Source organism: Gouania willdenowi, unplaced genomic scaffold (assembly GCF_900634775.1).
Source record: "Gouania willdenowi unplaced genomic scaffold, fGouWil2.1 scaffold_333_arrow_ctg1, whole genome shotgun sequence".
NCBI classification, from domain to species: Eukaryota; Metazoa; Chordata; class Actinopteri; order Blenniiformes; family Gobiesocidae; genus Gouania; species Gouania willdenowi.
The window spans coordinates 275,405-407,087 of record NW_021145095.1 but is presented as its reverse complement, the minus strand read 5'-3'; the positions used below and the strand labels follow the sequence as shown (position 1 = coordinate 407,087).

At 38.6% G+C, this 131,683-nt stretch overlaps 2 protein-coding genes, 3 long non-coding RNA genes and 3 other non-coding genes across 9 annotated transcripts; 5 read left to right on the top strand and 3 right to left on the bottom strand.

Moving 5' to 3' along the window:
• The first annotated feature begins 13,414 nt into the window (after positions 1-13,414).
• LOC114459668 (uncharacterized) lies at positions 13,415-15,818 on the top strand. Its single transcript, XR_003673446.1, has 4 exons — positions 13,415-13,488; positions 14,230-14,314; positions 14,763-14,917; positions 15,699-15,818. It is a non-coding gene; the product is annotated as an uncharacterized LOC114459668 (long non-coding RNA).
• Positions 15,819-26,735: 10,917 nt separating this feature from the next.
• Positions 26,736-42,504, top strand: LOC114459667 (uncharacterized). Of its 2 annotated transcripts, none has more exons than XR_003673445.1 (3): positions 26,736-26,795; positions 34,558-34,668; positions 42,450-42,504. It is a non-coding gene; the product is annotated as an uncharacterized LOC114459667 (long non-coding RNA). The 2 variants fall into 2 exon arrangements; XR_003673444.1 differs by lacking the exon at positions 26,736-26,795 and adding an exon at positions 34,375-34,423.
• Positions 42,505-42,855: 351 nt separating this feature from the next.
• LOC114459665 (protein NLRC3-like) lies at positions 42,856-74,282 on the top strand. The gene is made up of 7 exons (XM_028441859.1): positions 42,856-42,903; positions 52,283-54,113; positions 54,191-54,395; positions 71,450-71,629; positions 71,968-72,444; positions 72,816-72,912; positions 74,194-74,282. The coding sequence occupies exons 1-7, from the start codon at positions 42,867-42,869 to the stop codon at positions 74,280-74,282; spliced, it is 2,916 nt and encodes a 971-aa protein (XP_028297660.1). The 5' UTR covers positions 42,856-42,866.
• Positions 74,283-77,245: 2,963 nt separating this feature from the next.
• LOC114459666 (stonustoxin subunit beta-like) lies at positions 77,246-81,817 on the top strand. Its single transcript, XM_028441860.1, has 3 exons — positions 77,246-77,251; positions 81,013-81,059; positions 81,184-81,817. Exon 3 carries the CDS (start codon positions 81,252-81,254, stop codon positions 81,714-81,716), a length of 465 nt encoding a protein of 154 aa, XP_028297661.1. The 5' UTR covers positions 77,246-77,251; positions 81,013-81,059; positions 81,184-81,251; the 3' UTR covers positions 81,717-81,817.
• Positions 81,818-94,728: 12,911 nt separating this feature from the next.
• Positions 94,729-97,403, top strand: LOC114459669 (uncharacterized). The gene is made up of 3 exons (XR_003673447.1): positions 94,729-94,905; positions 96,631-96,777; positions 97,375-97,403. It is a non-coding gene; the product is annotated as an uncharacterized LOC114459669 (long non-coding RNA).
• Positions 97,404-118,865: 21,462 nt separating this feature from the next.
• On the bottom strand, positions 118,866-118,939 carry trnai-aau (transfer RNA isoleucine (anticodon AAU)). The gene has a single exon. It is a non-coding gene; the product is annotated as a tRNA-Ile (tRNA).
• A 2,487-nt stretch (positions 118,940-121,426) lies between these two features.
• On the bottom strand, positions 121,427-121,509 carry trnal-cag (transfer RNA leucine (anticodon CAG)). The gene has a single exon. It is a non-coding gene; the product is annotated as a tRNA-Leu (tRNA).
• A 1,651-nt stretch (positions 121,510-123,160) lies between these two features.
• trnay-gua (transfer RNA tyrosine (anticodon GUA)) lies at positions 123,161-123,247 on the bottom strand. The gene is given in 2 exon segments: positions 123,161-123,196; positions 123,211-123,247. It is a non-coding gene; the product is annotated as a tRNA-Tyr (tRNA).
• Positions 123,248-131,683: the final 8,436 nt, after the last annotated feature.

The window sequence follows — 131,683 nt, the reverse complement described above, 5'->3', positions numbered from 1 at the left end:
CATTGAGCTGTTCGAAGTTGCCTTTTGTGATTAAATGTATGTCATATTATCATAGGAAGAACAAATATATTAAATTAAATAATGCAAACACACATTTTACTCCTCATAGTGGATATACTGTATGTATAGACTGTTACATCAGGCATAATTACTACCAATGAGAGAGCGTCTTATACAACAATAGAAAACTAATGAACATTTTATTCACCAGGAGGCGCTGTTGGCCAAAAACTTACATATAAGTCGCTTCATTGTATAAGTCACAGAAGTGTAAAAAGTACTGATATATCCTCAAGTACAAGTACAAGTAAGTCATACATAAAATACTCAAGTACAAGTAAAAATTAGATCAATTAAATAGTATTCAAAGTTAAAGTTACTAGTTACTTTCACCCCCACAGTTATTGTTGGTTCTCTTACATACAGTAAACATCTCATGTAGAAACCATAAAAAGGAAAAAATTATGTCTTTCACAATTGAAATCTAATTTATTTTCCACAAAGGCATCTGTATTAAATAAAAGGTTTGTCAAAATGTAAATTTAAAAAAAATAAAAAATAACAAATTAATTCAATTCACAATAAAAAAAAATAAAAAAATGTATCAGGCTCCAAGTATAGATACATTTATAAACTCTAAAACTGAGAAAATAACTGGCGTTCAATGCTGTTTTGGCGCTAATCTGATTAGTTGGCTATGATCTAATGCATTACATTTAATCTGATTGGTGGGTGATAATTAAATGCATCACGTTTAATCTGATTGATGGGCTATGATCTAATGCATTACATTTAATCTGATTGGTGGGCTATGATCTAATGCATTACATTTAATCTGATTGGTGGGCTATGATCTAATGCATTACATTTAATCTGATTGATTGGTTATGATCTAATGCATGACGTTTAATCTGATTGGTGGGCTATGATCTAATGCATTACGTTTAATCTGATTGGTCGGCTATGATGTGATGCATTACGTTTAATCTGATTGGTGGGCTATGATCTAATGCATTACGTTTAATCTGATTGGTGGGCTATGATCTAATGCATTACATTTAATCTGATTGGTCGGCTATGATCTAATGCATGACGTTTAATCTGATTGGTGGGCTATGATCTAATGCATTATGTTTAATCTGATTGGTCGGCTATGATGTGATGCATTACGTTTAATCTGATTTGTCGGCTATGATCTAATGCATTACGTTTAATCTGATTGGTGGGCTATGATCTAATGCATTACGTTTAATCTGATTGGTCGGCTATGATGTGATGCATTACGTTTAATCTGATTGGTGGGCTATGATCTAATGCATTACATTTAATCTGATTGGTCAGCTATGATCTAATGCATGACGTTTAATCTGATTGGTCGGCTATGATCTAATGCATTACGTTTAATCTGATTGGTGGGCTATAATCTAATGCATTACATTTAATCTGATTGGTCGGCTATGATGTGATGCATTACGTTTAATCTGATTTGTCGGCTATGATGTGATGCATTACGTTTAATCTGATTGGTCGGCTATGATCTGATGCATTTGTTGTTGTCTGGTCATTTCATTTTTTGTAGTTTCACAATGTCTGTTGATCATTTTAAAACAGAAAATAATTCACTCAGTAGCGGTTGGTGTAGAAATGTTTTAAAACGTACTTGTACAAATAAAATTAGTGATTTAGAAATATACTAAAGTACGAGAACCCATCAAAGCAACTCAATTACAGTAATGTGAGTACTTGTAATCCATTACTTTCAGCTCTGATAAGTCACAGACCAATATTTTTAAATGAAAAAGGTGACATATTACAGAATTTACGGTATTTCAGTCAAACAAATATTCACTGCTAGTCTATGATAAATATCTATAAAACTTTTCCTCTTTGTTCCAAAAACACCCGAGAGCGGATTAGACAGTTTGTGATGCACTTTTTTACGTTTGCATGTGTGCATTAAAGCATGTTAGTGGATTATCCCCCACTAAACTAGTAGATTAAGGCATGATTAGCAGATAATAGATGAAGATATGCTAACGTTACTGGATAAACATAGCAACACAGCGTTAATCGCAAGGTTCAGTTTTAATAATGCCATTTCATGCAACAATGTGGAATCATAGAATATACTATTTTGCTGTAGTAAATTAAATGAATGAATTAGATATAATTTTAGGACATAAATGCCCTATGCTATGAATCTAGATAATTGTATCCTGGATTAATCTCCATTAACGGGCGTCAACTAACCAAACATTCCCTGTCAGAGAGAAGCTGTCCTACGAAGGTCGATAACAACACGCTAATTGAAGCAAAGTGTTTTCAGCCTGGGTACATGCGTGTTCACATGAAAGGGGTGGAGCTAGCAAAGTCTGACCAATCACTACAATGGAGAAAAATGGCAGAGTGAGTTTCTTCGCAATGGTGATGACACGTGACGATAAAAAAACGTGTGTGCTGTTGTAATAAAGAGAAACTGATTGCTGTCCGTTATCAAAGCAGGCTGACTTGATAAGTGATAAAACCATTCATGTTGTGGGTTAAAACTACTAATAAATGGTTAATAATATGATGAACTGTATTAACACATCTATAGTAACAGGTTATGTACCACAGACCTTTAAAACCACTGTAATCAAACCTCTCCATAAAAATGACTTGTCCAATCATAGACCAATATCTAATCTCCCTTTAGTTTCCAAAATGTTTGAAAAAGTCATCACAGGTCAACTATGTGATCACCTACTTAGGAACAATTTATACAGAGCTTTCAGTCTGGCTTTAGAGCCAATCACAGCACAGAGACTGTCTTAGTAAAAGTAACCAATGATCTTCTCTTAACCTCAGACAGAAGGTTGATCTCAGTTCTGGTTCTCTTAGATCATATCTGTCAACTTTTGGATTTGAAAATAAGGGAAATTTTCTGGTGCCCACTACGATCCGTCCCACCCTCCCAACTAAGCTCCAGTATTCCTTATATTTTAATATAGATGTACAATAAATCTAAAATACCCACTTGTCAACCACTTACTAAATACAATGATGTGATTAGAATCTGGTAGGTCGACCAGTTACGTGTTCATGTGACACTCCACATGAACACGTAACTGGTACCAGTCACATTGTGAATGACTTTAACAAAGATTTAGAAAAGTTTAAAAAACACTTTTGTTTAAATTGTAAAAATGACTTAGAAAGTTGATTTCATCACTACCAGTGGTAATAATACTGAGTATTATTTAGTGTTTGTCTAAGGTTATCAACCTATTCTGTTTCCCTTTTTAAAACTATTTAAGAAAATAAAAGAGAAAAAAGGAACAAATAATCTAAGTTTTCCCTTTGCTTCATGTTTAGAACCAAGATATTTTTCAACTTTGATCAAATCAGTGAAAAACCAACAACTTAATGTGTCTGTGAAAAATATATAATCTGGTAAAAATTCCATAACATCCCTTAACTTGAATAAAATATATAATGGTATTAATCTTTGTATTATTCTGTTTTTGTAATGTGTTCTTTCTTCCCCCGGCTCTTTCTTTTATGTAGAATCTATTGTATCTTATTAATAAATTATTTTATTTTTTTAATAATTCTGCTTTGCAAATCCAACAAATTATAACATAATTGATTTTTTTTATTTTCCAATACTTGAGTTTGATTACATTAAGTTTGGTTTAAAATTTAAGGGTAAGATTTATTACAACTATATTTTAATTATTGTATTTTTTATATTCATAAATGCAGATATTTAAAAACAAAGTCATGTTTGTCACATTTTTAATGAGTTGAAAATATTCATAAATATTAGTTTTATGTGTTCTAAACCTGCTGCCAACATGTCAAATTATGGAAATGTGTGTCTTGAGTTTTCTCTAGGGATGTAACGATTCACTCAACTCCCGATACAATTCGAGTCACGATACTGGGTTCACGATATGATTCTCTCACGATTTATTTTACAAAATGGGACTGTAGACAAATTTTTTTTTTTTGGGAAAAAAACTAGAAAATACTATACTATTTTCCTTTTATTTTTCATTGTCAAAATAATTCCTTGATAAACTATTCAAAACAATGCAATTTAACTAAAAATAAATCTTGAATGAAATAAATAAAGGAATAATACAAATGAAAATGAAGCCTATTAATTTAAATTCTGGTTCTATAATAAACAATGTAAAACTGCATAATAGTTATTTTTCTTTTAAAAGTGCAACTGAAAATGTATTTTGTGCCTTAACAATTGGACTTTAAAAAAAAAAAAAAAAACCTGATTACACTGATTTACGTCATATTTGTTTGGACCAGCAGAGGGCGCTGGTAACCCAGTGGTCGGTTGGCATGCAGATATCTTGCAGTGAAGAAGAGAAGCTATGCTAGCAGACAGAGCTCATAGAAAAACGTGACTTTTACAGATAATCAAGTAATATTACAGATATTCTTATTAGTCCTTTGAGAGGCTGGTATTGAGCCACCTGAAGGACATCACAAGACCCCTGCTGGACCCCCTGCAGTTTGCCTATCGGGCAAACAGGTCTGTCGAGGATGCAGTCAACATTGGACTGAACTACATCCTGCACCACCTCGACTCCCCAGGGACCTACGCTAGGATCCTGTTTGTGGATTTCAGCTCTGCGTTCAACACCATCTTCCCGGTCATCCTTCACCAGAAACTCACCCAGCTCACAGTGCCGGCCTCCACCTGTCAGTGGATCACCAACTTCCTGACTGACAGGAAGCAGCAAGTAAGGCTGGGAAGCATCACATCTTGCACCCGGTCACTCAGCACTGGCGCCCCCCATGGGGTGTGTTCTTTCCCCACTGCTATTCTCCCTCTACACCAATGACTGCACCTCAGGGGACCCCTCTGTGAAACTCCTGAAGTTTGCAGATGACACCACCGTCATCGGTCTCATCCGGGACGGGGACGAGTCTGCCTTCAGACGGGAGGTGGAACAGCTGGCTCTTTGGTGCAGTCAGAACCATCTGGAACTGAACCCGTTCAAGACCGTGGAGATGACAGTGGACTTCAGAAGAAATCCCCCCCCACTCCCCCTCCTTACCATTTTAAATAGGGAATTGGCTACCGTGGACTCCTTCAGGTTCTTGGGATCCACAATCTCACAGGACCTGAAGTGGACCTCCCACATAGACTCAACCAGGAAAAAGGCACAGCAGAGGATGTACTTCCTGCGTCAGCTGAGGAAGTTCAACCTGCCCCAGGAGCTGCTGATCATGTTCTACACCTCCATCATTCAGTCTGTTCTGTGCACCTCCATCAATAAAACTAACAACAGCAGTTAGAAACACGCTTATGAACTAAGATATATTACAATAAAATACTACTTTGCTTGTGAACTGGGATGTGGTGATGTGTTTATACAAGTTGGATCTGATCCCATCATCAGACAGTGGAAAATACAACACTGCCAATAGAACTAACAACAGCTGGATTACCCTTGATGTAGAGACAAAACAAGGTGACATTGTGGATGAAAAGGGAAGAACCTTCCAAACACCTTCGAAAGAGGAACTATTCTTGAACTGGAGGAATGCTAACAACGTCTGGCAGGGAACAAGGCCAACACAAACAAAGATAGAGGACAACACTGACTACAGATGAGAATACACAAAAAAGGACGTTCAGAAGAAATCAAGAATGTTTTGACCAGAGAGACATGTAAACCCATGTAAATCTGCGATGGTAAAACAGGGGACGGGACCCGGATAAGCAAACTGCTTCTCTCGTCTCCTTTTTCGGCATGTACAAAAAATGTAAAAAAAAAAAAAAAAAAAAAAAAGTGAATGTAACCATGTCGGAAATAAACTGAATAAATAAATAAATAAATAAATCACTGTCTGGTTTGGATCTACAACCAAACTAGACAGACACAGACTACAAAGGATAATCATGACTGCAGAAAAGATCATTGGTGTTGATCTGCCCTCCATCCAAGACTTATACCTGTCCAGGGTCAGAAAACGGGCAGGTAGCATCACTGCAGACCCCTCACACCCTGCACACAATCTGTTTAAACTCCTCCCCTCTGGCAGACGCTACAGATCACTGTACGCCAAAACAACCCGCCATAAAAACAGTTTCTTCCCCCAGGCTGTCACTCTGATCAACTCTAAACAGTCATAGAGTGTCAGACCTGGTTCTGTGAAAAAACCCTGGAACCAAACATAACAACCCTGGATCAATCTGTCACTGAGAATGTTCATGTACATACCTTTAATTGAAATGTTCTCCTGCACTACTTATCAATGCTCTACTGCACTATTTTCCTTTTATTATTATTATATTTTATTATTATCTTTCTTTTCTATTATTTTCCTTCTTTTTATTTTATTTTTTTATTTTTATTTTTTTTATTTTTATTTTTATACTATTATTATTATTATTATTATTATTATTATCTTGTTATTTATCGAGTTTGCACATTCTAGTCTAACTACTGTTTATATTTATACTTATGTTTATACTTATCATCTTTTCTAGTTGATTGTTTATTAGTGTTGTGGTGGTCAAGACCGGTCTTGGTCTCGAGACCAAATTTTAAAGGTCTTGGTCTTGCCTCGGACTCTGAAGCATTTTGACTCGGTCTTGTCTCGGACTCGGGATTTTCTCTCAAGACCGTTCGAGACCAGCACTAATTCCTGCTATTTTTAAACTTTTTTATAATGTGATAATAACACGGAGAAGAACGGGATAAAATAATCCTTTATTCATTATTTAATCCACCCCGTATAATGACCACAACCTCCCTTAATGTGACTGAGTGACGTGTGTGACACACTCAAACGTGTGTGGCTATGGTGTCAATTTGGACCGCGGAGCGCAAGGGAGAAATGAACTAATCACCGGTAAAAATCCCAGTAAAACTCCAGAATACAATCACCAGTAATAAATATTATCTCCCTGGTAAAGACAGTAGCTCTAACAACTGGTAAAATGATAAACTGATGATATTACAGCCTGTGAAGGCTGGATAGGGGACGCACTTACTCTGCTTCTGGGTCCTAGTGCCAGCCGAGCGGTGAAGCCTGTTCCGTTTACCGTGTGTACTGAAGTCCGTGTGTGTTTAATAAGTCCGTGTGTGTTTAATAAGTCCGTGTGTGTCCGTGTGAAAGTCTGCATGTTTATGCATCTGTCCATCCACTCTTTTCATTATATCCATGTCTTTTAAGGCTTTATTACATAATATCGGCTGTAGTCCGGGCCGCCGCCATCTTGGTTTATGTCGTCACCAGCGCGTCATCGCCGCAGAGTTGCACGAGCATAGAATGAGTTAAATAACTGTAAAGAGGTCTTATATTAGTCTATTTTCTTTTTAAAGTGGTGTTTTTTTTGTGTCTTTAGACTCCAATTACATTTATGTATATAATATGTTCCCCACAATATAAACAGGTTCACAATATAATTATTATTTATAGTATCTGTTTCTACTGTATGTTTCTACTGTACTTTTAGACTGATGACAACTTGTTTGTAGTTTTATTTCAGAAAGTTTCACTTTTACAGTTACAGTTGGAAACCTTTGTTAATTTAATATCCTAGTTACATTACAGTAACCAAATTAAACTATATCAACTAAGTGAATTAATAAAAATGGCCTGTTTAAAGGCTTTTTCAAACTAAAAAATTATCTTGTGAAATCTGTGACCTGTTAAACCTGAACAACTCAAAGAATCAGAATCAAGAATCATTATTTCTTGGCAGAAATGCTTTTAAACACTTGCTGTACATTCAGCTGACATAAAAATCTTGTTTTCAAATATGTAGAATAATTGTGAATTTATCAGTAGCAGTAGTAGTTTTAATATTTTAGTTAATTTTTTGCAGGCACCTTTTTTGTCCGTCAAATGTATTTAAAATAAACTAAAATTAAAGAGAGATGTTATTTAACTGTTGAACCTTGCCATAATTTTATTTATTTATATATTTTTTTAAATTGAAAAAAAAATGTTTATGGTCTTGGTCTTGGTCTCGGCTTGTCTCGGTCTTGGTCTTGACTCGGTCTCGGCTCCCGAAAGTCTTGGTCTTGTCTTGGTCTCGGTGCATTCTGGTCTCGGGCAAGTCTTGGTCTCGGATAGTGTGGTCTTGAACACAACACTATTGTTTATTATTGAATGTTTTCACTATTGGAGAGAGCACAGTTGACCGAGTCAAAATCCTCGTGTGTACAACATACACTTGGCGAATAAAGATGATTCTGATTCTGATTCTGATTCTTTCGGTGCTTAAGGGGTAATGAATCATTTATTAACATATTTAAGAGTAGAAGGCGGCCAGAAAGAAAGTATTAGCAGACTCCGCCCGCTGCCTACACTTGTGGATAGCGCCCTCTGCTGGTTAAAAAAAGTACTGCGATTCAATTTTCAGAAAATCGATATCAACCGTCATACCTATAAATCGATTTTTAACTGCCTTACGATTAATCGTTACGTCGCTAGTTTTCTCTGATTTATTTTGGTTTTTGTTTATTTTCTGTTTGGTTTTTAATTGTGATTGTGTTTTGATCAGTTTCTGTATATATATTAATGTGGATATTATTTTATTTTTTTAAAACAAATATCAACCTAATCAGTCTTTTATTATTATTAATAGTGTAAAAAACTTTACATTTAGGGCAGAAATAAACCTACTTTATTTACATTATAAACATTAATTCCCAGTACTGTCCATTTTAACGTCTGTCTGTTGTGTTTTCCTGCAGATATAGATTTAAGTGAAGTGTCTGGTTGGATCTAATCAGAGAAGCTGTTGAGTCTGAGAAAAATAAAGAATAAAACATTTTAAATTAACCTGACTGAGTGTGTTTATTACACTTATAAAAATGATACTGTGGTCGATCCTTGGTGTTACACATTCATTTTTATTCCTGTGGAAATAGTGACCAAACATATCAGTTTTTAAGTCTGTGTTGCTCCGTATAACAAGCACTGTTGACGTCTCACTCTATTGGTGACTGACGTATTTCAGAACACATATTACAAGGTGATCAAGTCAAAAACATTCAAATTACAATCATGTGACTATGTAATAGTACATCCTATAACCAACATTGTTCACCAACAGTAGTTATACTCAATTAACTTCTTAACAGTATGTATACTCATTTAACTGCTTTTTCAATCTATATTTATTCTCTCATGAACAATTTTACCTTTTTAACTTAACTTAGAACTGTTTTTAACTCACCAGTATTTATTATTGTCTCTGTCTAGCTCTATGTTACTCCACAATGACAATAAAATATAATACTGAAATTGTATCTTCCATATAAACAATCATTTTTATATAGGACAAGGTTACATGTCTGATATATTGCTCCGCTCTTATTCTGAAAACCCAACCGGAAACGGTGTACTGTAACGCTGCAATGCGTGCAGGCTTTACTATTGTTAGCACAGTTAGCATCTGTGGCATTAGCCTCTGCTCATTCATCCACACAAACCAAGTTTTAACTCCTCTCAACTCACTAGTTAACCAGAACTCTCATTCCTGTTAGTGCTACTATCTACAGTTGATTGTTTCTCATTTTTATAAAACAGTTTTAAAGCTCGTTTTTAACCTTTTTAGCGCCACGTTGTCGTACTCAGTTAGCACTCATTACAACGTCTCTCTCGTCTCCATTCATCCAAATCACTGTATTTCAGTCCCAGTCTAAGGCTTATACATGTTATATCTCTTCTGGTTATGGTTTCTGAGCATCTTACCTGTGGAAATAGTGAGAAAACAAAGCAGTTTTTAAGTCTGTGTTGCTCCGTGTAACTAGCACTGTTGACGTCTTACTCTATTGGTGACTGACGTCCGCTATTGACACCAAATGCCCACAGCTCCACCTACTGGCCAGGTACTGCTACTATGTAAAATATACCCAGACCTGCTAGAAAATAATTAAGTTACTCAGAGAATAATAATAATAATAATAATAATAATAATAATAATAATACAGTACTTTTAACATGTTTTAAAGTCCTTAGCTGTTTTTATGAATTCAGATGAATCCAACTTTTAAATAAATGGGGGGCAAAATATTTTAATCAAGTCTCTTTAATCATGTCTGAAAACACTCAGTGTCACATGTAAATATATAAATGTATTTAAAGTAAATATAAATTATATTAATATTTTAGTATCTATAAGTATTTTATTAAGGTGATATTTCGTAGCTGCTGGTACATGGGGTCTCCACCACTAAGCCCACCAAGGTGATCTCACAACACCTGCAAACATTAAACTAAAGACAAAGATCAAAAAGTTGACCAGGACCAACACTTAAAGTGGACCAGACACACACCACAATAATTATAAAGAGCTATTAGAGGCAAACATTGTCCTCAGTATTAATAACAGAATAAACTCATATTTGATGTATGGTCAGGTAAAAGTAAGAACAGACAATGAACAACATTAACAAAGAGTCAACTTTAAAAAGTACTGTAGAGATAGTGAATCCTGAGATGAAGTGTAGGGAGAGCGTCCAGCCCTAGCACACAGTATTGTTTAATCCATCTACACTGTCAGCAGATGATAGAGCAGCAGTCTAGGAACTACAAGTCACTGAAATATTAATAAACACAATAAGGCCAAAACAGCAGTAACAAGCAGTTAGTCTGTACCAGTGAGACATTTTATATCAGATTATTATTGTTTTTACACAGCGTAGCTTCACTGTTTTTATATCTTTTTAACCAACCTACAACTTTTTATTAAAAATAAATAAATCCAAGGCTCATCACTAATTAGAAATGTAAATAAAAACATTAACAACAAAGTCATGTTAGTGCGATTAACAAAATATAAAGTCCATAGTAAGAAAGAAAAAACCCAACAAGAAGAAACTTTGAAGCCTATATTTACAATATACAGTCATTTTTAGCAAAGTGTCTTTAATAGGAATCAAATAAACACAAAGAACAAATATTTTATGATCTTTAATATTTCATCTTTCAAATAAAAAGTGTGATTAACAATCTACAGTTATTCTTATAAATGTTTTAAATAGAAATCAAATTAACAAAAACAACAAAATCTATTGTGATTTTTCACATTTATTTTTTCAAATAAAAAGTACAATGAACAATAGCAGTAATTATTATCATTTCTTCCATCTTTTATATTTTGCATACTTGATAGACGTCATAGGAAAGATAAAAGCAAGTTTAAAAAATATTGAATATGATTAAAACTACAATTAAACTTATTTCTGTTAAATATTGTTTTATTTACATTACATAACATTTATATAATATATGCATCACCTTTGTAAATCTGTTTCAACATTTGTAAAAGTGTTTTTCTGTTTATTTTTTTAGATAATTATGCACATTTGTAAATTTGTTGTAGCATTGCATTGTATGAAATGTGTGTGTTTATTGATGGATGATGGACAGAATGCTGGATCACTACCTACTGCTGTTTTCAGGAGGTCTTGGTAGCTTTTCTTCTCCTGCAGCTCAGCTTGTGATGTCCATGCTGAACTAGCAACAAGTTCAGGCTGCTGCCACGCAGCAAACTCATTCTGATCACTTTTAATAAGAGGGCTGTTCCTCTGATACCACACATTTACAGCTTTTTAATCACATACTATGATACATTCTGAAGCCAAACTGGTGATAGCTCAACAACTTGTGTTTTTAATCAACTTATCAAGTCTCCCCGTGACCCTGAAAAAGGAAGAAGTGGGTCAGAAAATGGATGGATTATCAAGTCTATGAACAAAGCCTTTTTCTCTAATGTTTGAAAGCTGATGAAGCAATGATACTGGTCTGTAGTTAGACCTGCTTATATTAACACTCTAATACATGGAACACTTTCACTGTTTGATTATTTATTACAAATAAACCACTTTGGAATGATTTATTGAAGACATATTTAACTTATTTTACTATATATTCTATATTAATTCATGAAAAGTTCATTTCAAAGCAATAAGTTGACATTTCATGATGTATTTTTAACAATGTGAACTATTTATTTTAATGGTGATAAAATGGGAGTGTTTGGACACTTTGGGCTCCCCTTCCCCTGATATTCATTCAGCACACTGCATGATCCATTCACAGGCTTTAGGCAGGGTTTCCCTGTCAGGAACCATTTCATCACATTCACTTCAACTGTAGAAAAACATACTTTATATAAAACACATCACATCTAAAATCAAGAAAATACTATTATGTGATGTATTAGATACTCATTTAAAACTCATTACAAATATGAATCCTTTATAAACACAGAGAAAAGAAACAGATTCAAAGGTACATGATGAAGATGGTCTGTATTAACACAGCATGTATATTCATCTAGAAGATCTGATTATTACATCTATTAGAATGTCTATAGTTTTATAGACTAATGATTATTATGAACTGTATACAAACACATGGACATCATAGACTTATATAGAATGTGTGTCAAACTCAAGGCCTGGGGGCCAAATCCGGCCCTTTAGAGCATCTAATTCAACCTGCGGGAGAAAGTAAAAATGACAGAAAACATGAATTATTATGTAAATTATAAACTAATTCAGCTGTAGATATCACAACTCCTCTAAAAAACTAATTTTAAAATAACTCCACAATATTTACAGAGCACACAGTTTTCCTATGCTGACATCACATGATGGGAGTTATTTTTAAACTCAAATTGTTGCAGGAACTCTCAATTTTTTAAAGTTATACAATTTTTCCTAAATTATTCTACAACATTTTGGAAAATTAAAACAAAGTCACTCATAATCTAGGGCTGGTTTTCCTATAATCTGAAGCCCTTTGCACCTCAAACTGGTCCGTATTTGAACCATCAACTAAAACTAGTTTGACAGCTCTGATATAGAATCTGTCATTAGTCTATAATAATAATCATAATGTGAATCATTCTTCATATACAAGTGAACAAAGGGAAACTTCTTCCTGCTTCCTTTCCAACTGATCATTGTATTGATCTTTTCTTTCAGACCACACCTTCAAAGATCAACAACTTCCTGAACTGTTGGTGTCCATTTTCCAGCTGACAACAGGTTTATGTTGGAATCCTGTGCAGCCTGATCTCTGGGTTCTTCAGTCCAACACTCACTGAAAAAAGTGAAACATTGCTGTTGTTCATTCAATATGTTTTTTGCAATTGGCTTCAGTAAATAAATTAAATTGTCCTGTACAATTTAAACAATACAGATAGAGTCATGTGAGATAATTAAAAAAATTTGATTGGTGTAATTGTGTAATATAAATCAACAGTTTTTTACAATAGTTAAATTGACCTAATGAACATTTGTTTATTGAGGGCTCCTTGCGCATGCGTCGTGTCATGTTAGAACCTCCAATAGGGGGCAGCACTGAAAACAACCGCACTTGACTCTGCTCAATTAAAGCAGCAGAAATATCACGACATGTGCTCTGGAAGTTTCTTGCATTGTAACCGCAACCAACTGACCTAGACCGAGACGGTGACTCTGGACTGTGCCACCCCAGCGGTAAAAGGTAAGTAAAGCTCCATTATCGTGCGAGTAGTTTGACCAATATGTTTTACCTATAATAATAAACCCCCGATGTCTGTGTTTTATGTGGCGCATTTGCACGGCTTAACTGAGGTCTTAGAATTAACCGCGTGGTCGCTGTCCCTGGGGGCGCTGCTCTAGGTGCTGCTTCCGTTCTGACCTGGGGTCTGGTCCCTGCTGGCTCTAGGCCCGCTGGCGAGAGCCCGCTGGCTGCCCGTTCGGCGCGGCTCTGGCCGTCAGCAGGGCGTGGGCCTTGGCTCCGCTGCTGGGGTCTCGGGCGGGGGGCTCTCTGGGTTGGGTGCTTGGGTGTGGGTGGGTGGGCGGGATGCTGGCGCGGGGCCTTAGGGTTGGGGGTTGGGGTCGGTGGCGGGATACGCTGGGTGCTCGGCTGCTTGGAGCCTCCTCGGTTGTGTGTGTGGGGGGCGGTGGCTGCCTCTCAGCCTGGGATCTTGGGGGCGTCTGGGGGGTTGCTCGGCCGTGGGGGGGTGGCCTGGGGCTCCCTGGCCCCCACTCTTTGTATGGGATTCAATCCCAAAGTGAGTTGATAATTTGGCACGTTCAAAATCACCCCAGAATTTGCTCAGGGTAAGCCCAGCTTTAAAAACGATTAAATCTTCAATATGTTAAACTACATAACATTTGCTCTGGATTTCCAGTCACTTTATTGCTCTTAACTGTGACTTATTCAACAATAGTTAATATTTTTCCTTTTCTGTCTGCACAGGGAGTATCCCACACCACAGCAATAGGGTGGTGACTCAAAGGCCAACTCTCTGTTGTGCTGCTACTGGCTGGTAAACTCCTTCTGGGTAAGTACACCTAATGTATAAGTCTGTATCAAAAGATTTGTGAGTGTTTAAGTTTATTTTATTTGAAACGTAAGATTTATAAAGGACCTAATTTTAAAGTGACAATGTGTCAGGGAAAGGTGGCCAGCACTTTTTCAACAAGAGGAGGTATGTTGTCAATCTTAGACTATGTATTATGGGCTCGACACATGGGGGGCGACGTCGCTCCATCATTTTCTATTGAACTTGCGCGATAAGGTGAAAATCGCGTGGCGATTTATAGCATCCCGTGTTTGGTTTCACCTGGGTGGCAACAAGTTTCGCCTGACGTTGACGTTTGTCGCTCCCCGTGTGTGAAGCCCATTACAAAGTAAACGATGCTTGCAAAGTACATTTACATTGCCTGTAACATACAAATCAAAAGTAATCTGTCTTGGTGTTTATAAGCTTTGATTTTTGTGTTTTTTAGATCACTGCAGAGTTTTTAAGGATCACTACACGTCCATTGGAGACTACATTTGCTGCACAGTTGAATAAACACCTGCCAAACTCATGGAAGTTGTAAGAAGGAAAGGAGGAGCTATTGGAGACAATGCTGCAGGGATTCTACATGATCATGATGAGGTAACCAGAGTAAAGATGAAGCATGCTCACAAGTTTTTTTTTTTTTAATTAATTGAAATTAACTTGCTTTATGAAACGCTGATTGGATCTAAGCTTATATGTGCTGACAGAGAAGACTTTGAAATTTCTGACAGTTTTTGTTTCATGTGGATGGGCCACATGAAAAAGAAATCTGCATTTTGATGGTTACCATAGTTACCACAATAGAATTTTTACCTGCCCTCCACCTCAGGTTTAAACCAAGGCCTGTAAAAAAAAAAAAAAAAGATGGACGACATGGTTTCATTGGTTTCGATGTTGCCACCGAAGCCCTCATTTTCCCTTACTCCTGCTGCCACATGGTTCATTGTCGTAACAGTAATTTTTTCAAAAACATCTATTGAAACGGATAATCAATGAAACAATGTACTACACCCATTACAGCACATGGAAATTTATGCTATTAACCCAAAACGAGTACATAAAATCCTTATAAGGCTGAGAAATTAATTTTTAATCATCAACTCATCATCAAGCTCTGCAGAAGCCTGATAACAATTCTGATCATTTGAATCAGGTGTGTTGGAAGAGGGAAACATCTAAAACATGCTGGATAGTGGCCCTCGAGGACCAGGATTGGGCACCCCTGGTTTAAACTATTGGCTGATTAGAATGTTGTCACATGAACACAATCTTTTTCAATGTCAAAGAGGCATAACTTAAATTAAAGTAGTAAAAAATGAGCAAATATTTAGAACATAACGTAAACATTTCAGTAGTCATAATTTTATTTTTTTAACAGGCTTCATCAAACGGTTCACTGAACGCATCTACACGAAGGCAGTGTCTTCTGAAGTTACTGATGGTTTTCCTGGGAGACCCTGTGGATGCAATCATCAAAGAACATCAGGTATAACAGGCTAAACAATGTAAATAAAACTTGTCTTTGTTTAACATCAAAAGCTCCACATCAATTGGCAGTTTGTAATTAAGAGTTCTTGAACTTTTCTGTAGCCGTAATTAAACGTTAGGTAGTGTTTGAAAATCATAAACTCAAGGCTCCAAAAATTTCTTCAGAATAGGTTGAAAAAAACATCATACAATTTTAATTAAATTACTCTTGGCATTGACTTCTAATTTTTTTTTACTAAAAAAAAATCTTGCATACTTTCTCAAGTGTAAAGCACATTGGGGATAAATGGATACTTTAAAATGAGGGATGCACAATAGAAATTTGAATGGATACTATGGGGTAAAATGGCTGTCAAAGACGTACATGTGAAATAAAAATTCATACGCAACTTTCTAAAGGTTGAGCATAAATTCACAAAATATGATGCATAAACTTATCTTTACTTGAAAACACAAAAAGCTGTTTTTATCATGATACAAATCACAGATTGTGTGGACTTTTTTTCTTTTTCAATAAAACAGTTTTGCTGTGTTCCGTTTATGTTCATATTATGGAGTTTAGACTTCTCCCCTGCAAGGCTCTAACAAAACTGAATCAAGAATGTAACAATGTGCGCTCCTCCCAGCGTTGTGCATAAAAAACAATGGATTTTTTTCTTAAACTCAAATTAAACTTTATTAAAAAAACATGAAAGGCTGTTGTTAATCTAATGTTGCTGTTTTAAAGGTTCAAAGTACCCTAAAGAAGATGAAAAGTACTGTATAAATGACTGAAATGTTCTGAAAACTCAAATGATACGATTAATTACCCTATGCACTCGTAATATTTCTGTAAGTTAAATAAAACAGAACTGATCGAAGCAGATCTGCACAGTATTTAAAGCGGTTGGTGCCCTCACAGGTGTTGAGGGTCACTCATCCATAGTCTCTAAGTCGCATAAAAAGGAGCAGTGTGTTCTAAAATTCTTTTGGATGCAGTTCATGATTGACCATAAAATCATTGTATTAATTGTGTTATATTTTGTGTTAATTTGCTATTTTGCAGGAACTGCAAGATTCGAATGTGGAAGTAGAGACCATGGCAGTCATCCTAACGCCCACAGATGTGAAAATCATTCTGGAAGGCGAAGAGGTTATGGCTGATCTGCATTCGGTGGTCGACGGATTCGTCATGCTGTTTGGGCTCATTTATGCCCTCAACATGCAGTACCCAAAGTCGTGTGGACGTACATTTGAGTTTGTTCAGAAGGTTCTTATGGGACTGGATGACAAGAAAATGAACAAGAAGAATGACTACCTACAAGCACTTTTTCTGGAACTATGTTGTGTAACTGCTTGGGTAAAGAGACTGACAAGATCAGTTTTTGTAGGGAGAAGCTGAAAATATTCAAGTTAAAGAGACACAACCATTTGGGCAAATATGCTCATTTTCCAAACTATTGAGTTTTACCTTTCCCCTGTTCATCCAGCTGTTCTCTGAGTCTGGCGACCCCATTTGTGGCTTTAGCTTAGCATGAATCATTGAATCGGATTAGGCTGATAACACCTAATGCTAATTGCTAATGGTCTAATCCGATTCAATGATTCATGCTAAACTAAAGCCACAAATGGGGTCTCCAGACTCAGAGAACAGCTGGATGAACAGGGGAAAGGTAAAACTCAACAGTTTAACTCGAGGGGAGGTGGGAAATGAGCATATTTGCCCAAATGGTGGTGTGTCCCTTTAAACATTGTTCAAACTCCAAATCTATAAATATTTTTTATTTATTTTTGCATTTGTAACCCGACAAAATGTTATCCTGACCACTGTTTGAATAAAAAGTCAAATGATGCCAATGTGTTTTGAAATTATTTAGAAAATTAGGACAAAATAAAATAATTGATTAGTATAAAAAGATTTAATTAAACCATAAAAGTATATTAATCCAATGTAGAATTTTAAATTGGCCCAGAAATCATAATTAATGATTTCAAATTGATTCAATGAACTTTTGAACATTAACCCAATTACAAATGTTTCAATTGTATTAATGAATGTTTTATTAATTGGTTCAACAAGAAAAAGTTAATTATCTCAATTAACATTTTCTTTGTTGAGCCAATTACAATATTTACATGTAAATGATTACTATACAAATTGTAGGTTAAGCCAATGTTAAATTTTTTTCAGTGCAGACAAGTAAATAAAAGCCAATTTAAATATCTTAGTGACAGGTTAAAAATAAATAAATAAATAATAAATAAATAAATAAATAAATAAATACATATTAATATTATTAGAGTAAGGCTTTGCACAAAAACAAGATACAAATAAATGATAGATAGATAGTGGTGGGTTGGCTCATCAAGTATTCTTTTTAATCTAAATACTTATGACTAAAATATTTTACTATTTTGTGAAAAGATGCAAAACGTCCAGAATTAACATAACATTACTGAAATTGTAGAAATGAACACACATTAATTTAAAGAATTGCAGTTCACAGAGGTATTGAACAAAGAAACTATTTATTAAAATAGTGTCTTTTTGATGGTGATTTATAAAACAGTTTGAACCAACACAAGCTAAAAAAGCTCCATCCGTTCTATGGGAGAGTTTTGTCTCAAAAATATCCACAATTTTCACATGTTTTATCATGTATGTGTAACCGGTTCTAAACAAATTTTGTGAAAATTTAAACTAAAGGTCTGGAATCACCACTTTCATTAAATGATGTCCTGGTTCGGGGTAAAGACAAAAAATAAAAAATAAACAAATGAGTCTTTGGCTGTAGAAAATGAAAGACTTCACACAGAGAATAATGCACAGACACAAACTGCTTAGGTTGTTATACCAAAATTATTATTTTAACAATTTTCACAGGTTTTTGCATTAACAATACCACAATTTATTCCCCAAAACAAAAAAATAAAATAAAAACTGGCCAAAAAAAAAAAAAAAAAAAAAAATATGCTGTAGCTTTAGTCCCTTTTTGTTGTGCACAACTTTACCTCAGTCCAAAAAAGATGTTGAAAATAAATCCGTTTTAGGAGTGGATTTCTGAGTCACAAGTGTTGGAAAGATCTTACTGGTGTAGGAGACATGAAATCCAAGTCCTACTGAAGCACTGAGAATCTGAAACGATTGTCAACTCCACAGCCACAGGTCCTCGTGTTGGTAGAATTCAGCACAGAGCGGACAGACGGCTCCTCCTTCACACTGAGACTCCTCCCACAGTCCAGGCTATCATGACAAGTACACAGTATCAGACACTGTGAAGTCCAAACCATCCAAAAAAGAATTAAAAAGATTTACTTTCTTATTTTCTTTCTTTTAAAGAAAAACATTTTCTTTTGCTGGGCTGTCTAGTTGCGTGGGGCAGGGCCTTAAAAGGGCGGTGCACCATCAGGTGGGGTTGGATCAGCTGCGTAATGGGCAGAGGACATCACCTCAGAGCAGCAGGGCGCACAGCGCGAGCAGAACCATCCAGCTGACATTAGAGTGCAGTATATGAGAGAGGAGCAGAGACGGTATGTTAATCATTGGGTAATGTACGTTAAGGATAAAATACTCTGGGTAGGCGTGAGTTTGACAGACAGGTCAGCGCGTGTTTGACAGGCAGGTCAGCGTGTGCAATGCACTAACTGTGCAGCAGATGGAATGGTCTGATCAGTGAGACGTCATCCTTTCTTAGTAGAATATTTGATTTGAGTAGTGTTTAAGTTAATAAAAGAACTATTTGGTTAAATAACTAAAGTCAAATGATCAAAAGTAAGTCTTTAGTTAAAGATAAAGAAAAAGTTCCAGGTGATGTCATAAATTGAAAATTATAATGGTTGGTTTAAAGTGATGGATATTAATACTTAACACTTAGTAAAATATGTGTTTATAATTTAATTAATAAATTAACAATGAATAAGTCAGTAAATACATTAAATAAATAAATAAATGCAATTTGAGGAAAATGTAATTGAGATTACAAGTAATTCCAAGTTTAAATACATTTCAAACTAAGGATTTATAATTATATATTTATAAATTAAGTACATTTTAGGTTTGATTTTTAGTTGTGTATTGGTTTATTAGGTGAGTATAATTTGAGCATACTGTTTAATATTACAAAAGCATTTAGTTTAAATCAGGAAAATGGATCAAGTTAACTAAAAATAACAGTAAATTTATTTATTTATTTATTTATTTATTTATTTATTTTTTTTTTTTAGATTCTTTCATTTAAATGCAGATATAAAATCCCAGCATGAGAAAATTGTTAATTATGCTTTGATTCTAACTTTCCCTCTTCTTCCTTTGTCCAGGTTAACAACCTGTTTGACCTGCTGAACCAATGGACAGTTAAAATAAACTCTCAACCAAGCACAGAGTTGTTCTCAGCGTCCTCTGTCTTCCTCTCTGGTCCTTCAAGTTGGGCCGTGGTGTTACAAACACATACAAACTGGACAGACATCACGTCAAAAATCCCATGTTTTGATCTTTTTTGTTTCCTTAGTGTTAAAGAGAGCTGACTATCACTCAACCTCCCTCCACAGTGCACATGGAAAACACGGTAACCACACAGTCACACTGCCACCTAGCGGATTTTACCCTCAAGTGTCTGTCAACTGCTGTAAAGTGTCATAAAAAAATAACTAGAATCCTAAAAATGTACACAAACATATAAATAAAATAAGGACATAGCCCCACCACATTTGTCTACTTACACATTGACATAGAAAGCTTATACTTTGTTAATGATTTACTGAAAACTTAAATATGTATTTATAAATACTTAACACATCAAATAACAGTAACTTTTATGTGGTTACATTTGTGTGTATTTATCATGAAGTATCATGTGTAAATCTTCAATTGTGCTTGTGAATTGTGTAAAGTAAAATAGACAGCTGTTGCCATGCAACCAATGTTGTTGTTAAGCTAGTATTTTATCTGTTTGTGTTTAGCACTAGCTGCTAACATGTCTTAGCATAGTCGCTCTGCTAACTTGTTTGATAAAACATGACAATTCATTAATCCAAGATAGTCAAACACTGACTTACCTCTGGCTTTTCCACATTTTCCTCCTCTTCTTTCTGTGTTTTTCTTCCCTGGACACCAGATCATTAGTTTGGTTGTTTAGACATGACGTCACTGCTGCAGCAGTAAACAGTAAACATCTGGTCCAGCTGCCCTGGGTCACGCCTCAGACAACTGTCAATCAATTTGGGAGTAAAACTATTTTATTTTATTTTAATCAAAACTAGACTAACTAATTATTAATAATACTATCAAGTTAAGTATACTAATATCAGCGCTTTGATTGTGTAATTCATAATTTTATTTTTGCCACCCCCTAGCATTTAGCTATACTGCCTATGCCACGGGCCGGCCCTGGTGGGTTAAATCACGGTTTTTTCAACACTAGGGTAGTGACCCATGTATATATATATATATAAAATAAAAAAATACATTTTTAAATAAATTAAAACATGTAATAATAATATTAATTTAAAAAATAATTCAGACCTTGGCAGCCCACTGCCCCTCCGGGTCGTGACCCTCTGTAGGGTCACTTGGAAATAAAATAGAGTCACCTGAAATGTCTTGTGATAATGAAAATTTAAAAAAAAAAAAAAAAAAAAAAAAAAACTGATTAAAATTATACTTTTACTTTCTAAAAATACATATTTAAAAAAAAAAGAAGTAAATAAATAAATTAAAAAAGTAATTTTTAAATAATTAAAAAAATAATTAATTAATTAATATGCACAGTTTGACTTGTGCATATGAATGTATTTAGCATGGCCACCACTTAAACACTTCTGGGGCTAAAGTAACAGTGGATAGGAAAGGAGGTACACTGTAAAAAATAAAGTACATTTACAAGAAAAATTCTGTAATTTTGCACAGATTTTTCCAGTTTTTCATTAAAACAATGAAATGCTAGTAGATTTACAGACATTTTCAGTAATTTTAAGTTTTATGTTTCAAATTACGGTTAATTAACCATAATGTAAGATTACATTAATATTATATTTTTAATGACATTTTAACTGTAATTTTACATACAATTTTTTGTATTTTTTTTACAGGTTTCTGACCATTTTCCATATTACAATGTAATAAATGTAACTTAACAGTAACCAGAAGTAATTCAAATATTTACCTTTAGAATTACAAGTATCTAACATAATATGATATTACAATATTAATATGTTTTTAAAGGTAATTCAACATATTTCTTTAATATTCAAATTTGACATAAAATCTGATGTAATTTTACAGATCTTTCCTAATAATGATAATGAAGAAATATTTGTAAAATTCCAGAAATCTTTTAATCCAAGGTGAGTACCCTCTGAAACACAACACACAGACAATGGGGATAATCAAACTGTGATTGTAAAACAGAAACAAAAAATACCTCAACCACCGTTTATTTATTTTGTCAATACATTTTTGTTACTAAAACTAAACATTATTTTGCTATTTAATTCCATGTGAGTGTGTGGTTTATTTTCTGGTATTTTAAAGGTTACGTTGAGATTTAAAGGTTGATAAGTTACTATACATTTTATTAGAAGTAAAAAAACTATATTTACCTGTTTTTCTTTTGCTGAGAAGAGTCACCATCGTTAAAAGTTATTTAGCATCTCTAGGACTATTTCTTTATTTATGTTTCTACTGTTTACCATTTTTATTCATTACCAAGTAAGAATACCCAGGACCCCGCCCACTGTCTACCACCACCTTAAATAGTATTAAAACCGTGGTCACCTGGGACGGGTGTTACCCAAAGTTTTACAAGTAGTGATATGATACTGTACTTTTTCGGTAACAGTCATGTTTTGATAGATAGGGATAAAACTGCTTAGTGATTATTAATGTTCTTGTTGTGTTTGTATTCCTAAACTTTAGTGAAATGTAACTGTTTCTACAGGGATGGTGGGATGCCAGGCTGACATCACCTGGGTTAAGTGAGTGAGTTGATATCTCAGTTCATAGTGCAGCTGCTCTCTGACAGAGAATGTTTGGTTAGGTGAAACCCGCTAACAGAGATAAATCCAGGATATACGTATCCAGCTTTGTAGTACAGGCCCACAGAGCTACACATCTTTAAACTACAGATGATCGCTTCATCTTCATAATAAACATCTTTAGAGGAACAAATGTTTACACAAATAATGTGTAGTAGAAGTGGTGTTTGTGTGTCTTTTTCCAATGTGTGTGTGTGTGTGTGTGAACCCTCCATGAGTGGCTCTGATTGGCTGCAGGCGGGTCAGAACTACATGAAGGCTCTGCAGTATCCTTTTACACAAATGTTCTCAACCTGGGGGTCAGGACCCCATTTGGGATCTTGAGACTACTGGGAGGGGGCCACCAGATGCCTTCAAGAAACTAAAAATACTTTTTTGGTTTCAACAATTTCAGCCCATTTTTACTTATTTTTACCATTTTTCTGCAACTTCACCAAACATTCCATATTTTAACCTATTTTCATCACTTTTTCTTGCCATATTTTTGTTCCTTTTAGTGCGTTTTGTTGCACATTTTTTCCCTCTTTCTAGAAATTTTCAGCACTTATAAACCCTTTCCACCACTTTCTCACCTAATGACACATATGTGAACCCATTATTGTCACTTTTAACCTCTTTTCACCATATTTCATGATTATTTTTGAGAATTTACCCACATTCACCATTTGTCATGCCCATTATTTGAAAGTTTAAATTGTTTCAATATTGACACTTTGAACCCTTTTTTAACACTTTTTCTGTCCATTTTTGCCCACTCTAATTTGTGACTTTTAACCAATTTCTGTGGTTTTTAAAATCCTTTTTTACCACCACCATTTTTGGTCACTTTTAACCCATTTTATTTCTGATTACAACACTGATTTATATCTTTAAGATGACTATAATAATAGTAAACGTTCCTGGTTAACAGTGGATATTATTCAGATAAATAAATACGTGTTAATCACATTAGAACAATGGACCATCATTTTGCTGACTTTATGATGGGGCCCCACACACACACACACAGCATTGTGCCTCTCTGAGCTACTGCTGCGCTAACAGACACAGACACGTCTGTAATCAAAGGAATCAATGATATTCATCAACCTCAGTGAACTCACTGACATTTTTCAGCTCATGGACAAAAGGAAGTTATTGTTATAACTGCAACAAATAAATATATCTCTGTGATGTCTACAAAACACTGACAAACACAGACAGACAGACAGATACTGACAAACACAGACAAAACTGACAAACACAGACAGACAGACACACAGACAGATTTTCAATTTCAACAATTAATCCCTCTATAAAAAGTGAGGGAGATGATTTTTAGTTTTAATTAAAGTGGGGGGTGTGGATGATGTAAAAAAGCATTTGATGAAGACAATTATTCTGAAATGTGTCGGTTTCTGAACCACTTTATTATTGATGTTAACAAAGATCTTAGAACTCTCACATGAACAAATAAATGACTTTGATCACCGTGCTTTCCTTTTGTTGTCATATTGGAATAGTTTTTGTAACGTTACACGACAGATGGATTCACTCAGGATTGATATATATTTATATATTATGGGTTGAACGACTTGATCATTTTAAAGGTTGACTTTATGTGAACACTTGTTAAGTTGACGTCGGTTAGTCGATGACATCACAAAGAGCCACAGCCGTGCTGAGTGACAGCAGAGTGCAAAAAAAAAAGGCAGCCGAATGCCGGTGTTGTGCCAAAATCTGTGATGTGAAAAAATCTGTGACCACAGGTAACGACAGTTCCAACCCCTGTGGCTTCTCGGTGTACATTTACTCCTCCTTAAACTTTTAAGCATTAACTTCACCCACCAGAGCATCTAACGCTGAAAACCACCACAACACCATCACTGTTTAGTCCTTTAAAAATAAACACTGTTACATTTTGACAACATTCAAAGATTTGCATCAATACGATTGGCCCATAGTATGTGACATAACTGTGCACCAGCACCTCCTAAGAACTTTGTACAGTTGACTTCTGCTGTGACAACTAGAAGCACACGAGCCTCCACCAGGGGGCAGTGTACCATAGCCACAATCATCCTTCTCATAGAAAGCGATAAAGAAATGGAACAAGCTCACAACACACCTGAAAAGTCAAAGTGAGTGTTTTCTGTTCACTGTAGAACTTCAAAAGTGTCTGTGGAACAATCAAAGCTGCTCACACGGACACTGAGGTGGACACTATGTTTGAACCACATGACTTACAACTTACCAACAACACATTCATGAGGATTTGATGAAATGTACTTTGTGTATTGAACTGATGGTTATTGTTTATTAATGATAAATGAGAGGATGTGTTTGTCCAGGTGTGTTACTGTAAATGACAGGTGTGGATGTCATGTACAGGTGTGATGCTGTTCATGTGTGTGCATGTGAGAGTGCATGTTCTGACTGTTCTTAACTCATTGTTCTTGTACATTTTACTATTGTTATTGATTGTGTTATTGTATGTTTTATACAGATGGAAACTAGCTGTTTAGCTATAATCTGGTGGAGAACATCTGTCTTTTATCAGCTTCATGTCTCTATGCAGTGTCCCTTCAAAATAAGACTACATAAATATATATCCTAATAATACTATTATAACTTCAGTCAGCTGATCCTGTCTGACACTTCCTGCATTCTTCTCTGAAGTCACCTGATCACCAACAGGCTCATGCATGTTTACTTTATCAGGAACTATTTTCAGGTGTGTGTGTGAGTATTTTCAATGACCTGTTTCCCAGTGGTACCCTGGGATTTCCTTTTTGAACTAAGTGTCTTATGTATGAAATAGTGTGTAGTGTGCAGGAACAAGTGTGGAACAGAGATGGAACTAAAGTGCAAAGCACTACTTTAGTTTAAGGTTTAGTAACAACAGCTTTAATTTATGTTAGATGGAAATGATCCAGTGGATAAAATCTGACATATTTCCATATGTCATAAGTTGATTATGTAGTGTCTCTTTTCTAAATCAATCTAATGAATAAATAAAGGATGAATAGTTGAGAATAAAGGACATCCCTGTGTGAAATATAGATGAAATGTGTCCATTGGTGATGATTTTAGTCCAGCCTTTGTTTGAACCCACTTCATAAATAGTTACACTTAAATATATAAATACATAAATACAGCCACTCTAACTGATCAAAGGCTTTCCAAAGCATCTAAAGCAAATCTGGTCCTTTAGAGCATCTATTTCTATTGTTTATTGTCATGTACACAGTAAGGAAATAAAGGGTATTTATTATTGTAATTGTTAATAATTGAATTTGAACTTTAGTAATTGAGAATATAATTGTAATTGACTTTCAGGGGACAATAATAATTGAAATTGAAAAAAATGGTGGTCACTGTAATTGTAATTCAGTCGTAAATAAACATGGATAATTGAAGATGTAATTGTAATTGAAAAAGACACACCTGTGTGTGTGTGTCTGTGTGTCTGTGTGTGTGTGTGTGTGTGTGTCTGTGTGTGTGTGTGTATGTGTGTGTGTGTGTGTGTGTGTGTGTGTGTGTCTGTGTGTGTGTGTGTGTGTGTGTGTGTGTATGTGTGTATGTGTGTGTGTGTGTGTGTGTGTCTGTGTGTCTGTGTGTCTGTGTGTGTGTGTGTGTGTGTGTGTGTCTGTGTGTCTGTGTGTGTGTGTGTCTGTGTGTCTGTGTGTGTGTGTGTGTGTGTGTGTGTGTGTGTCTGTGTGTCTGTGTGTGTGTGTGTGTGTGTCTGTGTGTCTGTGTGTGTGTGTGTGTGTGTGTGTGTGTCTGTGTGTCTGTGTGTGTGTGTGTGTGTGTGTCTGTGTGTCTGTGTGTGTGTGTGTGGGTGTGTGTCTGTGTGTGTGTGTGTGTGTGTCTGTGTGTCTGTGTGTGTGTGTGTGTGTGTGTGTGTGTGTGTGTGTGTGTGTGTGTGTGTGTGTGGGTGTGGGAGCAGCTTCAGGTTGGACTGGTTCTACATATTTTATCCAGTGAAGTAATGAAGGTGTGTTAGAGTCCCAGCACACACACACACACACACACACACACACACACACACACACACACACACACACACACACACACACACACACACACACACACACACACACACACACACACACACACACACAAAAGAACACAGACAATTAAATAAAAGTTAATTTAAATCAAGATCTTAGTGACAAGTTCAAAATATAAATGATTAATATTATTAGACTAAAGGCATTGCACTAATAGCTTTAGCCAAAATAAAAACAACAATAATTGAACCTAAACAGCTGCAGCTTGAAGACTTTAGTACAAACTGTTACTTTGATACAAAATAGAAACATTTAAAGTGGCTCTAGTGATAATTTAGCTCATCAAGTATTATTATTATTAATACTAAAATGTTTTACTATTGACATTCATATTTTGTGAAAACACCCAAAACCTACAGATTTACATTAAATAATAAAATATCAGTAATGAACACACATCAACATCAACTGTGACGTCACTATTTAAATTTGCATTAAAATACACAGTTATCTTAAAATGACGTTAATTTACAATGAAATAAATTAATAGACCACTGTTGCCATGCGATCAGCGTCTTTTTGTTAAGCTAGTTATTTATTTTATTTGTTTCTGTTTAGTGCTAGCTGCTAACAGCTAACGCTCTTGAAGTGTATCAAAGTATTTAACATCTTGATATTAAAAGGTTTTTACTCTTTTGAACAAAGATGAACTGTTTCTTATACATCACAGCAAAGAGCTTAGAGGCCTTCATTTTTGAGTCAGTGTACCACTGAGATATATTTAAACTTGGGGGTCAAACAACAAGCTCCCTGTTTCACTGATTGATAGGTTGTCTTTTTCTCATCTATTTCTAGAGCAAGGTGATTCCATATATGGTGATGAGATATGACCCTGTAGGATGACCTTTCTCTTGTCTATATAGTGTAACCCATGTGAACTAGAGGCCAACTTCCTGCCATGGTTTTATTGTGACGAGCCCGCCCTACACCTTTAAAGTCCCTGGCTCCTCCCCCTTCACTCTCTCACTGTGGCGTCTGCATGGTCGGCTTACTGATGGAAAATCACCACTGAAACACAACCTTCATAAGAAATACCTGGATGAACATCTTCTCCTATGAACTAGATATCTCTCCACTCACCGGTCAGGTTTTTATGTTAGTTCTGGATCACCTACCACTCTCGACCACTAGATGGCGAGCCACCACCCAACCACCGCTGCATCGCGGTAGGAATATTTGATCTTTTTGTTTCCTCGGACACTCGGACCTAATACTTGGAATATACCCTGGGGACCTTTTCTGTTTGTATTTTTTTCCCCCAATGCGAAAGAACTTTGCGAAACCCTTCGCTTTTGAACTTGGCGAAATCAAACAAACTGAACTGAACTCACCAAAGGAAATGAACCTTGAACTGAACTTTGACTACAAGTTTTGAAAGAAGAAAATATTGTCTTTGTTTTGTAATTGTATTTTGGTTGTTTGTTTATTGCCTATACCTGATCATTAATAACAACTAAATAATATATATCAATATAAATTGACTCCAAATATCTTTAATATATATAATAGCTTTAATATACATATACTAAAACGAAATCCTTGTGTCTGTGTCCAATTATTCACACACCTTGGCTCTACAGCCGAACCTATTTCTGTGGACCTTTTTCGCAGTCAGTTCCTGAGCCCTCGTGTGTTATTGATTTGTTGCAATAGACACTAGCTCATAGTATAGATCATACTTGGACTGCATTAAGAAATGTGGAATCATGAAAATAATTTAATTTGGCAAAATCATGTTAATTTGTGCACAACTCAAATTGTTTGAAGCTCATTCACAAAGCAATTATTTCCATATTTTCCAGCTTAAAGGATGTTTTTTGTTTTCATTCAAAGTTGAGGGTGTGAACAATGTGGGGACTTCTCTCATTGTAACACCATGATTGATCACATGATCAACCAAAGTGGTTCAGATCTCATCAGAGATTACAGTCCTTTGCAGTCCTCTTCCTCCTCCTCTTCCTCTCACTCCTCTGGCTCCGCCTCTGTTTCTAATGTTGGCATCCATTGGTCCAAAACATAAACACTCACCTGTTGTCCTTTTATGCTGAAGTTCTGATTGATAATTATAAACCTTTGTGACAAGTGTTTGGTCATGTGATCAGTCAGTGAGCATAGTAGAGGGGTGCATGAGTTCCATGTTGTGGTCATTGTGTCTCAAATAGCAGTATTTGTGTTTAACAACTGATAAAAACTGTAACTGTGATTGTCCCAAACATCCTGGTGGTGTAAAGCCTGATCTGAAGTGTGTTTTTAATGTGATTATTATTACTAGGACTACATTCAAATCTGAAAAGGCTCTGGAACAAAGACAGGTTTAGCTGTTGGTGTATTTAATTACAGTAACTGGTGATGCATCACAGCAGAATGAGGGTAAACTGGTTTCATTTGTTTTATACTGGGAAGGAATGAGGGTGTGGAGGAGTCCTCACCTCACACACACACACACACACACACACACACACACACACACACACACACACACACACACACACACACACACACACACACACACACACACACACGCACACACACACACACACACACACACACTCACACACACACACACACACACACACACACACACACAGTCACAGAGCAGACACACACACACAGTCATAGAGCAGACACACACACACACACTGATGAAGAACTGACCAACATCTGAAACAGGAAGGACAGCAGACCTCCAGGAACAAACTCTGCAGAGAAAAGGTTTGAGTCTGTGAGAGAGAGATACATTTATGTATTTATAGATATTATGTCCATGCATGTATATATATATATATACATATGTACATGTACTGTATGTATATATGTACTGTATGTACGGATGTACATGTGTGTCTATATGGATATATGTTTTTATTTTTTTGTCTTTACAAGTCATAGACATTATAATATAGTAAGTGTGTGACATTATAATAATTATAATAATGGTATTGTGCTATTAGAGTGTGAGGGGAGGAGCCAACAACAAGTTAATAATAGACTAATATGTGGGGGAAAGGCAGGGGCGTAACACCACATTTTGGGCCCTGGGTACAAACCATCTTGTTGGGCCCCTCCTGTAACTTTTAATATGTACACTTTTATTTCACCTGGAAACTAAACTAGTATTATTATATAAACTTTCTTTTTTCTTCACATTAACCCAGAAGTTCCCAACCTTTTTTGGGTCATGACCCCATTTTAATATCACAAATGTCCAGCGACCCCTGAGAATGTTTATGTATAGGATACAGTTATTTGATATTTATTGTGTGTGATGTGTATTTGAAATACAATAATTCAAAAAACTTTAAAAAAAAAAAAAAATAGATTTTGAATCAGTTTTTACTTACTTTTTAACCAATTACTAGACATTTAAACCCCATTTTAATTCCAGGCTGACCTCACATTGAGTCCTGACCCTAAGGTTGAAAAAAAACTGCAATAACCTAATGACTTCATATTCATTGTTTGTATTTTATAAATCTGTTCTACTATATTTTAATGGTTTATTGAATATTGTGTTTGTGACATACCTTTGCTAAAATTTAGGGGCCGGCTGGTATTTTTTTGTTATTTTTATTTCTTTTTTTTGGGGGGGGGGGGGGGGGTATAACTAACACAGACACAAAGCAAACGAGTACAAAGGTTAATAAAAGATACATATAGAATTATTAGACTCATGGGGACACTCTGGCTATACCTATTTAAGACTTGGTGGCAGCAAAATGTAGTATTCATAATATTTTTTTTTTTTTTTTTAATTTCCATTTAACTCATTCACTGCAGCCATTTTCAGAGCAGCCAACCTCATATTTCCAGGTGTTTTAGATGATTTTCACTGATCTTTCAAGACCCACAGAATACTTTGTAATATGACAATCTGATATATGAAATATTCTGAAAGATTAGACTCTACTTTCATAAGAAAAAAATTATTTTGTTTCTAGCTTGTTTCATTCTTCTGTAATCAGCAGTTGAATAGAGGAAAGTTTCACAAAAATCACCAGTTTGTGATTAAAAGCTGAGAAACACGGGTTTTTCTGAAAAAATCTATTGGTGACTTTGAAGCAATTTTTTTTTTTACTTTAGGGACACCTCAACATTGGTTTTCTTCTATAAAACTACAAAAACAACACTGAGACCAGGCTTTTGATGGCAAACTTATTATTATTTTGCTATCTGGGTCAGAATTGAATGGATTTATTACTGTATATTGGCATTCCTCCAAGTCTCGAGTGTGCGCTGCTGTGAGATGGTGGAAACTTCAGCATCAACTCTCGTAGCGCCATTTTCTGTCTCGTAAACTCGTTTCCTCTTCCTCTGAGCTCTGCTCATCACGGGTGATCTCTCATCCAAAGGTGCACTGCTGTCACCTACATGTCACCACTTGGTCACTACATCATGGTACAAGCTCAATATTCACAGGAGAGCTTTGTCACACTGTCTCCAAGCAACCCCAGCCGAAAAACACAATTTACGTCTATAGAGGTCTTTGGCAGTCAATGAGTTAAGATTTGATGTCCAAAATGAATGTTCCAGTATTTAAATGTGTGAGAGTGCACATAGTTAATTTCAAACTAAATAATATATTGTCTAAAAAAGATGTGAGTGTTTTAAATCTCTGAAGAACTGAATAAACAGTTGTTTTCCCTCATTTCACCTTCTCTCCCTTTCTTTGACTTTTTGTCCTGGTTTTCCTTTCTTGAGGAAAGACATGCTGCTTTCTATCTCCTGCTCCACGTCACATCCACAGTTCAGACTGTAGCAGCACATGTGGGTCGTACCATTAGCACTGTTTTAAAGGGGGTGGTAGCTAGGACCCCGATGCAGCATTAATAACTGTGTTTAGTGTAAAGCTGTGATTAACAACTAGTTTATTTTCACACAGGGCCCTTTCATTCACATATAAATAATCTAAAAATGTTTCAAATGCATCTTTGTACATATATATATATATATATACATATGAGGGCCCCCCTGCCTTGGGCCCTGGGTACTCAGTACCCTTTACCCCCTAGTCCGACGCCCCTAGATATAGGAATGATATTTCATTTCAAACATGAACACAACAGCAACATAATGAAACAAATAATGATAATAATAATAATTGTAATAAAAACATGAAAATAAATCAAACAAATCAAAGAGAACAAATGGTATAAAAATCCTGCTGGTGAAGCCTGTACATGTTCTAAAAGGAGTATGAGGAAGTATATAATTATATGATCCTACCACATGTAATATCTAGTACTATACAAATCATCTTCTTATAATATACACCTATTTACACTATAAATATACATATATACAGTATATACACATAACTCATTGATATATATCTATATAATTATACAATTTATGTGCTCAACTATACATTCATCTATCCACACATACACACGTACTGTATATACACACATGTTTACAATTTTATCCCTTTAACACTTTTGCTTTGGGAAGATAAACTTTATGTATTTATGTTTAAATTGCTTTAAATTCAGACATGTATATATAAACACACACACACACATATACGTACACATACACAATAGATTGAGAGAAGAGAGGGAAAACGAGAGAGAAAAAAGATAATTGAATACAAATTAATTAATTAATTAATTAATAAATAAATAAAATTAGCAATTAGCATGTGTTGACTGACATTATGCGTTATCAAATTCAAGTTTTTAGTTTGGTAGCCCTTCAAATACATTATATAAAAATAATATTCTTTACATAACATTATTTGATGTAAATTTAACTGTATAGCATTTTATAAACTATGCAGGGCCGTGCAGAATCCTTTGGAGGGGCAGGTGCTCAAAGTTAAAAGGGGGTACACGGAGAACTATTGATAATAGTAGTGTTAGTGTAATATTAATAATAATAATAATAATAATAAATATTCTGATAATATAAACAAAGATAAGGCAAGGCAAGGAAAGGCAAGGCAAATTTATTTGTATAGCGCATTTCATACTCAAGGCAACTCAACGTGCTTTACATGATAAAACATTCAATTGTTTAAAATCAATAAGAACATTTAAAATCATCAGTAAAATCAATTAAAATAAAAGCATGGACCAGTTTCTCCTGATCTTTCTGAGTCATTAAACCATTCACTCTGGAGATGTTCTTTAGGTGGTAGAAGATGTTTTTGTGATAGATTTGATCTGACTGCTGAATGTAAGATCTGAGTCAATCAGAACACCAAGGTTTTTGACTTGGTCTTTATCTTCTAAAGATACAGACTCAGATACTTGCTGACAGCAGTCCTCTTTCCCTTGTTACCAAAGACAATCACCTCCATCTTGTCATGATTTAGTTGAAGGAAGTTTTCACTCATCCAGCAGTTTACTTTTTCTAAACAGTCACACAACACCTCAATGGGACCATAGTCATCTGGGTTCAGTGATAGCGTAGTGCGTAGCTCTGATAATCAACCTTACAGTTCTGTAAAATTTGTCCTAAAGGAAGCATATAAAGGCTAAACAGAAGAGGTCCAAGAACAGAGCCCTGAGGAACCCCACAGGACATTGGTAATCTGTCAGATTCAAAGTTTCCAATGCTTACAAAATAACTTTGCTCCTCCAAGTAGAACTTAAACCATTGCATTACTTTAACATTTAGTCCAACCCATGTTTGCAATCTGTGTAACAAAATTGTATGATCTACAGTGTCAAATGCAGCACTTAGATCCAACAGAATGAGAACAGATACTTTTCCTGAATCAGTGTTCAACCTTATGTCATTGATCACTTTGATAAGAGCAGTTTCAGTGCTGTGATGAGAACAAAAACCTGACTGAAATTTATCAAATATTTTGTTGAATGTTAAGAATTGACTCAGTTGGTTGAAGACCACCTTCTCAATGATCTTGGCCATGAATGGAAGGTTCTGATTGGTCTATAGTTAGCCAGTATAGAGGCATCCAGTGTTCTCTTTTTTAACAGAGGTTTCACAGCAGCTACTTTCAGGGATTTTGGTACGGTGCCTGATTGGAATGAGCAGTTAATTATCTGACACAAATCAGTGACAATTGACTTTACAACAGTTTTAAAGAAGTTTGAGGGTATTGTGTCAAGGCAACACGTTGATGGATTCAGCTGCTGAACAGTCTCCTCTATTGTTTTTGGGTTCACTGTAATAAACTCTAACATTGTAATTGACTCATCCCTCAGTGGTTGAAGCTGTTCAAGCTTTTTGTGATTTTGCTGGTTTGTTCTGATGTTTGACCTTATTGATTGTAATGATTAAATGACAACATTTAAAGTGTTGCTAAGCAACAGAGGCAATAATCATAATAACCAGAATCATAAACAATGACAACAAGGGAGATTGTGAGATAAAAATAATAAAATGAATGGTTGTAAATGTATCAATATGAGCTTGTGTGAAGTTCAGTGGATAGTAAAGGATGTGGTTGGTGTGTGTGTGTGTGTGTGTGTGTGTGTGTGTGTGTGTGTGTGTGTGTATGTGTGTGTGTGTGTGTGTGTAGGTGTGTCTCTGCTATGGATCAGGACACGGTGAAAGAACAACATGAGATCCAGACTGAAGATCAGAGGTGAGACCACGTCAGAGCTCAGCACTCACACCTCTGTACATTAGTGTTACACTGTGTGTGTGTGTGTGTGTGTGTGTGTGTGTGTGTGTGTGTGTGTGTGGGTGTGCGTGTGCGTGTGCGTGTGTGTGTTCAAGGACCAGGAAGCAGCTCACATCTGGACCTGGACCCAGCTGTGTGTCCTTTAGAAGTGACCAGTCCATGGCTGAACCCATTTACTTCAAAGGTGGTCCATCTACTGACCCACAGTGAGTCCACATAAAGAAGGTTGCTGGTTGTCTTCCTGATGGTCCAGGGGCCTCATTTATTGATCCGTTCATAGAACTGGTTCTAAATACGGTCAGACCAATGAAATGTAGAATGTGCACCAGTACAAAAAGAATCAGTATTTATGAAGCGTGTGGACAGAGGTCGTACACACAGCAGTGTTGATTCATCTCTCAGTCCATGTGGACTAAAGTGTCAATCACTTTTCTTTGTTTTCACACTAAATACAGTCACCAACTATTTCCTCAGTCACTAGTTATTATTATTAATAATTATACATTATTATAATTAGTTCACCACCTGATAAACACTAAACTTTTACAGCCCATTTTTCAAACACTAACACACTTTAGGACCAATGCTTGTTAACAATATAAAATAAAGTGTATTAATCTCTGATCAATGAATGGATCATATACTGTGTGGTAAACAGAGGAGATAAACACGTATATTTATATAAACATATTATTACTGATGGTTTAAACACATGGAGACTGTGATCATCTCAATAAAAAGTACAGGATACTTTACAGTTTTTTATTGCTAACAATCAGAATCAGAATCAGAATCAGAATCATCTTTATTCGCCAAGTGTATGTTGTACACACGAGGAATTTGACTCGGTCAACTGTGCTCTCTCCAATAGTGAAAACAAAAAATTTTCAACAATAAACAATCAGCTAGAAAAGATGAAAATAAGTATAAACATAAGTATAAATATAAACAGTAGTTAGACTAGAATGTGCAAATAACAAGATGATAATAATAATAATAATAATAATAATAATAATAATAATAATAATAATAATAATAATAGTATAAAAAAATAATTAAATAGATACAAAATAAGAATAAAAAAATAAGATAAAAGAAGGAAAATAATAGAAAAGAAAGATAATAATAAAATATAATAATAATAAAAGGAAAATAGTGCAGTAGAGCATTGATAAGTAGTGCAGTAGAACATTTAAATTAAAGGTATGTACATGAACATTCTCAGTGTCAGATTGATCCAAGGTTGTTATGTTTGGTTCCAGGGTTTTTTCACAGAAGCAGGACTGACACTCTTTGACTGTTTAGTGTTGATCAGAGTGACAGCCTGGGGGAAGAAACTGTTTTTATGGCGGGTTGTTTTGGCGTACAGTGATCTGTAGCGTCTGCCAGAGGGGAGGAGTTTAAACAGATTGTGTGCAGGGTGGGAGGGGTCTGCAGTGATGCTACCTGCCCGTTTCCTGACCCTGGACAGGTATAAGTCTTGGATGGAGGGCAGATCAACACCAATGATCTTTTCTGCAGTCCTGACTATCCTTTGTAGTCTGTGTCTGTCTAGTTTGGTTGAAGATCCAAACCAGACAGTGATGGAGGTGCACAGAACAGACTGAATGATGGAGGTGTAGAACATGATCAGCAGCTCCTGGGGCAGGTGGAAAGGGAAGTCACATGATCTAAACTCTAACACATGTCCATCTGTCCAAAGCACAAATGTTGTTAATTACTGTAAATGACTGATTTAGTCTTTATTACATCATATACAATCATTTAGAACCATCAAAGATCTTATTTTATAATCAAACCTGACATAAATCATTCAAAGTTAAAGATCAGATGTATTTAATGTAATGTTCTTTGTTGTTAGTATTGTGTAGTTCAGTGTGTGTTTCCATGGTAACACTATGTGTTAGTGTTGTGGTTCAATGAGCTTCTGTTGAGACGTGTATGAAGTGTTTAGTTGATGATGAGATTAACTGTTGATCTGAGATCATGATGGACATGTGATAGAGTTTAGATCATGTGACTTCACTTTGCACCAATGATTGTTAGCAACAAGACACGCCTCCAATTAACCATATATGGTATGCACGTGTGTGTGTGTGTGAGGGTGTGTTAGAGTCCCAGCATGTGACCAAACAAATGGTAAAAACTATTCATGTTGGTGGTTAAAGATTTATTTTGACAGTCTTCAGATAAACAAAGCAGAACAAACAAAACTCAATTGTGTAATTCTTCAGCTGAAAGTGTGTAGGTTGAAGCAAAGCTTATATACACAGTACCTACCCTATCACAATAAAAGTAAACATTCCTATGATGAACAGCCATCCACGTTATGCTGTGTTGGGTGTGTGCAGAGGAAAGGGTGGAGACAGAGTTGTTGAGACTCTGTAACTCCACACTGAGGATCCCACGGACCTGCAAGACAAAAGCCAGAAAGAGTACAGGAGCAAACACACAAGGGAAGAAGCAGACATAGAGGGAGTGTTTGAGAGATGAATGGGACCCTCTCCGGTCCCTCTCTAACCTAAATGACATCTCTCTTAACGCCCTCTCCAACCTCTCTCCAACCGAGCATGCCAGACCCCCACCGGCAGTCTATGCCTATTGCATCTTAACTATGAGCTATGAGCTGGTTCCTAACTAATAGCTTTACCAAAGAGGAATGTTTTGAGCCTAACCTTAAAGGTAGAGAGGGTGTCTGCCCCCCGAACCGTGGTTGGTAGATGGTTCCAGAGAAGTGGGGCCTGATAACTGAAAGCTCTTCCTCCTATACTACTTTTAGAGACAAATGGAACGAGTAGTCCAGCATTTTGAGAGCGTAGTGTTCTGGGGGGATTGTATGGCACTACAAGCTCCTTGAGATAGACTGGTGCCTGTCCATTTAGGGCTTTATAAGTGAGAAGAAGAATCTTGAATTCTATTCTATATTTTATGGGAAGCCAATGCAGAGAGGCTAATACAGGAGTAATGTGATCTCTTCTCCTAGTTTTAGTCAGTACACGTGCTGCAGCATTTTGAATCAGCTGAAGTGTCTTAAGCGACTTGTTCGGGCAGCCTGCTAAAAGAGAATTACAATAATCCAGTCTAGAGGTAACAAAAGCATGGACTAGCTTTTCGGCGTCGCTCTGAGACAGGATAGATCTGATTTTAGCAATGTTACGGAGATGAAAGAAGGCAGTTCTTGAAGTTTGTTTTATGTGAGAGTTGAAGGATAAATCCTGATCAAATAGAACCCCAAGGTTTCTAACAGTTGTGCTTCGTGCCAGAGTAATGCCATCTAGGGCAGTTAGGCTAGCATAGGTTTCTCTAAGGTGTCGTGGGCCCAGTACAATGACCTCAGTCTTGTCTGAGTTAAGAAGAAGAAAATTTTGGTCCATCCAGGCCCTAATGTCCTTTAGACAGGCCTCAAGTTTAGATAGCTGATTTGTCTCACCTGGCTTCATTGATACATACAGTTGGGTATCATCAGCATAGCAGTGAAAGTTAACAGAGTATTTTCTCATAGCATTACCAAGGGGGATCATATAGATACAGAAGAGGATTGGACCTAGCACAGAGCCCTGAGGAACCCCGTAGCTTACTTTAGTGTACACAGAAGACTTATTATTCACGTGTACAAACTGGTACCTATCAGATAGGTAGGACTTAAACCAGTTTAGGGCAGTCCTTGTGATTCCAAGTAATTTCTCTAATCTCTCTAGTAGAATATAGTGATCTATAGTGTCAAAAGCTGCACTAAGATCTAATAAAACCAGCACTGAGAGTCGTCCTTCATCTGAAGCCCAGAGTAGATCATTAGTTACTTTAACTAAAGCTGTCTCTGTGCTGTGTTGAGCTCTAAAACCTGACTGGAAGTCCTCGAACAGGCTGTTGTTTTGAAGAAATTCACAGAGCTGAGCCGCCACAACTTTCTCAAGAATCTTTGAAATAAAAGGAAGATTAGATATAGGCCTGTAGTTTGCTAAAGTGCTGGAATCAAGAGTAGGTTTTTTGAGAAGGGGTTTGATTACAGCTACTTTAAAGGACTGTGGCACGTAGCCTATTGATAGGGATATATTTATTGTCTCCAACAAAGATGGGCAGACTAGGGGATTAACTTCTTTAAACAGCTTAGTTGGGATCGGATCTGAAAGGCAGGTCGATGGTTTGGAGGATGAAATAATAGAGTTAAGTTCCTGAAGTCCTATATGTGTGAAACAGTTTAGGTTAGGCCTATTTACATTTAATGGTACAGCAGGCCCAGGTGAAGGCAGGGAGTGGCTAATTTTATCTTTAATCTTATGAATTTTATTGTTAAAAAATGTCATAAAGTCCTCACAGCTGAGGGCTAGAGGAATCATGGGCTCAATAGAGCTCTGACTTTGTGTTAGCCTGGCTACAGTGCTGAAAAGGTACCTCGGATTATTTTTATTTTCTTCAATTAGTGAGGAATAGTATGTAGATCGACTATGCCGTAAGGCTGTCATGTATTTACTATGGTTTTCTTGCCAGAGTTTTCGTGACTCCTCTGTTTTATTAGAGCGCCACATTCTCTCTAATTTACGGGTTGTTTGTTTGAGTGTGTGAGTTTCAGAGCTAAACCACGGAGCTTTCCTCTGACGTTTAATAGTTTTTTCCCTCAATGGGGCAATTGAGTCCAAGGTGGATTTTAGTAGACTAGCAGAGCTATCGACAAGCAGATCCAGTTGAGAGGGGTTATAATTAATATCATAGTTATTTATTGGATGGTGCACTGAGTTTAAGGCAGCAGGAATGGCCTCTTTAAATTTAGCCACAGCACTATTGGACAGAATTCTACTCGTAACTATTTTATTGCACAGTGCGATATCCTCTAGGATAATGTTAAAAGATATTAAAAAGTGATCTGATAGCAGAGGATTTTCAGGGTAGACTTTTAGTTCATTAATATCAAGGCCATATGTTAGAACAAGATCAAGAGTATGATTTAAACGATGAGTAGCTTCATTAATAGTTTGAAAAAAGCCAACTGAGTCTATTAGGGACATTAAGGCTGAGCTCAGGCTATCACTATCTTTGTCCACATGGATATTAAAATCTCCTACTATCAGTATTTTATCAGAACTGAGGACTAAGTTTGATATAAACTCAGAGAATTCTGATAGAAATTCAGAATAAGGGCCTGGAGGACGGTAAATTATCACAAATAAGACTGGCTGGCAGGTTTTTGATTCAGTATGAGATAAATTTAGAACCAGGCTTTCAAAGGAAGTGTAACTGGCCTTTGGTTTAGGATAGATTAGGAGAGAGGAATGATAAATAGCTGCTACACCACCTCCACGGCCTATGTCTCGTGGCATATGAGTATTTAAATGACTGGGAGGAGTGGCTTCATTTAAACTAACATATTCATCTTGATACAGCCATGTTTCAGTTAAACAGAATAAATCAAAGTTATTTTCTGAGATAAGGTCATTTACTAGTAGAGATTTGGATCTCAGTGATCTAATATTTAATAGAGCACATCTAATGGTTTTATGTTTTGGTGTTTCTAGATTTGAGATTTTAATTTTTTTCAGATTTTTATAATTGATAGCTCTTTTATTTGATTTTATGTTAAAATAATTGTGAAATTTGGGTCGGGGAACAGACACCGTCTCCATAAAATAATATTCATCACCATCACAACAGTTGTCATGGCGATGAACACAGCTATCATAATAGCAATGGGAGGGAAACTGTCCTAAGGCAAGCGCAGAGGGGCGTGGAGGACTCCCCCTCTGTAACATGGTCTCATTCATGAGATGTCATAACAGTGACTGTGCCATGTTTTCTGATAGTAGAGATGCTCCCTCCAAAGTAGGATGGATTCCATCTCTTCCTACCAGGTTCGGTTTTCCCCAGAAGGATCTCCAATTATCAATGAAGCCCACCTCGTTTTCTGGACACCACCTCGATAGCCAGCGGTTAAATGATGACATGCGGCTATACATGTCATCACTGGTCAGATATCTAAGCTTCTCTTCATGTCTAAAATCATAGAGAAAATGTTTGCTAAGCAGCTAACCTCATACATGGAACAGCATGATATTTATGATAAATATCAATCTTGTTTTAGATCAATCCACTGAAACTGATCTTCTGAAAGTTTCTAGTGACGTGATGATGGCCGCTGACTCTGGTCGTTACACAGTTTTAGTTTGACTTGATCTGATGCTGCCTTTGATACAGTAGATTATAGTATACTGGTTGATCCACTCAAATCTGAGATGGGTTTTCTGGTACTGTTCTCCAGTGTTTTATCTCATACATTAATGGAAGAACCTTTAATGTTGCTTTTAATGATGTTATGTCTAATATGTCCAACCTGTCATGTGGAGTAGCCCAGGGCTCTGTTCTGGGGCCTGTTTTGTTTTTATTGTATCTGATGCCTCTTGGTCGGTTGATCCATGGTTTTAAAAATGTGTCTTATCATTTTTATGCTGACGATATCCAGTTGTACTGCTCCTTTAATGACTCAGCGTTTCACTTTTTATCAGAGTTCTTAGACTGTATATCCTGTATCAAAAACTGGCTGTCATCAAATTATCTCCAGATAAACTCAAACAAAACAGAAACTCTGATCATTGCTCCTGATAAAAACATCCTCTAATTAAAAACTCTCTTGGTGATCTGGGCTCATCTGTTAAAACCAGCCTCAGAAACCTTGGGGTTGTTTTTGATCAGTCCATGTCTTTGGAGGGACATTGTCGTCAATTGAATAAAAACTGTTACCACCTGAGAAATATCTCTAAAGTGAGGCATCTATTATCAAAATCAGATCTGGAACTGGTCATACACGCATTTATATCATCTCGTATTGACTACTGTAATTCTGTTTTTACTTGTTTTAATAAGTCGACCCTAAACAGACTCCAGATTGTTCAGAACGCTGCTGTCAGACTTTTAACTGGTGCTTCTAGAACATCCCACATCACCCCCATTCTTGCTACTCTGCACTGGCTTCCAGTTAAGTTTCGCATAGAATATAAAATATGAGTTCTCACGTTCCGAGCGCATTACATGGTCAGGCCCCTAAATATATCTCAGACTTGTTGTGCCCCTACTCATCAGGGCGATGCCTTCGGTCTTCAGGTCAGGGTCTCCTAAAGACCCCAAAAACTAAATTTAAAACCAGAGGAGACCTGGTGTTCCAGGCTGTAGCTCCCAGACTCTGGAATAACCTGCACCAGTCTCTCAAGGAGCTCAATTGTGTGGTCACTTTTAAAAAACTGCTGAAGACTACACTTTACAGTAAAGCTTTTAGTTACTGGATTTTAATTTTTATTTATCCTTTAATGTTGCTGTTCTTATGATATTTATGCACTCTTGTTTTATTATTCTATTGTTTTGCACTTGTACTTTTACCACAACTCTGTACAGCACTTTGTGATTTTATCTGCAAAAAGCGCTTCATAAATAATCTACGTAACTTAAACTTAAACCCAGCTGTGTGTCATTTAGAAGTAACAAGTCCATGGGCAAATCCTTTGACTTCAAAGTAGGTCCATCTACTGACCCAAGGTGCATCAACATCAAGAAGGTTTGTTTTCTTCCTGATGGTCCAGGTTCTTCACACTCCACACTGATAAAAGACCAGTAAACATGACTCAGCACTTTTGATGGACTATGTTTGTTATTGAAGTGGTGTTGATGTAAATCTCAGCAAACAGTGGAAGGTGAAAGAGAAAAGGCTTTGTAGGAATGGTCTCCAGTCTGTAGGTGAGTCTTAGGCAGCGTGTGATCTTCAGATTTGTGAAGGACTGAAGCCAAATAAAGCCTCAGTCCAACAGACTTGTTCTCCTGTTCAGTGGAAACATGCTGAGATGTTCCACACGTGAGCTGACCTCCAAAGGCTGCTCCACACTCACTGCACTGTGGCTCTGCAGGACATCACCCACTGTTACTGATGTTCACATGATGTTAGCAGAGCTTCCTGTGCTTTCCTCCAGCTGCTCCTCAGCATGTCTGAGTGTCTGTGTCTTCTCCACAGCAGCTTGGAGGGTGTGGATGGTTCCTCTGGAGCTGATCCTGACTCCATCTTTACGGTGTGTACGTCTACAAAGACACTAAACCTGTGTCAGCCTGTGATCAAACCACTATGCACACACACACACACACACACACACACACACACACACACACACACACACACACACACACACACACACACACACACACACACACAGATGATTGGAGAAGGCCTTCACTCATCACCTTTAATGTGCTTGTGTTCCAGCTGCTGGAGGACAACATCATCAGCTTTGTTAAAGCTGAACTCAAACACATGCAGAAGATTGTAGATGGAGATGATCCAGAGTGCTCAGAGAGTCAGATGGAGGGTGAAGATGAGGAGCAGAGGAGGAGCAGGGAGGCCTTTCTGAACATCACAGTGTATTTCCTGAAGAGGATGAAGCAGGAGGAGCTGGCTGAGCATCTGCAGAGCAGTAAGAGCATGTGAACATCTTCACTGTGAGGAACATCACATGAAGGACACAAAGCTGGCTTTTCTTTTTCAAAGCACAATTCAATCACTCTGTTGTGATACACACAGTGTGTATAATGTTTTGGACCCGGAGGCACGACACAGACAGAGTTAACAGTGAACAAGTGTTTTAATTTACAAGTGATCTTCAGTGAGCGGTGAGGTGAGTGGAGATCCCCGTCACAATCCTGAAGTCCCAAAACATGTGAGGTGAGTGTGGAGCAGAAGAGTAGCAGGCAGGCAGGAGGTGAGTATCGCTGAATGCTGGAGAATAAGGAGACACGAGGAGGTGAGAACAAAGACCATGGGGAAGAATACTTTCACTGAGAGCCAAGATCTGAGAGTTTGATACAACAGGGGTAGATAATAATCCGGCACTGAGTGGAGGTAGAGTCTGGTCTTTATGCACTGGAGGTTGATGAGCTGATGAGGAGAACCTGGCTGCCACACCTGCCGCTGATTGCAGGAAACCACAGAGGAGGACACATTGGAGGAGCAGACAAAAACAAACGCACACAAGTGGGAGGGCACTGCACAGAACTAACCATAACAGTACCCCCCCCCCCCAACGACCGCCTCCAGGCGGTCCACCAGGCTCACCCGGAGTAGCACGGTAAAAGTCCTAGATAAGGGACGCATCCAAAATGAGGGCCCTGGAGATCCAACACCTCTCCTCAGGGCCGTACCCCACCTAGTCCACCTAAAACTGGAAGCCACGCCCCCTGCAACGAACACCCATAATCTTCCTCACTGTAAAGGCAGGATGGCCGTCGATGTGCCAGGGGGGCGACGGCAGGAGGGCTCAAGTCACAGGAGGACACCGGCTTGAGTTGGGACACATGGAACGTGGGATGAATCCTGAGGGCAGGAGGAAGTCTGAGACGGACAGCAGAGGGGTTAATGACCTCTAAAATCTCATACGGGACAATAAACCAAGGAGCCAGCTTTCTGGAAGCCACATTCAGTGGAATGTCTTTTGAGCTCAACCAAACCTTCTGCCCTGGGATGTAGGCAGGTGCAGGAACTCTGCGGCGGTCCGCCAGTCTCTGGTTGCGCTCTCTGGTCCTCAAAAGAGCCGCCCGAGCCGCATTCCAGACCCTACGGATCCGCCGAAGGTGAGCTTGCACAGAGGGAATGGGGCACTTAACCCAAGGAACATTGGAAAGGTGCCATACCTGTGGCCGAGGATGTGAGGGAGTTGTGGGCGTACTCCACCCATGCCAGGTGTTGGCTCCATGAAGTTGGTTTCCGGGCACAGACACATCGGAGGGCCTCCTCCAGATCCTGGTTGGTTCTCTCCGTCTGACCGTTAGTTTGGGGGTGGTAACCTGTCGACAAACTCACAGTTGCCCCCAGTGCCCGACAAAACGCTTTCCAGACCTGAGAAGTGAACTGTGGTCCCCGATCAGAAACAATATCCAAAGGAATCCCATGCAGACGGAAAACGTGTACAGTCAACAGTTCAGCAGTCTCTGTGGCCGATGGCAGTTTAGGTAGTGCAACAAAATGGGCAGCCTTAGAGAAACGATCAACAAAGGTGAGTACGACAGTTTTACCTTCAGAGGGAGGCAAGCCTGTTATGAAATCCAGAGCAATGTGAGACCATGGACGGCCAGGCACTGGGAGCGGACGGAGGAGCCCCACAGGGGGGCGGTGAGAGGCTTTACCACAGGAACATACTGTGCAGGCTAGCACAAACTCTTTGACGTCCGAACTCATAGTAGGCCACCAGAAGTGCCTCTTAAGCAGGTCCAAGGTTCGAGACACCCCTGGATGGCAGGCAAACCTCGATGAGTGACCCCACTGGGGAACCTGGGAATGGACAGATTCTGGTACAAAGAGACAGTTAGGAGGACCCCCACCTGGATTGGGGTGTGTATCTTGAGCTGATCTCACCACCGACTCAATCTCCCAGGTGACAGCAGCCACCAGGCACGACGAAGGGAGAATAGTGTCAGGGTGGCTAGGGGTCCCATTACCAGCGGCAAACTGTCTAGACAGAGTGTCCGGTTTAATGTTCTTGCTACCTGGTCTGTAGGTGACCGTGAACTGGAAGCGGGTAAAAAACAAAGCCCACCGGGCTTGTCTCGAGTTTAGTCTTTTTGCAGTCTGAATGTAAGATAGGTTCTTATGATCCGACCAAACCACAAATGGTGTCTCGACTCCCTCCAACCAGTGCCGCCATTCCTCCAGAGCTAACTTAACTGCCAGTCGTTCCCGATTACCGACGTCATAGTTACCTTCTGCTGTGGACAGTTTGCGGGAGAAGAAGGCACATGGATGTAGTTTATGGTCCCCTGGTGATCTTTGGGACAAGACCGCGCCCACCCCTACGTCTGATGCATCCACCTCCACAATAAATTGGCACTTGGGATCGGGTTGAATGAGGATGGGTGCCGACAAGAACCTCTCCTTGAGGCCCAGAAAAGCCTCCTCGGCCGCTGGAGACCAAGCAAAGGGAATGGAGAGTGAGGTAAGTCTAGTGAGGGGTGCTACAACCTGACTGTAGTTCCTGATGAAACGTCGGTAAAAGTTGGCGAATCCTAGGAACCGTTGTAGCTGTTTGCGAGAAGTCGGTGTGTTCCATTCCATGACAGCCTTGATTTTCGCCGGATCAGTCTTCACCTGCCCGCTTTCTAGAATGTATCCCAAAAAAGACACAGAAGATGAGTGGAATTCACATTTCTCCGCCTTCACAAACAGTTTGTTCTCCAGTAGTCTCTGTAGAACCTTGCGGACATGGACAATGTGTTCCTCGAGACTGTGCGAGAAAATCAGGATGTCATCCAAATACACAAAGACTAACTGATTCAACAGATCCCTGAGAACATCATTCACCAAAGCCTGGAAAATGGCTGGAGCATTGGTTAACCCAAATGGCATGACCAGGTACTCGAAATGTCCGAGTGGTGTTTTAAAGGCAGTTTTCCATTCGTCCCCCTCCCGAATGCGAACAAGGTGGTAGGCGTTACGAAGATCCAGTTTGGTGAACGCTGTTGCCCCATGGAGGGGTTCAAAGGCAGAACTGATGAGTGGTAACGGATACTTGTTCTTGACGGTTATTTGGTTAAGGCCCCTGTAATCGATGCATGGTCTTAACGATTTGTCCTTCTTGCCAACAAAGAAAAAACCCGCACCGAGTGGAGACGACGAAGGTCATATAATGCCCGAGTTAAGAGACTCTGTGATGTAAGTCTCCATAGCCTGACGTTCAGGTGCCGATATGTTTAACAGCCGACTCGTAGGCAGAGGGGCACCAGGCAGCAAATCAATGGCACAATCATACGGCCGATGCGAAGGAAGGGAGAGAGCCCTTTGTTTGTTAAAGACCTCTCGAAGGTCATGGTAAACGGAGGGAGCCGATTAAATGTCCAGAGGAACCGAAGGGAGCCGACACGAAGGTGGTTTACATGAGGGGGACGCTGAGGTGAGGAATTTGGCGTGACAGTAATTGCTCCAACTGATTATTTTACCCGCGGCCCAATCAATGAGGGGGTTATGAAGTTGGAGCCAGGGAAGACCCAACACGACGGGTGCATGAGATGACGGCATGACAAGAAAGGCTAACCGTTCACGATGATTACCTGCTAAGAGTACTGATAGTGTCGTTGTCTCGCACTCGACACGAGCGAGCCGTTGACCATTTAAGGCATCAACAAGGAGGGGCTGAGAAATAGGCAGGGTCTTGATGCGAGCTCGCCTAGCTAACTCACTATCTAAAAAATTAGAATCTGCTCCTGAATCCACAAGGGCTAGCAGGGTTAGGGGTTTACCCTCAACAAAAATACTGACCTCTAAATTGAGGCGTCTACGGGGAGAACTAAGAACAGCGGTTTTACTCACCAGCACCCCGACTGCGACTGGTGAGCTTAGTAGTTTAATCGGCTGGGACAGTTTGCCAATCTGTGCCCTTCTTTGCCACAATAAATACATAACCTCTGCTGAAAACGTCTGTTTCTCTCGGCGGGGGTTAGCCGGTTACGGCCAAGCTGCATTGGGACCGCTGTTTGGACCTCCGAGGATGAGACGTCACCACAGCGGTTATCGGAGTTTCTGGCTCCACTAGCAGTGGGCAGGACAGAGGAAGAGGGACCCGGTCTTTGAAACTGAAACTCATGTCCACTTTCACGCCGTCTTTCCCGGAGTCTGTTATCAATTTTGATAGCTAGTGTGATGAGTTCCTGCAGGTTATTAGTTTCAGGTCGACCCACTAAGCTATCCTTGACTGCCCCGTTGAGTCCTTTCAAAAATATCCCCTAGATAATTGTCCCCTGGACATTAGCCATGTCACCTAGTGACATGGCTAATATACGGAACTCGATCGAAAACTCAGCAACACTTCGAGAGCCTTGCCGAAGGCTGAGTAGCTGGTTGCCAGCATCCTTACTAGCTACGGGATGATCAAAGACAGCGGTGATCTGTTCAAAAAATTGAGGGAAGCTCGTATTAGCAGTGTGGTGGTTATCCCAAAACGCGGTTCCCTAAGACCTCGCCCTTCCTGTGAGGAGTCCTAACACGTAGGCTATCTTAGAACGGTCACTGGCGTAAGTCAGTGGTTGTTGCTCGAACACGAGAGAACATTGAAAAAGAAACGACTTACAATCCCCCAGACTACCATTGAATCTCTCGGGTGCAGGAACAAACGGCTCACGAGGCTGAGCAGAGCTAAGAGGAGGGGCAGCTCGGGTTGACGGAGTAGGAGCAGGTGGCTGGACTACATTTAACACTAGCATGACCAGAGTGGTGTCATTTGACACCTATACCTTTAAAGTCCAAGCTGGTGTCAGATGGCGGGTGTGAACAACTCAGCTTGTGACCATTGTTATGTTACTGAGGCCACTACTCCCCCCTCAGCTAGGGTGGGGGGATGGCTGGGTAGGTTAAGGACACAAAGACCTTTTGTATTCTCCTTTGTGTTTCCCATACAGCAGCTACATAGAAGTTGCAACTTATATTTCAACTTGTGCGACAGTAAGTAGTAATAGTGAGATGTCACAGTTTGTTTGCATTCTTGGTGAAATTTATTTATTAGAGATTTTGTGAACATTTCTGGCACTGCCACACCTCCTTTATGCATTTTCCACATGCAAACTTGTCACAATACATACAACGCTTGGTGGCACGGTTTTTCCTGCAGCAACACTTCACCTGGCACAATGCCCTTTTCCCCACATCAGGTGTGGGTGGTTGTTGCTGAAGGTTTTTCTCATTCACCTCCTTGGCTGCCATATGAGACTGGGCAAGCTCATTTGCAAGCTCCAGCAAGAAGTCCACCCTTCTCTCCTTGACCCCAGTGCATGCCTGATAAAGCACATGTGCGTTCAGCGCTGCAATGTCAATCATGTTGTAAAACACAGCGACTGGCCAACGCCGTGTTCCTGAACGCACAGTGTACTTTCGAACCATGTGGTCCATGACGTCCACACCGCATTTCATGCTGTTATAGTCGGTGACTGTGTTCGGCTTTTTTTTTCGAGAAACTTCAGTCTCCACCACGCTGTGCACGCTACTGAGGAGGCAGACAGTCTTCTTTCGTTTGGGCACATAAACAGTCAGTGTGGCACCAGAGGTTGAAAACACTTGTGTGCTGAATTCCTCACGGGCCAAATTCTTTTTAGCTGAATCTGGAAGCTTATTGACTGTGCCAAGGAGGGTGGTCTTCCGGCTGTGCAGTCGACGTGCTAGTGACAATGAAGTGAAAAAATTGTCGGTTGTAACAGTTCTTCCTTTGTCCATAAACGGTTCCATAAGCTTCATCACCACATTTTCAGACAGTCTCTCCCCAGGTGGACGACTGGGGTCTTTGCCAAGATATGGGATGATTTTGCACACATACTTGGATTTAAAGTCACATGCCACCCAGAACTTGATACCAAACTTGTCCGGCTTCGTTGCAATGTATTGCAAGAAACAGCAGCGAGTCTTAGTTGGAAAAAGTTGCTCATCTATGGTGATGTGCCTGCCTGGGTTGTACGAAGTGATGCAGTTGGCAACAAAAGACCCCCAAACGTCAGAGATTGCAGCAAACAGTCCTTTTCACACTCGGAAATCTCGCTTTACCATAAATAGCAACAATACATTTTATTTATAAGCACTTTTCAAAAACAATAAAGGTAAATAGTGAATACTGTTAATACTGTTTTTCTTTTTCTAATTTTATTTATTGTGGTTTATTAATTGATCACAACACACATGGCTCATATTAATTTGGCCATTCTTATCCAATAATTCCATATAATGTTATTTGGATTAACAAACATCTACCTGGGAGAAACTGGTTTCTCAACACTGGCCATCATTTACACCAACCCCCAAAGTTTGTCACTGCCCAGCTGCACATTCCGATCGAGTGGCTGTATTTACATAAGAGAGGTGGCCCACTGAGTTGCAAATGAGTGTCATTTGGCGGCCTCTGGGCAGGGCAACAGGAGTAAGAAAACCTTGGGCATGCTAGTGTTAATTGCGTCTCTACCCTGCTGAGGCTTGTGGAAATCACTTGTAATGCATGTGTCCGTGAAGAGTCTGATCGTGTTGACCGAGCAACGCATCTTGAGAGGAGAGAGCATCACGCTGTAGGAAGATGAGATGAGTTATTATCAATGGGTTATATAACTGAGAATATTAATTATGATTATTAATATTACTTCAAATTTGCGGGGTGCCACTCCTTTTAACAGGAGAAATATGTCTAAGTTTTTAGACTAAACTCATCAATGTGAAACCAGGGAAAAGTGAATTCTACCAGACATCTACACCATCATCACAGCTTTAATGAATCAGAGGAATCAAAGATTATGTTTAACCTTTTATTCAAAAGTCAACAATTAACACAGTCAAAATATCAATTGAAATGGGATAATTAAATCATGATAAAATGTATTTCTAGGCTAATAAAAGTGAGGATTATACGTAATAAAGTGAAATCACTAATCTAGAAGGATGCTAATCTACTAAATATTGAATAAAAATGCAGGATACATATTCAATAATAAAATCATAAAATCAAAGAATAAAATAAAGAGAGCTCATAACAAAGAGAGGAGGACGGACAAGGGGGAGACGAACAAACATGAATGAGATGAACTGTGTGTGTAGCATGTTGTTAATGCGTGTAAGTTTGTAGTTATGGAAATATGTATGTGATCTATTGTAGATGAAAGTTGCTGATGAGAGTTCATTCTTGTACCTTGAAGATGTCAGGGTTGGACCTGGAGGTGCTGTTTGAGCAATGCAGCAGGACGTGCCACCGTTGGTTCTGTTTCGGTTCAACAGAGTGTAGCCCCTTCAGCCGATCCGGGCGGTTAGGCCTTCGCAGCTGGCTTAGAGAATGGCTCTTGGCTAACCACAACGGGTCGCGGGCCGGGCTTCCTTTCGGCTGTTACGCACGTCACTAGATGCTGTATTCGTCCGAACCAAGCAGCTGTGGTTTCCAAAATCTAACTGTTTCAACTAAAAATAAAATGAAATAAATGAAAAGACTGGAAACATGAGGGAACACGTGTGAGCATGAACGCCCGCGTCCAAAAACTGTAGTTTCTGGTCGCGCGTCTTTTTTTAAAGGGCGTTTGGCGACGCCTTTTGGAGGAGGCATCTTCGTTGATTATTCTGTGATCATGTCGGCGATTGGTCACTGTCACTGCTTTCAGCTTGTGGGTGTGTCTTGGGTGTGTGTGAGTGTGAGACAGAGACAGACGACAAGGGGTGATTCTAAACATAAAAGAATGCCTAATAATTAATTCCACATATTTCAAAACATCTTTTCAACATCATATCCTGAAATATCATGTATTACGAAAGAGTTTGATACCAAACACGACTAGGAAATAGCCTCGAATCACTTTAGGAACTAATTAATGCATTTTACCTGTAATTACTCATAACATAAATGTCAAAAATCATGTTATGCCTCCTCTTAACTATATGGTCGCAGTAAATACCTCAAACTAACTTTTGTGATGTTTTTCTGGTAATTTTAAGCACTTTTAAATGATAAACACTTTAAAATAGCATTCTGTTGGTTATTGTCTTGCATGAAACGAGTGTGATTGAACAGGCAATATTTGTAATTCCAATTTCTGGAGAAATCATTCCACAACAATGTTTTCATTTGTAATTTTTCAGTCAAACACATGTTCGTTGTTCTCATTTCTAACTTTTCAAACATAGTACAATTTCTTTGTTCTCCTTTCATCACTTGGAGACCTCTCAGTGAAGGTCTGGTAAGCGTCTTCTTGTGACATCTCACCACAGGGGGTCAAAGGGCATTGGGACCGTTCTTTGAACTTATAGCATCCCACAGTATCTGTTTTAAAAAGGGGGAGAAGAGGGATGTTCTTCTTTGATCATAAATGTCGCAGGGAGGTAATATAAGGGAAAACTGTCCTTGGATTCTCTGGTCCTTTTGTTTGGCCGGAAGGGGAGTCGTAAAAGACGGGTTCATACTGAGTACTTCACATAGCTGGTTCAGTCTTAGCGGCTCCGGTAAGAAGTTCAAAGACCACATAGTGGGGTTAGTCCTGCATCTCAGAGTTACGGGGGCAGTTGTGTGTAAACAGTTCGATGATAACACAAAGACAGGCTCCTTGGTTCATTCCTGCTAGCAAAGGGGGAAGATTTATGCTTGAGGTGCTTTTGTTCCCTACAACGCAGAGAGCTATAGTTGGCCGGTGTCTCTGAATCGGCTAGGCCCATGGTGGCCGGATTATTCTGTTGTGATACACACGGTGTGTATATTGTTTTGGACCCAGACGCACGATACAGACAGAGTTAACAGTGAACAAGTGATTTAATTTACAAGTGATGTGAATGTGCAGAGTTTTTCCTTCTTCAGTGAGCGGTGAGATGAGTGGAGATCCCCGTCACAATCCTGAACTCCCAAAACATGTGAGGTGAGTGTGGAGCAGAAGAGTAGCAGGCAGGCAGGAGGTGAGTATCGCTGAATGCTGGAGAATAAGGAGACATGAGGAGGTGAGAACAAAGACCATGGGGACGAATACTTTCACTGAGAGCCGAGATCTGAGAGTTTGATACCACAGGGGTAGATAATAATCCGGCACTGAGTGGAGGTAGAGTCTGGTCTTTATGCACTGGAGGTTGATGAGCTGATGAGGAGAACCTGGCTGCCACACCTGCCGCTGATTGCAGGAAACCACAGAGGAGGACACATCGGAGGAACAGACAAAAACAAACGCACACAAGTGGGAGGGGACTGCACAGAACTAACCATAACACAGTCACAGTTAATCTGAGGAACCATCCAGACTGAGATCACATACTTTGATATCCAATGTTCAAACCTGCTCTGACTTCTCCACTCTAACATTAAGTTTGTCTTTATTCAGGAACAAAGGCTCATCGATACCAACGTGAGCTGAAGTCCAAGCTGAAGAAGAAGTTCCAGTGTGTGTCTGAGGGCGTGGCTAAAGCAGGAAGTCCAACCCTCCTGAAGGAGATCTTCACAGACCTCTACATCACAGAGGGAGGGGGTGGAGAAGTCAACCAGGAACACGAGGTCATGCAGATAGAAACAGCATCCAGGAGATCAGACACAGCAGAAAGAGCCATCACACTAGAAGAGCTCTTTAAAGCCCCTCCTGGAAGACCTCGACCAATCAGGACAGTGATGACAAAGGGCGTGGCTGGCATTGGGAAAACACTCTTAACACACAAGTTCACTGTGGACTGGGCTGAAGACAAAGCCCAGCGGGAGGTCCACTACACATTCCCACTGACCTTCAGAGAGCTGAACGTGCTGAGGGGGAGGAGTTTCAGCTTGGTGGGACTTGTTGATCACTTCTTCTCTGGAAGCAAAGAAGCAGGAATCTGCAGTTTCCAGGACTTCCTAGTTTTGTTCATCTTGGATGGTCTGGATGAGTGTCGGCTCCCTCTGGACTTCCTCAGCACTAAGACCCTGACTGATGTTTCAGAGTCTACCTCAGTGGATGTTCTGCTGATAAACCTCATCAGAGGAGAACTGCTTCCATCAGCTCGCCTCTGGATAACCACACGACCTGCAGCAGCCAATCAGATCCCTCCTGAGCGTGTGGACATGGTGACAGAGGTCAGAGGGTTCACTGACCCTAAGAAGGACGAGTACTTTAGGAAGAGGTCCACAGATGAGGAGCAGGTCAGCAGGATCATGTCCCACATCAGGACGTGTCGTAGCCTCCACATCATGTGCCACATCCCGCTCTTCTGCTGGATCACTGCTACAGTTCTGGAGGACGTGTTGAAGAGCAGAGAGAAGGGAGAGCTGCCCAGGACTCTGACTCAGATCTACAGCCACTATGTGGTCCTTCAGAACAAAGTCAAGATGGTGAAGTTTGATGGAGGAGCTGCCACAGATCCACACTGGAGTCCACAGAGCAGGAAGATGATGAAGTCTCTGGGAAAACTGGCTTTTGAGCAGCTGCAGAAAGGAAAGCTGATCTTCTATGAGAGTGACCTGACAGAGTGTGGCATGGACCTCAGAACAGCCTCAGTGTGCTCAGGAGTGTTCACACAGGTCTTCAGAGAGGAGAGCAACATGCACCAGGACAAGGTGTTCACCTTCATCCACCTGAGCCTTCAGGAGTTTCTGGCTGCTCTTCACGTCCATCAGACCTTAATCAGCTCTAAAGTCAACCTGCTCGAACATCAACCACAGAACTTATGGATTTTTTTATTTCAAACAATAATTCTGAACTTTCTTGATGGTGAAGTTGAGCCTGACTTAAACCATCTCCATCAGAGTGCTGTGGACGAGGCCTTACGGAGTCCAAATGGACACTTGGACTTGTTCCTCCGCTTCTTGCTGGGTCTTTCACTGCCGACCAATCAGAGGCTCCTACAAGGCCTGCTGACACAAACAGGAAGTGACTCACAGACCAATCAGAGAACAGTTAAATACATCAAGGAGAAGCTGTGTGAAAGTTTGTCCACAGAGAGAAGCATCAACCTGTTCCACTGTCTGAATGAAGTGAATGATTGCTCTCTGCTGGAAGAGATCCAAGAGTCCATGAGATCAGGACGTCTCTCCACAGAGAAACTGTCTCCTGCTCAGTGGTCAGCTCTGGTCTTCATCTTGCTGTCATCACAAGAACATCTGGAAGTCTTTGACCTGAAGAGATTCTCTCCTTCAGAGGAAGCTTTTCTGAAGCTGCTCCCAGTGATCAAAGCCTCCAAGAAAGCTAAGTATGTGACTTTAGAAGAGCATCCCTTTAATTCTCACACAGACAAACATCTATAAGGTTTCTCTGATTCTTCATCAGGTTGAGTTTCTGTGGTCTCTCAGAGAAAAGCTGTGCAGCTCTGTCCTCAGTCCTCAGCTCTCAGTCCTCCAGTGTGAAACATCTGGACCTGAGTAACAATGATCTGCAGGATTCAGGAGTGAAGCTGCTGTGTGAAGGACTGAAGAGTCCTCACTGTAAACTGGACTATCTCAGGTCAGTGGGATCAAAGGGAATCAAAGGACATGTTTACAACCCTCACATTAAAGCTGGATTTATGTGATGTGTATAAAGCAGAACTTCTAAGAATTGTGTCATAACAAAAGATTTAAATATGTCTTGTGAAATTACATTTAAATATTTTTTCAGACACAATTTATCAACTCAAAAATAAATAATGTCATCTGCATTAGTAAATTTAGCAAGAGCACTCAGAGAGCTCCAGTGCTCATTTGGTCAGCACATAATGATTTAGTTTCAGTCATAGTCTTTTGACTACAATGCAACTTAGTTTTAGTTCATGTTATGGCCACAAAAAGGGAGACCATAACTGAACAAACAAAGACAACTGAAGGACCACAACAAAGAGATTATGCAAACAAGCCTTTTATTTCTAGGCAGAGCACTTTTCAATGAAGATGTGGGGGAGGTAGGGACCCATAGGTTGTCACTGAAAGGCAGGGAGAGAAAACAGAAACAAACTTAAAAAAACCTTCACCTAACACTCCACATTTAGTCATTAGGACTATTTCAGTTATAGTCTATTTTTAGTCACTAATGACATGAAGATTTTAGTTGACTAAATCTGATATAGTCTACAGAAACTCTCCAAAAAACATGAAGCAACACAACATTAGTAATGATGTGAACACGTCTGTGGTGTGTGATGTTACTAATGTGTTTCATTTTTTTTTACCTTGTCTGCACATGCTGTTGAAGGTTAACACTACAAGAAGTGCAATCTTTTAACAGCAATGCATATTTTATTATTGCAATTAAATAAATGAATTTATTTCATTGCATAATTGTGACCATCACCAGCCCTCCCTAGGGAAGGGTAAATACTGTATTAAAGGGAGGATGTAAAAAAGAGAGGGCAGTGTTACACCAGGGTGAGGGGGGTGGGGTTAACAGGGAGGAGGGATACAAGATAGGAAAACGAATGGGTGGGGAATAGTCAATAAGTTACAAGTGATGCGATGTGAAATTGTGGTAGTGTATATTGTGCTTATTGTTGTGTTATCAAACCAGTCTGGTAACCAGTGTGCGGCTTAGGAATAATGGTGGTGGCTGTGAGCAGAGGAGGAAGTGAATGGAAATTCCATAAAACAGGTATTTGGGAACAACGTGTCTATGGTTGAGCCCAGTATGAGTGTTATCCCACAGCCCGAGGCCGGTGCGTCCATGACAAATGTGATTCCAAGAACCGCTACTGCAAAACCCATGGGCCGCACCTGGGCCCGAAGAAGCAGTCGGGCCAGCAGAAAGAGCGGGAAATCTAGGGGCCCCCGGGGACCACCCCATGGCAAGCAGCCCCCCGAACGCCCCCAAGATCCCAAGCCGAGAGGCAGCCATTGCCCCCCCATACACACCTGAGAAGGCCCCAAGGAGCCAAGGACCCAGCGCACCACGCCACTGATCCCAACCCCCAACTCCCAGGCCCCCCGGTGAGGACACCAGCACCCCCCCAGCACACCCACCCCCCAAAACGGCGAGGCAGGCCGCCCCGGGCCTGCACACCGCGGGGCCCACCCCCAAGGCCACCAGGAGACGAAACAAGCACCAAGCCACACCCAAGGGGGAGAGGCACCCCCGCGCCCCACCAGGCCGACACCGCCCGGAAAGACCCCGCAAGGAGAGACCCCGGCAAAGCCCCCCCGAGACCCACTGCCACGCCCGACCGCACCATCCTGATGTACTTTTACTCTATGCAGTGGCCCAGCCACCAACAGAGGGGCCAGGCCCCCACCGGAGAGGCCCAAATATGTGTACCAACCCACCACCCTGTTATGGTGCCTCTCCATTCCCCAATGAAGAGGCACTTCCCAATCCCCTGTGTGAATGTGTGTGTTTGGTGAATGTATGGGGTGTAATTAAAAGAAGGGGGATGGAGGGGAGCGGTGCTCCCCATCCAGCCTCTGTGGATTTATGTGTATGTGGTGTAATAGGCCGGAGGGTGTAAATGATGATACACCCTCCGTGGGGTGGCATGTTGAGATGCGATTAAAATTGGAGGGATTAGTAGGGCAACTAGAGTTAGGAGGGCCGCCCCCACGCCACTACATAGTGACACAGGTGGCGGCCCCCTCCACCCCCAGTCCCACCATCCAGCCCCCCAAGGGTTGGGTATGGGTGTGTGGTGCATTTTGTGAGTGAGCCAGACCAGCTGGGAGTGGGGTGAAGTGAACATGTAGGAGGCCTGTCCAGTGTGAGCCGGGCCCGTCCGCATGGCGGGCCACACGAGAGGGTAGATGGCGCAGACGGGCAAGTGGCACTGCGGGCCCCGGAGTAGCACAGCCGGAGACCCCCCCCACGGCACCCCCCAGACCGCGCCGGCCCCGCGGAGCACGGCGACACCCCCCACCCCCGGGCAAAGCCAGCCACCAACCCCATCCCCCGGCGCCCCAGGGGGCGACCCCCGCCGCCCGCCGGCCTGGAGCAACGCCACTCCGCCGCCAAGGGGAGCGGCCGAGCAGGGGGGAGGCCCGTGCCCGCACCAGGGCCAGCACAGGCCCACCCGGCGCCACGATACAACACTCTCCACCGGGAGGCGGCCCCGGCCCCCCCGACACGGACCGGCAAGCCAGAGTACCGAAGCACCCCCAGCCCGGAACCCCCCCCCCACGGAGGCGATCCCCGACAACCCACGCACCGGCACGAGACACCCCCCCGACGCCAGCACACCCCGGACGACAGCGGGCCCGAGGCCACCAGCCCCGCCCCGCCCAAGGCTGCGCAGCGCCGCCACGAGCCGCGGCCGGTCCCCGGGCAGATGGCAGGAGAGCACTCCCCCGGACACGTAGACCAAGGATCCGCCCCCGGGGCACCCCCGCCCCGGAATCGCGCCCACGGTGCCCGGTGCACCCAGCCAGCAGACCAGCCAATCCCGACGCGGATCCACCAGGCCAGGAACCACGCGCCGCGCCCCCGCACACCCACCCAATACGACCCCCGGGGAGACCCCATAGCACCCCCCACCCCACCCCTCTAGCCGTAACGGCCACACCCCGGCCATTGCGGTCATACAAAAAGCCCCGGAGGGGGCCCCGCCTGGCTCGTCGCGCAAGCGACATCCCTGGCAAAGGTGCGCCCCAGGGAGCCAAGCCGAGGACCCGCAAGGGCCGACGGAGCAACCCACAGCCACACCCCGCCACCCAGCGACCCAGGAGGCAATCGCCGACCCCGGGCAGCAGCCACCCCCAAAGCCACCCCCACCCCGGATCCCCCCGGACCGGAGCCAAGGACCCCACCACCCCAAGCCCCCCAACGAGACCACCCCCCAGCCAACCCACCCGGCACGGCACTGCCCGTCCCCCAGGCGGGAGCCACAGCCCCCCCACCAGTGCCCCCGGCCAACGGGAGCCCCCCAAACCCAACCCAACAGGATGGCGGGCGCAAGAGCAAAGGAGGAGGAGGGGGGGAGGATGAGACAGGGGGACAGGGAGCAAGGGGAAGGAGAGGCAGGGGAGCACGCAGCGCCCCAGCCCCAGAGACCAACCAGATACGCATGCAAGGGGCAACAGCGCCAAATCAAACAGCCCCGGGACCTCGTGAACACCCAGAAGGAATGCACACCCGTGCTGAGGCAACAAGGCACCCCGGCAACCCACCCCAGCCATCCCGGCCAAGACCACCCCAGAGGCCCAAGGCGGCCCAGGCCTACAGTTGGGCTAGTGCGTTAGTAAAGAGTGGTGCTGGCAGTCGCTTGCAGGCTAGATCATCAGGCTTTTAAAAATTTAGATTTAATGCAATTAAAAAAGGAGTCCAACGCTCCTCAAAGCACGTTATTTTTTTTTGTTTTCTGAGAGCAGACATCTTTTCCATGGAAATAAATTCTGTAAGGAGATTTTGCCATTGGTTTATGTTTAAGGATTTTTTGTCTTTCCAATTTAGTAATATTGTTTTTTTTGCTATGGCTAGTGCCGCAAGGATTGATTGTGATTGGTTTGCTGGAGGTTGAAGCATTGTCAGGTCTCCAATCAAACAAAGATTTGGAGATAAAGGAATCCTGCAGTCCAAAATGGAGGACAGTTTTTCAGTGATTAGAATCCAAAAGTGTTGAACTGGGGAGCAAAGCCATAAGGCATGTAAATAGGAATCCGCTGTATTCTGGGTGCACTGAGAGCAGATGTCTGTTGCTGAGAAGCCCATTTTATGCATTGTCTGTTGGGTAATGTGGGATCTGTGGAGGACCTTGTATTGAATTAGCTGAAGGTTTGTGTTTTTTGTCATCTTAAAAGTATTACAACAAATTTCTGCCCAGAAATCAGTGCTCGGGGTGATTGAGAGTTTGGCCTCCCACTTCGCGATTGGTAAGTAATTACAGTTAGTGTTCGAGAGCGCTCTGTATATTTTTGAGAGTTTTTTTGATTTTGTTGAGATTTTTTTCATATATATAGCCAGTTCTGGAGGTTGTAAAGTAGTTAAGTCTAGTGGAGTAGTTTTCTTTATTGTCTCTGTTACTTGTAAGTACTGTAGAAAGTTACTTTTATTTATATCGAATGCTTGGGTTAGATTGTTATATGACCTGATCTTGTCATTTTCAAAAAGGTCTTGGAGATGAGTGATTCCACTCTCTTCCCATGTCTTCAGATAGAGTGGTGTTTTTTTATTTTTAAAGTCGGGGTTGTGCCAGATTGGAGACAGTATACTAGTTTTTAATTGGACATTTGTGATGTCCAGGGCTTCCACCATGCAGTCAGTGTGGAGGCAATTAGTGGGTTTTTAAAGCAGTTGTGATGTTTGAGGGTCGCAGTGATAAAAGGGAGATCAGAGAGTTTAACGTGTTTGCAGTCTAACTGTTCTATTTCTAGCCAGGTGTTGTAGTATTCTTTTGGTTTTAGCCATTCTGTTAAATATAGTATTTGGTTTGCTAAGTAATAATGCATGAAATTAGGGGCTTCTAAACCACCCTCGTCTTTGTTTTTTTGAAGGGTTGAAAGGCTTATTTTAGGTTTTTTATTTCTAGTATAGAATTTTGTAGTTGTAGAATCTAATCTTTGAAACCATTGTTTTGGTGGTTTCAGTGGTATCATTGAGAACAGGTAGTTTATTTTTGGTAAAATTTTCATTTTAACTGAGGCTATCCTGCCAAGTAGTGAGATGGGGAGATTGTTCCATCTCCACAGATCTTCTGTGACTTTGTCCAACATCGGATCATGATTTAGTTTAATTAATTCATTTAAGTTTGGTGATATATTTAAACATAGATATTTAATTGTATTTGTGGTGGAGGGGTGTTGTGGATTTTGGTGTGCAGGATTCCATGAGTTTTTTGTCAAAGGGAGGATTGATGATTTTGTCCAGTTAATGGAATAGTCTGATAATTTAGAGAAGCTGTTTATTAGATTAAATACTTCCTCTAAAGAGGATTGCGGTTCTTCCAAATAGAGTAAAATGTCATCCACGTAAAGATTAATTTTGTGTTCTGAGATGGATGAGTGGATTCCTTTAATAACAGAGTTCTGACGTACAGCTGCTGCGAGAGGTTCAACAAATATTGCAAAAAGCAAAGGTGAGAGTGGGCAGCCTTGTCTGGTTCCCCTCTGCAGTGTGAAGCTTTGGGATGTTATTTTGTTTGTGGTTACTGAGGCCTTAGGTTTATTGTACAGGGTGGAGATCCATTGTATGAATGATTCTCCGAAGCCAAATTTGCCAAGGACAGTTAGGAGGAACGACCAGTTTACTCTATCAAATGCTTTTTCTGCATCGAGTGACAAGATTTTTTTTTCTTTTTAGAGTTCTGTGCCATGTTGATCACATTAAACAGTCTTCTCACATTGTCTGTGGAGTGTCTATTTTTAATAAATCCTGGTGTATAATTGACTGTACTACTTTCTCTAACCTGGATGTGAGTGCTTTGGAAATAATTTTTAAGTCTGTGTTAATAAGTGAGATGGGACGATAGCTTGAGGGTAACATGGGGTTCTTGTCTGGTTTAAGTAACAATTTGATGTTCGCTGTATTCATGTGACCTCCTACATAACCTTTATTTTTTATCTCTGTTACTACTCTGAAAAATAGTGGAGTCAGCATTGACCAGTAATGTTTTAGGAATTCAGCAGGGAACCCATCTGGACCTGGTGCTTTGCCTGTTGACATGCTATCTAAAGCATTTTGTAATTCTTGTAAGGTTAATGGTGAGTCTAAGGTGGTTTTCTGATCTATAGTGAGCTGTGGTAGGTTTAGGTTTTTGAGAAAGGTTTTAATATCTTCAGTGTCAGGGTTTAAATTTGATGAGTATAAGTTTTGATAATAATCACGAAAAATGTTATTAATGTCCTGAGGTAAGTTTAAAGTTTGACCTGAGTTATCAGAAATTGCTGCTATAAAGGAATTTTCTTTATTGTGTTTAAGCTGATTTGCTAAGTATTTGCCTGATTTGTTATTGTAGTCAAAGTTTTTGTATCGTAATTGTTGCAAAATGAAGTCGGTTTTTTTTAGATAAGATGATATCCAGATTAAGTTTTGTATTTTGAAGTTTTTCCCATAGAAGTTCAGATGGGTTAGCTGCGTATTCTTCCGTAAGTTTCTTAATTTTTTCTTCAAGTGTTTTTTCTGCTATCTGTTCCTGTTTTTTCTTAAAAGAAGAGTATGATATAATCTTCCCTCTAATGACAGCCTTGCCGGTTTCCCAGAGTAAGGACGGTGATATCTCCGGGGAGTCGTTTGTTAATAGAAAGTCCTCCCATTCTTTTCTTATAATTTTTCCAAATTCACTGTCATTAAGTAATGAAGTGTTAAAGCGCCATAGAGAGGATACTTTCTGATTAGAGTCACACTGCAGGGTGAGGGATATTGGGGCATGATCGCTAATAATTATAGGATGTATTTTAGAGGAAATCTTATGTATGATGGAATTATTTGAAAGAAAAAAGTCAATTCGGGAGAAGGATTTATGCACAGGGGAGAAGAAGGTATATTCTTTTTTAGTTGGGTTATTCAGTCTCCATACATCTCCTATTCCGAGATCTTCCATGTAATCCATTAATACTTTAGCAGATCGAGATGGTTTTGTATTTGAGCACTTACTAGATCTGTCCAATGATGTGTTGAGCGCCAGATTGAAGTCACCTCCGATGATTAAAGATGAATCTGCAGAAAGGTCTGAAAGCTCTGAGAAAATTCTATGGAAGAAATCAGGGTCATCATTATTGGGGGCATATAGATTAAGAATTGTGAAACATTTATTATAGATTACTACTTTGATAATAATATATCTACCCTCTGGGTCTATGACGGAGTTGATTATGTTAACGGGTAACCTTTAGTTGAGAAGAACTGAGACTCCTCTTTGTCTGGAATTGAAACATGAGTTATATATCTTATTAAAATTTGAATCTGTCAGGGATTTTTCTTCTGATTTAAGTAAGTGAGTTTCTTGAAAGAAAACAATGTCTGCATTTAATCTTGAAACATAGTCAAATATCTTAATCTTTTTAGCCTGCGAGCGAATGCCACGCACATTCCAAGAAGTTACTGTAAACTGATACATAGAATGAGGTGAGTGTTAGTCCATACAGGTGTAAGCTTAGCATATCTGAGAATCTGTGGTCATTTGTGCACAACTGTGTTAAAAAAGGCTTGGATGCAAGAAAAAAAGAAGAGGAGACACACTTATCATGCGATAACGCCACGTGGTAAATGACTGGATCAAAAAGGTTAGTGAAAAGCACAAACATACAACAACAACAATAACAACAATAACAACAACAATAACAACAGGTATCAAAAGAGTAAAAGGGGCAAGGGGTAATTATAGGAGGTGTAGGAGGTGGGGGGTGTTGTGGGTGTTGAGTGAATGTGAAAGAAAAAAAGAGTGAGGGGTGGGAGAAGAAAGAGTTGACATGACGGTAGAGTGTCCTGTGAGAGAGTACGTGCCGAAAAGTGTTTACCAAAATCTAAGCTAATATGTAGCATACATACAAACATACATACATACACACACGTGTCCATATATACACCTATCCGTGTTTTTTTTTTCATTTTTTTTATTTTGGTGTTGTTATTATTTTTATGTATTTATTTATTTTAATTGTTATTTTTTTTTTTTTTTTGGAATTATCATTATTTTATATATATTTTTTTTCCCTCTATTTTTATATATATACATACATATACATACATACACACACACACACACACACAGACATATATACATACAAATACTTTTTTTTTTTTTTTTAATTATATATATAGATATATACATACACAAACACAAACATACATACACACACGTACAGCACATATATTTATTTTAACTTTAAAATAATGCTACCTTAACTTCACCTTAAGTGGAGAATTATCCTTTGAATGTTAACTCACAAATCACCTATGTTTTTTTTTTATTTATTTTTTTATTTATTTATTATTATTTCATTATTATTTTTAGATTTGTCTTTCTCAGTAGAACCAGGGCGTGATGTTTGAATCCCTAAACAGTTGGCCATCTATGTAAAGCTTTTCTACGACCAGTTTGGAATTTTTGCCTTTCTGTCGGTTTTCTTTAAAGATAGGATACAGGGTTTTTCGACGTTCGTTTATTTCTCGAAGGAATTGATCGTTCATGCCGAATTGCGTACCTTTAAGTTCCCGACCTTTACTTTTTACCTGTATTTTCTGTTGAAAGTGCTCAAATTTGGCAATGATGGGACGTGGCCGGTTACCTCTACGTGGTCCGAGGCGATGGACACGGTGAAATGTGATGTTTTTCACGGTTTCTGCCGGGATTTTAAGCGCAGACGACATGAAGTCTTTTAGCAGAGCATCTGGGTCATCATTGGGGGTCTCTGGGATGCCTGAGAAAATCACATTGTCTCTCATACTGCGAGATTGGATATCCAGAACTGACTCTTTAAGAAACTTGTTTTCGTTCTTCAGCTCTTTTACCTCGGAGCTCACCGCGGATAAAGCCGAATGGATATCATGGTTGTCTTTTTGTAAGTCCTGGATTTGTTGATAGGCAAATTCCAGGCTGGCTTTCATTTCCTGAATGTCTCGGTGCAGTAAGATGAGCACATCTAGCCTAGCCTCTTAATTATGGTTTGTAAGAGTTCCGTGTGGGATTCTACCTCGAGGTCTGACGTATCGGTAGCTGAATCGTTTTTTCGGCGCTTGGCCGACTTACCTGATGTACTGGCTTTCTGTCCGGTCTGCATCACGTACTCGGCGTAATATCTATCGATGAAATCCTCGAGGTCCTCCACTCTGGCTGGTGGGGGGGGCGCGTGGTCGGCTCTCGTCGGTGGCGTTGATTTAACGGTAAAAAATCGTTAATATGTGCACGTAAGCAGGATCGGTAAACTAGTCTCGGCGGCGAGCCGCCATGTTGAATTTTCACAGATTGTCACGTGACTCTCAGAACATCTCGCGTGACTTACCTCTTACCTCCCTTCCAGCAGCGTACTAATGTGTTTCAGAGAACAGTGTCATGGTTCATTAAAGTGTTCAGAGACGGTGTTCAGGTGGGCGGAGCCAGGTAGAAGCCAGGGGTTTCTTTGATAAAACCTGCCAGCAACCAGGTTTAGTTCATGAACAATGTTGCCATGGTAATATACTCAGAGAAGAACATACCTCTCATTTAGGAATGAGATACTCAGAGTTTCCCTCATTTGAGCCCAAACATACTCAGAGTTTGAACATAACCTGCTTGATGGAATACAACTCTGATATGTGATGCTATTAAAGTTTGTAAACACAGACAGTTTAGATGTGATCAATTTGGTAGACCACCTGATCACATGAGTTCTGATCGGATTTCATCTTTTGAGACCAAAATATAGTTTAGTTTTTAGTAGTCAGTAAAAATATATACAGTATTATTGTAGATATCATTTTTATTAACATGTTTTTCTTCAATTAGTCATAGTTTAGTTATTGTCACTTGGAAAAATTTAATCAACAAAAACTATGATGAAAATGTTTAGTCGACCAAATAAACTAATTCAGTGCCAGCCATTTTCAGAATTTCTACCCCCATCAGTGCCAGCTGTTTTAGAGCATTTTGACTGATGTTTAAAGACCCACATAATATTTTGTACTATGACAATCTGAAATCTGACACCAGATTCTGAAAGATTAAAGTCTCTACTTTCATGTTTGTAGCTTGTTTAGTTATTCCGTAATCAGCCATTGAATAGAGCAAGTTTTACACAAATCACCAGTTTCAGAACAAAAAGCTGAGAAAACATGCTTTTTCTAAAAAAAAAAAAAAAATCTGTCAGTGACTTTGAAGCAATTTTTTTTTTTTTGCTTTATTGAAAACCATAACATCTGAACATTGGTTTCCTTCTAAAAAAACAAAACAAAAAAACAACAACACTGAGACAATGCTTTTGATGGCAAAATTATTATTATTTTGCTATCTGGCTCACAGTTGAATGTTTTGCTTACTGTATTTTGTATCTGCTCCCACCGTCAATCACACAGACGTAACTTCCACTTCCTCCCGACATGCAGAGATGACCCGTTTGGCCTGATTAGTTGATGGGTTTATCTCATGACTGCAACATTATCAATAATCCACTCAGGTCCACACATGTTCTGTGTTAGTATGTGGTGCTGTGAGCTGCGGGATACTTCACAATATCACTTCATAGCACCATAATCTTCCTCGTCCCTGCTTCTTCCTCCTTAGTTAATGGTAGCATCCGTGGTTAATCTCGCATCTAAAGGTGCACTGCTGCCACCTTCAGGCCACCAGTTGGTCACTACATCACACTAAAGCTTAGATATTGAAGATATTAAGAAGACTGGAAGGAGAAAAACAACTAGAAAACTTTAAACAACAGATAAAAAGACAGACGTGGGAGAGTGTTTTCAAGGAAGAAGACGTGAACGTAGCATATGACACATTTACAGACACAATAACGACAATTTACGATAAATGCTGCCCTTTGAAACAAATAACAACCAAAAGTAAAACAAACAACGTACCATGGATTAATAAGAAAATAGCCAACGTATGCAAAAAGAAAAACATATTATATAAAAAATATATAACAGAAAAAACAGTAAAAGCAGAAGTACGTTATAAAAAATACAGAAACAAAGTCAATAATTTACTAAGAGAAAAAAAAGAAAATACTATGAAAAACAACTAAAAGAGAATAAAAACAAAAACAAAAAGTTGTGGGAAATTATAAACACCATAACAATGCGCAAAAGTAAAGAAAAAAATGCAGGCTATTTTATAATAAACAATGTAAAAGAATACAATAAAAACATAATAGCACAAGAACTCAACAGTTTTTTCATAAATACTGGAAAAAACACAGAGAAAAGGATTAATAAACACCCAACATTTAAATGGAACCATTATGACAATGAGAAGAAAGACATTGATAAGTACCTTGTACTTGAAGAAGTAACAGAAGCAGAGGTGGACAGAATAATCACAACCTGTACCTCAAAAAAAATCCAGAGACGTTAATAATCTAACTATGAATCTAATAAAAACCATAATAGCAGAAATAACCCCGCCATTAACACATATAAGTAATCTATCATTCAAGAATGGTATTTTCCCAGAAAAAATGAAAATTGCAAAAATCAGACCGATTTACAAGGGTGGAGAAAAATGTAATTTCACTAATTATCGACCTATATCAATATTACCACAATTATCAAAAATTCTGGTAAAACTGTTTATGAACAGACTCGACAAATTTATAGAAGACAACAATACACAACAATTACATGAAGGGCAATATGGATTTAGAAAAGGACATTCAACAGCAATGGCTATAATTGACATCATGGAGAATATAAGAGAAGCATTAGAAAAAGAACTATTTGTATTCGGAATTTTTCTGGACCTAAAAAAAGCCTTTGACACAATTAATCATGATATTCTTGAACAAAAACTTCAAAATTACAGAATAAAGTACGCCTTAAAATGGATTAAAAGCTATATGACAAATAGGAGACAATATGTTGACTTTGAAGAACACACATCAAAATGCCAAACCATACAATGTGGTGTCCCACAGGGTTCAATTTTAGGGCCAAAACTGTTCATTTTATACATAAACGACATTTTCAAAGTCACAAATTGCCTCAAACTAACATTGTTTGCAGATGACACAACCATCCTATGCTCAGGCAAAGACATTAAAACTCTAATAGAGACAACAAATGAAGAACTATCAAAAATTCAAACATGGTTAGATGTAAATAAACTAGCCCTAAACGTCAGTAAAACAAAATTCATCAATTTTGGAAAGAGAAAAATAACAGGAGACATAAGACTGAAACTAAACATGGAAATAATAGAACAAGTAAAAGAATATAGGGTACTAGGAGTTTGGATGGACGACAAGCTGACCTGGAAAAAACATATACAAATAGTTAAAAACAAAGTTGCCAAAAGCAGTTACATCCTATGGAAGCTTCAACAAATCCTACATACCAAATCACTTAAAACAATCTATTCTTCACTCATAGCATCGCACTTAAATTACTGCTCCGAAATATGGGGAAATAACTACAAAACGTATCTTGAACCATTATTTAAACTACAAAAAAAAGCTATAAGAATTTTACATAAAGCACCACACAACGCACACACAAAAAAAATTATTTGAGAAGGCAAAATACCTAAAACTGCAAGAAATAATACACTACAACACACAAATACACGCATTTAGGGCTTCATCTAAAAAACTACCACATCAAATACAAAAACGTTTCACATACAATCAAAATTCCTACGACTTCAGACATAATAATGTGTTCAGACCGGACAGGGTCAAATCAAACGTTGGCAAACATAGTACTGTGTACAGAGCCATGAACCTCTGGAATAGCCTTGATGCAGAGACACAACAATCCGTAAATCTGAAAGGATTTAAGGAGAAAACACAGAGAACATTTCTACACACATACAGATCTCAAGTCAACTCTTCATTGAACTCTACAGCGACGACATGGAACTCATCAACTGGTCATTGAGCGCCATTGACAAAATCTTCACGACGAGGCAATTGCTACAGCACGAACCAGCGTGTCCAAAGGACACATACCCAAGTTGATATGCCATGGATGCACGAGGGAGAAGCCAGATGCTCTGTCTCTTCCAGTTGACAGTGGAAGATGTGGAGGACCTCTATCTGCTAGAGGTCATGATCTTTGGCCTGCTAATGACGTGGGTATGTGTATGTGCATGTGCCTTTCTGATGGATTGTAAGCTGAGGCGACTTTCAGAGGATATGAAGGTTCACCGAAAGAAGAAGAACTTTTCGTTTGGAGAGTTGGAGGAATGTAAACAACGACTGGAAAAGAAAGCTCTAGGAGATACAGAAAAAAAGGACAGTGAGGAGGAGTAACAACAAGAACAATGACTGCAGACGAGAACGCATCACATAAAAAAGGACAAAAATAAAATAAAAAAATAAAAAAAAAAAACGTTAATGATGAAATTATGCAGAAGATGAGAATGTTTGACAAGGGAAGAAACGAGGTTTGATGTAAAATTATCTGTGTTCAAATCAGGGAACGGATCTGGATAAGCATAATGCTTTTTTCCGTCGCCCTTTCCGGCATGCAAAAGGACAAAAACAAAACAAAAAAAAAAAAAACAATAATTTGATTCTGCTCTGAATGTCAAAATGAATTTCTGTGATTGCAACCATGTCGGAAATGAACTGAATAAATAAAAATAAAATAAAATATTGATGAAGGACCTCCACCAGGGTGTGTTCTAGTAATCTCTGTGATGAAACACAATTGACGAGTTTTCTCGTCAGTGGCACTGAATGAGTTAACAGTGGAAAGTGCAAACCTCCACCAAGCTCTGAACCTCCTCTTCACAGATATTATCAGTTATCAATGATCAATAATCCTGATCATAGTACCATGATCATTCACACTTCAAAGGCTTGGAACCACATTTATATCCCATTAATAAACATCCAGTAGGTCACAATGTATGGACACACATTTAAAAAAAGAAAATAAATCTAATTCAATATAACTGAGTCACATTTTATACAGATCCATCAATTACAAACCCAGATATGAATTTATATGCTGATGAGAGATAGACATTTTTTATCCATGAAACTGATCCAGAATCAGTTTATTGATCAGGAGTCTCTCCGGCAGCTGAAATCTTTCCTCCTTGGTGGAGGTAATAAAGCAGATGAAGTGTACAGCAGAGGTTTGAATCCTATCAATAATGTGATGATGATTATTATTATTAATAAGTGAATGTCTTTCTCCCACAGACTGTGTTTCTGTGGTCTCTTAGAGAGAAGCTGTGCAGCTCTGTCCTCAGTCCTCAGCTCTCAGTCCTCCAGTCTGAAACATCTGGACCCAGGTAACAACGATCTGCAGGATTCAGGAGTGAAGCTGCTGTGTGAAGCACTGAAGAGTCCTTACTGTAAACTGGACTCTGTCAGGTCAGTGGAACACATGTTCCATCAACATTGTCCTGTTTCTGATCCCTTCAGTAAATCTGCCTTTTTGTCTATTCGGGCTTCATCTCCTTTTTTTTCACAACCTTGTAATTATTTTGACCCTGTAGGCCTAACAATTTGTTTGTATCATTAATTACTGAATCATCAGTTCTGATAACAAGTACAGAGTGGTAAATACTATGTGCATAGTAAAGATCAATGGCATCAGTATCTGACATGTAACATCTATACTAGGGATCGATTGATATGGGTGTTTTAGGGCTGATGCCGATACCGATTTTTTTTCATCAGCCTTCGCCGATGACCGATACGGACAGGCTGATTATCTTGAGCCGATAATACTTTTGCTCCCTCAATTTACATCATAAAAATTACACAATGATGATAACAAATGGTAGAAGTCTCAATTTTTAAAAAAGGAACATTTATTGAAATTAACAAGGTGAGGAGGAACGACACCAAGTAAAACACGTTTAACAAATAATAAAAACAGGTGATGTAGAACAGAAGTAAAAATAGACATCTCATGAAATATTATGAAAGAGAACTGTTCGATCTTGTCCTGAAAATAGCTTTGACAAATAAGTTGGTCTGACTGAAGATATATTTTATTAACAGAATTATTGAGTATAAAGATATATAATTATAGTATTAAACACAAAAAGAAACCATGAATAATAGTCCATTCCAACACAACTCCAGAACATAGATTAGCAGAGGAAAATAACGTAATGTCAGATGCGCATTAAGCAACAAACTGTTCAAGTTCCTGTTCTTCATTGCATCATCATTAACATGAATAAATATTCAAATAAGTAGTAAACTGCTCCGCATCCATGCGAGTGCGTATGGGTGACATTATTTCATACGGAGCGATTCGTCACTTCCCACAGAGTGTACTTCTCTCTCTCTCTCTCTCTCTCTCTCTCTCTCTCTCGCTCTCTCTCTCTCTCCGCGCTGCGGGATTACCATAAAACCATCTATAAACAGGCACTGCAAATTGGCTGGCGGCTAGGTTGACCAAAGATTTCGGAGTGGAGGCTGGCTTGACTGCAGTGCTGCGGGTAATGCAACAGTGAATAAGCCGAGAATAAACACCAATGTGTTTTTTTGGAGCGGGTGTGGTCCACTATGAATGGAGCCAGGCATAACGAGTCCTTCACTGAGAACGAGATCACATTGAGAGCAGCAGTTAAAAGGAAAAATGCGATGAGCTCAGTGATAGAGTGTACACGCTCCTTAGAATCAGCATGGAACAATTGAAATAGTTTTTTTTTACAGATGCCATTAATGATTAATGACAAATAAATTCAAGATATAACAATTTGTTAACCTAAAATAAATCACGTTGTGCAATGACTGAGTTTTAAATCCCTGGTAAGATAACTAAACCAACAAAACACTATTCTGGAAAAAAATAGAGATTTTAATTGTGTGGGAATAGATTCATTTAACCACCAATGTACAGGTTAAATATGTATGTTTTATGTGTGGCAAGAAATGAGTAATTAGCATGTGTTGATCACATGATCATGTGGTATCAAATTCAAGTTACTTTTTGTAGCCTTTCAAATACATTAACGGAAAAAAATCTTCTTTTTATAACATTGTGTTCATGTAAACTGAGATGTGTAAGAATTTGAAAATGCAAGATACTGTTTCATTCCTTGATATAAATTTATTTTATTTTAAACTATTTTTAAGTTTCCATGTACATGATCAATATAAATCACATCAAATTAAATCAAACATTATTTTATATAATTTTAACTGTATATAATTTAACACACTGTATTGTCTTCATAGAGAAGGTATTTATGGCTCCAGGAGGACTTTAATCCAGGTGAGATGAGGTTCAATGGTTCCTTGTAGAGTAAAGGTTGCAGACCCCTGACCAGGGATTAGGAGATCCCACTATAAGAGCTGGACCCTCTGAATTTAATTCCATGGGGTGAAGCAATGCTGATGCTAAGTTGGTTATGCTACTGTTAACTTAATTCAAGTACAGCCTTTCTACAAAATAAAAAAAAAAACAGAATACATTATACTTTGCTGTTATTTAAAAAAAAAATTGTTACGTCTTCTTTTAAAATTATAAAAAAATAAATGACCTGCTATTTCAGCCACTGCTTGTTGCAGAAAAACTTAATATTGACACTAAAACATTAAAACATTTAGCAAATAGTCATTGTCAATGTTTACTTCATACAAAACTACAATACGCCTAAAAACTATTCATTAGCATGCATGGCAATGCTGTACACTCTCCCCAACTGAGAAAGTTAGTCGCACCAGCGCCACCACTAAAAAAGTTAGTGTAGAGCCCTGTTGTGCTTATTGTGTTGTGTAACCAAGCCAGTCTGTTAACAAGTGCGAAGCTTAGGTATAATGGTGGTGGCTGTGGACAGAGGGAAGGAGTGAGTGGTAATACCTAAAGCAGGTATTTGGGATCAACGTGTCTAAGGTTAAGCCCAATGCGAGTTTTATCCCACAGCCCAAGGCATGCCAGTGCATCTTAGACCAATGTATGTGCAAGAACCGCTACTGCAAACCCAGGCGCCGCCCTGGACCTGAAGATGCAGCCAGGCCAGCAGAAAGAGCGGGGGCCAAGGAGCCCCAGGCCACCCCACCCCCATGGCCAAGCAGCCCCCCAGACGCCCCCAAGATCCCAGGCCAAGAGGCTGCATACACGTCCGAGAAAACCCCAGAGGAAGACCCCCCGAGGGGAGGGCCCAGAGAGCTCCCCGGCCGAGACCGCAGCGCACTGGAGCTAAAGTCCACGCCCAGTAGACGGCCAGAGCCACGCCAAACGGGTAGCCAGCGGTCGCCCATTGGCTGTCCCAGGGTCAGCAGGGACTGGACTCCAGGCCAGAAGAACCTGGAAAAGAAGCAACACTGGGAGCAGCCCACCCAGGGATGACGACCACACCCCAGCCGCCTAGGGCACCAAGGAGATGCTGCAAGTTGCCCTGCCGGCCCCCAGACACACCGACCGAGCCCCCCAGAGCATGCCAGATTGCCTTTTCTTGATGCCGCTCGTGCAATAAGCTTGAGTTATTGCCAAAGTCAGCCCCACCCCACCGCCCCACCCACCCTGGCCTTGCAGGGCACCACCCAAGCAGTGGCCACCCCACGCCGCACCCACAGGCATGCTAGGGCGCGGCACCCCCCGAACCATGCCAGCCCCATGGAGCACGGCGGAACCCCCCAGGCCTGACCCCCACAACAAGAGAGGATGCCACCAACCACCCAAGCAGCAACCCGCAGCAACACCCCGCCACCCAACGATCCAGGACGCAAGTGCCGCCCCGGAGCAGTAGCCACGTCCATTCAGGACCCCCCCCATCCCGGAACCACAAACCCCACCACCCCAGGCTCCTTGACGGGCCCACCCACAAGCTAACCCACCCGGCGCCCCCACACCAGCATCTTTGGCCGACGGAAGCCTCCAAACACCCAACCCAACAGGAGAGCAGGCGCAGAGCAAAGGCGGAGGAGGGGGTGAGGACGAGACAGGGGAACAGAAAGCAAGAGGAAATAGTGGCAGAGAAGCACGCAGGCCCCAAGCTCCAAGGGCCACCCAGAAGCGCACAGAGGGGGCAGGAGCCCAGGGACCACCAGAACATCCAGACGCTCGCGCAGAGGCACCCAAACACCCCAGCAACCCACCCAAGCCACCCAGGTCAAGGCCACCCCACACGCCCATGGAGGTCCAGGTCTACAGTTGGATTAGTTTTTATTTATTTATTTTTTTTTTGTCCTCTTTTGTCATGCTTAAAGCTAGAAATAATTCAAATCAGTCATTTAAAGGATAATCAACTGAAAGTCATTTTTCAAGTGTTCATACATTCTGCACACTCTTGTCTTCTTTACAGGAAAGTTAAGACTCCCGCTTCTTTCTGCCAACCAATCAGGTGTCACTGCACTGCAGATGTGTTTTCACCAATCGGATAACCTCTTGACATGTTTATAAAACACTCCGCTCCCTCTTATCACTCTCTTACCCAGCTCTTGCTCTTACCCTTACTCAGGCTCTTCAGCTCTCTTACACTCTGGCCCTCAAAGTTCTGTCTCATCCAGTCCTCCCCTTTGCCTCTGACTTAAACAGTCAGAAGTTTTTCAGTTTAGGTAAGCAGAATTTTTGAGAAATTATTTGAACTTCTCTCCAACTTCTCTCCAGTCAGGAGAGTAACTTTAAGTTCTATCTCCATTTTTGAAATTAGCCAAGCAGCTTTTTACCATTTTCGGAGCCACTCAATTTTTAACAAACTCTAGCATCTTTGATTTGAGAACTTGTTGGTTAACACTAGAAGTCCCAGAGATTTCTATATCCCCCCAGAAGTCCCAGAGCAGGGTCGAATGAACTCTAGGACCAAACTGACGACTCTGATGGCTACAATTTGCATCTATTCATTTGTAAATGAATCACCTGAGAAATCAGCAGGGGGGAGAGCCTGACTCTAACAATGGAAGTCTGGAATGTTAGGGGGAAGTGCCCTGGAAGCTAAAGTCTTAATGCCCCGTTTATTAACTCGTTCTGCTTGATGCTGGGGGAGAACAAACACAGACTACAAACATTGAAAGAAACAGAGTCACTTGAGGGCAAAAAAACATCAGATTTAATGTGTAGTGTAAATGGGGCCTGAGACAAATCCAGTAAGGACATTGTTACTGAGCACTTCAAGAACCTGGGTGTGCCTCTCAACAATAAACTGTATAATAAGAGCCATAGTGTAAAATTATCTTTTTTTTATTATTATTATTATCACAATCCCTTCACAACCTGGTCAAGACACTGATGTGCATCAGAATTTATGAACTTTGATGAAATCATAGCATGTTCAGAATGTGTTCAGAGTATGTTCACAGGTTGGGGTGGGGTAGGGAGGAGCTGGGATAATTTCCATACCTATAGGAATAGCCTATTTTCATGCAGCCTTTTGTACTGTGGGGAATAAATAGCTGACTGCTTCCACCGTCGACACTCCACACTTATTCTACTCAAAATGCAGAGAAGAGTTACCACTCAAGAAAAAAAAGTAACCAGAAAAATTGTAGATGTTATACAAAAAATGACAAAATCAGGAAAAAAGGTTACTGTGTCATAGAGGGTTAAAGCCTCCACCTTATGAGAATTTTAAATATATATTTCTTACATAGTCCATTAACACATGTAAAAAAAAAACAAAAAGAGTTAAGATATCAATGCAACTGTATATAACTATATATTAACTGAAATTCTTCCTGAACCCAGGATGCAGGGCCCCTCCTGTGGTGCGACACTTACTACCTCATTGACATAACAAAAGCAGCTGAGGACAGGCGTTAGCTCAAATCCTTTGGGTCGAATGACCCCTCTCTGTGTTTTATAGGTAAAAAGTTCATTTGACCCCTCTGTGGGACTTCTAGTGTTAAACTATGCCCCAGGAGTGGTGCCGTGTGAGAAGGAGAACCAGAACCCATCCAGGCCGACAGAATCCCGCGGGCCCGTACAGTGAATGAGTGGAAAACGTCCTCAGAAAATTGCCAGGAAAAGCTTTTTCACACACACTGCTGGTTACACAGAAGGAGCTGTCATCATCACGCCTATTCAATGGAGGGTGAACTGCACGCACACACAATTCTGGCAGAAAGGTGGTTTATAACTTAACAAATTCTCTCAATCGAAAATTCGAGATTCATAGTCCATAATTTTCATTTTGGTAAAGTTTTATTAATTTCATTACTTTAACTTTCCATTTTCCTTCTTCCTCCTCCTCCTCAGAGTGTTAGAAAACCCCTATAAATCCCAAATTCACACAAACATTTAAAACACTCAGAATGTGTATATACCATACATCTCTGTTTAAAATGTACATTGTATGTAATACCAATAAGTCAAAATAACTGAATAATTGTGAAACTGCCTAATTTATCATGTTAATAGCCTGTAAAATAAACATGTACATATTGTAAACTGTGTTTTTATTGACATTTAAAGTTTTATTAAACCTCTGTTCTGATCTCGGACACTTAAAAACTCAATTCTAAATGGCACCTCTGGCAACTAACATATTAAAATTAAAAATGTATATTTTCGAATGTTAATTACCCTTTGTTCCCCTACACCTCCTACATAACCTTTATTTTTAATCTCTGTCACTATAAAAAAAAAGCGAAGCCAGCATTGACCAGAAATGTTTTTGGAATTCAGCAGGGGACCGGGTGCTTTGCCTGTTGACATGCTATCCAAAGCATTGTGTAGTTCTTGTAACGTTAATGGTGAGTCTAAGGTGGTTTTTTGGTCTATGGTGAGCTGTGTTAGGTTTAAGTTATTGAGGAAGGTTTTAATATCTTCAGGGTCAGGTTTGATGAGTATAGGTTTTAATAATAATCATGAAAAACCTTATAATGTCCCGAGGTAAGTTTAAAGTTTGACCTGAATTATCAGAAATTGCCGCTATAAAGGAATTTTCTTTTTTGTGTTTAGGCTGAATTGCTAAGTATCTGCCTGATTTATTATTGTAGTCAAGTTTTCGTATCATAATTGTTGCAAAGTAAAATGTTTTTTTTTTAGATAAAATGATATCCAGAGTTTTTTCCATAAAGGTTCAGAGGGGTTAGCTGCGTATTCTTCCATATGTTTCTTAATTTCTTCTTCAACCGCTTTTTCTGCTATTTGTTCCTGTTTTTCTTATGAGAAGAGTATGATATAGTCTTCCCTCTGATGACAGCCTTGCCAGTTTCCCAGAGTAAGGACGGTGACACTTCCAGAGAATCGTTTGTTAATAGAAAGTCATCCCATTCTTTTCTTATATTTTTTCCAAATTCACCGTTAATAAGTAATGAAGTATTAAAGCACCACAGAGAGGATAATTTCTGATGAGAGTCACACTGCAGGGTGAGGGATATTGACGCATTGCTAATGATTATAGGATGTATTTTAGAGGAAATGTTATGTGCGATGGAATTGTTTGAAAGAAAGAAGTAAATTCAGGAGAAGGATTTATGCACAGGGGAGAAGAAAGTGTAATCTTTTTTAGGGCGGCTGACTTTAACAATAACTAAGGCACATTGCACTGGCGGCGTCAAAAAAAAAAGTTGACCTGGGGCGCTCTGGGGGGTTCAGTCGGTGTGCCTGGGGCCGGCGGTGCGGCATGCAGTGTCCCCTTGTTGCCCTGGGCAGCGGGCTGCTCCCGGTGCTGCTTCTATTCCGGGTCCTTCTGGCCTGGGTTCCGGTCCCTGCTGGCTTCGGGCCCACAGGTGGGCGCCCGCCGGCTACCCGTTTGGGGCAGCTCTGGCCGTCTGCTGGGGCCATGGCCCCTCAGCTGGGGTCTCGGTCGGGAGGCTTTCTAGGCCCTCCCCTCTGGGGTTGGGTGTGGGGGTGGGGGTTCGGGTGGTGGGATGGATGTTGTTAGGGGGCCTTGGGGTTGGGGGTTGGGGTCAGTGGCGGGGTGCGCTAAGTCCTCGGCTCCTTGGTGCTTTCTTGGGTATGTGTGCCTCTCGTTTTGGGTCTTAGGGGCGTCTGGAGGACTGTTCGTGGGGGGGGGGGGATTACCTGGGCTCCCTGGCCCCTGGTCTTTCTGCTAGCCTGGCTGCATCTTCGGGTCCGGGGCAGCGCTTGGGTTTGCAGTGGCGGTTCTTGCACATACACTGGTCTATGATGCACTGGCATGCCTTGGACTGTGGGATAAAACTCGTAGTGGGCTTAACTTAAAAACAAAAAAAAAACAAAAAAAAAAAAAAATTGTAATAGCCTACGTGAGTCAAATTCTCTGGATCTGATCTGGATGAAACTCAGCGGGATCATTGATTAACCAACTCCTATAACTGATTCACATTTTATACAGATCAATCAATTATGAAGCCAGATATGAATTTATATGATGATGAGAGATAAGCATTTTTTGAAACTTTTTTGAAACTGATCAGAATCAGTTTATTGATCAGGAGTCCCTTCGGCAGCTGAAATCTTTCCTCATTGGTGGAGGTAATAAAGCACATGAAGTGTACGGCAGTCAATAATGTGATGATGATTATTATTATTATTAAGTGAATGTCTTTCTCCCACAGACTGAGTTCCTGTGGTCTCTCAGAAAGAAGCTGTGCAGCTCTGTCCTCAGTCCTCAGCTCTCAGTCCTCCAGTGTGAAACATCTGGACCTGAGTAACAATGATCTGCAGGATTCAGGAGTGAAGCTGCTGTGTGAAGGACTGAAGAGTTCTCACTGTAAACTGGACTCTCTCAGGTCAGTGAGATCACACGTTCTATCAACATTGTCCTGTTCCTCGTCTCCTCACTTGTTTCCTGAGTTGTGGATGTTTTTCTGAATCCAGTCTGTCAGGTTGTGTCATCACAGAGGTGGGCGGGGCTTCTCTGGCAGCAGCTTTGAACTCCAACTCCTCCAGTGTGAGAGAGCTGGACCTGAGCTACAACCATCCAGGAGACTCAGCAGTGAAGCTGCTCTCTCAGAGACTGAACACTCTAAGGTGAGACACATCACAGCAGCTCATCACATGTTCACATCAATCCCCATCACATGTGTGACAGAGAGCTGTATCAGAGTAATGTGATGAAGGTGTGAGAGGTGGGACACTAAAGGAGGAGGACTGGGACAGGTTAGAGGGATGAAGGACAGAGATAAGAAGTGTTACGGCAAAATTTGCGGTTGACCTCATTTGGAGACATGATTTATTGCTCTGGTTGAGTGATGGAGTCCAGGCGAAGCATTGATGATTTTATAAAAAAGGTTTATTATAAAACTAAGTAAAAAAAGTACAAAGGTGGAACAAAGTGGAACAAAAATTAGTGACCGTCCGGCCGGACGTTCGAAGGCAGAGTGAAACACAGTTCTAACTCCCCACGTAGGAGTGAGGAGAGGCTGATGGAGAACTATGAGGAGCTGATGAAGGAATGAGAGAGAAGATCAGAGGAGGTGGAACCAATCAGTGAGGATTGTGTTCATACAGAAATATAAATATATCTTATGAAATTATATTTTAATTATTGCTCTGACACAAGTTATCAAGTCAAAAAATTAGGGATGAACCAAAATGTAAATTACTGGCTGAAGCCTGAAATAAATTATTGCATTTCTAGCTCTGAATGTTACTAACCACTAAAATTAAAACATTGCAATTGTATAAATTATTCCCAATGTTTCAAATAATCAATCAATTAAAGGTAGGGTAGGGGATTTTTTTTCCAGATACACTTTTTAAGTTTTTGATTGAAATTTTTTTAATGTTCTGACAGAAACTAATCTTATGAGCTCTGAAAAAGGAACAAAGAAAATCCATCATGTGTAGCAGCTGTAAACCTGTAAAAACTTTGACCAATGAAAAAAGATTGTTCGGTTTTTTATGAACCAATCATGTCTCTCTCTGTCCCTGCTCGTTCTCCACCCCTCACGTCCACAAGCCCACACTCATAGCGCGTCATTGGTGATGGACTTAAAACAGAGTTTTTAGTCACGTTTTTTAACATACAGTATATATTGATAAAGTTTAGTGTTTACTTACTGCTGAATGAGATAACGTAGTTTCTACACAATACAAACAATGAGCTTAGATCCACTTCTGCAGCAGCAGTGCTAATGCATGTGAGTGAGACGGAGCACAGAGGGGAAGGGGGTAAGCTACATTCAAAATCATGCTAGCTTTCAAAAATCACCTAATCTGCCTTTAAAATATGAAAATATTTATTTAGCACTGACATTCCAACAATGCGTAATATAAAATAAAATAATAAAATGTTTAACTTGACCCACTCATACAATTATTAAAACAGAAATACAGTATATATGTGTACAAACAGCTATCCTTCTATCACATGATCACTCACTTAAAGACACGCCCTGGTACATTTTTCATTCACAACACGTTTCTCTCAGTTATACATAAAGTGTCATCATCCATCAATCAATCACTCTATGACACGCCCACTAGCACACTCACACTCACAACACGTTTCTCCCATACATAGAGCATGACATCATCATTATTCATTCACCCACACATACATATATATCTCTCTGTGTGTGTGTGTGTGTGTGTGTGTGTGTGTGTGTGTGTGTGTGTGTGTGTGTGTGTGTGTGTTGTTTCCATAATATCTTATTTAATCAATGTTTATATGTTGTAATTATTCTGTTGTGTAAGTGTTTATTTTCTAGGTCAAACAATGTTATTTTTATATTATTTCTGTATCAGTTGTGAACAAGTTGTGTTGTGTGTTATCTAATGTTCTTTCTACCAGTTCACTGCAGTTCACACAAGATATAGTTTCATAATCATTCATTTCATTCATGTCAAAAAGAGGAGAAATTCATTTCTGGTTTATCTATTAAAGCTGTTTTAATTTAATATATGTTGATTTGGACATTTCTGATTTAAGATCAGAAAAACATTTGTTTGATGTGTGTTTTGTTTCTATGTTTATTATTATTAAATAATGTAATAATGTGAAAGTTGTGACTTTTTAGGATATTAGTGATTTTAAATGAAATATTCAAAATCAAACTAAAACATAAATATTGTTGTGGTTCCTATTTTTTTCTTAGTCTTTATATATTTTAGGTTTAAAAATAAAATAATTACTGGTTTATGGAGGAGATGTTTTTATGTGAAACATTTCAAATCTAACTTTGAAACAAAGGCTGAACTTTTATTAAAAAGTTTCTCAACCAAAATGTATTTTAGTTTATTTTCCTAATTTGATATTACAATTTAAGTTTTTTAGTTTGTTCAATAATTAGTATTTTATCTTATTTCATTAATGTATTAGTTTTTTAATTAAACATGAGACAAATTACAGAATTATTAGCGTTATCTATAAAACCTTATGGGATTGAACATATAGTTTTGATTTAATGATTTCTAAACTGATGTGTTTCATGTTAACATACACCAACATATTTTAGCAGCATCAGCATTATTGTTTTCTGTGACGTGTCCTTCAGTCTTTACTTGTTTTATCAGGAGGGAATGATTAGAACACTTTAGTTTAGTCTTTTCCCAGCACCAGAGTTTTTTCAGAGTGTTTCCTTTTGAGGGAGAGTTCATTCTGTATTTGTCCATAGTATCCATAGCAACGGTCATCCCCCAATCACTAACAGCCACTGGTAGATGGCATGTCCAGATCAATCAGATCAGATTATTTATCATTATTCTTATTTCATATTATTATTATTATTATTATTATTATTATTATTATTATTATTATTATTATTTCGATGTCATGTTTTTGTAGGAAACAGTTTGTTCTTTCTTCTGAGTTTAACATAATCAAAACTATCTGGATGGAGCCATTTTTTATTTTATTTTATTAGTACCCAAGAGGTTTTTGGTAAATTGTCATTATAACAAAAGTATTTTGTGTTGTCATATTTGGTGCCTTTGGAGATCAACTTATTTATTTATTTATTGACTTATTTAAGTAATTGTTTACTTATTTCTTTATTTAATTCATTCATTTTTATATTTATTTGTGTCTCAGTCTTCATTTATTCATTTAATTCATTTTTAGCCTATTCTAGTTGTAAAAGTTAAAGTAGTAAAATATATTTAAACTAAAGTATTTTATAATTATTATTTCTAGTGTTAATTATTTGTGTAAAGTTGTTCAGCTAATGTTCAAATCTATGTTTCTTTTTATTTTATTTTTTTTCATGTGTGTGTTTATGTGTAGATATATATGTATGGGTGTATATGTATTTTATCAATCTCTATTTATCAGTTATATATGGGTGTGTAATTATATGTGTTAGTGTATATATATGTACATTTATGTGAATGTTGTGAATGTTTTAGATACAAAGTCATAAATATATTTTATCAAGATTATTGTTATTATTTATTAAAGAGAAGTGTTGAAAGGTTAGTAAATTATACTCGTGTGAATATGTATTGATGTCTTATGTTTAATTTTCCTTTTTATTATGTTTTTGAAATAATCACTATATACAGTCAATCAATAGGTTTGTTTATTCATTTATTTATCATTGTAATGTATTAGAATTCATATACATATACATACATATACATATATATAATAGTGTATAGTTAAGATCAGAGGAGGTGGAACCAATCAGTGAGGATGAAGAGAGGAACACTTTGAAGGAGATGAAGAAGGTGAAGCTGTTGAAGACAAACCAGTAGAAACATGGAGAGCTTGATGGAGATGGCATCAGGTTTCTGAGCAGTACTTTGGACTCTTTAGGTGTGTAAATCACTGCCTGTGTTTGCTCCTGCAGGGCGGACCATGGAGGAGAGCAGAGGATCAAAGCTGGTGTGAGGAAGTGTAAGTGTGTGTGTGTGTGTTCATTCAAAGTGTCCTCATGAAGCTCTGAGTGAATGAACATGTCAGTGATACAGAGACAATGAAGCATCACATGATCAACTGTTGTTTCTTTGTGTCTCATCAGATTTCTGTCACATTCACCTCAACACAAACTCCATCAACAGAAACCTCAGACTGTCTGACAACAACAGGATGGTGACACGTGTGAAGAGGGAGGAGCTTTATCCTGATCATCAGGACAGATTTGATCACTACTATCAGGTTCTGTGTAGTACTGGTCTGACTGGTCACTGTTACTGGGAGGTGGAGAGGAATGGATTTGTTTCTATAGCAGTGAGTTACAGAGGAATCAGTAGGAAAGGAAACAGTGATGATTGTTTGTTTGGATTTAATAATCAGTCCTGGAGTCTGAGATGTAACAGAGGTTTTTACGACTTCATTCACAATAACAAAGTCACACGTACCTCCTGTCCCTGTGGTTCCTCTGGTAGAGTAGGAGTGTATGTGGACTGTCCTGATGGACGTCTGTCCTTCTATGAAGTCTCCTCTGACTCTCTGACACTCATCCACACCGTCTGTACCTCCTTCACTGACACTCTGTATCCTGGGTTTTGGATTTGGTCCGATGATTCCTCAGTGTCTCTGAGTCCTCTGTGAGACAGACAGACAGACAGACACAGCTACACAGACAGACAGACACTAAGACAGAGACAGACACACTGACAGACAAACAGACACACAGGCAGATGGACAGACAGGCAGACAAACACACACACACATACACACACACCTACTGACATTCAGACACACAGACAGACATACACACAGGCAGGCAAAAAGACGGACAGACAGACACACAGCTACACAGACAGAGAGACAGACAGACACGCAGACAAACACACACACACCTACAGACAGTCAAACACACAGACAGACAGACAGACACACAGGCAGGCAGGCAGACAGACAGACAGACACACACACACACACACACAGACAGACAGACAGACTCTTAGACAAACTGACAGACACACACAGAGACAGACAGACAGACAGACAGACACACGAACAGACACACACAGCTACACAGACAGACAGACAGACACACAGCTACACAGACAGACAGACACACACAGACAGACAGACAGACAGACACAGCCACACCGACAGACAAACACACAGACAAACAGACAGACACACCGACAGACAGACACACACAGCTACACAGACAGACAGACACACCAACAGACAGATACACACACACACAGACAAACAGACACACTTACAGACAGACACACCAACAGACAGATACACACACACACAGACAGACACACTTACAGACAGACACACAGCTACACAGACACACAGCTACACAGGCACACAGACAGACAGACACTTAGACAGACACACAGACAGACAGACAGACACACACAGCTACACAGACAGACAGACACACCAACAGACAGATACACACACACACAGACAGACACACTTACAGACAGACACACAGCTACACAGGCACACAGACAGACAGACACTTAGACAGACACACAGACAGACAGACACACACAGCTACACAGACAGACAGACGAACATAAAACAGACAGCCACACAGACAGAGAGATAGACAGAAGTGTCTCTGAGTCCTCTGTGAGACAGACAGACAAGATGACTGACTTCCTGTTTGGTTTTGGGCGGGGTTATAATGTATCTTTTTGCTCAACTTGGGGTCAATAATACATGTAAATTTGATGTGAATCCATTGAAAAATAGCAAAGATACAGTATTTAGAATGTGACGCGAAAGATTTTACAGTGACATTATAGGCCCCTCCCACTGATCACAGCCTGTTTTTTTCTATCAGGACCTGTTCCCATCTTATAAGATTCATCCAACACTATTTTGAAGTCAACACGACATATCTTCTTTCCGGACGCCTAAAAGTGGCGCCATCTGAGAACACAAAGCATGAGGTCACATGTGTCTCATGTTCTTCTTCTCCACAAAAGTGAAACTGTTCCTAATTCACTAGTTTTATTATGAATGATGATAAATGTGTACAGAATAAAGCAGATGATGTTAGTCCATCACCTGAGGATTATAGAGGGGATACATTTTCTATCAGGCACAGTGAGACAGGCTGAAATCATTTGTATCTCCTGATAACATGTTCTGGTCCACAGTCCTGTATCACCATGTGTCTGTGTTGAGAATGTCTGAATAAATGCTATGAAGTTATGATGATCAACAGAGGGTGAATAAAAAAATACACCAATATCTAAAGATCAGATCTCCTGTGTAAAGGAAAGTGAGTTACATCAACAACTACTGTTGGCAGTGCTGCAGTAAGTTCATCAGAACATCATTGAGTGAAAAAGGTGGATCTGAGTCTGACAGTGTGTTCAAATGTTCACAGTGGTGTTGATTTTACTGTATCACAAGTTGGACACATTGATCTATAGACTGAATTACAGCATGTTTGAGTCTAGAACCCAGAGAGTATTTAGCTAACGTTTAGTTAGGAGGCTGGTCGCCTAGCAACATTACACTTTCAAAGAAAAATGAGAATATTTGACATTGTCAAGCAGATCTATGAATACTATTAACTTTAACAACACGTAATATACAGAATATATTATCACTTTTTTCTGGTCTTTGGTGAGAGCAGACGTGTTTTCGTTTGCTCCGATAACACGACCTTGGCTACAGCTGGCTACAGCTGAACAGCCTGAACAGCCTGAAAAACTGGGCCCAAGACTGAAGAAAAATGGTGAAAAAACCGCAGGGAGGCCCTTCAGAACCCAATTCGGGTTTGGAAGAGGTCAAGGAGATGATACGCGAGGGTCTACAAAACCTATCTGCCGAGATAAAGTCGTTGGAAAAGACGCTGGAAAATTCACTGGAAAGACTACAAAGCGAAGCAAAGGTACTGAAAGAAAAGAATGAAAGAAATGCTGAAGAGATAAAATTGTTGAACGCGAGAATTGAACAGCTGGAACAAAAGGAAAGAGAGAAAGATGTCATCATCACAGGCCTAAAGATAAAACCCAGGAGTGACGAAGAAACAAAATCGATTGAACAACAGGTCATTGACTACCTGAAGTCGAAGGACATTGTCCTGAACCCTGACAACATCAACTCCTGCCATCTCCTGCCAAAGAGAAATGATACCAGAACTGTAAAAATAACCTTCACGAATATAAAATTCAAAGGAGAAATAATCAAGCAAAGAAACAAACTCAAGGGAACGAAGGTGTACATCAATGAAAACCTGACGAAACAAAATGCAAGCATTGCATGGAAAGCACGCCAAATAAAAAAAGAAGGAAAGATTTTGAAGACGTGGTCAAAAAACTGCAGGATTTACATCCAGGAAGAAGAGGACGGAAAACCACTTCTCATCAAAACGATGGACAACCTGGGAAAATACGAAGGATCCACCTAAACAACAACATTACTGATGGTAATCATGGATATGGACCCAGATCTATATAAACACTGGAAACAAAACTCAGACTGTGATTATTTTACGGAGACCGAATTAAATGTGGAAACCAAGAGTAAAAAAGTTGGATCTGATCCCATCATCAGACAGTGGGAAATACAACACTGACGTTCAACAGCAATGGCCAATAGAACTAACAACAGCTGGATTACCCTTGATGTAGAGACAAAACAAGGTGACATTGTGGATGAAAAGGGAAGAACCTTCCAAACACCTTCGAAAGAGGAACTATTCTTGAACTGGAGGAATGCTAACAACGTCTGGCAGGGAACAAGGCCAACACAAACAAAGATAGAGAGGACAACACTGACTACAGATGGACGTTCAGAAGAAATCAAGAATGTTTTGACCAGAGAGACATGTAAACCCATGTAAATCTGCGATGGTAAAACAGGGGACGGGACCCGGATAAGCAAACTGCTTCTCTCGTCTCCTTTTTCGGCATGTACAAAAAATGTAAAAAAAAAAAAAAAAAAAAGTGAATGTAACCATGTCGGAAATAAACTGAATAAATAAATAAAAATAAAAATTATTATTATTATTATTATTATTATTATTATTATTATTATTATTATTATTATTATTATTATTATTATTATTATCATCAAATTATATATCATTTAGGGCTCTATTGTGTCTGCTTTATTTGATTTATAAGGTATATATGAGTTGTTTAATGTGTATTAGGTTTAATATTAAAAATATAATTATTTTTATTTGTAAACGATTTAGATTTAGTGTATTTAGCTCAAACTGTCTTTTTAATGTTAATCTTACTGTCTGGATTATATCAGTTTTGTCTGTTTACGTACATGGTTTTGTTGTTAGATTTAGATTAAGTTGAAATTAGATGTTCTGAAAATAACATTTAATTATCGTATGTTAAAAAAAATAATCATCCATCTTTAACAATCAAAGCATGATCGTAACAATCCACATTTAGTTTTAATAATAAGCTAAACTGATATCTAAACACAGAATTAAAGCTCCGCCCTTCATGCGCGCTCCCGCAGCAGGGGATACAGATTCTGTTGGGGGTCACTGCTTTGGTACGACAAAGTCCAAAATGCTTGACCATCACGTGATTCATGTAAACTCAGTTTGTTCCAGAAGTTAGTGGCGGGTAATTCAAATCCATTGACATATCTTGGATTTTTGGTAATTTGTCGTCAATAACTGCATTGATTGACAATATTTATACGTACACCATCATATGTATGTGTATATACAATATATGTTTATGTAGTTCCATATATAGTTTTTTTCCCGAATGTAAATTTGTATTAATGAAAAAAATGTTAAAAAATATGTTCATATGTATTGTATACAGTATGTATTGCTTTGAATTTTTTTTATTTTCATTAAAAAATGGGTCATTTAAACCACATCCAGACAAACACATTGAAAACATTTATTATGTTCATATATATACCTCACCATGCAGCATCATTGGTCCTCACCATGCAGCATCATTGGTCCTCACCATGTAGCATCATTGGTCCTCACCATGCAGCATCATTGGTCCTCACCATGCAGCATCATTGGTCCTCATCATGCAGCATCATTGGTCCTCATCATGCAGCATCATTGGTCCTCACCATGCAGCATCATTGGTCCTCACCATGCAGCATCACAGCAGTAGTAGTGTGAAATTACTACATAGAATAGGTGTGATTACTAATATAATTCATATAAAATGTTCAGTATGATATCTAATACACATTTGAAACACACTTTGTCATGTTTTCATGACTCATCATGGTCTGTTGATGTTCCATCATATGAAACCAGTCCTGTGACATCATTGCTCCCTGTGCTCCTACAGTAGGTCACTTACATTCTAACAAAATTACATGATTAGTATAATAACTTGTATAATACAGTAATAGCCTATAATACTTTTAGTATTACGTATAGTTCCTCGTTTAGTTTAGTATAATTTAATTTCAACATTGTTGGTCTATTTTATACTTCTGTGTGATTTCAATCTCAAAAGTTCTAAAGTGCATCACAGACTGTCTAATCTACTGTAGCTTCAATGTGCTACAATGATAAACTGATCACTTCAGGGACTAAATGTGAGGCTCAATGAGCCACCATTGCTGTAAATAAAACAACCATTGGAGTGAACGAGTTGTTGCTACTCTCTGGTTGTGTCCTAATATTCCCTCCTATCTCCTTTCCTATCTCCTTTCCTATCCACTGTTCCTTCACCCCTGGAAGTGTTTAAGTCGTGGCCATGATAAAGAGCGTCCAAGTTCTCTTTAAGCTCAGGAAAAAAGAAACACACACCAGGGCGTTTACGGAAACTCACGATGACCGAAAAGTAACAGAGATCATGTAAGTTATCAATGCAATAATATGAACAGCTTTAAATAAAGCATCTAAAACCCATATATTATTATATGTAGACATATAATCAGATTATAACTGACATAAAACAGACAGTCTGTGGTTCTAGAAAAATGATCAGAGACATTTTTATCCACATGATGTTTTATTTAACATAATTCATATTAGTGAGTAGAAGGTGAGTGTGATCAACTATTCTCAATGTGACGTTCTTTTAGTTTACCTTTAGTTCCTCGTAGCCATGGTAACCTCTTTTCCTTTGATTTACATTCAAACCTGTGATTTATGACATTATATCAGTGGAAAGTGTTAGAAATGAGCTTTTAGTCCATTTTAGGAAATGTGTAGTTTTTTATCCACGACAGACGTCACTAACTTTCACCACCGTCAGATTATTACGTCACCTAGTGGAAGTGTGTCTGATTGTCAAAACAAATGTGATGGCCTTTTCCTAACTCCTCTCCTAACACCTTTCCTTAACCCTGTGATATCATCTATGAGGGTTAAGGAAAAGTGGATAGGAAAGGAGATAGGAGGGACTATTAGGACACACCTCTCTCTATACGGCTCTGATCGTCTCCAGGCAGCCATTAGCAGGAAGCTGCTGCACTGAGGAAACCATTTCCCCTGAAAATGATCATTTATATCTTGTAAATGACGTATAACATTGCACATTTAAAGACACATTGTGCTCAAAATAATTGATTATGCATTTTTTTTTTTTTAATTATTTAAAAAAAAGAAAAATCCAAAACGCTATGAGGGGCGGCGCACTAGCGCCCTTTATTGGTCGGCCTCCACTGTGTGTATGTTATTTGCAATGACCTGATGAAGGTTGTCAGACCAAAACCTTGGTGAATATAAAAAGAGTTGCTCAGATCTAAGTCTGCAGTAAACCAGTTTTTGTTTGAACTTTAAATCTAAATCCCTTTTAAAAATAGTTAAATTGTAGCAGTAGTCAACATTCATCTGTCCACTTTCACAACCCCTTTATTCTAAATCTTATCAGTGTTTATAATTATATGAAATATGTTTACATACAGTTCAAGCCTTTGAATGCTACCTTATTAAAATGTTTGTTGTGTTAATTTAAGTCGTGTTCTGCTTTTGTTTGGTCACTGATTTTTTAGTTCCTGTTAATTCCCTTTTAAAACTAATGACTTAACACTAGAAGTCCCACAGAGGTGTCAAATGAACTTTTTACCTATAAAACCCAGAGAGGTGTCATTTGACCCAAAGAGAACACAAAAATTATTTATTTTTAATGACAGTGTGGTGTGAGAAATGTGCAAAAGAACAACTGTGATTTGTTTTCAATGGTTTTTATTGGTATAAAAAAAAAAAAAACAAAATAAATAAAAATAATGATAATAACAAAGCAACTGTGCACATATTTAGAAGAATCTCCTTCATCCTCCTATTGAGACTCGTGACATACTTGGCACTGCCACGGTATCTCTCCTACATTTGCCACATGTGTATTTGTGGCAATGAACACATCGCACAGTTGCGCGATTGCTCTTGCAGCAATGGTTGATCTGACACTTAGCCCTTTTCCCAGGGCCAGGTGTAGGATGGTGGTTTTCCGGCTGAGCAGTCGTCGTGCAAGTGTCAGTGATGTAAAGAAATTGTCCGTGGTGACCGTCCTGCCTTTGTCCATAAATGGTTCCATCAGCTTCATCACCACACTCTCAGAAAGTCTCTCCTCACTGGGACGACTGGGGTCCTTTCCAAGATATGGGAGGACATTGCAGATGTACTTTGTTTTCAAATCACAAGCCACCCAAAACTTTATGCCAAATTTGTCGGGTTTTGTTGCAATGTACTGCAGGAAACAGCAGCGAGTCTTCGATGGGAAAAGCTGTTCATCAATTGTGATGTGATGTGATGAGGAGCAGTCTCGTCATCTGCAATGTGAACAAATTCAAATTATTCTTTTGTTTGGTTTTAAATAAAAATAAAGTCAGGAAATGAAAATAGGATGTTTGGGAAATCTAACCTGAAGACAGCTCAGAGTCCGAATCCGAATTTGGCTGAAGGTTTATGTCCTCTCCATCTGAGTCACAAGGGTTTGCCTTGTTCAGGATCAATTCCAACGCTTCTTGAGTGGTAAATCTTCTCTGCATTTTGAGTAGAATAAGTGTGGAGTGTCAGCAGGTGGAAGCAGCCAGCTATTTATTCCCCACAGCACAAAAGGCTGCATGACAATAGGCTATTCCAGGGGTGTCCAATTCCGGTCCTCGAGGGCCACTAATCAGCACACCTTATTCAAATGATCATCCAGCTCTGCAGAAGCCTGATAATCATTTGAATCAGGTGTGTTGGAAGAGGTGACTCTGTTTCTTTCAATGTTTGTAGTCTGTGTTTGTTCTCCCCCAGCATCAAGCAGAACGAGTTAATAAACGGGGCATTGTGACTTTAGCTTCCAGGGCACTTCCCCCTAACATTCCAGACTTCCATTGTTAGAGTCAGGCTCTCCCCCCTGCTGATTTCTCAGGTGATTCATTTACAAATGAATAGATGCAAATTGTAGCCATCAGAGTCGTCAGTTTGGTCCTAGAGTTCATTTGACCCTGCTCTGGGACTTCTGGGGGGATATAGAAATCTCTGGGACTTCGAGTGTTAAACTGTACAGAACACCATAATACTTTGATCTAAATCATTTATTTATATATGTTGGTAAAACATTACATACATGATTGACCTCCCTTACCCCACAGTACTCCTCTACTGCTATAGGCTCCATGTCAAGCCCCCACCACATGTCAGCAGTCTGACTGGATGGTCTCAGAAGCCTTTTGGTGAGGTTTTCAGCAGAGCTTTCCCCCCTGGTGTGACAGACCTCTCTGAATATGGTGGGGGTAATGCAGCACCTCCTTAGTTGGTGCCACTCAGCACTGGAACTCTGCTCTAGTGTGATGTTCTCAGTTTTGTGTGATGTCACCAAAGATGTTTCAAGAGACGCCATATGATGGTGTTGATGTTCAGAGCAGATGAATGCACAGGTAGAGGGTACCAGCCTATAATCAGAGAGTGGCAGCTGTGGGGGAGGAGGGGCTACTGTATGTGGGCGGGTCCTGGGGACTGTCCTTGTTGGCAGCTGGTATGACAGCACACTAACCTCTTACACCTGACCAAACATGGATTATACCAGAAGAACATCACTGGAGACGTCCATCATAGTGATCATGGAGCTTCATCAGCAGTGAGTCCATCATACACGTCCTGAACTTTCAGAGTAGAGATGTCTGGTAGAGTGTAGTTGATGTCTTTATATAAGTTACTTCTGTGAAAAACAACAAAGAAAACACAAACAAGTCATGTCATAAATAGGAAATACATGCAAAAGTATGTGTGTTGGCATACACACATGTATGTAACTAAATGAGTTTTGTGCTTGTGAGTTACTTGTATGAAGGAGGGTGTGTACTAATAAATAAAAATGATACAATGATTGAATGATAGTCTATCTGTTATTTGCAGCAATGACATGAGTCACAGAAAGTTGATTTGACAACAGAAACGTGTTTGTTAGCATTAAGTGAACCTGTAGGATGACTTTCTCTTCCACTCACACAGTGAAGCTTCTGGCTTTTCCTCATGGACCTGTAGCACTCAGCCCTGACTGTGACCTCTCCTGCCTCCTTGTTTCAGACTGAGATTAACATTAGGGTTAGGATAATACATCACACAAACAAACACTTCATGACGCTAACCTAGCATGTATCAAAGTCGCTTTGGTCAACTGTTAACTTACCTTCATAGTTGTTTATAGAACTGGACACGTACAATTTCAACCCTTGGTGTTTCATCATCATCTTTATTAGCAGACATAGGAGTCCATAAAAAACATGAACAAATACATAAAACTAGGATTAAAAACAGTATAAAAATATCAGAACAATCACAGACAAGTAAGATATCACCTATTTCTAAAAGACACCCATACCAGTGCCTCCACAAGGATGACTGGTATTTCACAGCACTATGAGGGTGATTAGTCAACAGCATTATAATGGTGTTCTGAGAGTCCTCTAGCCTGCGTATACATTTATAGTTAGCAGTCTCGGCTAAGCTAGTTAGCAGAGATTAAGCTAGTTAGCTGAGATTAAGCTAGTTAGCAGAGACTAAGCTAGTTAGCATAAGCTAAGATAGTTAGCAGAGGCTAAGATAGTTAGCAGAGGGTAAGCCAGTTAGCAGAGATTAGGCTAGTTGGCAGAAACTTAGCTAGTTAGCAGAGGCTAAGCTATTTAGCGGAGGCTAAGCTAATTAGCAGAGATGAAGTTAGTTAACAGAGGCTAAGCTATTTAGTAGAAGCTAAGCTAGTTAGCAGAAACTAAGCTAGTTAGCAGAGCTTAAGCTAGTTAGCAGAGACTAAGCTAGTTAACAGAGATTAAGCTAGTTAGCAGAGTCTAAGCTATTTAGTAGAAGCTAAGATGGTTAGCAGATGCTAAGCTAGTTAGCAGAGGCTAAGCTATTTAACAGAGGCTAAGCTAGTTAGCAGAGATTAAGCTAGTTAACAGAGGCTAAGATAGTTAGCAGAAACTAAGCTAGTTGGCAGAGCTTAACCTAGTTAGCAGAGACTAAGCTAGTTAACAGATATTAAGCTAGTTAGCAGAGTATAAGATATTTAACAGAGGCTATGCTAGTTAGCAGAAACTAAGCTATTTAGCAGAAACTAAGTTAGTTAGCAGAGGCTAAGCAAGTTAGCAGAGACTAAGCTAGTTAACAGAGGCTAAGCTATTTAGTAGAAGCTAAGCTAATTAGCAGAAACTAAGCTAGTTAGCAGAGCTTAAGCTAGTTAGCAGATGCTAAGCTAGTTAGCAGAGGCTAAGCTATTTAACAGAGGCTAAACTAGTTAGCAGAGATTAAGCTAGTTAACAGAGGCTAAGATAGTTAGCAGAAACTAAGCTAGTTAGCAGAGCTTAACCTAGTTAGCAGAGACTAAGCTAGTTAACAGAGATAAAGATAGTTAGCAGAGTCTAAGCTATTTAACAGAGGCTATGCTAGTTAGCAGAAACTAAGCTATTTAGCAGAAACTAAGTTATTTAGCAGAGGTTAAGCTAGTTAGCAGAGACTAAGCTAGTTAGCAGAGGCTAAGCTAGTTAGCAGAAACTAAGCTATTTAGCAGAAACTAAGCTAGTTAGCAGAGGCTAAGCTAGTTAGCAGAGGCTAATATATTTAACAGAGGCTATACAGTAATTAGTTCACCACCTGTTAAACACTAAACTTTTACAGCACATTTTTCAAAAGCTAATTTTTATGTTTATAGTAATTTTATATTTTTGTAAGGCCCTGAAGTACAAAAGCACAAATGTTCTTACTGTAAATGACTGCGCATCTGATTCAGTCTTGTTGTAATATATTACAGCATATATAATAATTTAGAACCATCAAAGTGTAAAGATCTTATTTAGTAATAAAATAGTGATTTAACAAACAAAAATCATGTAAAGTGTAAAGATCAGATGTATTTGATGTAAAGCTCTTTGTTGTTAGTATTTAGTAGTTCAGTGTGCTCACAATGACAATGTGTGTTTCTAAAGTGTGTTTATTTGTTAGTGTTGTGGTTGAATGAGCTTCTTTTGAGACGTGTATCAAGTGTTTTGTTGGTGAGAAACACTTTAGTGGATGACATTAACTGTTGAGCTGAGATGACTGATGGATATACAGGCTGTGTTTAGAGTTTGGAACATGTGACTTCAGTTTCAACCAATGCTTGTTAGCAATAAAAAAACCTGTAATGTCACAATTTCAGTGGAAGAACGGAACGTTCCATTCCTTCTATTTCTTTTCATTTGTTCTGTTTTCTTTGGGTCGTACCAAGTGTTCCTCTGTTTCTGTAACTTTACGTTTACTAATGTCTGTTAGCAAAACTCACTAAACACTCAGATATTTGTTTTACAGGAAAACATACACAGAAATGTGATATGATCCCTAACATGGTTTAGTCCGTGTCATGCAGATATTTCATGATTATTAGATTTTAAACGAGATTATGGTGAAATTTGGCCTATTTGTCCATTTGCTAAATTTACTGAATATTCAGTCGCCTTCAGTGAAAAATAACATGTAAATGTGTCATTTTCTCCCAAAACATTAATGTGAGACATTTCTGTGTAAAACTGGATCCTGATTTTAAATGAAGAGAAAAACAAGAACAAACAACAAAAATTACATGTTTTCTGTTATCACAGATATCAGTCTATGCATTCAAAACAACTCAGGATTTTACAACTTCCTACTTAAAAAAGTGACCTTGAACGCCACCTGAAGGTGGAGCTCCAACTCAGTAAAGTCAGGAAATAAAAATAATGTAATATTCTATCAGTCGCCATGTTTGAGATATTTCAACGTGTCGCTGATGAAACCTGGAATTACAGCTGCTTCCTGATTGGCTACAGTCATGAGTCAGCTTTACACACACACGCACACACACACACACACACACACACACACACACACACACACACACACACACACACACACACACACACACACACACACACACACACACACACACACACACACACACACACACACACACACACACACACACACACACACACACACTCTAATCGTGACAAATGCTGCCGGTTCATTGGCTGACGATCTGCAGGCCGGTGACATCATGATCATTAAAGACCACATCAACTTCCCCAGATTGGTTGGTCTTAACCCACTGTGTGGACCAAACCATGACAAGTAAGATTTAATACGACTATTTGATCATTTGTTTGTAAAATGTTATCAAATCTTACAAAATCTCACCTTGTCACACGTCTGTCACAGCAGAACTTTGTTGTTTGTCCTTCACAGGTTTGGTCCTCACTTCCCAGCCATGTCCGGATGCTACGACAAAGGTCTGCGCTCCTTAGCAATGGAGATTTCCAAACAACTGGGTGTGGCAAGTCTTCTGCAGGAGGGTGTGTACGCCATGGTGGGCGGTCCCAACTTTGAAACCATTGCTGAGGCCAGACTGTTGCACCGACTCAGGGTGGACGCTGTCGGTATGGCACACAGTCACACACATCAATGAGAATCCTAAAATCAGTAGAAGGTTATAGATAAATACATTTATTAACACACAGGGTAGGTAATTTAACATTAACTATTTTTACTTATTTTTACCACTTTCTCCAACTACACCAAACTTGCCATAATTGAATCACTTTTTCTTGCCTCTTAATGCATTTTTGCTAAATTACTCCCATTTCTGCCACTTTTCCATTAGATTCCAAAGCCTTTTCTGCAAATTGTTTCTAGACACAGAATAAAATATCTAGATTATTTTCAAAATAAAATACTACATTCCAGGACCTTCAACGGGCCCATTTTGGACTCTATCCATAAACTCAACACATATTCAGACTCAGGGGAATAAAACTTATCCGTTGATACCACATTTTCACAAAATGTAACAATAAAATTGTGCGTTTCGGCTCTAGCGAACGATTTCACATATAAATATTGCATTTATTAATGGTTGAATCACACATGTATTGAGCAGCAAACGGAGGCGGTGGTGATTTGTGGACTGCAGATTGTACTGAAGTCACGCAGTGGAGCAGTGCAGATACATTCAGTGGTAATCCAGGGTTAGTCAGGTCACACAGAGAGGAGGGGCTGAGCAATTAACCACCTGTACCTGTGCTGCCTTTACTGAACCTGGGATTTTCTGCCCCCCTGCTAATGGACACACTCAAAGGTGTTGTTACATTTTATGTTTGTATTTGGCTCATGTTTTATTTTAAGAGTTATTTAACTCTTTAATATGAGTCATTTCAGTTGGTTAATGACTGTGTTAAAGGACACAAAGCTTCAATTTAAAACAAACTGCATATCTCAGTTTTACCAGTAGGAGGCAGTGTGGTGCAGTGTTTCTTTCATGAACTCTCTTTGTTAGTGAACTCGTTGTTTCCTCAGTTTGCTGAGTCATGCTGTACTGAACAGACGTCGTATTCCTCATCTTTTCTCCTGTTTACACAGGTTTGTGAAGTTTGAAAACATGTCAACATGTGTAAGAATGTGGTTCAACACTAAAAGACAAGCTAAAACATAATTGAAAGGTAGTTAAAGAATGTTTTTGTTAAGAAGCAGGTACTTTTAAACTGTGTTACGTGCAGGCCAAAATGGCATTGCTGATCATAATGTGTTTGTGGTTACTACAAAATAAGAGTCTGGTTTAAGTTATTGCTACAGTACATTTCACTCAGTAATAAATATTGTGTTTCTGGTAAAAATGTAAATGTTTATATTATTAGGTTGTAGTCATTGCTAAACATGTTGAATGATAAAAGTATATAAAAGCTTGTAGTTGTTTTAACAAGGAAACACAGATAAATATGTTTATTTTTGATATTATTTTAATAGTTTACCTGAGGTATATTTGAACTAAAGGTAAAGTAATTCAGGGCTGAAAGAAATAAATTCTGTTTAATGGCTGAAAGAAAGTTCATCTATGCAGTTTTACACTGTTCACACTTATATGGTAATGGTGATTTGTGTACATATGTCTATTGTGTGACTGAAAATGATGTTATACAGAGAAAAGACAGTCAGTAAAAATCAGAATCAGAATCAACTTTATTGGTCAGGGGTGAATGAATACACACGAGGAATTTCTTTTGGTGCCCTGTGCTCTCTCAGGTAGTATAACATTAAATAATAACAATCAACTAGAATAAAGAAAAATAAATAAAATAGAGAAAAGAAAAAAGAAGTATAAACATAAATATAAGAGTAGTTAGACTAATATGTGCAAACTAAATAAAAAATAACAGATAATAATAATAGTAATAATAATAATAATAATAATAATGAAATAAAATAAGAATACAATAATAATAATAATAAGATAATAGTGCAGTAGTGCATTGATGAGTAGTGCAAATAGGTGAACATTTAAATGAAAAAGTTATGTCCATGAAAATGAATTCATTTTAAATATTGATGAATAACAGAGAATATGCTGAGTGAAGCTGCTCTGAACAGACGTACTGTCGTCTTCCTCATGTTTTCTCCTGTTTACACAGGAACTTCATTAGTTTATTTGTCTTCAGTCTGAGACCTTTAACACATGACAGAACTTTACACAATAAAACATGTCATTTTTAAATAGACTTTTCATAATTTGTTTAGATAAAATCTAAATTAAATTTTTTAATTCTTAATTTTTGAAGGTGAGTATAAACATGACAACAGTATAATGCACATTATAGTAAATTATTTTCCTTTTTAAAAATCTGCATTTTATTATTAATATATTTATAATATAATTAAATAATTAAATTAATTAATTATAATATATATATATATACCCAACTCCCATGAGGAAAGCCAAAATATGTCAGAAGGTAAGCTTTATGTTTTCTGAGTAGATTCTCACATGTTTTTTAAATTAAAAAAATTCCATTTGACTTCTGGGCAGAAACACACACACACGTATGTACGCACGCACATACACATACATACGCACAGAAACACAAGCATTCACACATACACAGAAACACACTCACATGCACAAACAGTCACATACACAGAAACATATACACTCACATTAACACACTCACACATTACAAACACACTCATACAAACATGCACGCACACACACACACACTCACACGCACATGATTATTACATTTCTTGCACACAATGAAATATGTTGAGTTATTTTCATGTATTTTACATTGGTATATTTCTATTCATTTACAGGGTGCTCAGGAGGTGGACGTGGTAATGTGGAGGGAGGCAGCCATCCTACCATTGAAGCTCAATGTGAAAGTCACATTAACCCATCTCAAAGGTTCGACGGGAACCTATGGCTTCAGGCTTCATACAAGTAACCATACTAGTATGAAGGTAAACATTGAAAAAATAACCTTTGATCCCTTTTACATGATTTTACACTGAAAAGAAAAATAGATGAAAAAAAAACAAAAAAAAAAAACTGAATAACAATAACAGCAGAGCTAAAATGGTGAGATACGTACATATAGTAAAGTCAAACTTAAATGTACAATCCTTATTTGATGCAATGTTATTTACATTGCAACAAATAAGGATTGTTTCATGGCAAGTATATTTTCAATCAAACATGAGCATTTCACTAACTGAATCAAAATCAGAAAATATCAGCTGTGCAGTCAGAACACCATGAGAAAGAAGGAAAGAGAGAGACTTCAGAGGGAGATACATGCTTGGAGATCATTTACTATTAAAAATGGTGGACTACAATGGTCCAAGATGAGTTGGTTTTAGACTGATGTGTGTTTCACAATAGGAGAGTGATGATGTAAGGATTAAGGAAGTGGGATGGCAATCATCAAATCCAACCCAGGCCATCACTGTGGGATGTTAAGCAAGTCCCTTAATAACTGTAAACTGCAAATGTTTTGTGTTGCTTTGGATTTTTGTTCTGACTGTACTACAACGGTGTGATTGTCTTCTTTTCTTAAGGGAGAAGAAGTGTCCAAGTCGGAGGTGATTGTCAATGCCTCTCGTAGCAGCAAGACGGACGGAATGTCAATTTTAACGCTCAAGGATGAAACTGAAATCACAATCCCTGAAAAAATGTGGAATCCGTTTGATGATCTTCTGGACCGGAGCCCAGTAACAGTCGTTATTGTCACAAAGGAAGGGGAAATCATCAACGCTACTGTTATGAAGATCAGGAGGAATAAAACCACACACACGCACACAGTTATTGTTAATAAGTTATTTGTTCATGTTGTTATAGTGCATTCAATTTGAAAACATGTTAATGTATTTGAAATAAATGTCCTGTGTGACACACACACACACACACACACACACACACACACACACACACACACACACACACACACACACACACACACACACACACACACACACACACACACACACACACACACACAGTTATTGTTAATAAGTTATTTCTTCATATTGTTATATAAGTTATCTGTTCATATTCTTGTAGTGCCTTCACTTTTTGCATTAAATTTGAAAATGTGTTCATGTATTTGAAATAAATTACCTGTGTTCCTATCGGCATCAATATATTTTTACATTTAGCAGTTCATTGCTACATCGTAATGCATCTGAAGTTTGTGTAAAATGATGATAATCTAGTGCAGTCTGCTGTTGCTATAGTGAAGGTGAGGCAACTTTAAGGAATAAAGTCCTTCATCTGACAAAATCAAGGTGGTAAAGATGCATATCATTCCCAAGTAACTTTTTTAATTGTTAATTACTAATATGATAGAAAATAAATAAATATATATATATTCTTATTCCCACAAAAATACTATGACATTTTTACCCAAAATGTTTGTGACCTGATGTCTTTTACATAGGCGCAATAGATTAAGTAGAAGGATTGATTTCCCAAGATGGAATCGAAATGGTTAATTACTAAAATAATAGTAATTTAATAAATACATGAATTAATTAATTGTTATTTTTATAAAAAAATATTAACAAAATATTTGTGACCTGATATCTTTTAGATGGGCTCAATAGATTTTCCATGATTTATGCCAGGGGTCACCAACATGGTGCCTGCGGGCACAATCTAACCCACATGAATCACCTGAGGGGGCCTCAGGAGCTGTAGTAATCAATGAGCTCCATCCCAAATCTGAATGACTTTCTAGGATTCAAACTCACAAAGATGAATACATATGAGAAATGTAGTTACTACTCAGTAGAGTTTTAGTAATAAATTGTTATTATATCTAAATATGTTCATTTTCACTGAAACATTGTGACCAGTGTTTTAAAATGTTGCAGATTTGGTGTGTATATATATTTATATATAATAAATCCACCATTCATATATATTCATAATATATTAAAAAAAAATGCAAGGTGGATTTTTGTAAAATATGACTTTGTTACATATTAAAAATCACACAAGTTGTATGATTATGTAAAAGTTGTTTGTTAGTAAGTAGTAAAATAGGAAGATGATAATTTTTTATGAGATGTAATGAAAATGAAACAATTGCAGACATTAGGAGAAATAAAGTGTTGTATGTTGAAACTACCTTTTTAAATTACTGCTCGCCTTCCTTATTATCTTACTCTATAATTAAAGTGAAAACGTGAACGGGGGGAGTATTTTCTTTATTTATTAGTTATTTAGTTGTTTTTATTTTTATGTTGTCGAGTTAGTTGGTCCACTTAACCCTGATTGACTCATAATCCAGTAGGTGGCGGTAATACAACTTTCAGGATGTCAACCGCAATAAAAAAAAACGAAGAAGAAGAAGAAGAAGAGCGCTACTTCCGCTCGTCAACAGCTCCGTCTTGCTGAGCTGCTGCTGCTTACTGGTCATAGCCCGTGGTGGTAAGTGTTACTTACACATATTAGTTAGAATGTCGCTTTTTAAACATTATAAGACAATGTTGTTCATATCACTTTACTTAATGAATGGGAAGTGTTTACAAGTTATGAACACATGTCATAAAAACATTGAAATGAAAACCAACGACCGCTAGCATGGCGTGGCTAATGCTAGCAGCCCGTGTCAGAGGAGTTTTGGCCTGAAAATGTAGTGCAATGTCAAAATTTCACTCAAACTTAGTCAGGTAATAAGATTTCCTTGATATTCACCTGATAAGATTTAATTATAATATAAGTAATTATTATATATTTAATTATTAATCCAGATGTCTGAACTAGGGGATAATGAGACAATGGAAGACAGGAAGGCCTTCATTGAGTTCCTGAAATAACTGTTGAATCTGGATCCCTTCATTACAGGGTCATACCTGAGCCAGACAGCAGAGAACAGTGAGTAACTGCACTGTTTAAGCATTCACGCACATGGAAATCAACTTGTTGTTCTTTTGAATTTTGTACTAATCTTTATAAATTTCTCCTCTAGTCAAACCGAGGCACAATCGGCCTTTAACTGGGATGCTGAGTACCCCGTTTTTAATGAGAACTACAAATATGGACTCATTGTGACATATTAGACCAAAGATTGCAGTATTGAGTATTTTCTCTCTCATGCAATTGGCATAATTTAGCAACAATTTGACAATAAACATTTATGATTTACCTGCTTTGTTAATGTTTTATTAGTTTTGATCTCTTTCTCAAACATTTATTTCAGCTTTTTGGGGAAGTACCTGACATTGTAGTGTGTTAAAAGTTCTGCAACGCTGCTAAAAGTCTTGGATAGAAATGAAAAGGGGCTACAGTAATGCCACTGATACAATAACAGATCATATTATTAGAATTGGTAACACATTTGTGATGGAATAAAATCTGACAAAATATTGATTGATTTATGAACAGTAGTGATCATTTTGATTTAAAAAGGATTGAGTGAAGTTAAAAAGACTACACCAAAATAATAGAGTCTCTGCTCTATCACCCACTGAATTTATCAAAATGATGGATAAAATGAGGACCTGAATTATAATTAGGTGTAAACTACAAAACTAAGAGGGCAGTGTTCACCACAAATAATCATAGAAGTACTTGATCAATTATTCACAGTCAAACTCAAGCTTTAAAGAAGGCCAGCACATGGTGCAGAACCTTCTGAATCCAATTTCTCACAGCAACTGAATGAAGAGTGAAAATCCTCCTTATATAGTCCAGTCCAGCTGATTGTCAACAACTCACAGTCGTGCTCAACTCTACAGGTGCAGCAGATCTCCCTGATTGACATTATGAGCTGGACATGGCTGTGCACTTTGTACCAATCTGTAACAGTAGGTAAATCCCCCAATAGATCCCCTGGAATTATCAAACATTTTGGCCTCAGTAAAAGATAACCAACAATTTGATCTCATTTCACATTTTGTTGCTATTTTCCTGCATGGAAACATCAGTGACAGTGAAAGAATCTTGTCAAAAAATTGCAATTATGGCAAAAATTGCATTTCTTTGCACCAGACAAATGTTTTGTCAAGACCTTGATGTACTTTACCACCATGTAGACCCTTATTTGTGTGAATGTGGACAGAAAAACAGAAACAGACTTTACGTGGAGAACGATTAAAGACTCAGATTTTCTCAAATTCAGCCCAAAATAATACAAAAATCATGTAAAGTGTAAAGATCAGATGTATTTGATGTAAAGCTCTTTGTTGTTAGTATTTAGTAGTTCAGTGTGCTCACAATGACAATGTGTGTTTCTAAAGTGTGTTTATTTGTTAGTGTTGTGGTTGAATGAGCTTCTTTTGAGACGTGTATCAAGTGTTTTGTTGGTGAGAAACACTTTAGTGGATGACATTAACTGTTGAGCTGAGATGACTGATGGATATACAGGCTGTGTTTAGAGTTTGGAACATGTGACTTCAGTTTCAACCAATGCTTGTTAGCAATAAAAAAAAATGTCACAATTTCAGTGGAAGAACGGAACGTTCCATTAATTCTATTTCTTTTCATTTGTTCTGTTTTCTTTGGGTCGTACCAAGTGTTCCTCTGTTTCTGTAACTTTACGTTTACTAACGTCTGTTAGCTAAACTCACTAAACACTCAGATATTTGTTTTACAGGAAAACATACACAGAAATGTGATATGATCCCAAACATGGTTTAGTCCGTGTCATGCAGATATTTCATGATTATTAGATTTTAAACGAGATTATGGTGAAATTTGGCCTATTTGTCCATTTGCTAAATTTACTGAATATTCAGTCGCCTTCAGTGAAAAATAACATGTAAATGTGTCATTTTCTCCCAAAACATTAATGTGAGACATTTCTGTGTAAAACTGGATCCTGATTTTAAATGAAGAGAAAAACAAACAAGAACAAAAAATTACATGTTTTCTCTTATCACAGATATCAGTCTCTGCATTCAAAACAACTCAGGATTTTACAACTTCCTACTTAAAAAAGTGACCTTGAACGCCACCTGAGGGGCGGAGCTCCAACTCAATAAAGTCAGGAAATAAAAATAATGTAATATTCTATCAGTCGCCATGTTTGAGATATTTCAACGTGTCGCTGATGAAACGTAGAATTACAGCTGCTTCCTGATTGGCTACAGTCATGAGTCAGCTTTACACACACACACACACACACACACACACACACACACACACACACACACACACACACACACACACACACGCACACACACACCTGTCAGGAACTCACACATCCTGGTGAGCTCCTGTGCCACAGGATTGTCTCTTAAAGCACATTAATGTAGATCTGTGTGTAGCACTAACAAAGGCTTTAGGACGTCATCCTAAACAAATTGAGATTAAAACCTGGAATGTGAGAGAATTTGTTGCTTTTATTACTTCAGGTGTGTGTGTGTGTGTGTGTGTGTGTGTGTGTGTGTGTGTGTGTGTGCGTGTGTGCGTGTGCGTGTGCATGTGCGTGTGTGTGTGAGATGAAGAGGTGGTGATGGAATGCGTTGAAGCAAATGTTTAAGACAAATGTTTGTGTTGTCACATTAAATCAGATATGACCACATGTGATATATTTTGATATGATATATTTTAAACGTTAAAATGTATTTTGAAAAGTTAAACTAAATAAGTTCCTACTTTTATGTAGAGAGGTTTGTTGTTGTTGTTAGAAAAAACAAAAACACAATGTATTTGGTTGGTTTACATAAAGTAATGTAATGTACATGCTACACAAACACTAAACATTGAGATATGTATGGAATAATTAATGAACATTAATTTGCAGTAATAACTTTAATGCTTCATGTTAACATTTTATTTAATGTATCATTTAGACTATAGCAGAACATTTATAGATATATTATATTATCTTCTAATTCTAAATACAAACTAGAACTGCAAGCAGTTATAAAAGGGGCCAAGCCTTCCCACGTGACTCAGACCCCAGGTTTCGTGGAGCCCCTGAAAGTACGTCAAGAAGGATGACGGGCTCGTGGCGAGCGTCAGGACACAGGCCAACGTGCCATTTGCTGTGAACAGGTGGATATGAAGTTTGGGGAGATGTGATTTAAAAAGTGAAAGTTACAGACCAAAATGCGTGTGCACCCATTATAGCGCCACCTCGTGGTGCACTTTTTGGTATGGGTGATCTGTGTGCTCTTCTATAGTTACTCTGTAAATTTCACAGCCCTCAACATAATACTTCAGCTGAAATAAAGGTTTGTTTATTTATATGTTATGTAGTAATAAGCCACGCCCACTTTGACCAATCGTGATTAACTTCGCGATCCGGTCCCAGGAGCGAACCAAGGTCATACCCACCAAATTTGGTAAAAATCGGTTGTGCCATTTAGGAGATAAAAATTTCTCATAATTGCAGTGCCCCCTAGAGGCCTAATTTTTTAAAATTTGGCTCATACCCCCACTGTCTCATGGCAACCAAGGATCTAAGAATTGGTGGCGTTAGCAATTATTTTGATCAAGATATGCAACAGTTTGTGTTTTTATAGCTCGCTAGAAAACTTTACTCGTTAATATTTTGCGCATATTTTGCCCGAACAATTTTTTTTGCTAAACTCTAGATCAGGTCCAAATGAAGACGGTACGTGCCAAGTTTCATGCCGATTGGACAAAACCCCAAGGAGTAATTTGAAAAAATAAGTTTGTGATATATAGTGACTTACAAAGAGCAATGTGCTGTGGGAGTGGGCGTGGCCTATGTCAGAAAATGCGACTCTATGTAAGGAATATGTGGATATGAATTTTATGAAGATGTGAATTAAATTGTGAAAGTTAAAGGCCAAAATGTTTTTGCAATTATAGCGCCACCTAGTGGGGCAGTTTTTGGTATGGGTGGTCTGTGTGGTCTTCTATATCTACCCTGTAAATTTCACTGCCCTCAACATAATAATTCAGCAGAAATAAATGTTTGTTTATTTATGTTATTATGTCATTAGCCACGCCCACTTTGACCAATCGTGAATAACTTTGAGATATCGCCTCAGGAGGGTCCCAAGATCATACACTCCAAATTTGGTAACAATTGGTTGTGCCAATTAAGAGATATAAATATTCATTATTTGTAGTGCCCCCTAGTGGTCTACATCATTCAAATTTCGCAGATTTCCTCACAGTCACATGCCAACTATGGATCTCAGATTTGGTGTTGTTAGCATTTATTTTGACCGAGATATGCGCCAGTTTGCATTTTTATAGCTTGCTAGGAAACTTTACGCGCTAATAATTTGCGCATAATTTACCCGAACAAACTCATTTTATTAACTGTATATCACGTCCAACTGAAGACTCTACGTGCCAAGTTTCACGTTGATTGGACAAAACCCCAAGGAGGATTTTGAAAAAGTAGGTTTTCCAGTTTTTGCAATTTTGCTCCAGAAAAGTTGAGGCGGAAATGGGCGTGGCCTAGCCCAGGTGATTCAGTGCTATTCAAGGAATCTGTGGATATGAAGGTTTTAAATTTGAAACAAACGGTGTGGGAGTTATCGTCCAAATTGTGTTGACCTTTGTTATAGCGCCACCTGCTGTCGAACATATGTTAATTTTTGCGTCCAAGGTACACGGGGTGTTCTGGACCCAACCCCCAAGGGGTATCGCCCTACCTTGCACGGTTTAGCCTGCAGCACTACTTTTACCGGGGGAAAAATAAAAGGTAACAATAATCCTTACGATTACAATAGGGCTCCTAGCACCGCTGGTCCTAGGAACCACGGATGCTTACATACGCGGTTCCCTGGCCCCGCGGGCTTGGCCCCCTAATTAGTCACACAGTCTAAACTAAACTGACAGCAGGAGTAGGATTGATGCTGGTATCAGTTTTACCATTTGACAACAAATACTTTATTCTAGTAGAAAATATTGTCAGCAAAGGACTAACTTATTGTGTGGTTCTAAATGTACAGTATGTACACAGCCATTGGCAACAAGACTTATGATGTAAGCAAAGCTGGAATACTTCTTAAAATAAAACTGTTAAAATTGGTGTAAAGTAAGAATGTGCTCTAAGTTTGTCATACCACAGAACCACACTGTTGAATATGAATGATTAATAAATACATATAAACACTCTTTGTGAATGAGTTTAGAAGAAAATGGCAGAATTCACTTTACACAGACTTAAATGTACAGTGAACTTTTCTGGTGCTGGTGGATGACTGGGAGTTTGGGACAAAGTGAGTGGGACTAACTGGGACAAACTATTTTTATATAATGTAACACATAGTTTACACATTCTCACTTACCACTATCATGTTTTTTATTTTCATCTTGTTCTTGTTTGTTCTTCTTTTCATGAGCCCTGTGGGTAAGTCTGCCTCACTTTATCAGTGTGTGTTTGATAACATCAGCACGTTGATGCAGGGACCGATGTCACGGTCTGAGTTCACATCGTACTGAGATCCTCTTAAAATGTCAGTACGTACTGACATGTACCTGTGCTGGATTATACTGATTTAAAAAATAAAGATACATTAGGTTAACTGTTATTTACTGCAATGTATATTATAATCATGTTTTTTTGGAACATAAATTATTTCTTTTTGTATGGAATTTTATTATAAACTTAATAAATGTAATAAAAAAAACTGCATAGAATAAATGATAAAACATTTTTAATACAAACTCAATACATGTAATAATAAAAACTGCATATAATACATTATAAAACATATTTTCCTGCCTCGTATATTAAGCATTTGTAAATTTTTGTACAAGAAAAGGAGCCATTCAGCACTCATCAAATAACATTAGCTTTGAACCTTAGCTTTGAAATTTAATTTTTAACCTCAGTACGGTGGAAGTAGAAAAAAGCTAAGCAGAAGTAGCATGAATTCATTTTCTGGTAGTGCACATGCTCATAATCAAACTCAGACCGATGTGAACTCAGACGTGACACCGGTCGTATTGGTGCCCCATTAGGGAGGTGCCTGACGTATAACCGTAATGTGTCCGGGGGGTTTCAAACAAATCAACCTGTGTGTGTAGAGTTGTTCAGAAAGTGACTTCTCAGAGGCTAAAACTCTGGAAAACAGACGAGTTTGGGAAAATAAACCTCAAATACTATGTTTTTGGGGTTCTTAGAACAAATGGAGATGTGTGAAAAATAACATGACATGGGACCTTTAAAGATGACGGACAAACCTGTGTTGCTCCTTGGTACTTGCGTTTCTCCCTCTGCTGGTGCAAACTCCATTATTGGTTATGAGATCTTCTTTGTCCTACGCATTTGGTGGTTTGAAGGCTAGATTTCTGATGCATTACCATCAATTCTGGACTGGCGTCATATATGTTTGGGACGACGCATCAATGGTGTAAACTCACACACAGAGATCATGGCTGCACTGAATGTTGACACAAAACAAAGTGGAGATGTAAAAGTTAACCTTTCTAGTATAAGAAAATAATTTAAATAAAACAATAGTCAATATTTAACAGCCACTACATGAGAAAATGCAGAGTAAAGTGTGTTTCAGGGAGAGAGCAGCCACATTAAATAAGGGGGAAAAAATATCATTAAATTTTAAAGTTGTTTATTTAAAAAAAAAAAAAAATTGTTTATTTAGTTTTCTACATTAATAAATGTTTGTGCAGCAGACAGAGAAGATGATCTGCTTCCAATTTAACTTCTTCAAATGTCATTGTGTGCTTCTGTGCACTCACGTCTCCACATTGAAAAAGCAAAACGCTCATTTAAATAGGGCGGTCTCCACCACTTCTGCACGTTTGCTAATCATTGCTGCAATCTTAGTGAAACTGCATCACCATTTAGGGACGCAACTGGTTTACCACCCTTTATTATAGATCTTAGTGAAACATTTAATCACTAAAGGCAGCTTTGAATGGCTCAATGTTGAGAGGTTGTCATGGCAACTCAGGCTAAAATGGAAGCTCAATGTTGACAGGTTGTCATGGCAACTCAGGCTAAAATGGAAGCTCAATGTTGACAGGTTGTCATGGCAACTCAGGCAAAAATGGAAGCTCAATGTTGACAGGTTGTCATGGCAACTCAGGCTAAGATGAAAGCTGCAGAATCTCCACCATTCTACAGAATCTCCTCGTGCATCGTCAGAAACGACTAAAGTAGCTTTAATAATATAGATTAACGTTGACCAGCAGATGTCATCAGTGAGCAACGTTGGAGACCAAAGTGAGTTTCTAATGATAATAATGTCAACTTTAATGACTAATTTTGAGATTTTCCAGAATCCTTTGAGTAAATACTGCTTGTTTTATTTTAAACTTATTTACATATTTAGTAATAATCTTGTGTGAATGAGATGATAATGTAAAGATCTTTGGAACGACTAACAATTAACATTTAGTCTGAATTGGATCATTTTATATAGAGTGTGTGTGTGTGTGTGTGTGTGTGTGTGTGTGTGTGTGTGTGTGTGTGTGTGTGTGTGTGTGTGTGTGTGTGTGTGTGTCCCAAAATCAGGTGCTGAGCCAGTGTGACAATAACAATGTTTATTTAAAGGGCACATGTTACGCTAAATTAACTTTTCTGTGCTTTAAACATGATAAAGTGTTATTAGGGCTTCATACACATGTCCTAAATATAGTTTTTAATTAATTCCCTCAATCGTTAGTTAGAGGGTGATTTGCTCCTTTCTTACTACAGGGTGAGCCCAAACACCTCGCTACATTTTGATGACGCGTTCCCACTTTGATGACGAATTTGGCTCGGCACTGAGCTGGATAAGCCACGCCTCCAGGAAGCTCTCTCCCGTGATTGACATGTAAACAGACACGTGTTTATAAAGCAGCATGAGCTCAGCTACAGGTTTCAATATGTATTTCAATAAATTAACGGCCATTTTGAGAAAAATGGCCATAACGACCACTAGGGGAGGTTGTTGAGGTGGATCCACATCCTAAAATAATCAGTAGTGTTCATGCCATCTATGTGCCAAGTTTCATGCTTTTAACCCAAAGTGCACGATTCTACCAACAATTCTTCCTTAACCGCCCACTACTGGTACTGATCCAGGATCTGTGGTGGAGAACATGACCTGACTTTAATCAATAAGTTCAGGGATATTTTGTTTTCTGTTTTATTCACACAAATGATTCATTTTTTTTTTTTTAAATTTCATTCATTTAGAAATATTCTAGAAATATATTACAAATACATTTAAACAAAAAACATTTTTTTTATTATATATGTCATATAAAGACGTATGAGAGCAGCATTAATATCAACATATTTCCCCTCAGGGATCAATAGTTTACTGAATCTGATCAGGTTTATCGATTAAGTTTTGATCAACTTCATTCAAATTAAACTAATTTAAATGATCCTGATGACATCATTCCAGACTATAATGATTAAACAAAAACAAATGCATCAGTTATTTCACCACTAGAGGGCAGAATATTGTACAGTATTAGAAGCTATCAAGTTATCATGAACCTATGATGTTTCAGACTCTACAATCCCTGTCATCGTTGGTCTCGTCCACAACAACAGAACAACTGCAGCTCTTCACCAGAAATGGCCGTAGCTTCACAGACACATAAACGTTACGTGGGAACTGGTCTGCTCAGTATTTTGGTAGTTTAGACGTGTTTCAGGTGGACGCTTCAACATGTTGTTTAGCTCAGGACCAGGAGGGGTGCTGGGGTGCACCAAATGAACGGTCCCCTTTAACATTTCCCTTTACCTCACGATGACAGCGTTTCATTCACATTATGTCACTTTCTGCATTTAACAGTGGATTTTATTTTTATTGGTAGATTCTGTCATTCTGTCTATGATTATATTAACACAGATATTATAGGACCATAATTAGCCAATCATGAGCTCATTACAAGTTGTTCATTAATCCTGTAAGAACAAAGTCAAACCTCAAAGTCAAACTGTTTCCACTGAAGACCTTCATTTACAAATCAATGGGAATTTAAATTATTCAGCCACAAAATCTAAATATTTTCCTCCACATCATGTGATCTCTGAACAAACTGATCATTTTAGTCAATTTCAAAGTGATGACACTGCAAAGGATGGATGAATATTTCTAGATCCTTCATGTTCATTCTGTCTCTTCTATCCTTCAGGTGGAGCTGATTCTATGCTGATGTTACAGGTGAATGGAGGATTGTGGAACCACTCAGCCGTGACAGCAAATATGGTGAGAAATGAGTGGATTGAAGTCTAGCTTCTCCTCATATTTTCTCCTCATTATTTAATAAGATGTAAATAAGCTTCATTTGATAAGAGACAAGTACTAATGTCCATCCTGCCACTGAACTGTGGAGGCAGTGATACTTTGGTCAATGTTCTGCTGGTAAACTTTGGTTCCTGACGTCCATGTGGATGTTCTATTGATGTTGATCTCCTACTGAAGCCTAATGCTATGTCTGATCCATCTTTAACAGCCACTGTTCTTTCTAGGAACACATTTAGAAACAAATGTTTGTTTGGTTCCTTCTCTGTGTTTAATCTCTAACTGTTCTACAGGACTCTGGAAGCCAGAACAAAGTGACACCTCAACGTTCTCAGGACCATGAAGCTCAGCCAGTTAACAGTTAAAACGTCACCAAACCAGCCACTCATCAGAAAGACCTCATAAATGTGACACATGTGGAAAAACTTATAAGAGCAAATCTCACCTTAATCACCACCAACAAGTTCATGAGAAGATGTTTGTCTCCATCTACACATCTCTGTGTGGATGGAGACATGGAGCAGGAATCATCTTCAGATCCCAGCGACACACGGATGGTGACGACACCTTCTGGTTCCAGTGTTGGACTGAAGAACCCAGAGATCAGGCTGCACAGGATTCCAACATAAACCTGCTGTCAGCTGGAAAATAGACACCAACAGTTCAGGAAGTTGTTATTGTTGAATAATGTTTAGTTGTATTTTGTTTTGTGTCCATAGTTTAATGTTTGATTTATGTTGCTGCTGCCTGTTGGCATGTTAGACTGTTTAATGTTCAGTGTTTTAAAATAAATAAATGTGACACATTGATTCCAGTGCTCATTGTTTATTTACTCTGTGATTTTCTTCCTTTGATCATCACAATTATCAGGCAATTTAAAACGTGTGTATTTAATCAAAATCATAAAAATGAGACAATACATTCATTAACAGCAGCAATGGTCTGATAACAGGATGCTAAAAATTGATAATTTGTTACTGTAATGTAGGAAAAGGGGTGGGACTAATAAGTTATACTTCCACCCACTCCCTTTAGAACACAAAAAGTATGTGTATGCAATAATATATGTAATGGTTTTTTTCTGAAGGGAAGCTTTAGTTTATTGTAATATTATTTATGGTATTATTGCTTATTTTTTGTGTTTACTTTGTACAGGAGGAATAGTTCATTCAACTGTAAGTTTTAGAATTAAAATGCATTTACAGGAAGAGAGAGAGTGATTTTAGTCTTAGATTATCACAAAGGTCAGAGTCATGATAACCACAAAGAACACAAACATCTTTTAGAAAGAAAAACACAGTAAAAAGGTTTTTCTAATAGATTATAAAAAGTTCTTAGAATGTTCTGTAAGAAGATGATTTGACGATTAGAAGAAGAAGAATTCTCTTCAGAATCCACCAACATGTAGGAAAAGCTTGTCCATCAGGAAGAACAGTTTCACTGTGTTGACCAGCGTTCCTGGTTTACTCCTTCAAAGTAACTAAATACTCTTGTTCTGTTGAGCAGCTACACTCACCTACTTCATCAACTCCCAATCCTCTCAGTGAGAGGGGAATTAGCTAAAATGGTAGAGCGCTAGCTGCTCAAAGGCAGGGGACAATTTTTACACTCCCTCACACAAAGGAAAAGATGCAAAAAGCAATAGTGAAATATCATAGACAGTGTCACCTGTACCTCTATATAGATATTTATGGTGTATTTTAACTGAGTCACCAGACGTGCTCCTTGCTGTGAGCTGGACTTGAACCCACAACCTGCTGCCAACACAAAGCCTGGGTCACACACACTCACACAGCAGGATAATAATAAGATTATTGTACCTGTGTAAGTGAGAGGTTCCCACATCCTCCAACTGTGTTTTTCTCACTGTAACATATCAGGAAAATGTGTTTTTTATTTTACATTATCAACTACATTATAATTGTTATGTATTTGTTTAAGATGTGCTCTTGTATTAATATGTATTTTAAGATTAAAAGTGACAGTTAATGTAGTCTATCATCAAGTATCTTTAGTTGCTCTTGTTTGCAAACTGGACATTTCAAAAGGGCAGAAAAAATACAAATAAAAATACTAACAGAAGATACTTATGTAAGAACTTTTTGAAAATAAAAAACAGTAATATTTATTGAATTATGTCAATCAAAGTGTAATAAATGCAGCTTTTTAAAAAAGGAAAATAATTCACTATATTGATAAGAATTACATTTTTTCATATTTTTTATTGTGTAATATCCCTTCATGCACCATTATCTTTCCTCTTTCTCACTGTACTGTGTACAGGACCATGTGTGTGTAAATATCTCCTATTGTTTATTACCCTGTTTATTTATCTACTGCTGCTGAAACACTGTAAATTTCCTCTTTGTGGGACAAATAAAGGTTTTATTGTTGTATCCTAAATGTAACGCTTAATGATAAATTAAAAATAAACAGGTACACATACAGTCATTTACTTGGGCAAACAATGCAAAACAAATCCTCTAAACTATTTACACATCTTAACTACAACTGTTAGTGTATAGAGGTACTGTTACTTTAACAGATGTCTTCATGTGTTAAACTTAAAATACACTGGTGCGTCTGTGTGTGTGTGTGTGTCCGTCTTTTCTAGCAGCATTTAAAGAAAAAACAGGGTCAATATAAAATATAAATACAAAAAATTAGAGAGAATATTGAATTTTTTTTTTTTTTCAAAACTCTGTTAATTGAGTGCCAAAAATTTGTAATCAAGAGTTTTCCACAATTGGTTCAGTAATTATGTACAAAAACCCAGCAGGATCAGGGTTAAATCAAAACAAAAGAAAACTGACAACAATAACAGTATCAAAGATAGTAATAGTAGGAATAATAGCAAAAATAGTGTTAAACAGATAATCAAGAGAATATACAAACATTTACAAAATTGGTTGAACAGGCTCACACCTGTTTCTCTGTGGAGTCTTCATCACATGATGCTAACTCATGGTTCTGTGTTAGCACGTCTCCTGGGTCGGTGGTTGGTGGGGTTTGGTCCTGACATGGGACCTTTGAGTTGTCCTTCTCTGTGTCTGCTTCCTCTGCTTTTCATCGTTTCTTTAATTCTGCTGTAACTGCATTATTATGTCTGATTACTTCATCAAAAACTAGTGTAAATTTGACCAAATAATCAGTCATTGATGAGTCTGACAAAGTCAGAGAGGAAATGTTTGGTTTCCACATCTGTATCTTCAGTTGTCATTTACATGATCAATATAAATCAACTCAATTTAAATCAAACATTATTATATATGTATAAAGTACTGTCACTGTGTTTTATGGCACTTAATGTATTTGTGTATTATGTACATCATATTAAGAATTGTATTCTTTTAATTAAATTGGGAAAACTGTAATGAAAACTTTTGACCAATGCCCTCCCTGCCCCCTCACAAACTACACACATGGGTGGGGGGTAGAGCAGCAACGCCATATCGATAATAGTGAGCCTCTGAGTTTGTGTCAGGTTTAGCAGCAAAGCATTCTTTACAAACCACATGATTGTGGTCTAGTTTACCATCTTCCTACGTCTGATTTACGTGTTGTTATAACTTTGTAGCGGTACCAACATGCTTCCTGGATTCAGTCTGTGTTCAAAACAAAACTCGAAGCATTGATGATGCATTCAATGTGCCTCAGAAAAACTGGATAGAATGAAATACATCATAAAAAACTGGCCTGCGACCCTGAAAACAGGAACAAGCGGATCAGAAAATAGATGGATGGATGGATGGATGGATGAGAAAGTGGATGCAACCATGGATTTTACCGATGCAGGCACGCAGTGACCGATGCATCTCGATTTCACCCGTAGATTGTACCAATGTCACTGAATGAATCCATACACTTGCATCGCACATGTTTATATCTAGATACCGATTCATATCGATTAATCTCCACATGCTTAGTGTGTACGTATGTAATATTGTCTCTAAAAACAGTTGACTACTCTGCATTCATTAAATCTCTCTTTTACAGATATCGATAATATTCATTTCACCTACATTTACCTTATTCTTGGTGCTGCTACTACCTGTTCAGCTGCGCAGATAACATAGCAATGAGTGTTTGTGATCCAAGTAAAGACTGACTTTTTTGAATAGAAGATTCTTTAATCAAACTTAACTTTCAGGAACATTTTAATGTAAACAAAAGAAGCCACTATCCTTTATCCATGACATCAGCCTGACCTCCTCTTTTACCTTTAGAACCTTCACCTTCATAGGCTGCAGGCCGTTGAAGGGGCCAGAGCGTCTCTATGGATCAAATTCTGCAATGTCATTCTAAAGTGAAAAAAAGAGGTAGTTTAAGTTGTAACAGTTACAAGGTCATGATTAACCAATTACAGTCATTAAATAAAGTCACATCAATAAACTGACAGCTCAGTGACTGGTTCACATTTTATATCACATATTTATGGAGAATTATTTTTCTAAAATTAGTGTTTTGATCATGTTTGTTTTACAAATACAGAGTAGCCAGTATCAGTGCACAAAGTAAAAGTATAGAATACTGACATCATGTGTTAGACGTTTTTATTTGAAAGAAAAGAAAAATTGTGCAAAATAGATGAAAAATAAAGACATCTGATTTTTAATTTTATTTTATTATCACCAGACATTTCAGGTGACTCCATTTTATTTCCAGGCGACCCTACACAGGGTGACGACCCCAGCATTGAAAAACCCTGATTTATCCCATTCCGGAGGAGCAGTGGGCTGCCAAGGAATGAAATTATTATTATTATTATTATTATTATTATTATTAATAATAATAATATTTTTTTATTTATTTTATAACTTATTTGAATTTTAAAATACGACCCCAGTGTTGAAAAACCCTGATTTAACCACCACAGAGGAGCAGTGGGCTGCAAAGGTGTAAAATTGTTGTTGTTTTTTGTCTTTTTATTGTGGCCACCCTGAGGCCACCCTGAGGCACACCTGTGCAATAATCATTCTGTCTAATCAGCATGTTGATATGACACACCTGTGAGGTGGGAGGGGCTATCTCTGCTCACTAACACACATTTACACACATTTGTAACAATATCTGAGAGAAACAGATCTTTATTGTTTATAAAAATGTTTTAGATCTTTGAGTTCAGCTCATGAAAAATGTGTTTATATTGTTGTTCAGTGTGTGTGTATATATATATATATATATATATATATATATATATATATATATATATATATATATATATATATATATATATATATATATATATATATATATATATATATATATATATATATGTATGAATATATTGTTGGTGGTTGATGGTCACAATTATGCAATAAAATAAATTCATTTATTTAATTACAATAACAAAACATGTGTTGCTGTCTATAAAATATTGCACTTACTGTAGTGTTGACCTTTGACAGCATGTACAGACATAGTGAAAAAAAATAGTATTGTTATGTTTAATCTGGAAGTTTTGTATCTTTTCATATAATGTGAATATCAATAGTAAAACATTTTAGTCATAAGTATTTAAATTAAAAATAATATTTGATGAGCCAACCCATCAATATCTATCTATCTTTAATCTGTATCTTGTTTTTGTGCAATGCTTTACTATAATGTTATTAATAATTTGTATTTTGAACCTGTTACTAAGATATTTAAATTGGCTTTTATTTACTTGTTTGTGTTCTTTTATTTGTGTATGTGAAACACTTTTATCAAAATTAAAATCAAATATAAAAAAAAGTCATTTTACTCATGTTTTCTAATTATGTAAAGCGTCTTTGTGGGTATGTTATAGACCATTATGTAAGTGTTAGAAATTATTCTGATAATAATAATATAACAAAAATGTAAAAATCAATTGCTTGATATAAAAAACACCATATAAGGGGGGCCAAAAGAAAACCTGTCCTAGAGCATCAAAGAGGCTAGTGTTGTCATTGTGTTAGTGGCTAGTGGTATTATAACATGTAAAATAAATATATTTACTGTCCTCAATATAGATGTAATTGTTTTAGCAAAAGTGTGAAATGGTAGAAGTTCTAACATTCATTGTTCCTCACACCAGCCTCACGGTAGATAGTCAGTCACCAGATTATCTGGATACTATTTGGACTTTAACACTGTTAAGATCACCTCCACCATAAAACAATGAACTTTAAACGTGAGCAGCTTTATACGAGCTAAAACATCCACAGACTGAATGAAAACAGGAGCAGAAAACTGCTGAAATAAATCCTAAACAGTCCTATTGTGTGAGGAGACCTGGTCCAGGACCTGTGGAGGAAAACCACTGCACCAGTGGACTTCAGTTCTCCCTCTAATTTACTGTAAATATCCACATATCTCACAAACAGAACAAGATTTATTTGGTTTTTCTGTATTTCTGTTTTGGTTTTAAGTCAGTAAAACAAAATAACCACTGTTTATTTGTTACTATGATTTAGTTTTAAAACATAATAACCACAAAACGAAGGGTACACAGATAATAACCGTCTTTAGCCTGTTTTTATGAATATTCATAAACTACTATCTAACTGCTCCCTGGGTGTCTGTAGTTAGCAGCCCACTGCTACCCCTCTGGGAAAATGGGTCAAAATACAGAGAATGAGTGAGTGATCAATAAAGTTACATTATTTTATTTATTATTGATCAGTTGATTATCCAGATGTGTCGCTGGTTTGGCTGGTCCTGAGCTCTACGTCTGGTGTCAGCAGTGAAAGTGTGGAGATGTTATCTCTGTGTGGCTACCGTTAGCTGGAGGTTAGCTGTGGGCTACATGGTGCTGTGGTGTGATGGACGTCTGATGGTGGCTCAGAGTGGGAGTTGTTGTGGTAGAATGTTCTCCTGTGCATCAGGACTTAAGGCCTGTCTGAGGGAATGGGTGAGGAAGCTCCATGACTTATTTACCTGTGATGTACCATGGTGATAATTGATAGACAGAAAGACATCATTCCATTATGTTACATGTACCGTAATATGCAATATTACCTTAAGTTGTGTAGATTTAAACTGACTTGTAGAATACTTGTACTCTATTTTCTTCATCAACACTTTAAACACATTTTATTTTTATTCATAATTCTTTTTGTGTATTTCTATAAACATAACTTTGTTTGACTGGTGCTCAGGGAGTATGGAGGACCAAACCTGCCAAATGTAAAAATAAATAAATGTATTAATAAATACTGGAATAAATAAATAAAAGAATGAATATATAAATAAAGAGATAATTAAATGCATGAATAAATTAATAAAAACTGGTAAATAAATGTGACATAAACAAATAAATGTCTTAAATTGATTTATACATTTATTTATTTATTCATGTCTTTATTTCTACTTTTATTTATTTCAACATTTATTTATTTCTACTTTTATTTATTTCAACATTTATTTATTTTAACTTTTATTTATTTCTACTTTTATTTATTTATTCATGTATTTATTTATACTTTTATTTATTTATACTTTTATTTATTTATACTTTTATTTATTTCAACATTTAATTATTTTAACTTTTATTTATTTCTATTTTTATTTATTTATACATGTATTTATTTATACATTATTTTTTCAACATTTATTCATTTCCACATTTATTTAATTCCACATTTCTGTGTCCGTATGCTAATGAGGTAGGAGGGACTAACCTCAGTCTCATTCAGGATTGGTCAACTGAGCGATCCAATCAGATCCACTTCCTGTTGCAGCAGATGGGCGTGGCTTAGATGAAGAAGTGAAGATGGCTGATTTCAGAGTTTTAGTGAATGACTTACGAGCTTTAGCTGATGAAGTTGAAAACAATTCACCAAATGACGACCTTCACTTTTATCTGGATAGTTTTATTAACAGCTTAGCTCAGCTAAACTCTGATATGGATTTAGAAGTTGACCCAGCAGTGTTTGATGGTCTGGAAGAAATTTCCCACCAGTTCTGCATCTTCTCAGAGACTGAAGAAACAACCTTCAGATGCCCCTCCTACTTTTTACCCCCATATGATTGAGGCTCACCTCCATTCAGAGAACACTGGTCTGGACATCACAGAGATGTTCAGTGTGAGTGAGAGAACAATTAGTGTGAGGATGGTACATTATGAGATAAGGTCATTTTAACCTACTTCTGTCAACATCTGTTTTGTAACTCTTGCTTGTTTGAATGTAGCAACAGTAGAACTTAGGGATGTAACGATTCCCTCAACTCCCGATACGATTCGATTCACGATACTGGGTTCACGATATGATTTTCTCACGATTTATTTTGCAAAATGGGACTGTTGACAAATGACTGAAAAATAATCCTTTATTTTTTTGGGGAAAATACTGTACTATTTTCCTTTTATTTTTCATTGTCAAAAGAATCCCTCGATAAACTATGCAAAATGATGCAATTTAACTAAAAATAAATCTTGAATGAAATAAATAAAGGAATAATACAAATGAAGAAGAAACCTATTAATTTAATTTCTGGTTCTATAGTAAACAATTCAAAACTGCATAATAGTTCTTTTTCTTTTTAAAAGTGCAACTGAAAATGTATTTTGTGCCTTAACAATTGGACTTTAAAAAAAAAAACATTTTACTGTATTTACGTCAGATATTTGTTTAGACCAGCAGAGGGCGATGGTAACCCAGTGGTCGGTTGGCATGCAGTTATTCCACCAGTGAAGAAGAGAAGCTATGCTAGCAGACAGAGCTAATAGAAAAACATGACTTTTACAGATATTCACGTAATATTACAGATATTCTTTTGGTGCTAAAGGAGTAAAGAATCATTTATGAGCATGTTTAACAGTAAATGGCGGCCAGAAAGAAAATAGTAGCAGATTCTGCCTGTCACGTCCGCTTCTGGAAGGATTAATATATAGCGCCCTCTGCTGGTTAAAAAAAGTACTGCGATTCAATTTTCAGAGCATCAATGTGAACCGTGGTACCTATGAGTCGATTTTTAACTGCCTTACGATTAATCGTTACATCCCTAGTAGAACTATATTTGTGTGTAAATATTACTCACGTTAATGTGTATTAATAGTAGGCTAGGCTAACGTTGCATTGCTATTCCATTTCAATACTTATATTATGAAGCTATAGACTGGTCATATTATATGGCATATGTTCAGGTTCTAATGTCATGTAGACTACACAACAATTAGGCTACATTAAAACAATCTGGTCTGTTTTAACAGCACATCAGCCCTTGTCCTTAATATCAGCTAATGTATAAAGTCATCTAGTATTGTTTTGCCCTTGTTATCTCTAGCATCTGTCCAGGTTAGCAGTAGTTTTAATTTAGAGTTCAGTAAAACTTACTTTGTCAAAACAAGCACAGTTGTAGCTATAGTGTGCTAATATATGTACATGTTTGATCATTAAAAATATGCTACATTATTATTAGTCTATGAGTTTTTATTACATACAATGGTTAGATCATTTCACAGACAGTTTTCATTTCATGTCTATTGTGACCTTTCTCATTGTTTTGGATAAACAGAGTCCATGATTTATTCACTACATTGTAAGACAATGATTTGGATGAAAGTATAACCTACATTCTGCAGCTCCATCACAACTGTGGATACAAAATGATGGTTGGACACCTGAATACACAAGGCATACACATACAAAGTAAGTATTATTAGTATTTAACCTAAATTGTTCTGGGATTATTCATCAATAAATTGGTATTTGTCCTACTTGCTGATTTATTAAGATGTCAAAAAGAAGCTTCTTTACTGACAGTCATTCTAGATTTTTGGCTATTTGTGAATTTTCTTCCAGGTTTGGGAAGATTAACAGTTTAGATATTCTTTATCTGTGTTTATTGTATACATATTCATACCTTGTCCTTTCTGACTCATACACTAACATTTACAACACATGAAAGCAGGTTTATGGTCCTTGATTAATATCTGGTCAGTATGGGGTTTGAACCCATGACCTTGGCGTTATTAGCACCACGCTCTGACCAGCTGAGCTAACTGGCCTATGAAGCTGCAAAAATGTGTGAGTTAAAACACTTACGGTTCTAAACACCCAGAAAGTTGGCAGGTGAAAATTCAGCAGTACTCATCCCTTAGCTTAAAGCTGCAGTATGTTTTTTTTTTTTTTTTTTTTAATGTTATTTGGTCAAAAATCAATAATCATCTTTGAGCATATTGTAATCCAAAGTGTTCTGAGTAGACAGTGAATCTCTTCTCCTTCTCCAGGCTCTGAAAATGAAGTTTATCAATACAGAATGGATGTCAGCCAATCAGAGTTCTTTCTAACAATGGGGCCATCCAATGAGCTGTTTTAAGCATTACTATTGGCTGCTTGAGCTGCTCGTCAAAAGTCAATGTGTGTTCTTGATCTGAGAGTAGAGAAAGTCTCATGGCTTTATATTCCAGCAGAAATCTCTAACGTGACTTTTGTCAAATCAAGAGGAAAAATGAAGACTGAGGTGGAGAAGCAACAGAATAAAGGCACAAACATGTTCATGAGGAACAGAGTCACAGAGGTTCCTCTGACTCTGTGTGTGTGGTGGACTTCACTTGATCTGCTTTCAGTCCGTGCACAGTCTGCCCTGAGTCAGACAGAGAGTGATAACAAACGAGATAAATAGCTTGTAAAACTAAGAGAAACATTATCTAAGGTGGAGACAGAGAACAGACACATTTCATCTGCAGTGTGGAGTGTGTCTGCTCTGATCAGCTGTGGCTCTGAGCCTCTTACTGTCCTCACAGCAGTGAGTGATACATGCTTTTATGTCTCTAAAACATCAGAAAACTCTCCAATAACACAAGATAAAGTCTCTACATTTGTTACTAGTCTCTATGGAGAAAACAGTCACAAAGAGTTCCACAGTTGTGTGTGTGTGCACGCAAGAGTTCACAAGAACAAGAACTTGAACAGGCTTTCAAAGGAAGTGTAACTGGCCTTTGGTTTAGGATAGATTAGGAGAGAGGAATGATAAATAGCTGCTACACCACCTCCACGGCCTATGTCTCGTGGCACATGAGTATTTAAATGACTGGGAGGAGTGGCTTCATTTAAACTATCATATTCATCTTGATACAGCCATGTTTCAGTTAAACAGAATAAATCAAAGTTATTTTCTGAGATAAGGTAATTTACTAGTAGAGATTTGGATCTCAGTGATCTAATATTTAATAGAGCACATCTAATGGTTTTATGTTTTGGTGTTTCTAGATTTGAGATTTTAATTTTTTTCAGATTTTTATAATTGATAGCTCTTTTATTTGATTTTATGTTAAAATCATTGTGAAATATGGGTCGGGGGACAGACACCGTCTCCATAAAATAATATTCATCACCATCACAACAGTTGCCATGGCGATGAACACAGCTATCATAGTAGCAATGGGAGGGAAACTGTCCTAAGGCAAGCGCAGAGGGGCGTGGAGGACTCCCCCTCTGTAACATGGTCTCATTCATGAGATGTCATAACAGTGACTGTGCCATGTTTTCTGATAGTAGAGATGCTCCCTCCAAAGTAGGATGGATTCCATCTCTTCCTATCAGGTTCGGTTTTCCCCAGAAGGATCTCCAATTATCAATGAAGCCCACCTCGTTTTCTGGACACCACCTCGATAGCCAGCGGTTAAATGATGACATGCGGCTATACATGTCATCACTGGTCAGATTTGGTAAGGGACTAGAGAAAATTACGGAGTCCGACATTGTTTTAGCATAAGCACAAACTGATTCAATGTTCACTTTGGTTGCTTCCGACTGACGACGTCGGGTGTCATTAGTGCCGACATGGAGGACTATCCTATCAAACTTACGATTACTCTTTGCCAGCAACTTTAGATTTGATTCTATGTCGCCCGCTCTGGCCCCTGGGATGCACCTCACAATGCCCGCTGACTTCGCTAGCTTCACGTTTCTCACTATGGAGTCGCCAATTATCAGAGTTTGTTCCCCAGTGAGTGTGTTGTCCTCACGGAGGGGGGAGAACCTGTTTGAGACGTGAACATGGTGGTGTCCCGAGTGGCTTTTTGACCTTCGACTATGCTTACGACGGACAGAAACCCAGTCATTGCTGGCCGGGGGGGAAGCTAAGCTAGAGCTAGCACGGCCCGCAATGGCTAGGTCCTGCTTGCTAGCTTCGGTTTTGGTATCAGGGGTGAGGAACCGCTTCTCCAGATTGTTGATCCTCGCCTCCATATCTAACAGTACGCTACACTTTATGCAACTACCATTGTCCCTAAAGGAGGACGAGGAGTAACTAAACATCTGACACACCGGGCAGGAGAGCGGAGGGGAGGAGAGAGAAGCCATAGGTGTTTTCAAGGCTAGAATATCAATGACAAGAAGTTTGATTAGCGTTAGCAGAACACAGTAGTAGAGCGCTGCAAAACAGAATATATGCTTATTGTCCTTGCCACATGCAAAACTTGTATGAGCGTTTTATCTACAATTTCTATGAAAAAAAAAAAAATCAGGATTGCATAAATGCCTTGTATTGCTGTCAGAAGTGGGATTTGAACCCACGCCTCCTGAGGAGACTGCGACCTGAACGCAGCGCCTTTGACCGCTCGGCCATTCTGACAAAGTGCCATCGTACACCATCAACACCCCCAGTCTATGACAAAATCTTCAAAGAACAATCTAAGCTATGCTAACAAGCTACTCAATACTCATTTTCCCACTCTTTCCATAATCCTCTCAATTCAACCTACTCACCACATATTGCAGAGGCCACAGGTGTTAGTTTTTTGTTAGAGCACCTTTGGCTCCTGTGGCTAACAGTGCTTGTTTGTGATGCAAGATTGTCCCGAAACGTCACAGAATCTTGTTTAAAGCCAAGAGCAAAATTGTAATAGCCAGGATTTGTCCCATTGAGGGCAGTCACTCTTACATTATTACAAATGTACCAAATTGAAATACTTTGACTAAAATGTTGAGAATTGGACTATGACCAATCAACAACACTACTTCATACCCAAAATACACCTGTATTGAGCAGAAAAAAGTGGTTTGCAGATTTATTGACTGTTTAACCCATTCAGTGCCAGCCATTTTCAGAGCTTCGACCCCCCTGAGTGCCAGCCGTTTTGGAGCATTTTGAGAGATATTTAAAGACCCACAGGATATTTTGTACTATGACTATCTAAAATCTGAGACCAGACTCTGAAAGATTGAGGCCTCTACTTTCATCAGAATTTTGTTTGTTTGTTTTTGGCTTGTTTCGTTCACCCGAAATCAGCCCTTGAATAGAACAAGTTTTACACAAATTGCCAGTTTCAGAGCAAAAAGTTAAGAGAAACGGCTTTTCCTAAAAAAAATCTGCCAGCGACTTTGAACCAATTTTTTGTGCTTTATTGAAAACTATTACATCTGAACATTGGTTTCCTTAAAAAAACAAACAAAAAAAACCAAAAACAAATAAATAACAACAACACTGAGAAAAGGCTTTTTTAATGGAAAAATTATTATTATTTTGCTTTCTGGCTCACAGTTTAATGTTTTACTTACTGTATTTTGTATCCCTCCCTGTCAGTTGCACAGACGTAACTTCCTCTTCCTCCCGACATGCTCGGATGACCCGTTTAGTCTGGTAGGTTGATGGTTTTATCTCACAATCACAACATTATCAATAATCCACTCAAGTCCACACATGTTCTGTGTTAGTATGTGGTGCTGTGAGCTGCTGGATACTTCACAATATCACTTCATAGCGCCATAATCTCCCTCCTCTCTGCTTCTCCTTCCTTAGCTAATGGTAGTATCAGTGGCTGATCTCCCATCTAAAGGTGCACTGCTGCCACCTTCAGGGCACCAGTTGGTAACTGCAACACATTACAGCTTAGATATTGATGAAGGGACTAGCGCCCTGTCCAGGGTGTACCCCCGCCCAGCGCCCAATGAGAGCTGGAGATTGGCACCGGTGACCCCTGCGACACTGACAAACAGGAATAAGTGGGCCTAAAAATGGATGGATATTGATTAGGGACCTCTGCTAGGGTGTATTCTAATAATCTCCGTGATAAAATGCAAATAACGAGTTTTCTTGTCAATGGCAGTGAGCATTTGGATTTGAAATGACAAATTATCGTGTCAACGGCACTGAGTGTGTTGAGGATACAGGACATTTTCCTTGAGGATCGTCTATCAAGAGGTTGCTGGCCTGCAGGATGGGCACCCGAAGACAAGATAGTTGAAATATTATGTCTGATAAGATAAACTTGTGAAAACATTATTCCTTCGAACCGGAGTTGAACCAGTGACCTAAGGATCACAGCAACCCACTCTACAGTCCTCCGCTCTCCCATCTGAGCTATCGAAGGTTCTGCTATATGGGCTAGTTAGCTAGCTAATTACCTGGCTTGCTGGCTGGATGGATTGGAAGAACCTGCTTGCTGGCTCGTTGTCTCAGCTGCCTCGGCTTGCCCACTGTGGCTTGGCTGGCTGGCTTTAGTGAAATTTATTGTTTTCTCTTCTTTCAAATTATACAACATAAAGTCAGATTCTTTTATCGGAGTTATGCAGTTCGTCCAACTGGGACAAGCCTAAGCAATATTCTTCCCTTTTTTTTCAATCTATCAATCAATCTTTTATTTGTATAGCGCCAAATCATAACCAATGGTATCTCAAGACACTTTACAGTAGAGCAGTCTTAAGGACGGACTCTTCATTTTATAGATACACACATATCATATATACGTATATACACATACATATGTATCCCACACCCAACATGAATTCATCATGGCGGCAAGGAAAACCTTCTGTTAAACAGCAGGAACCTTGTGTGGATCCCATTCCTATGATGAACAGCCATCCACGTTATGCTGTGTTGGGTGTGTGCAGAGGAAAGGGTGGAGACAGAGTTGTTGAGACTCTGTAACTCCACACTGAGGATCCCACGGACCTGCAAGACAAAAGCCAGAAGGAGTACAGGAGCAAACACACAAGGGAAGAAGCATACATAGAGGGAGTGTTAGAGAGAGGAATGGGACCCTCTCCGGACCCTCTCTAACCTAAATGACCTCTCTCTTAACGCCCTCTCCAACCTCTTTCCAACTGAGCATGCCAGACCCCCCCGGCAGTCTATGCCTATTGCATCTTAATTATGAGCTATGAGCTGGTTCCTAACTAAAAGCTTTACCAAAGAGGAATGTTTTGAGCCTAACCTTAAAGGTAGAGAGGGTGTCTGCCCCCCGAACCGTGGTTGGTAAATGGTTCCAGAGAAGTGGGGCCTGATAACTGAAAGCTCTTCCTCCTATACGACTTCTAGAGACAAACGAGTAGTCCAGCATTATGAGAGCATAGTGTTCTGGGGGGGTTGTATGGCACTAAAAGCTCCTTGAGATAGACTGGTGCCTGTCCATTTAGGGCTTTATAAGTGAGAAGAAGAATCTTGAATTCTATTCTATATTTTATGGGAAGCCAATGCAGAGAGGCTAATACAGGAGTAATGTGATCTCTTCTCCTAGTTTTAGTCAGTACACGTGCTGCAGCATTTTGAACCAGCTGAAGTGTCTTAAGTGACTTACTCGGGCAGCCTGCTAAAAGAGAATTACAATAATCCAGTCTAGAGGTAACAAAAGCATGGACTAGCTTGATGGTGTCGCTGTGAGACAGGATAGATCTGATTTTAGCAATGTTACGGAGATGAAAGAAGGCAGTTCTTCAAGTCTGTTTTATGTGAGAGTTGAAGGATAAGTCCTGATCAAATAGAACCCCAAGGTTTCTAACAGTTGTGCTTCGTGCCAGAGTAATGCCATCTAGGGCAGTTAGGCTAGCATAGGTTTCTCTAAGGTGTCGTGGGCCCAGTAGTGTTGGGGTGGTCAAGACCGGTCTTGGTCTCGAGACCGGTCTCGAGACCAAATTTTAAAGGTCTTGGTCTTGTCTCGGTCTCTGAAGCATTTTGACTCGGTCTTGTCTTGGACTCGGGCTGCCCGGACTCGGGATTTTCCGTCAAGACCGTTCGAGACCAGCACTAATTCCTGCTATTTTTAACCTTTTTTATAATGTGATAATAACACGGAGAAGAACGGGATAAAACAATCCTTTAGTTATTATTTAATCCACCCCGTATAATGACCACAACCTTCCTTAATGTGACTGTGTGTGTGTGTGTGTGTGTGTGTGTGTGTGTGTGTGTGTGTGTGTGTGTGTGTGTGTGTGTGTGTGTGTGTGTGTGGCTGCGGTGTCAGTTTGGACTGCGGAGCAGAAGGGAGATATGAACTAATCACCGGTAAAAATCCCAGTAAAACTCCAGAAAACAATCACCAGTAATAAATATTATCTCCCTGGTAAAGACAGTAGCTCTAATAACTGGTAAAATGATAAACTGATGATATTACAGCCTGTGAATGATGGATAGGTGACGCACTTACTCTGCTTCTGGGTCCTAGTGCCTGCCGAGCGGTGAGGCCTGTTCCTTTTACCGTGTTTACTGAGGTCCGTGTGTGTTTAATAACTCCGTGTGTGTTTAATAAGTCTGTGTGTGTTTAATAAGTCCTTGTGTGTCCGTGTGAAAGTCTGCATGTTTATGCATCTGTCCATCCACTCTTTTCATTATATCCATGTCTTTTAAGGCTTTATTACATAATATCGGCTGTAGTCCGGGCCGCCGCCATCTTGGATTATGTCGTCACCAGCGCGTCATCGCCGCGCATCACAGAATGAGTCAAATAACTGTAAAGATGTTTTATATTAGTCTATTATCTTTTAAAGTGGTGTTTTTTGTTTGTGTCTTTAGACTCCAATTACATGTATGTATACAATATGTTCCCCACAATATAAACAGGTTCACAATATAATTAATTTTTATAGTTTCTGTTTCCAGAATAATAATAATAATTCTCAACAAGAACAATTGATTAATTTGTCACATGACTGTTCCAGGGTTTGTTTGTTTTATTTAGTTTCACATCTACCTGTAGCTCTATGTTTTTTACACTGATGACAACTTGTTTGTAGTTTTATTTCAGAAAGTTTCACTTTTACAGTTACAGTTGGAAACCTTTGTTAATTGAATATCCAGTTATATTACAGCAACCAAATTAAACTATATCAACTAAGTGAATTAATAAAAATGGCCTGTGTAAAGGCTTTTTCAAACTAAAAAATTATCTTGTGAAATCTGTGACCTGTTAAACCTGAACAACTGAAAGAATCAGAATCAAGAATCATTATTTCTTGGCAGAAATGCTTTTAAACACTTGCTGTACATTCAGCTGACATAAAAATCTTGTTTTCAAATATGTAGAATAATTTTGAATTTATCAGTAGCAGTAGTAGTTTTAATATTTTAGTTAATTTTTTGCAGGCACCTTTTTTGTCCGTCAAATGTATTTAAAATAAACTAAAATTAAAGAGAGATGTTATTTAACTGTTGAACCTTGTCATAATTTTATTTATTTATATATTTTTTTAAATTGAAAAAAAAATGTTTATGGTCTTGGTCTTGGTCTTGGTCTCGGCTTGTCTCGGTCTTGGTCTTGACTCGGTCTCGGCTCCCGAAAGTCTTGGTCTTGTCTTGGTCTCGGTGCATTCTGGTCTCGGGCAAGTCTTGGTCTCGGATAGTGCGGTCTTGAACACAACACTAGGGCCCAGTACAATGACCTCAGTCTTGTCTGAGTTAAGAAGAAGAAAATTTTGGTCCATCCAGGCCCTAATGTCCTTTAGACAGGCCTCAAGTTTAGATAGCTGATTTGTCTTACCTGGCTTCATTGATACATACAGTTGGGTATCATCAGCATAGCAGTGAAAGTTAACAGAGTATTTTCTCATAACATTACCAAGGAGGATCATATAGATACAGAAGAGGATTGGACCTAGCACAGAGCCCTGAGGAACTCCGTAGCTTACTTTAGTGTACACAGAAGACCTATTATTCACGTGTACAAACTGGTACCTTTCAGATAGGTAGGACTTAAACCAGTTTAGGGCAGTCCCTGTGATTCCAAGTAATTCCTCTAATCTCTCTGGTAGAATATAGTGATCTATAGTGTCAAAAGCTGCACTAAGATCTAATAAAACCAGCACTGAGAGTCGTCCTTCATCTGAAGCCCAGAGTAGATCATTAGTTACTTTAACTAAAGCAGTCTCTGTGCTGTGTTGAGCTCTAAAACCTGACTGGAAGTCCTCGAACAGGCTGTTGTTTTGAAGGAAGTCACAGAGCTGAGCCGCCACAACTTTCTCAAGAATCTTTGAAATAAAAGGAAGATTAGATATAGGCCTGTAGTTTGCTAAAGTGCTGGAATCAAGAGTAGGTTTTTTGAGAAGGGGTTTGATTACAGCTACTTTAAAGGACTGTGGCACGTAGCCTATTGATAGGGATATATTTATTGTCTCCAACAAAGATGGGCAGACCAGGTGTGCACACAATCGCTAAATGTCTGCCTCCACTCCACATGACCAATTTAGAAATGAATGTGAAATAGCCTACAATGATTACAGAAAATGTGCACATTTGCAACCAGCACTGGTGCTCCTATGTCCATTTTAGAATCACAATCACCAAAAACTGTAGGAAAAGGTTTTTTCTAGAATATAATAGTACTATGAAGCATTATGTTTGAAACATAATGATGAGACATCAACATTCATGTCAGCATTTAGAAGAATGACCAATCCGAGCATTAATATAAGCTTGTAAATACCTTGTTTTAAAATTCATTCTGTAGATTTTCTCGTCTATATAGCACATTTTTGTTGTCGTTTGTCTGTGTTGTCATTTTGAGTGTTTTATGGATCATTTTTTGAATTTTTTTAAAGCTTTTTCTGTTTTTGTTTTGTTTCTGTTGTTTTGTTATTGTAATTTTCTTGACATTTTGTTGTTGTTTTCTGGAGTTCTGTATATTATGTTGTTCATATAACTTCCAACTTCATAAATTAAAATTTTGTTTTGGGGGTCGCATGTGGCCCCCAGGCCTTCAGTTGTTTATGTCTGAACTAGACCATTCAGATGAGCAGAAATTTCATGTGTAGGAAATGTTTCTGTTTGAATTTGGTCTGATGAGTATTTGAATGAATAGATCCTCTGTAGCCTCATTGATATTTAATTTCTGTCAACAGAGAGTTCACCCCAACAAACTGTCAATGTAGACTGACTTAATAGAGTCTGAGAGAAAGCAAAAATCCTCCACTTCTGATGAACCTCCTTTGAAGAATTCCACAGATTCCATCGCTGTCCCTCCATGGCGTATAACACAGACAACACTTGTGCTAAATTTTGTATGTGAAGCCAACCAACCATTGTTTTTGGTTGAGATACCATCTTTTAAGACTATAATAGAAACCTTGCAACCTCAGTGTACAGTAATGACAAGGAAAATATTGTGCTGTAGAATACAGGAAGCTGCAAAGAACATGAAGAGCACAATCATCAAAAAGTTGAGCACTGTGAACCATGTTGCTACTACAACAGACTGCTGGTCTGTCAGCCAGTGTAGTTACTTAGGTGTCACCTGTCACTGGATAGACCCCACTTCTCTAAAGGCTCGCACACATTTGATGTCCTTGCTGCAGCATTGGAGGTAATACATTCTGAGTACCACATCTGGGAAAAAGTAGCCAAGACAACAACAGACAGTGGCTCAAACTTCCTGAAGGCTTTTCAATTATATGGTGTGGATGAGAAATAAGACACAGTTGCTGATGGACAAAAGGAGAGAGACTCCATCCTTGATCATGCGTCAGAAGATTAAAGTGAGTTAGAGGTGGAGTATCAAAATATGTCTGCTATTTTGGACGATGACACCGGCCTTGAGTACCAACTTCCAAAGCACCAAAAGTGTGCATGCCATCTCCTCAATCTCATATCAACTCTTGACACCACTGCTGCAGGAGCTAGCAACGAAATGTTCAGGAGACTGTCTCGGTCTGCTTTGTAAAATGCAATGCCCTGTGGAATAAAACCGGCAGGTCAGCCATTGCTTTTGAAATAGTGGAACGTGAATGACCCAATCAGATGCAATGGAGCTCCCTGTTCCTTGCTGTAGAAAGGCTTGTGTGCATCCAGAATGAGAAACAAGAAAAAGCAATCTGACGTATGCACAGCATTGAAAATAAAGATGTAAGATGGCAGGACTCGCATTGTTAAAAAGTAGAGTAAAACACAAGCACAGGTACAAGAAATCAATGAACAAAAACACACAGGTCAGTAAAAAACAGATAAAAAAAACAGGCAAAAAAAATAGAACAGGTGAGTACTGGGTTATATGGGAGTAATACAAAGGGGAAACAGACATAACAGATTTTTTCAAGTCAAATGCAAGAGAACCTCTCACTGTGGTGATCAGAGCTTGAATGGCTGTGAAACTGAGCTGCTCCAATTATATAGGTCAGTTAACAAGCAGGTGTACCAATAAAATGTCCTCATTTGCATGTCTTCTTTTTTCCCACGATTCTTGAAAAAATCCTTAAAAATCAACGGAAGGTCCTAGAAACTTGAAAATGTACACACTAAAATCACAGCCTTCTGATGGTCCAAGGTTTGAGCTTCTACGACCTTTCCTAAAATAAAAACACACAAAAAACAGACATTTTATTTGACCATTAAACTATTAAGCTACATTCAGTGAAGCTAGTCTTACACCGTGTTAGATCAATCTCATGAGGAGTAATAATAATTTAAAGCATTAATTGACAGTACAACAACTAACACTGAATACCTTTTAAATAGTCTTTGAACCCTGTGGATGACCTGAAACATGACAATGTACCAGTAGAGCCCTGCCTCAGACATCCTGCATTGGCCAAGCAGTATTGAGAGTGAGGAGTCACGTGGTGAGTTGGGTTGTTTTGGGGGGGGTCTGAGCCCGTCAGCCATGATGGTGGTAGACGCCCCCAGAATTTCACGCATTTGCCAGAGCTTTACTTTTTGCATAGAGGGATACGACAAGGAAAAAGAAGAAAAGCAATGGAAAAAGAGAAGGTGAAAGAAAAGGGACCTTACAGGGACAAACTGATACCAAGAGCAAAAAAAGAGGTATCTGGAGAAGCTTGCGATACACCTCATCAGTGGAATTTTTTTTGATATGTTATAGAGTTTATTGAGACCTTTCCAAAGGTGTAAAGCACAAGTCTGTGGCACATACACAAGCTGAGATACACCTCATCAGTGGAATTTCACATTTTCTTCTCTTGCCTAATTCGCCACTAAAAGCCGCTGAAGGTCTGATTTTTTTTATATGTTTTAGAGATCATTGAGACCTTTTCAACGATGTAAAGCACAAGTTTGTGGCATCTTCCTATCAAAAGTTATTGACCATTTGGTGTCTTCCCTGTGCGGAAGCCTCTAAATTTTTTTCTTGACCTTTGGTGACCTTTGGGCTCTAACTCAGGAACGCAAGGTGCTATCGAGATGGGGTCAATGGCTCCTTTATCGGATTAACGGCCCCCTTAACATATGTGAGAACCGGAACTCTCGTCGGTTCCCTTCCGGGCCCCCAGGGGTCTGAGTTGTGGGCCTTCAGAGATGAACTTGTGTAACTTCCCAGTACATGGTGCTAGAGGTCTGATTCTTTGATATCTTATAGAGTTCATTGAGACCTTTCCAAAGGTGTAAAGTCTGTAGCACATACACAAGCTGAGATACGGTCTGGGTATCATTGGATAATCCCAAATTCATCTGTAAACCAAAATTAAATAACCGTATTTTTTCCTCTCCTCTTCAAACAAAAAACAAAAAAAAACGTTTTACCGTTTTAATCAAAAAACCATAAAACAAATCCAAATTGGCCCGTTTTTCGATTTTCCCGTGTCCTTTTCTCTTTTTCCCTTTTACAATTGAACATTGAAAAACAGCAGTTTCCCTTTTCCATTCTCCTTTCCCCGTTTAGAATTGAAAATAGAAAATCAGCTGTTTCCTTTTTCCGTTCCGAACGCTGAAACGAAAAACGAAGTCACGTGACCGAGGTCACGTGGTCTGGCTTTTTTTTTTCAGCTGACATGCGGAAGTGATGGTGTCAGAATAAAAGCATAGAGGGAGAGAGAATATAAAGCAGGCACATGATCTATCACAGAGAGTGATACATCATTAAAAGCTTTACAAAAGCTACATAAAGATCAAGTTTTGGTGTTTTTTTAATTTCAACATGAAATTGCTGAGCAGGCCTGTCGTGTTTGAAAAACATAATCCTAAATGACCAGCAGAGGTCCCCACGTCCTAACAAACAATATGAGACACCAAATCCCTCCTGAAATATGATCAGATTAAGATTAACGTTTTATGGCTCACAGTGTTTACTTACATTACATGTTTATTCAAACACACACCTTTATGAACTCATATCAGGATGAGAGTGGTGATGTGGAGACACGCTAGAGATGTCCCTAAAAGGTAAAAAAGAGCTGTGTCCACATTGCAGCAATTCTGTACTGCATTTGTCTCCTGAATCAGATGATCAGTCATTCCTCAAACTCTTTACACGTTGTGAAGGTCTGATGTTCTCTCTCTACTGAAGGCATCGCTGTCATTTCTTTCAGCAAGGCTGGATCTTTACACTTCCTGAGACGTAAATCACAATCATGTATATGTTCCCCTCATACACTTCAATAGGCTACAATTAATCAGCTGGTTTTCATGACATATGTATATCATGGTAGTATTAGTAAGAGTGGTCAAAGATTAGATCCAATATTTTATATTATTTAAGTTTTATATTACAAGTTCATCGCTGAAGGCCCACACCTCAGGACCCCTGGGGGCCCGGAAGGGAACCGACGAGAGGTCCGGTTCTCACATATGTTAAGGGGCCCGTTAAGCC

Coding starts and splice junctions, on each gene's coding strand:
- LOC114459665 (XM_028441859.1), top strand. CDS start 42,867: ATGAAGCAGGAGGAGCTGGCTGAGCATCTGCAGAGCA. Junction 42,904..52,282: donor GGCTGAGCATCTGCAGAGCA/GTAAGAGCATGT, acceptor GTCTTTATTCAG/GAACAAAGGCTCATCGATAC. Junction 72,445..72,815: donor AGAGGCACCCAAACACCCCA/GCAACCCACCCA, acceptor ACCCTTACTCAG/GCTCTTCAGCTCTCTTACAC.
- LOC114459666 (XM_028441860.1), top strand. CDS start 81,252: ATGGTGACACGTGTGAAGAGGGAGGAGCTTTATCCTGATCATCAGGAC.